Genomic DNA, 144,179 nt, shown 5'->3' with positions numbered 1-144,179 from the left:
TCAGGAAGAACAAATTCTGAAGACAAACACATCAGCTATTGTAAATTGTTCTTACTAAAGTTTTCTGCTGTTCACTGATTATAGAGAGGTAAGTGTCGTGTTATTTACTCAGTTAATAAACATTAAAGACCAAATTTTCTCTTCTGCTTGTAGTCTAACAGTAGGAAAGCTTTCTGTATTATTTTCTGTAGCATGTCCCTTCTGGACTTATTTTATTTCTATATTCCTGTCAAATAGCTTTGTTACTTTACACTCTTTAGAATGTATAACAACAATTTTGGATTAGAAAATTGATCTTGAAAAGCTGTCTGTGAATAAAAGTCACGTTTGAAAAACAAGAATAATGTTTTGACTTTAATCATATTGTGGAATTTGATTTAATCAATTTAATACTTAAATGCATTTAACGCTAGAGATGTAGAAAGCAGCTAACCATGTGTGGGCCATATAGTTAATCCCTTACGAAAAATAAGTTTCTCTTTTTCATTAGAAAGAAACACTGAAGGTAAATGTTTCAGTCGTATAGATCTATAGTAATACATTCCATCAGCTACAATCAGTATATTTGAAAATTATCTCCAAAGTAGCCCAAAAGAGGATGTAGTTGGTTGTTTGACAATGAGTTCTGTACATTAATGATTTGTTTTAATATATCGTGCTCCATAGATCTAGTGATATGTTTAATTCATTTTTTGAGACGACATAGACTGCCAAACAAGCTGAATACTGGCATGAAAATAAAGTCAGAAGCTAACTTCACCTCAAATGCTTTATACATTATTTTCTAAATTGTCCTGCATTCCTGTTCAGCAAAGTGCTAATATTTCCTTTTGTGACATCCAAAGAACAAGAGTTATTTATTGCAAGCATTTAATATGGATATATACAATTATTTTAAAGATTTGCCAATGTGCTAGGTTTTTTTAGCTGACTGAAGGATACATTTTTCATCTCACAAGTTTATAAATGCTTAATAACTCCATTATTTCAACTGGAATATTTCCAGATTTAAACCCCCTAATTAATTTCAATTGAATTTCCTTGAGTTACACATCTGAAAGCAGAATTTATCTCAGAGAGAGCTACTGTTAATTTAGCTAACAGCATTTTCTCCAGAATAAGTCAAGGCCTAATCACAGAAATTCTCTGTGTTATCAATTTGACCTAATTTTCTCTGTTTTGTAAGTGCCTCTGGTAACAATAATACTTCCAAAAATAAACTTTTGAATTAAGTAGGTTGTGTTAAAGGAGCAAAACTATTTTAAATGCTTCACAACAATGTAAACTCATGTATTATTTATTGTACTCTATTGCTCATTCATATGTTCACATAGCTATTGAAGGTTATGTGCCAGAAGGTAGGATGTATTCTGTTAGTGCCAATTAATGTTCATGATCTTCAGTGGAAAGTATTTAGTAATACATTAAAAGGAAAATCACAAATCAGTAAGAATTTTTTTCAGAATATTGTTGGCATGCACTTCTATTTTTCACCCACCAAGAGCCAGAGTCAGAAGAACAGTATTCTGAAGATTGCTAAGGACACTCGTCTTACTTAATTTCTCAGGGAAACAAGGCTTTAACAGCTCTTACAATCAATGTGGCTCTTCAAGAAGGCAAAAAAAAAAAAAAAAAAGAATTTCTTTTCTCCTGTATTCTTTGCAAAGTACTTTAATGGAGTAACACTTGTAAAATAATAAATGCCATTAAAGTTCCATCTGTAGGTATAATATTTTATACTTTTAACATAAATATTGAGTACTGAAAATTTTTTTCTAAAATATGTTTGGGTCCAGAATATAGTGCAATAGAAACAGATGAAACCGAAAACAATACAATACACCAGGCTTTTTCCAGTGTCATTGTGAATGGCATGGATCTGAATAAAACAAGTCAGATCTGTGCTTCATATATTAGATAAAATCTGAGTTCTTGTGTTAGCGTCATAAAATGATATGATATTCTGGATTTTATATAGTTTTCAAAAATACTTTTTACTCGATACTTAAGCAATTGAAAGATTGTTTGTGGCACATGTATGTATAAGTGTTTGTAGTGTCCTTCTACATGAATAGATTTAATCCAAATTAACTTGTATTTCCTTGATATTCAAAGTATCATCCATAATTTCCTGTGATTTAAAATGACAGAATGGTCTCTTAATTAAAACACAGAACTTGGAATCATAATGTGTCTTATTTTTCCCTTGGTTACTGATTTGCTAGTAAGAGATGTAAAGGTTTCTCTGCCTCAGTTTCACAATATACTCAGTTAGAATGGGAATATTTTTCTCTCTAGCCATATTCTAAGAGTTAACATCTGGAAAAAATTTGAGGTTTCTGTATTAATGGCAGCAGGGCAATGAGAAAGAAGAGCCAAGAGGGAATAAAATTCAGGAAGTTACCCTGAGAGCCTCTCTACGTGCATGTGTGCGTCTGCCTGTGAGCTTTCTCAGGGAACGTGTAGGAAGCACAAGCCTGAGATCTTCACTGACCCCGGAAAATCCATTTGTGATAGGGCAAGCTGTACTCAGGCCAGGGAGGGCCTAATTGGGGGAGAGCGGGGAGAAAAAGAGGGTTGATGTATTCCAGTGCTGCAACACAAAGTATTTAGGGTGCCTGAATTCTGTATACCTCGAATGGGCAAGGTTGAGCTTTTTGTCTGTCTGCCTGAGATGGGTGAAAGGAAATACCAATCCTGCCACCCTGTTGGGTTTTGGTGACAATATGTAGATACAGCTACCTTCGTCAGTGTCTGGATTGTAAGATCTGGAAGTGACTCCCAGATACCTAGCACCCAGGGCTGAGTATGTGACCTGTCCCGGCCCTAACTGCAAGTCAAAAATGAGAATTTCTCCATACCCTGAGAAGTACATTTGGATGTGAGGACCAGAAGGGAGCCACAGGATGCTTCAGCAGGTCCCTTGGGTCGTTCTTTGTGATCCTTGTCAGGAGCGATACACAAATGTCTAGAGCACTTTTTGGTTTCGGGAGCTCAGAGTTTGAGGCATAATCCTGCCTTATAAATTTGGCCTCTAAATTTGTTTGGCCAAGAGCCCAGGTGTTAACTTCACAGCCAAAGAAGAACTTCTGATGGCAAAAACTAATGGAATTAATGTAACTAGTTACAGACTGGATAAAGGGTTTAACAGGGATACCAGGAAACTAGGCAAAGCTGGCATTTCTGCCTGTTGTTAATCTAAGCTATTAATTCAAGCTTTTAAATACCACTGAAACCTCAGCTATTTCACACACCAAAAATTGTATCTGGAAAAGAAAAATTTTGAGTCTCTTGGTATTACTGAGTTTTTTTTTTTTCCTAGTACAGAAGTAGCTTAAGGAGTGATTTGCATTTCCATTAAACCAATCTTATGGCATTGGTTGAGGTGAAACACAATCACTGTTTTTCATGCTGAATAGCCCTTAGACTTGTTGATATGAATGCAATAACTTCGCACACTGGACAATGTGAATAAGGATGGCAGTCTGGTCTCTGAAGACTATCCTATAAAGAAGTTACATATAGACTAGGGATAGCCTAGGACACATGAAGTATTAAAATAGTTGTTTTTATAGAACAGAAGAATTACGGCTTCCATGGGAAGAACATCTTTTCAATACCATTTTTTAATCTTTTATTCCTATGCTTGCTTGAGGTCTTTTCTCTCAGTTTAAGGCATGACATCAGCTGCACATCACAAACAGTAAAACTAAACAGGAAATGCCTAGGCAGACCTTTGGCCTGAATATGACTTATTGTAAAACTGTGATGCATCCAAGAATGTCTTCTAGAGTTTTCTCTTTTGCAAAGCTTCTAGAGTTTTCAGTTTGCAAAAGGTCAGCAGTGATAACAGTGATCGTGTAGGTCTTACCCTTCATCTCTTCGCTCTTTGAATTTCTTTTCGCGTATTTTATACAAAAACATAAGGGATGCTACTCTGCACCTTGCAATTAGGCCTCTCTGTTCACCTGTTGAAAGTGAACTTTAATATGACTTGCAAAGGAAAAGGTTAATCACGTGTTCCTTTCATACTTCCGGTGATCTGTAAGCAAGATTGCAAATGTTTTAGTTATTTTTTTTTTCTGCTGTTCACTTCTTAACTTTTAATCTGGTCTGAGAAATAATTGTAGCTGGAGAATTAGGATGACATGAAGCAAGAGATAGCGGAAAAAGGGATGGTGGAGAGGAGCCAGTGAATACTTCATCTTTCTAAAATGTGATGATAATGAAAATTGAAGAGAAATGACACTTGAATAACGAAGTCAGTCTGTGTCTACCTTACCACTTTGTCTTATGCAAACAGGTTTTCAATAAAATGAAGAAAAGTAAGATACTGACAGTCTTGAAGCAGAAAAATAATAGCAGAGAGAGAAGATGGACGTATCTGACCTTTCCTTTGTGTCATGCATATTTCTCTATCTTCTTATACTTGCCTAGATATAGACATGATATCTGTTAAATGCATTTTGTAAAATTGTATGTTGTAGAGAATAATGTATTGATGCACAAGATTTTTTCAAGTAATTTACAAGCCACTTTCAAATGTGGTTCTATTGGGGAAAAATCTTTTTATATAAAATATGGTTGAAATATCCATATTTCTTAGCCACAATAATAATTGCTACCTTAAACATGGTTAGTCTAGGTGCAAAAAAGGACATTTTTTTTAGCTACCGGTTTTACCCATTCCTCAGTGGAATATAAACGGTCCACTTACATTCATTTCTTTAAATGCCATCATACTTTTTTCCTAAGCAAAATACTTCCTTCCAGATATGAGAAAACTTAGCCAAAATGGATGTGTGTCTATGATGAAAGCAAGTACAATTTTATACTTAGCAGTTGCTAGATAGAAGCCAATAGTGCATTTGGGAGGCTGAAAGTACCTTAGTGAAGTGTTGTAAATCTAGTTTAAGCCACACAGCACGACTCTTATGTGCTAAATAAGCTGGAAAACATCACCTATGATTTAACTGTACCTCTTTAGTATATAATAAAACACATTCTGCCTTTCCACCTCTAGATTTTAAATTATGATAGCCAGATATTGCTAATGGTGGAATCTGAAATGGCCATTATTGTAGGAACTTCAGATTCTTTCCTTTTTTTTTCCAAAATATGTTTCTCAATTCTGAAATAATTACGGGGGTCAATGAAAGATACACAACCTAACTCTCATACTTCATAGGTAAAACCACATATCTGTGAGTTTTTTCCTGCTGCACATTGTTGCATATATTTCAACTTAGCTTCAGGACTGTAGTTTCCCCTCTTCTATTAGAAGCAAGGGCATGAGATATGCTCAAGTCAGTCATATGTTACAGGCTTCTAAGTGTTACCATTGTTACATGATTTAGTTTTTAAAATCATTTTTACATACAATTAAAACGTCAACTACACCACCTTTAAAATCTAGCTGCAATTAGATCTAAAATGATATACTCTCTTGGCTTCAATGCAACTGCTGCTTAAAACCTACCTTTTACCTTATGGCATAGTTTGCCATTACAGTTTTAGAGAGATTGTATCTGTTCAGAATGAGTATGAAAATATCCTGTAAGTCTCTAGCATGACAGGTAAAGAATTTTAATGAAATAAAATCTCCAGAAAATACATCGTGAAAGATTATTAAATTTTACAAAATGCTCAGCTGATTGAAGAAAGGTTCTTATTTTTATTGTCCATTGACACAAAGCTCCGCCAGTCAAAACACTTAAAACACTCCACTTCTGTAAATGAAATCTGAATAGTGAATATATCTACATTAATGAATTCTTTATCTAGAAGAGAAAGAAAGCCTTAGCCTTCAAGGATAATTAAAATCAGCAGAAGATGAAAAAGCAGAATGGTACTATTGTTAAATGATTTTACTTTCTTGAAAAGTCAGTATACAAACAGAGGAATATAAAATGAGATATTGCATTTGCTATTATGAAAGTATTTTGGCTTGCCATTATATGATCAACATATGAACCATAGTCTAAAGTATCAGCTGTAACATAGTGTGCTGTACTGTAAAGAACCCTGGGATAATCAATAAAAATGGCAGAGAAGCATAATTGTCTGTCTGGAAAACACCATTGGACTATATTGGAATCCATGTTGTTCAACTTCAATGGTCATGGGATCAGGCTTTTAATTCTTTCCCTTATGAAGAATTCACTTTTGTTTTTAGAATATAGAGCAGAAACATTGAGAACAGATTCTGTTCTGAAAATACTTCCCTGCTTGAGAAAGATGTGGGCATCTTTGAGAAGTTAAATTAACCATGACAACATGTCATTGAATTAGAAGAGCGGGAGAACTTGAATTGAGGTTGATAATGAGCTTCAAGATGGAATCATTAATGCCTGTGCTCATTAGAAAATAGGGATTAAAGCAGCCCAATTAATGCTCTTGCATGAGATCAAAAACCCCATAGTCCAAACAAACAGCAGTGGAAATTGTAATAAAAGATGTTTTGTTCTTACTTAGAAGTTGTTTCATGTGAAACAACAGATAATTTATTCTCCACTCTTTTTTTCAATGTTAAAGGTAAGACCTACCCATTTCCCTGAAAACTTGTTTCACGTAGCCTCAGATGGTGTTCTGAAGCAAAATAAAACATCTATAGTAAAATTTGCATGTGCCAATAACATCAAAGCTCATCAGATTAACACATCTGGGTAGGACCTTGCCAACAGCACAAGGAATTTTTTGGGGAATTCTCTGCCCTTTAAGGAATTAGGCATATGGGGCGGTCTCTCTCTGTATGTTATGAAGCGCAGTGGAAAAGTGAGATGCTTGGTCCTTTTAGACATCTAAAAGGGAGGCATGTTGCCTTATTTAGGTGGTTATCACCTCTCTAGGCTAATGGAGAGAGCTGGGTGACTGCTTCCATATAGCTCTAAAATACGGAGCTTGTAATAACTTTGGGAGGTGTCCTTTTTTCACTGAAGGAGCCTGAATGACTGTCCTGTATGAGCTCCTCAACTTCTAAATATCTAGAACAGGGTTAGATGGATTCCATCCCCTTACAGTGGGATTCAGCTTGCAGAGGAAGACATCTGCATGTCTACGGTTCAGCAAGGCATCCAGGGTCCTGCGCATCTTTCATGAAGGGCCTAGAGAATTATTCAACATATCCTGATTATAAATATATTCGTTTTTTCAGCTGTGGTGTTATTTAAAGCCTTGTCAAGGACAGTGAAAGACATTGACCAAGAATTAAAAAAGTATCAATTAGAATTATTCTATTGTATATTTCCTGGCCTATTATTGTTAAGATTTATTATCTGCATTGTGGTAATGCCTGTGGGCCTCAGCTCTAGACAAGAACTGTACTGGATTAGTCATTAATATATGACAATGATCTGATTATATTTTCATAATAACACAAGGCTGAACAATATCAACATTTGGATTGTGATTTTAGACAGCTAGGATTTTTTTGATCTTTTCTTACATAGAAATTCACTAACACTTTCTTTCTCCCGTTTTGCTCCTCTTCTTTCATCTGAGCTATCACTGCTACAGAAAAGTTTTGTGTAATGGGCTTAATCTCATGTACTGCAAAGCAATCCAATCTCAATCGTGAAAAAGCTCTTATAAACGTACTGAATCTGATCACTGCATCAAGGAAGCAGTGAAAAGTACTGTGAGGTGTTCAGCGGTTTGTGTATAACAGGAAGCTAAAAGCGTGCTTTTTTTTTTTTTTTTAAAGTAATGTCATAGCTTAGGTGGTTATGCAAGACTGATTGAAAGATAACAGAGAAAAAGATTCCAGCGGCAAGCATGAGACTTCCTTCCAGCTCATAAGTGGAGTGAAAACAAGCTGGCTTCTTTTTCCAACAGGCATGCTCATAAGTGGTACCAGCTTGATGCCCTATAGCAACAGCCCATTTCATTTGTGGATGTTATTAATAGAATATAAAGGATTATGAGTAAAGTTTTCAAACTTGGGAGCTATATATATGTATGCATGCAAAATAAGTAACCAGAGGAGAGTGAGGAAACAACAGGAGCTTAAATCTGCAACTTGCTGATGAGAGCTCTCTCCTAGGTCCCACTGTCCTGGCCTTTCGCTGTTCTGCTCTTTATGTGCTCCATCTAATCATTGCTTAATGCAGCTTGCCCTCCTCCACCTCTTAGGAAGATGTCCTTTTACCAGACTGCTGCACAGGGGGACTCAATCCTTTTCTAGGACTGAGGATGAAATGGCATAGTACTTGGGGTAGAGAGGTAGATTGTCATATGGGAGATAAAAAGACAAAGGAAGGACTTAAGGGAGTGGCAGAAGATCAAGAGTAGTGATTGCTAGGAGCAGAAACATCAAACCCAGGGTTAGAAGAAAAAGACAAATGACAGGAGAATCCTGGATCATAGCACTTATGAGAGCCCACACCTTTTCAAAGAAAGGAACAGTTTCTCTTTTTCTTTAATAGGTCTGCTGAGGGGTTTTGGTAGGGGTACCTGCAGCCTTCCCGACATTCCGTTTAGATCTGACGTTCCATTACAGATAAAAAGGCAGTATCCAAGAAGTACTGCAGAATCTAGTATTTAGCATAGTGTGCTGGCTATAATGGTTTGGAAAGAAAGAAAACTACCTGTCTCAGCTGTGATCTAGTGGCTCTATAACAGATGGTTAGATGTGATGAGTTGTTATTCCTGTTATCTAGGAAAGAAGTGAAGTTATATATATGTTTAACAGGTTAAAATTTAGTGAGAGTATACTAGGGCCAATTGAAGCCAGTATAATTAAGCTAGCTATATTAGGGTAGGATAACTTGGGCCTAATTTTACAGTCATGAAAAGAAATCATTAAAAAAGATGTAAATATGGGGAAACATCAAGATCCAGGATATTTCAAATTCACATGGCTAGTGCATGAATTGAACATACAGCACAGACAGTGATTGCAGCTTGACAATCTTTAACACGTGAATTAAACTGAGAAAAATGTGATAGATGAATGACAGAAAGTAGCAACTGAGAGGATAAACCATGTCATATGGTAGATGCAATAATGTTTATAAAGGGAAGCCAATTTTGTGACCCCTAGGTTCAAGCTGGGTGCTGCTGTGTGGTTTGGTCATCAGTACCAGTAATATGAACTATACAACCCAGTGAAGAAACCTGAATAACAAATCTAGTGTAGAGCTGAACTGTGCTTCTCGGGCAAGAGACGTGAACAGGGAGAGATCCTGGAGCAGCTGACTGTGGGCAATGATGAGCAGCTGCACCACAGGGCACAAAGCACAGCTTTGGGCTCCCTAGGTGCCAGCAACCCGGGAGCACTGACAGCTCCCAGAATACTAGTAGTCCCTAAGCCAGTATGGCCAGTAGCCAGTGAAAATGGCAAACCTCAAAAGGAAAAAAGAATACTAATGAGCATCCACCTATATAGACTAACTCCCCTTTGCAAAGGTATAGGATGCTTTTCTGGCTAGTTCAAATATGTTTGATATAGTTTAAAATATTAAAGTAAATTATTTAAATATAATAATTAGCTTAGTAAGGCATTAGTAGCAGCACCCTTCTAGACTGCAGACTAATTATTGTTCCTCAATCTAAATACTTAGAAAGTAAGGAGTATGTTCAGTGGTAGATAAACAATGCACTTTTTTCAGATGTCCTAAAAATTGCAGCATTTCTGATTTCTCTTGGTTAATCTGAGTGAGGTTAACATTTCCATCATAGCTTCTGTTTAAATTACCTTTCCTATTGTGATCATAAGCATATACAGATGGTAAGGAAGACCTTAGCCTCACAGTCATGATATTCTAAGCAAGATAGACCATAGCAGAAATTGTCACATTGGAAGGTGACATTTGAAATAAATAGTATGCTCTTTTGTATACTGTTCTTTTAAGCTATTCTGTTATTCATTTCCTGTAGACGTCAGGGAGCAAATAAGTTTAAGGGAAAGGTCTGAAGCAAATGTGTGAGGTGTTTGAGAGAAATGAGAAGGGAAAAAAGTGAACATCAGAACATACTTCCAGACAGTGAAGTCTATCAAAAAGTCTTTGAAAGCATTTGAGATCATACTTAATTTTAACAAGGTCACAGTTTTGGACTTTTTTCCATTTGCACTGAGTATCATGTTCACGAAAGAAAATCAAGCTAGAAGACATCCCTTTGTCATCTTTTCTACCTTCAAGGTGGTTACTGTCCTTCTCAAATATCTTCTCTTGTTTTTATTTTCAAGGAAATATCGTTAACAATTTCCCAGAAAACACATACCATGAAGGTCTGGGTCAAATGGATGGCAATCTCAGTGCTGCTTACTATGGTCTGTGGCCAGTTACTGAAGCAGGCAAAGGCCCCTCTGCTTCTTCACAAGCCTTTCATTGTTGTCTGGAATGCGCCCACTGAACAGTGCAGGCTGCGGTATAAAGTGGACCTGGATCTCAGCGTTTTTGACATTGCATCAAACACCAATGAGACTTTGAGTGGATCGAATGTAACAATCTTTTATCACACTCATTTGGGATACTATCCCTATTACTCAGATAATGGAGATCCAGTGAACGGAGGTGTGCCACAAAATGAAAGTCTTATCAAACACCTTAATAAAGCGAAGTCCGACATTGACTATTCTATACCCATGAAGAAATTTCAAGGACTTGCAGTCATTGACTGGGAAAACTGGAGACCTCAGTGGGATAGGAACTGGGGCAATAAAACCATTTATAGAAATAAATCTCTTGAGATGGTTCGGAGACGGCACCCTCAGTGGTCAGAGGACAAAATTAGGAAAGTAGCTAAAGAGGAATTTGAAAACGCTGGCAAGAGCTTTATGAACAACACCATCCTTCTGGCTGAACATATGAGACCAAACGGTTTGTGGGGTTACTATCTTTACCCAGACTGCTACAATTATGATTACAAAGAACACCCAGAAACATATACAGGAAAATGCCCAGCTATTGAATCTTCCCGGAATGATCTTCTGCTTTGGCTGTGGAAGGAGAGTACTGCTCTCTACCCTTCTATATACCTGGATTATATGTTGAAGTCAAGTCCAAATGCACTAAAATTTGTTCATTATCGGGTTAAAGAGGCAATACGTATTGCCTCAATTGCTAGAAAAGACTATCTTTTGCCTGTTTTTGTTTACTCCAGACCATTTTATGCCTATACTTTCCATATTTTAACAGAGGTAAGCAGATAGACTTCTTTATAAACCTAGAGATTAGAGACGGCCTTTTAGAGAAAGTACTTTCTAAAAGTTTTCCTTGTGTAAAAGCATTTATGCGTTTGCATTTCATATGTAAGACTATCCCTCTAAAAGGAAGTACTGCAGTTACAGTACGAAACACTACCCCTTTCAATAGTTAATCCTACAGTGTCTCTTTCTGTAGAGTAACACTGTATATTTTTAATAAGAATAATTAAGGAAAAAATTTGTTCACACTTTCTAAGGTAATTCATTCCAATAGTTTAATCTTTAGGACAGCTTGTGGAAGGAAGCTGACAAATTTTTATGAAGTTTGAAACTGGTTAGTATAATGGAAAGATAAACTTTCATACAAAAAGATTATCCAGGCTTTTTGGGTTCCTTCTATATTGAATGAATTTCAAACTGGAGAAATAAACTAATCAAATAAACTAGTCTGGCCTGGAGTGACTAGCTCCTCCATGGTGAAGGTTGGCCACGTAGTTTTTCAGAGGTACAACATGTTCGAATATCTTCACAATCCAACATTTAGTGCTAATACCTTGGAATCTTTTTAATTAGGAAATCAAGTTTTTGAATGATGAAATGTTCCTTCAATCAGCAACAGAGTACAATATATATACAGCAGCCACAATATTGGTGGTCAAGCTATGTTTATACAAACCCCAAACTTTCTCGATATGTAATGATGATCATGGCTCTGACTTTGTTTATGCCCATGAGAGACAAAAACCTTGATCGATTTCTCCCAAGTGAAGAAAGTTTTGCTTTGATTCGTAGTATTTCTCTGAGAGCAGAGAGTGGAGGAAATTTGAGGCAGGGTCCTCATGGAAACAACCCTTTTTAAGGCTAGCAGCTGTCTGGAGGTGCTCCCTCTGTCAGCCTTATGGAGAGCTGCATGAAGGCTTTCTAATGCCTCTGCCAGAGAGAAATTCTTGACTCAAACTAGAACAGAAAATGGGAGAGAAGAGGTAAAGAAAGAACGTTCAGATTCAGCCCAGCAGGCTACAGGCTGCTTCAGCCTGGTGATGGGAGTAGGGGTGTTGTGGTGGATTTCTGCCAGCCTGTGAAGTGTTTCAAACTGCTCCCAGGAAGCAAATGGTACACAGAAGAAACCAAGGATTTGGTCTGCGTCATTTGTAGTGACTGGGGACTCTGCAGCCGTTTTCTGCGTGATATGGGAAGGTAAGGGAAACTGCAGGTCCCAGCTGTCTCAAACTATGTACGAGTAGGCAAAGCCAGATCGCATTGAAGGCAAGGGGAGCCGCTGGTGTCAGTGCAGGCAGAATTTCATCCACGGTGCCTTTGCTTAAGAACTCAAAACAGAAAGCCATGAAATAATCAGTATTCTGAAGATGTAGGCTAAAATAATATGTTCTTTATAATATAAGTTAGTCCTTGATTAGTATGAAGTTACTGTGAATGCTACTGAAAGTTATGAAAACTGTTACCAATTATGCAAAAGTTCAAAATCTGTAGTGATGTAATGTTACCGTTTTACTTTAAGTAGTTTTCTGAAACGTACAGTGGCAATTTGAAGTGGTATTCCTCATGAGTTTTTCAGTTGTAGATAGCCATTTACTTTTGGATGCCTTAAAGATCACTTTACAACTCACCAGCCAGGGCTGATTCACGCACAGCCAGAAAATCATCCTTGGGTTATACTCCACTATATATTTTCTAATAAGGCAGAGTACCCAGCTCTGCAGGCAGTCATGGAGGCAGAGCTTGCTGTATCTCCAGAAGATACATATAGTCTGTGAAAACAGCTTGGGGACAGCCAGAAACTTGTAGGGTTGTACTTGAGAATACTCTAAATAGCAATGATCAGGAAATTAATGTTCCTGTTTTCTTTCATGGCCATGAAGATATTTTAAGTATGCTTTTGTGCAGTTAGATTTGTAGACTAGACTGGAGTCTAGACTCATTTGACCCATGAGATGCCCCTAAGTGAAGCTCACAAATTTGCAAATGAGGTATGAAACCCCTGAGCTCTGGAAATAATTTGCATGAATGAGATATGAAAAGGTACCAGTAGAGTGCAATGGCATTCAAGCTAAATAATTATAGAAAAACTGGTATACTAGGTTAATAATCACCATGGGCTTGGACAGGAGAACTGCTCTCCTGCTTGCTTGAGCTGTACAAGAGTTACGTCATTCTAGTTTGATAAGAATAAATACTGACACATTCAGGCCTTGGATGAAGCTCTTATGTATACGACATAAAAGATGCAGCAAATATCGCAGTGGAAGAAAATAAATTGAAACAGTGGTCACGAGTCACAGTCATTGAGGGAGAGAGACAGGTGTAGCTAGCACACCTACAGAAACACAAAAGACATAGGCCCAAAACTGATGTGATGGCTGTATCTGTTCTACCTTTCACCCTGACTGCACCTGGAAATCAGGGTAGTTGTTCATAAAGTATCTGAAAAATTCATCCAAACCATTTATAAATAGTGAATTGGGATCCCAGTTGCTATGAAAAATTTTTGTATCTGTTAAAAATGCACGTAAGCAGTTTGCTGTCTGCAGAATATTTAGAAACTATCTTCCTTAACAATTCACTATTAACTGTGTGCGTGGGAGGGGTAAGTTACACAGTAGCATCTGTGCTTCCTGACTAGATGACTGAAGTCATTAATAAAGCAGGATGACAAGTAACAAATGATGCATAATAGATACCAACTTCTTTCTCTCACATACAGATAGTCTTCTCTGAAGCCAGGGTGTGTGTGTGTACAGAGGCCACCAAACTAGGCTTGCACTAGCATTCCTGTATACAGAAAAGCATATCTGAAACTAACGACTGTTCAAAATTTGAAGGAAAGATTACAGAAATATTTCTTTTTCTTTTCTGCAACATGTGATTTGGGCTGACTGTTCTGTTCCCTCTCAGGCCCATAAAGAGGAACAGCTTAACTCACCTCCTGTTTTTTTAGTACACAGTGCAGTTACTTGGCTGATCAAAATATGGAGAAGTATGGATGAGAAATTGAGTCTCCTTCTCTGTGTCAGGTCAGCTACCTGCTAGGATATAGCCCAGCATAATCTTGAGGATCTTTGATTGTTGCATACTGCCATGAAAAGCTGGAACAGGAATTAGCACAAGAAGGGAACAGGCTTGGTTGAATGTGTATCACTTGTACAAATACCAGACACCTGGGTGGCAGCTGACCCAGAACGTTGTCTCTTTGGCAGAGGCATGCAACATGCGTACCAAAGGATTTGATACAAGGAGTGAAACAGGATTTTCCACCCAGAAAAATGCCAATATGGCTATATTTAAAATGATGTCTACAGTTTTTATAAACTCATATTTCCTGCATATGACTCCACAGGGGTTAGAAGCAGATGCCAAGAATACCTGCTTAGCAGTCCGTCTGTTTGTCTACTTACATTTTTATGGAAGAGCCATGCTAGTGTCCTCCACCAGCTAATGCCAAACTGTAGTTCCTGAGGAAGACTCTAGGTTGAGCCCTGAAAGCTGATTTGTTGCAAAAGTGACTTACGTATCTGAGGTCTCTCTTAGACCTTACTTCGGGCTTTAGGGAGGTACCTCCTGTCTCTGCTTCCAAGCTGCTTCTCTCAGCAGTTATGAGAAGCACTTACATTTCTTTTTCTTTTTCTTTTTTTTTTTTTCCAAAAAATCCACATGCGGGATGAGACTTTTATTTTTTAACTGTGACCGTAGCAGAAAAGAGTGGTGGTGCTAACTCCCTTTTTATGCAAGGGCCTAGTGATCAGAGCATTGACCTCTAATGCAGGAGCTCTCAGTTCAGTTCTCCCTTCAGTTCATTGAGGCTGAAACCCAGGTCTGCTGTTTGCTTAAAAATGCCCTACTCACTAATGGTTATTCGGGTATATCGGTGTACAGGTGGGAGACAAGAGCCCGTGCTGGGCATCAGAAAAGGATTAGGGAATTCCTGGACCAAAAAGAATGAGAGCACAAGAGAGTAAGTGAATGAGATGATAAAATTTCATGGTCATAGGCTGCTCAGGGAAGAGCCCTTCCATGCTAGAGGTTTTTGAGATACTTAACATGAGTCAGTCATTCAGTAAAAGACATAACTATGCCTAGAAATGACAGTAAAAAATCTGATTTCCTTCTTTGCAGGCAAGTTCCCTAATTACTAAGCTGAATTAATCCTAAACTGCAGAGTTAGGTTCGCACTTGTTTCTCTTGCTCTCCTTTGAACCTTTCATTATATGGCGCAGAGTGAAATGGCTTCTGAAAGAAAAATGGCACTCCTTTAAGGGCTGCTTATAACCTCATGGTGAAGATAACCCCCACAGAGTGGGAGATGACATATATCTTAAGCATGGGCAAAGAGAGGAAAATTCAACCTGTGTCTTTCTAATTCTTCCTCTGGCTCAGGATTTTCACCACTACACCTTCATATTAATGAATAAGACAAGAGGAAATGTAAAGAGGATGGAGGGTGTTTAAATGAAGTTCCATACAATTTTTTGGAAGGGAGTTGCTGTTTTCTCCAGCATCCAATACCTGAACAGATATGATGGGTATCCTTTCAGCAACCCTGGGGAAATGCGCCTTCCAATCAAATGCTAAGTTTTGGATCCTGATGTCAGCGGGAGAAATATGCTGAGTTGCTCAGTATTGACAAGGTAATGATTCTAGGTGTGCCCAAAAATGGAAGTTTAGGTGGTTAGGGAACTTCAGTTGTGAAAACATCACTCCGCCTATAGAATTTACACACATGGAGGATTAGAGTAACTTTAAGGATATTCTCTTGACTTCAAGTACCTGAATTCCATATAAATCGTACACGAAGTGCCAAAATCCCATTATGGATCTGAACAATTTGAAGTTTTGGCACTTCAGTTGTTCCGCAGCTTCCTTTTGTTACCTGGATCTGAAGGTGAGGGTATAGAGCCTGGATTTCACAGGATAACAGAATCACAGAATAGTTGGGGTTGGGAGGGACCTCTGGAGACCATCTGGTCCAACCCCATGCTCAAGAAGGGTTAGCTAGAGCAGGTTGCCCAGAACCATGCCCAGTCAGGTTTTGGATATCTCCAGGGATGGAAACTCCACAGAATCTCTGGGCACCTGTTCCAATGTTCAGTCACCTTCATAGTGAAAAAGTGTTTTCTTGAGTTAGGTGGAATTTTCTGTGTTTCATTTTGTGCCCATTGTCTATCGTGGCCATTGCCTCTTGTACTGACTCCTAGTCAAACACTGTAACTGCCAAAGCACATCATTTACAAAATCTTTATTTTGTGTTTCCAAGGTCTTAGTTCAGTCAACAGTGCTAAATATCTATTGATTCTTCAGTTTTTCTGACTAAAAAGGTTTCATTATTTGTTAATGACATCTGAACTGTGGTAATGCTAAACCACTCAACCATCATGTGGCCAACACAGAATCACAGTCCAGTCTTGGTATGTGGGCAATCTTTACCAAGTGCTTTGCAGATGAAAAGGGTTTAGGATCGCTCTTTACCAAGAGGTCAGTTTGTTTCACTTTCTCTTAACACTTGCTATTTTGATCTTTAATTCATATACTTTTTTTCTTTTTCCTACCAAAGTAAAACCCAAGGGGAAAAAAAGATCACTATCTGCTGATCACTGCAGCAGACAGTACTGTGCTTTTATAAAGTCAGCACTGAACTGTATACTTTTAAGAGTAATGACATTCTCTGAAAGGCTGCTTGGATGATCACCGGCAACATGAACTTCAGGTGAAATCAATTATACCTTATAATGCTCTGAACCTTACACTAAGTAGACAAGCTCTACTCTGTACAGCCTCTGTAGGTCTTCCTACACTATTTTGTCTGGCCGTTAGTTAAGGGTCAAAATCACTGCTCACTGTGACTTCTCTGTAATTGTCTTCAAACCTTCAGCACCATCTCCTTTTCCTAGTGTATTTGTTTATGCCTTTTTATATCTCTTCAACTATAAATGTTTCAGGAATGGGAATTCTTACTGTGCATCGGTAAATCCACAGACACACTTACACACTGAAATAAATTATTTATTAATAATAAACAGTAATAACAAAATAGTCCTTCCACTCTATTAATCTGAATTTCTCTGACCACCATACTATGGTAATTTGGTTGGTCTTTTGGATTGTTTTCTCCTAAAAAGGGATGACAAGACTGGATTAAGCAGCATCACTAACTTTCCAAGGAAATTTGCTAGTCCTTATCCAATTAAGAAAAAATACAGAATCTATCATTACAAAAAATGACCAGGAGCTACTTGTTAATCAGTTATTGTAGGTAGGACTGATTTTAGATGTAACTGACCATGCCTTAAAATATGAGGATGTACTCAGAGATCCTTCCTCCACATTTTATAAGATTTATTTGCATTTCTCCTGACAGAGCATTCACAGTCTCACCATTCCATTCTTACTTCTCCAATTTGTCTGGAAAGAACCCTTGTGAGTAAACTATAACGTTTTTATTATAAATAGTCCTGCTCAGGAAACAAAGACCTATGCAAGCCCCCTGAGAGAAGAACTGTAATCTGAAGAGTGGTTTTATTGTGAAAACTACACTGCAGGGACCAGTGTCTTCTCTAGGAAAAGAAAAAAAATTAAAGCCTGGATGCCTGAATCCTAGTGCTTTTTTATTTTTATATCTATAGTTTTCTGATGTCTGTTTTTGGCCTTCTACCTTTTCAGACTGATCTGGTGAACACTATTGGTGAGAGTGCTGCCTTGGGAGCAGCCGGAGTTGTTCTTTGGGGGAGTATACAGTATGCCAGCTCAAAGGTAAAAGATGTTGGTTTATTATTCTTTAGGAATAACCTCAGTATTTCTTCTCTACTCCCACCCAGTTCTGTGCTTTAGTCAGGCCCAGAAGTCTCATTCTTGCACAGCAGAAAGAATGGAGCTCGGTGAGCTGGGAGGTGCTCTGCCTGGTCATTAGTGGAAATCATGTTGAAATGATAGGTGGAAAATAATGCCACTATAAGAAAAGGCCTACTTTCTCCTCCCAAGTTCTTCAGGTGTTTGTAAATAATCCACCTGTAAGTGACGTAGGGGGCAGGGTGTCCTGTTCCTACGGGAATTGCTCCAGACATTAAGCGTATTTTTAAAGCAGTTAGTTTGTGTTTTCGTAGGAGGCGTGGCAGGCTGGCTCCCGCTCCTCTCTTGTGGGAAGAGCATCCTTCCTGAACCCAGAAAGGGCTTTGGTGCCCCCTCTGCTTTTGATGTGATCTGTCGTCCTCCTCCTGAAGTTTGGCAAAGCATTACCTACTTCAGCACAAGAAGAGGAAAACCTTTTTGGCCACAGCTGCAGCAATTTCTATGCCAGTCTCTGAAGAAGATGCAGCTGCTAATGAATTGGAGGAGTTAGAGAGTTCAGGTTAAAAACTGTGAATCAATATGTGCTTTAAAGCCTATTCACGGAATACTGCTCCTTTTCAACAGCTACTGGAAATCTCTACTTAAGAAACTAGTTAGTGTTAGGTTAAGATATAAACTCTCTTTCTGTTTAGTAGGGCACATCACCTTCCCTCAAAAAAGTCTGAAACACTGCATATTGCTACTAAGCACACAAACAGAGGATATAATAAAAGTTAATATTTTGCTAATCTTACACATGGAAATAATCTCACTTAAGCCAATAGATTACTCCAGTATGTAAATCCAACAAGATTTATCTCGGTATCTTACCTTAGCTCAAAACAGTTTTGTACTAGCATTTTGCTAAACATATGGAATTTGGCCATAATGTTAGCTACTGAGTAGTTTGTCACAGTCTTTTATTTTCTACAGGAGAGCTGTTCAACTGTGAAACGATACATTGATGGCCCCTTAGGGCATTATGTCATTAATGTGACTTCTGCAGCCAAACTCTGTAGCAAAGTCTTGTGCAAGAAGAATGGAAGATGTATTCGCAAAAACAGTGACTCCGCTGCTTACCTCCACTTGTCACCCACTAATTTCAAGATTCAAGTCCGTCACTCTGCGATGGGCCCAAGATTCCAGGTGACTGGAAAGCTGAGCCTGAAAAATGTAGAAGCCATGAGGCAGAGATTCATGTGTCAGTGTTACCAAGGCTGGACCGGAATATTTTGTGAACTGCCTGACCAAAGGCTAATGGAGCACCGGGTTCACTTTGTGTTCGACAGATCAAGAAAACAGAAGCTTTATATCTTTCTCTTAGGAGCCGTGCAACTTATTCTGCTTTATACAGCACACTAAATTTTTCTGAAGTAGTACAAGGAAATAAGAGATGGTGCCACTAAGACTTACGTTCTTTAGATTTTTATATTACAAAGGGAGATAGAATAAAATTATTTAATTGGTAATACTGTTTTGTTCATGTTCCCAGTCCTTCTGGAATTGCTTCAAATATTAAGTGTATTTTTAACCCTCCCCAATCTATTTTTGGAACAGCTTCTTTACTGCCAGCTCAGTTTTTACTCATGCCTTAAACAAATAAAGCTTCTGCTGGTGCAGTGGAACTTTTACCTTAGTAATAGAGTTGAATAAAGCTGTATAACAATTCATCCATGTAGAAACTTAAAAAGGACCCAGAGCATCTTTGTTTCAGGGCAAGACGACTTAGCACATGGTGATGAAAAGATTTTTCATTTGGGACAGATATTGCAGTCTGTTCACTACAGCTCCTGCTGAAATCAAATGAGGCGTTTTGTGTGAGCAGCCACATAGTCTCCAGATCCACATCCACCACAAGTTCCTGATTTCACTGCTTTCCTAGAAACCTCTGCATAGAAAATGTGATGAGTGTAAGAATTATACAGTGGTGCACATATTTAAAAAATATATATATTTCAGTATGTCAAGTCCTGAAGCTGATTCATGTTACTTCTGGAGGTACCAGTACTTCCGGTAATATTTTTGTCCCATCAGTTTCAAAGGTACAGTTTGACTAAAGAGAGATTATCTCTGTAATTTCCAGTCATTTGGTCAAATGTTCAATTTCCCACAAGCTCAGGCAACCATCAGAACTTATGCGCAGCTTTATCCTGGCAGGTGGCACTTCAAAGAGTTGCTGCTGCCAGGGCAAAAGAAAGGACACATCTCCTTCTTTCTCTCCCCTCCTGCAAAGCAAGAAGCCTTGGACTTTCCCTCCTTTCCTGACTGGCGTCACTACTCCCTCTGTTATTGCCTCCAGAGAGGGAATTTTGTGTCATTCAGGGCCTCCAGGATCCTTTGCTTTCTGCTCTGCAAAATACACACATCTGGTAGCTCCGCTGTGATATGGCTCTTGCTCAGTCACCAAACCAAGGTGGTTGGCCAGTGAATGGGAAACAGGGAACAGGCTCACAAATCCCTCTGTCAGCATGTGTCTCCCTTCTGAATGAGAGAGGCAGAAGCTTAGGAAGTCTACTCAAGGGCAACTTTTTGTCTTGCAACCTTCAGTTTTAGATGGGGGCCCCTTTGGAGGTGGTATAGCTTAGGAACCACTGGTTATTTTAGCACCTGAAAGAACACCATCTTGCTGCAAACAGGCTGAGGAGCATTCTTTCTAGTTATTCATTGGCCCAGGTTCATCTATGAACAAAATATATTTTACCAAAAACATATCCATTTTCGATACAGCTTTTCAACATAGTAAACAATGCCTTAATTAATTTGATGATAAAAACAAGAATTCCCCCGTGTCTCACTCTGTCTTAGGTAAGATATTAAAGTAATTTTCATTTGAGGCTTTCAATTGAGGGGTTGAACTGAGTACTATTCCACATCATGTACTCTGAAATTAATTAGAAATCCATACTTGGGTCTGAGAGTCTTTTACTCCGACTAGGGTGAAAAGCCTGTACTGATCATCTGTGGCCAGATCTCATTGATTACATCATACAGTATGCTATTCCCATGGTATTTGACTAAAACCAGCAAGGCTATGTGGAGGGGATACATAATTGAGGAAGGAAGCCTGAATCTGCCCTTTAGCCGGGCCCCCTTTTTGATACTGGCCTAAATTACTTTAAACATTAGCATGTCTCTCTGCATTATAATTTGCCTGGGTGTTCTTTGTACTCCCCTGTTATTTTTCATTGTAACCCCACAAAAAAGCTTTCCTTCATTTTCTAGGGCCAGATTCACAGATGGTGTGAGCTGTAGTGCTCAGATTCACTCCAGCCGAGGACCCAGAGTATAACAGAACTGTAATAGATATTTTAAGGCTAGTGATCACTTTACACCTAGACACTGAAGAAGGAATGACTTCATTTAGATAGAGATTTATTGTTAGCCATAGTGTTTTGAGTCACTCTGTAATGACAAGTTGTGCTGAGAAACTGCAGAAGAGATTTGCCTCTGACCTTTTACTGTGTAGCATGTAACAGCAATGGATGACAGCAAAGTGAAGGTAAAAAACTTAATTTTTTGATGTGGGAGAGAAGGAATTAAAATGCAAGTTTAGGAAAACTGAAAAGCGTTAAGACAGAATTAAGCTAGAGTGTTTACCTTTTTTTTTCTTGATTATGTACATTCTGCTTTAGCTCTTTTTTTCAGATTAGTTCGCTGAAATGCAGGGGAAAGTTATTGATATTTTAATGTAGTGAGTGCATTGAAACCATTAGCTCATTTTTACTAAACACCTGTCATCAGCAATAGATCTGCATTTAGACTGGATGCTTCTGCTTTGTGCAACACTAACCTGCATTCTGAAACCATGGTGTGATGAGAAAATATGCCATATGTTATGTCACCGAAATGTGTTTTTAAAATGCTGTGTGTCACATTGTAAAGTGTTTCTATTATTTCTATAGGGATATGAGAATAAACTGTTTAATGACTTATATGCAACATTTATTTGGGTAACATAAATTCAGTCAAACCAATATAAGCTCTTAGTCAGCTAAAGTTCTGGTCCTTTGTGGGAAATTTATACAAACAATAGAAATGCTGAAGTGGTAATGTTCTTAATTCAATAACCTGTGATGTATATCCCCTGTTAGTGCACACTGACAGAACCTTACTGAAGTCCATAGTGCTTTGACAGTTTATCTCAGGTGTAAATTTGTGCAACAGATCTTCTTTAGTCTAAGTTACCATCTCACACACAGGAGTATAGACCTGGAGACAGAGGTCTTTGGATTTGGCTCAAATATTTCTGTGAAGAACTGCAAGGCCAGTTCTGCAACTTAATCACCAAATTGACTTCAGCAGATTTTCCTGGGTATAATTAAAACCAGAATTTGGTTTGAGCTCCTTAATCACTTTTAATGGAATCGAGCACCTAAGTGAATGTAATTTTACAGATTTTTTTTTTATATTTCAACTAGTCAGAGCACCTTCTTCTGTGAAGAAAATAAGATTTGCTGTTAGAAAGTAAGAGTCTTTGGAAGTTCTTCACAACTATAGCTGTTGCTAACAGGGTTGGAGGTAGCTGTGCTGCTGACTGAGGGCAGGCAGGGGTTGTTAAGCTGCATATAAGGGCTCCCACAACGGATAGATTTCCAGCTTTCTCAAATTTCCTGATTTAACATCCTGAAATTTTGCAGTCTGGGGAAATGCTTTGTTCATTTCTTCTTTCTCTCTCACCACTGCCTGTAAATGAACCAACACAGCAATGAAACATCTATTTTTAAAGCCATCTCATTAATGTCAGATGACTATTTATTCCAGGGATAAAAACACCTGATCTGTGCACCCAGAAGTCTGAGTGATCAGCAAAAACTTGAATGGGTGGATAAAAATTATACTTTCTAGAGGTTCATGTTCTTCTACACTCAATTCATCCCAAGAGTTCAAGTCTAATGAAGGCCATAGTGGATAAATTTGTTCCCTGGTGGGTTTTCTGTTTCTGTATATTATGTCTTTTGCATGTCTGGAAATATAACTAATACTAACCTTAAATTATCAATGGGGAAGCCATGTAGCAAGCAAGAAAAAAGCAGAGTTATTTCAGTGGAGCATTCTACCCAATATGTGGTTGCATGTATTGAACAAGTCAGAAATGTATGGAAAGGCTGGGGCTCATTTTGTTCCACTTCAGTGTCTAATAGGCAGATATGTGGAGCTCCAGACTTAATTTGACAGCAACACCAGCTTCAGGTGCCACTAGTGTCTCCTTCCCACTCTCAGTCTTTCTTCTGACTACCATCCCTGTACTGTGGTGCAATGTCCACTTGCTTGTGCTAGCGGGGCTGTTTGGGTGCCTTTGCTGGGAACTGCATTGAGGGCTCATCCAGCTCAAAAGTTCCTTGTTAAAAAAGTACCCTAAACAATGTATTTTTTTTAACTCAGGTTGATTCCTCAGTCTGACTCATATCATGACTGCTCAGGCAGCTGAGCCAAGGCTACAAGAGTGGGCAAAACTGTGGTGTAGTGGTAGCAGCACCGTAAGTTGAGTATTGCCCCTCAGGGCAACGTATCATGAATAAAAAGCCTTGGTATGAACTTGAGGACTCAGTGGGGAGGAACCGGCAGCGTCAGCGGGTGACTCACCCGACCCATTGCACAGCGTGGCTCTGCAGCGGTGGCAGCCGCTGTGAGGCTGAGCTGCGGCCAGCGTGGCTCCCTCCCTGCCCTCGGCTCCTCTTCTGCCACCTGGCATGGCCGCTGCAGCCTGGGCCAGGAGCTCAGGGTGCTGAGCTGCACACTCATCTGGGGGGCTGGTGGGAGGATGATTTCTCATGGATCAGCAACCTGAACTGGCTCCTTGTATAAATTCACAAGCTGTTGCCAGCAAGGGCAGGGGAGAGGCTGCTTGTTGCAGCTGCAGTGCCCAGAGCAGCTCACGCTGCTGGGGTATGGGGCGCTGCACATCTGGCTGAGGAGGAGGTGTGCAGGCACGTGAGGGCCCCTGTGTAGCTCCCCTAAATCTAGCTAGATAACTAGCTCAGACTTAGATGTCTAGTCAGAGGCCAAAGTCAGGGCAGGTAGGTCTCACCTTGGACAGTGCAGCTCAAAGAACATAAAAAGTCCTATGAAGTCCCCTGTTGCCCCCGAGTCTTTAGGACGAAAACAAAAGCTTTGCTGGCTGAACATGATCAGACCAGCTTTGTTGCGTTTGAACAGCTTTTCCCTAATTCAAGGTCTCTGCTAGGGTCAGTGGATTTTTAAAAACGGGAATTATTTTTTAGAGAAAAAAGAGCTAAAATCATTCACACACAAAGCACAAACAGAATGAAAGCTTGGATCCGTTAGTTACGACTTGTGACACGGTGCACAAACAGGCACGTGCACTTTTTTCTGTTAAAAATTCCTTGTCAAAATAAAAATTGTTGCTTAAATTAAAAATTGCCTTAGTTTTACATTGAAAGCAGATTGTGCAGGCAGTGAATTAAAGTTGCACACCCTGCAAAATAGTAAGATTTTCACCAACCAAACTTTGATACAGTTAAGGTGCTGTGGCAGCCACAACTTATTTTTTGTTTATGTTTCAGGAAAAGTAATTTCCTGTCGATCTGTGCCAGACTCAGAGAGTGGGAGTATTTGCAAACACAGGTTACTCTAAAAATAAGCTGGAAATGATAGTTTCATGCACTTCGAAGAACAATGCAGGCTAGGAAAAGTGCAACTTCTGAAAGACAAAAATCCAGTCCTTAAAAAAGAAAACAAAATAATGTCACATACTCTTTAATAAGATTAAAGCCACTAGAATGTTTTTACAGGAACTAAGCAATGGCACTGCTTATTTTCTACATACCATATCATACAGCAGTCAAGAGCATCTAGATATCAAGTTAGGGAAGAGGTGGGAACTTCTCTGGTAGCTTCATAAAATAAAAGTAAGAACGTATATTCTTTGCTTTGTGATTTTTAATAGTGTGATTTGACTTTGTGATTTTTAATAGTTACAATATACCAGGTTATCCCTTATTTAATGTCACCAAAGTAATTTCAAGGTTGTAATTTTAATTAATATTTAATTGGATATCTCATTTAATTTATAATAAGAAAATATGGCTATTTATATTATGGCTATTTAATGTGTATATTTAAATATATGCATTTATATATTTAATTTGCCCCAGAAAGAGCAGAAGAGTTAACACAGGCATGAGGCTTTGTTTTCTGGCATGTGGAAACAAACTTAGAGGCAGTTACATAACCTTATAGCTTGGCTCTTATGGTCTTTGCAGAGGTCCAGATTATGTGCATTACGTAACCTCGTTTACACAGGAAGCGAAAAGCGTCTAACAAGCTAAAAATAGACAGTCTTCTGTAATTTCAAATAACAACATTTCAAACTTCTTTAATATGACTGCTCTTATTTTTACAATAAAAGTGGTCTCTTTAGACAATGTATTTATTTTTTGTCTATGGCAATGTTTTACCACGCTGGCAGTCTGTTTTCTCAGAGAGATTCAAAGCTACTTTCTCATTTTTCCATTACAGCAAGACTGCTCTGGTTTTTATTTAAGGTGCTTTCCTTCTGTGTTTGTGAAAAGAAGCCCGGAATATCGTTTCTGCTTTTTCTCCTCAGACAGTCAAGTAGTTTGACATTTGTGAGCAGCTTTTGGAAGAATGATGTTTGTTTGTGTCCTAGCAATAACATTCTCAGTGATTGAGCAGGTTATTAAGCTTATTTGTTATGTTGCTCCTTCAGACACCGGATTTTCAGGGCAGAACACAAAGTATTTATTTTATGCTTTACTACAGCTGCTCCTCACCTTGGTTTTGTGGCCACTCACCTAATATTTCCCTCCAGTAGGTGGCAGGAAACCTTACGGGACTGGTAAGTCAGCCCCTGACTGCCGTAAGGGCAGTGGATCATGTTCGCACAGGGTGGCTGCCTTTTCTCAGGCTGACATTCGCTTTCACCTTGTGTCACTGTCCCTGTCCCCCGTGTATGGCCGCTCATGCTTCTCACTATAAGGAATGGTCTGGTGGAGGTGAGCTTCAGTATATGCATTTTAATGCTCAGGGAATTTGCCCTTCGTTTTTGCACAGGGTTCCCGACGGGCATGTTGAAACAGACCCGCTCCACATGTCTCCCTCCCCACTTTGGGCTACACCGGCCCAGCTGGCACAGGGAGCACATTTGCCCGCTCATGCAGTAGGAGAAGGCCCAAGGTGCTGGTGGTGGTTGTTTGCTCCGGACTTGTCTAAATGGCCCAGGTCCCTGCCACGCTTCTGACCTTCCTGCTCCTCATCACCCAGAGCAGGCTGCGGCAGGAGTCCTGGTGGGGACACTGCACCGAGGCAAGATAAAAGCTGGCCTGGCGGGGAGGACAGGGCAGAGGCAGGGCCACTCCCGAAGTCTATCAAAGGTGCTTTTTCAAGCTTCATGAAATTCAGCTGTGCACAAAGGTCTTGTCCAATTTTCAATATAGTGCTCAAGTCCTCCAGCCCTACGATGGTAAGTGATGCTGATTGCACGGGGTTAATTTGCACAAGTGTGAAATGAAGTCCTGTGGAGACTTCAGACTGCTCCATGGACAAGCGCTCTTTTCTTAAGTTTCAGCATCAAACTTTGTTTTGTGCACTTTGGACTAATCACAAGCGTTTTAAACTGAAGAGAAGGGAGACAAACTCTCCTTGGGCTTCTGTAAGAATTTAGGTATTGTTGCACCTTGATTGGGAAGGAATGGTAATGTGCAAGTGTTGAAATTGCATTCATTCCTCAGCAGCAATACTCCGAAGGGTCTCCTGGCTCTCACACCCAGATCTGAGCATACTTGGATCAGGACCTGATAATAAACTGACCTGATTTCAGTGAAGATGCTAATTTGAGTTGTAGAGTTCCCCACTCACTTCTGACAGAAAGCACTTGATTTTTCTGAATGCAACCTCTTATTTTATTTTTTTCTGTGATTCTTCCACTCGTAAAGGGGCACGACCTCATCTGATTTAAGATAATATATCATTTTTGATTTGCGCTAGCTGAAAACCAGACATGAAATATTCATATTTGCTTTATTCATCCTCTGATTTTTCCTGTTAGGCTGTCCTAGCACCCACCCACTGCTGCAAGGACAGTTAGCAGCAATTCCTTAAAATATCCTCTCTGTGCTCACAGGGAAGCAGCAGGTCATAAGACTTTTGATGAAAGCCGCATGGAGAGGCTGCCTGAGAGCATGGCTACTGAGTGAGGCTCACTACATTTGTTCAAAGCCCCCTGTTAAAATCCAATCCATACATGAGGCTTACAGAGGTTTATATGTCTCCTGGCTTAAAATAATTGCAATAATCCCTTAGACTAACAATGCTGAATTGTTGTGTTTCCTCCAACAATAACATTTAGTTCTAATGTAATAGTCAGCTGGTGGGGGGAAAATCAAATGCCTTTTTTTGTTGTTGTTGCATTACAGTTATTCTGTAGGAGGAGGAAGAAAGGAATGTCACCCGAATCTGCTGATGCTGGGTGCAAGCTGTAATCATTCCAGCCTGTGTGTGGGAGTTTGTTCTGCAGACGCTGGGGGGCTGATCTTATCCCAGTGCAAGTACAAAGTAACTCTGCTGGACTCACTGGAAAGTTAGTGGGAGGAGAGTCAACCCCTTCCTTTTGTGCAGGGGTAACCTTCTGTTTAATTTCTGTGAAAAGGATATGCCCACAACATCAACTATCCTTTGTTTGTTTTTCCAGTTAGGATTTACCATACAATTGGATAAGGAAAATGGACAGAGAGTAAGAGAATCATTTCAACAAAATTTAACATGCTATGAAGAACAGGAGTAAGTTAGAACTAATTTGTTGGTATTTGATCTTTTCTCTCAGCAGCTGCAGAAATGCAGGAAAAAGAGGATGGTAGTTACACTCCATGAAGCCCATTCCTGGTCCAAAAATGCCCTTAATCCACACTGTGTGGACACCCTAGATGCCCAGAAAAACTGTGAAGCCCTCTGGAGAGGGAGAGCCCAAGCAGTTTTCATGTCTTAAAATGGGCCCACACTTGTTTTTTCACACAGCCTAAGGTGGCTGGCTACGCTGTGCTGCGATCCTCTAAGCACATCTCTCAAACTTGGCTCTTTACAGCGTCGTTATTTTTAACTACTGATAAATAAGCAGCCAGCAGTGTCACAGGAAACCTGGACATCCTGGGACTCAGAGTTTAAGCCAACTCCTGAACACTAACTTCATGTCATGCTGCTGACGTAACCTTAGAGTGAATAGCCTTGCTTTGCACATGGTGTAATCCTTATAACTTTTTAATAGGCTCCCACACGAAGTCAACACAAACTACTTGTGCTATGGCAGTATGCTGATTCTCTAGTATAAAAGTCCTAAATAAAGCAAAGGCAACCCTCTCTGGAAAAGGGATGTACTGGAAAATCTTTAGGATTTAAAACAGGGGGAAAGTTGTGGTATGGAGCACCGGGAACTTTTCAAAGCTAGACATAGGCCAAAGAAACCCTATCATTATTTCAGTATATACCAGACATTAGTGCAGTCATTGGCATCAAGAGCATCATGGAAGTACAAAACTAAGCATAAAGACTGACTTTATGAATATTTCCATGAGACATTAAATGAATCCATTAAAAGAGCTTCCTTTTTGCTAGGGCTAAGTATGGATTTAATCCCCCTATCTGAATCCCTGTTAGATGTAGTTGTCTGCGAATGAGAGAGACTTACGTAACACGTAGTGGAGGGGGAGCTGGGTGTGCCATAAGGGCACTCGATCAATCTCTTTCACTTTTCATAACCAGGAGTCCAGCTATCCAACGGGTCACCGTAATACAAGTGCTCTCACATAGACACTGGGAAAATTCCACTATGGCAGCAGAAGGCGCTGACATTATAAAGACCAGATTATTACTGTCCTGAGGAAAGCTACACACACTTGTAAATCGTTTGCTAAAATCTGCTCACCTCTGTCTAGCAGCCTCAATCAATTTTACTGCAAAATTGCTATCCGTACCTGTCTCCCCACATGCCATAATGAGTTAAGATGTTGAATTATAGCTTTTGAATCTTTATTCAGCTTACAGGTCCAATGGGTAATAGTTGTGCTGCAACAGATTAATGCTTTAATTTGTAGCATTTTAAGGCTGCCCTGCACGAGATTTGAAATACTATCAAATGGTATAGGGCACCTCATGCTGCTCAGGGTTCCCAGCACCTTGACTGGGAACATTTTACTAAAAGGGTTTGAATCTCAGCTATAATCAGCTCTCACTGCCACTGAGTCATGGTCAGATAATGCTAGGTGAGGTCCTGCTCCATTTCTATTATTCATTATGCTGAATATTCAGTCCCTTACATTTAGTAACTTCACAGATATACTCCACAGCATTTCTTCCAGGCCACTAGCTAAAGGATGCATTGGATTAATGAGCCCCCCCTCCCTACAAAGGAAGGTAGAAGACGGCAGTGATGCGTCCTCCCTCACTGTCCTCCCTCAGAGAGGCAAATGGCTTTCAGTGTGGTCTTCTCTGTCTCTGGGCTCTGTGCATCTGCAAAGCCTCTGAGCATATTGCTTCCACATCCAGATTTGGCACTGAAAGCAAGAGTCGGTTCTGATGGCGTGACTTAAACCAGACAAAATTTGTTCCAGCGCATGAGACTTCTGAGTGTATCAGCTTTAGCTTTGCTGATAAGAAGTCAACAAAATGATAATTCTGTAAAAATGCAGGGATTTTATTGGATCTCTGTGAGTGTGAAAATTCACATTTTAAAAAACATGCACCTCTTTGAAAAGGGTAATTGGCTGGCCTATTGAGACAGCCTGTTTTAAGCCCATCAGCTTGTTGTGTTGAGTCAATGTCACATTGCTGTAACAATGTTAACTGGAAAGGAAAAAAAAAAACCTCACTGTCGTTATTCATCATTTCTAATTTTTCTAATCCTTTGAATGAGTAAAGTGACATCACTGGTACAGAATTAATTCTCTTACAAGATAAATGTCAACATTTTAAAGTACATTTCTCAGCTATAGATTAACTGGGGGAGAGAATACAGAGCTTATATAATTTGATCCTTAGCCTTTCCCTTATCATTTAGTTAGCTATTTTTTTTTTCAGCACGATCCTGTGAACCGGTACAAGTAAAGTCCTCTGTGTCTATCCAATTCTGAACTGTATGTTTTAAGCTGGTTTTGCTTAGGCCTGCCTAGAGCTGTTTGCTGTCTAATAAAGACATAAGGTCTCCATCTGCTTCTGTCTGTTGGGAATTGCTGCCACTGTGCATTTTGACTGTCAGCTGGACACGAAGGCGGGCTGCCTCTGTGCTGACTCGGTTCACAGAACAACCATAATTAGCAGAGAAGTCTAATTGGACACATTCATCCTGGCTTTTGGCAATTATAACAGACATAATTGAGAGAAATATCGAGCAGAAAGGGGCGGAGAAGTTCCTAGCGTGCACTATAATGCCGCACAACTAGAATCAGATTTAAAAAGCCTGGGTGAAGGGAACGACGCTGAGCAGAGCCTGGGCACAGGGCTTCCTCCCAGCTTGCTGCACACAAGTGCCTGCAGAGCTTGCTCCTGGCTCAAATATGTGTGAAGGCAAAGCATGCCAAAGGGAATAAAATCAGAAGCCGGTAAACCTCAGTGGTTTGCCCTCAGAGTGTAGTATAAAATGGTGACTGTTTCTTTCTTAACAGTAGAACACCTACAAGTACCTTTTGCCTGCAGGTCCCCGCATGGTAAGTTTTTCTCTGGGGTGCTTTCTGTACCAGATCAGCTCACACTGCTGCAAAAATAGAACTGCCACTTCCCTGGAGTGTTCAGTAACTTATTATTGACAGGGATATCAGCGGCCAGATGACAGGTGACTCAGGCTGGGGTGCATGCTGGGGTCACACAGCCTGGCGGGACAACCCTGGTCCTGGTGCTGCCGGCCCAGGGGCCGCTCTGCCCCGGGGGAGCCCTAGCCCCACGCAAGCCGGCCACCCGCATGCTCGTGCAAAGTGAGCGCGCGGTGAAAATCAATGCGTGCAGGCGCCACGTGGGAAGCCCTCCTTGGAACCTCAGACAGCTCCTTCAAGGGCTGCGCTCAGCACTGCTCGGGGACACTTTACCCACCCAGCCTGTGACAGGCCAGGGAGGACAGCTGTCTGGCAGCAGCACGGATCCCCCTAAGGGAACTGAAAAACAGATCGCATATAGCTGCTTTTAAAGAGTAATTGTAGGGATTTGCTGCCCTCTGGTAGGATTTTCTTGCAGCTTCGAGGCTCTGTGAACAAAATCATGCACAGCCAGATGTGCCAGTGTAGGGGGTACCTGCTGGCAGAGGGAGCGCGGTGGGTACCTGCCTGGGGATCTACTGGCCTGCCTGAATTTTGGAGCTTCTTGGAGGCAAACAGAGCATTTCTGTAGGCAGCAAATGGCTGGGCAGCCCAGCTATAGCCCCCCTGCTCCTTCCTGGAAAGCCAAAAGGCTTTTGCTGATCCGAGGGAGAGGCTGGAGTAGGAGGCACTGTGGCTGGTGCTGACACAAAGCCCCCTCCCTCCACTCCCTCCCTTCCAAGCCAACAGGGCAGCAAGCCTGACTCCCTAAAACTGGTTCTTGGGTGTTTGCTCCTTCACAAGAGCAAGCCCACCTTGGTCCAGCTCGGACGGTACAGCCTTGTAGTGACAAAATTTAGTTTGGCCTACAAAGCTGAGAAGCCCTGAGTGGCTCTGCTGAGTTTACTTTCTCGGCATGGAATGTCCTTTCTGAGAGATACTGAGAAAATTAAGCTAATTTTCATTAAAACCATTTCCCAAAAGGCATATTAATGCCAATTAGATATGTTCCTCCCTTTGCCTTTTCATATGGGTCAGCCGTCTAGTTTGCCGAAAGTGCTTTTGAAAATCTGGGACTACTCCTCACTAAATGCACAACATTGTGAGTCTCTGGGGTTGAGATTTCTCTGACGAAATTTTGAGTTCTGCATGTTGACACCGCACATGCATTGGTCCTGTGGCCTGCCTTTGTAGTCAGTAGAGGAAACTGGCATGTATAGGACACATCAAATCACTCTAATGTCACAAACCATCAGGTGACTTGTACCCTAAATGCACCTATGGCTTATTAAAAGTGCCTGGGTTCACTACCTTGTATGTTGTTGGTTTTGCTGCAGGTACCCAAAACTAGGTCCTAAAATAGTAAAGAAATTGAGGGGGTTTGTCATAAAAATGCCACAGGTGCATAGATATCACCTGATTTGTTTGGGGTTTTTTTTGGTATAAAGAGAGGCTATCCTAGATGCCCTGGAGAAATACGCTTGTTATTCCTATTCACCTATTTACCAGTCTGGCTGCTCAAATGACACAAATGATCCTTACCTCCAGCAGTTCACACTCCCAGGAGAGAGAAACAGCTAGGCAGGGACCGAGGAAGAAGAAAAAGAAGTAAGACTTGGAAAAGTACAAATCCACGACGCTGATGGTTGTACTGCTACTTGGGATTTCCCTAGGGCTGAATGTGGAGGGGAGCTCAGGGTTGGGTGAGGGTAAGGCTGAGTAAGCAAATTCCACACTAATGAGTGATCAAAGCACAGGAGGCTGAGGCCGTGCTACTTGGGTGGAGAGGGGCGTATCAGCATTGCGTAAAGGGCATATTTTTATGATAGAGATGATTGTGATATGTGGGCAAAGGATGGGCACAGACAATGACACTATAGCTGTTTAACAAATAAATATATGCATATATATAGTACAGATGTAGAAAACAATGCAGGCTTTTAGTGGCTTGATGCCTTACACTGGTGTTTGATACTCATGCTCACTAAATCAGCCAAGATAGAACATGCCACTGGTCAGATGCAGTCTTCTTCAGGAGAAGGGTGGGATCTCAGTGCTCATCTCTCTCTCTCCTTCTCTCCTGTCTCCCCTCCCCTCTTTGTTTTAGCAAAGATGTATATGGCCCAGGGCTCTTGCCATGCGTGACTAATGGCATGTTTTCTTCAACAGTTTTGGATGCTTCACTTTTATACGGTATCTGACAGTATTGGGCAATGTGGTGCCATGCCAGAATAGTGGTCTGAAACAATGGAAGCACCACCCTTCTCCTAAGCACTTCTACTACTGTCACAACCATATACATGTACACATGCACAAACATATTTATGTGAATATATATATATGCATTTTATATATTTATAAACACACACACACACACACACACACACACACACACACACATTATATGTTTTGCTTTTTGTCTGGTTTCTTTTCTGTGCAATACGTGCATAGCCGGCATGGGCCTTGTGACTAACAATTCTGCTTGTACCAGTGGCCACAGGCCTGGCATAAAACTCCACATTGCATAATGGATTGCTGTGCAAACCAATATGAGCTGGTATGTAAGGAGCTAGTTCAATTTGATAATGCAGTCAGACTAATAAGTAGTTCAGAACAGCCTTTCATGGGTCTGGTTTATTGCTGTTAGGGGGTCTGATCTTGTATCCCTTTATGGTACTGCATGATGACAGTGAAATATGTATGCTTGTTTAGAGCTATTTGAGCATCTCTAGCTGGCACAGTATTAGTCAGGTCAGGCAGGTTCACAAAGTTATAAAGATGATGATAAAAGCTAAGGTTTGATTTGATAGTTTATTTTTCTTATTATTGAGAGTTTTTGAGGAACGAGGTAACCATTTCTTCACCAACCTTTTCAGCTACAACAGCCATGGCCACTAAGACACCCTGGAGCCCACTGAAGTGATATCATCCTAAGTGACTTCAGAAGGACCTGGACTGGCAAAACCAGCAGCTGCTGCTAATTTCTGCAGTTGCACTCCACAGACATATACTGGTTTACTCCAGCAGAGAATCTGCCCCCTTTATTTGGATTAGGTTGTGACCACTTTGTTTCTTCAGTGCTACTGTAATTCAGTGATACCTTAGAAATGGCTGATACATATTCATATAGCTATACGTGGAATAAATAGTAATACTTCTTCTCTTATGCTTTACAGACAATCTGGGAGATCTGTCTGCTGTTGTCTCTTACGTCATGAGAATACTGCCTGAAAATGGGATACTATTGTGCATCTTTCACATGTTACAACTCACAGGGTGGCTGTGCGTAACATCCATCTGGACTTCTTCCCTCATTCTGAAACCAGCCCGACCACCAGTTTTCTATAGAAAGCCTTTTATAGCTGCCTGGAAAACACCGACAGATCTGTGTTCCCTGAGATGCAACATAATACTGAACTTGAAAACGTTCCATATAATTGGAAGCCCATTAGCTAAAGCAAGAGGGCAGAACATGACAATATTTTATTTTAATAGGCTTGGCTATTATCTTTAGTACACATCACAGGAAATTCCTGTTAATGGTGGCTTACCCTAGAACTTCAGTTTGCAAACTCACCTGGAAAAAGCTGGCCGTGACATTAACTATTACTTTCCAGCTAAGGATTTCAACGGATTAGCTGTCATAGACTAGGAGTACTGGAGGCTTCAGTGGGCTTGCAACTGGCAGACAACAGATATTTACAGAAGAAAGTCCAGGAAATTTATTTCTGAATTGCAAGGGAATATTTCAGCAAATGACGGTGAGCATTTAGCCAGACTTTCCTTCGAAGAAAGTGCAAAAGATTTTATGAAGGAAACAATTGCATTAGGAATGAAAAGCAGACCAAAGAGCCTGTGTGGATACTGTTTATACCCTGACTGTCACAATTACAATTTCCATGATCTGAACTACACTGATTTCCTGCCCAAAGAGTGAAGTTTTGAGGAACAATGAACTTTCCTGGCTCTGGAATAGCAGTGCCGCCCTGTATCCTTCCATTGGCATTAAGAAATCCCTTGGAAACAGTCAAAACATTTTGCACTTTTCTCAGTTTAGGGTGAATGAATCCATAAGGATTTCCTCCATGACATTCCAAGGTTATGCTTTGCCTGTATTTGCGTATACTCAATTAGGTTATAGAGATGCTATAGAGAGGTTATAGAGGTTATCTCTATAGAGATAGACCTTTATTATTTCTGTCTACAGTAGGCTATTACTGGAACAATGCGGGCCACATTAATGCTTTAATGATTCTTGCAGATGGTGACTTGGGATGGGAACACTCCTGATTGGGCCAGCTCTGCTGATTCATGTTAATTGTCCACATGCTTTAAAGAGCTCAATGTTCTGAAGGAAAATTTAGGTCTTAAATATCTAGATTTTTGCTTCAGTTCATCACTGTGCCATTCTCAAACAGGCATTTGAAGGGATTTAAAGGATTTCAGCAGTTTGATGTAGTACACGGGAGATGGTGAATACATTAATCCTCCCTGATGTGCTTTTCTCTTCTCAGGTATGCAACTACTAACTAATCTCAAGATAGCTTCCCCTTTTGTAGAAGGGAAACAGAGACAGAGATGTTAGCAACTTGTTCGATGTCACATCAGAATAGGAAATTTAAACCAGGAGTCTGTCTTTCAAAAAAAAAACAGCTTAATTTTTCTATCATAACCCTGGCTTAGTTCTCCTCTGCAGAGGGTGACTGCATTAGCAACAGGTCTCAATACACAGTGAGCTGTATTCACTTAATAAAGGCTCTGTTCAGTCTCTCAGCTGAGGTACATACTCCAAAGCTGGCCCCTTGTGTGGGAAGGAGTATTAGTTCCCTCTCCTATTAGAGCCTACTCCTCCCCCAGCATTGCCATCACTTACTACACTTCCCAGTAAGGGGCTGTGTTTCTCTCCAGCTTGAAGGTATGTGCCTGTCCTTGACTGAAGACCTAACTTTGGGCCCATTTGTACCTTTTGAACCAATGTGCATGTTGCAGGGGAAGAAGAAGTGGGAGAAGATCCCAGCACAAGGAAATCCTTCACTCGACCTGAGTGGGGCTGGGGGAGATGAATGTACCCAACCATTTATCTCCATTCTGTGGTCACCCACTGTCTGGATTATTAATTTTACATGTGTGATAGAGGACACACTCTGGGAACAATGCAGTTCACCTCCAGACAAAACACAGATAACAGAAAACAGTCATCCCAGATGCAATGGCCTCTTGGGAGTCCTTAGCACTTTTTTGCGCCTCTGGCTATCTACACCACCTTTTCTTTGGGCTTTGGGTCTGGGCCAGAGTTTCCTCTCCAAAACCTGATCGCTTTCTTGACCTAACTCTGAATGATGTGTGCCACTGAGAAAGAAGATAACTCTGAATCATTTAGAGAGGAGGATATGGCAAAGCTGATGACTAACTTGCAGTGGCCAGCTCCTGGTCAACATTGAAGGAAGTGTAGGCACCTGCTTTGGTGGTTTTATCTAGCTTGCCCTTTAGCTTTGCGAGAGGATAGGTAGAGGTTAAGGACTGCTGCAGGCTGCTGTGTACCTCTTTGTGGTTTTATGCCCAAGCAGTTTCCACCTCTTTCCCCTCTTAGACATCTAACTCCTGTGCAATTTTTCAATTTTGATAACTGATGTGATGTGGCCTGCAATCTCCCTTATATCTATGATGGTGACTATGGAGTCGCCCGCCTGCTAACGATCTTTCACCTTCAGTGTAAAATGTCGTGCTTGTGGCATAGTAATTCACTGTGCAAATCAGGGAAAAACATCCATGCTCCAAATACCCTCTCCTTAAATGTTGTGATATGAGGAAAAGGTACAATGAAAGATATCTCCAATGGCACAAACATAGAAATAGCATGAAAATTCAAACTGAAATTCTTAAGATTCCCAAACTATTGCATTTCTCTTTCATTAAAGGTTGCGCAATGCCAGCATTCTCCCTCCCATAATTTGTGCTTACTTACAATAACATTTTATAGAGTTTGTGTAAGAACTTAAGTGAGCTCCTACTGAAAGCAGCAAGAACAACGCACACTATTGGAATCACAGCTTTCAGATTTGAGTGGGACTGGAAAATAGTTGAATGACATTGGAAAGTAACTCTCTCCTTCCCCTTATCAGCAAGATATGAACTCGTGGAATGATCTGGGGAATTCTCACGTTAAAATCCCACTTTAATAAAAAGATTTGAGTTGCTCCCAATAAGTGATGAGATATCACATGATTGCAGTTAAATTTTGCATCAAAATGAATTGAAATGCATTCTTTTCCCAGTACTTGTAACTTGCTTATTACCAGCATCTCAGGCAGTACCTAAGTTTACAAGGATCAACCTATGTTTAATTATCTTTGTACCCCATAAAGCAAACCTTGAGTTAAAATAAAAAAGCTTATAGGGACAGGTAAGAAAAGAAAATGTACTCTGAAGGATTGCCACAACAAGTCACTGGCTTGCTTTGGAAATGCTGTGAAATACTGAAATATTCTGACAGTCATGTCAGAATTCTTTTCACTATAGCAAGATCTTATTAGCACTATTGGAGAAAGTGCTGCCTTGGGAGCTACAGGATTGTTATTTGGGGAGATACGAATTTAACTTCTTCAGAGGTAAGCCTGTGCCTGACATAAATGCAATGCGTAACATCATCATTTTATCCTATTATTAGACAGTGTCTAACCACACCAGTTCTTCTGAGTACTTGGTACCAGCAGAGCTAACTGCTTAGTCAGTTTCTGTTGTTCCTGGTCAGGATTACTATGGAACATGCAATTTCTCCTGGTTTAACAAGGTGTTGTGAGGCTTATAGGCCACCAGTGGTAGGAAATGAAACCAGTGGTGACCATTAGGCATTCTGGAAGACAGTTCCTCAATATTTATAATCCTGGACAGATTCCTTTCCAGCTGAGTAAAACACCAGGAAACCAGCTAAAGCCTGATTAGCAGATCAGTCAGGCAGGAGTAGGTATACCAGCACTGCCCTGCAATTTGTCTGGTCAGGGGAAATCCATTTGTGCTTGTGTATGGGCATGTAAAATGAAGCAGTCTGTTGAGATCATATGGAAGGACTTTGGATTACATGATATTGGACTTGGCCACATTAAACTCAAAGATTGACTTCTGAGGCTCCAAAATGTCCTGGAACTTTCAGGCGCCCATACATCAAACTTTGTCGTGAGAAAGGACTTTATTCTTAAAATCATGTGAAATAGATGTTCTGGGCCACTTCTCCCCTGGCAGATAGTACAGAAAACCTAGCTAGCATGTGAAGGAATGGCTGGAGATAATTGTGCGGTTGTCAGCAAACTCAACTGCTTCAGCCAATTTTTAGGAATACTCAGCTGTCGCATCTGTCAATGTGAAAAGGAGAGCTGAGCTACCTTCCAGCTGGGTCAAGCCCCTGCAGCACCTCTGTCAGGTCTTGACTTCCACACTCTTGCCACACTCTCATACTGTCCTGACCTGCATTTCTAGTATCCATCATGGCTTCTTTCTGGATCTCCAGGCTGTAGTGTTTTCTGGGGAGTGCAAGTTGCTAAACGCCTTTGCAAATATCTGCACTTTTATTAGGTTATATTTTCTGTATAAAAACCTCTAATAATCCTTTAAATTGGATTGGTCAAAGTTAAGTTATCCTGAATGAATCCAGTCAGCTTTAATGAGGGCTGCTTACATAGTGTACATTTTTCTGAGTGAAAAAGAGAAAAAATAGAGTAGTTAGTTTCACTTCAGCTAAATTCTCTTCTCTGCTATTTACAGAGAAACTGCACAAAAGTGCAGCAATTCCTTGATTCTGAATTAGGACCCTACATTATCAATATAACAACAGCAGCTGAAGTGTGCAGTAGGCACACTTTCTAAGGACAATGGACGATGTGTACGAAGAACCTGGAAAGCCCAGGCATATTTACATCTGAATCCTAAGAACTTCAGGATAGAAGCCTCAGAGGACCAAGGATTTATTGTGAGAGGAGAAGCATCAAATGAAGATCTGGAAATAATATGAAAGAAATTTGTCTGCCATTGCTATCAGAGTTATGAAGGGACTGACTGTAAAGAAATTAAAGTAGCTGATGAACATCCAGGGGATTCTGCAGATTCTGTCTTATGCAGAAGGTTTGCAGTGATCTGCTTGCTTTCTTTGTCCTTGATTAGTGTGTTCTAATGGCTGCTTAGTCAAAGGTCTGGCTAGTCAGTCCAGAGGGACAGTGGAGCGTATCGTCTTTCAAAAAGACTCACATGATCTCCAGCTGGGGGCTGAAGGTGTCTAACATGGCATGGCGTGGACTTCGGATTTTGTAATCCAAAATCTGCAGCTAATGCCCTGGTGCTCTTTAGATAATGAATGAGGAGAACGGGGCACCTTGAAGGCTGAGTTAAAGACCCACACTCTGAATAAGGACCTGCCTTATTCAGAGTGAGTCAACAGAAAACACAGGTCGTACGAACATGTCTGGTCCTCTATTCCATCTTCTGAAATTAGACTGCTTGGAAGTGCTGGAGGCCAGTTTTCTGTCCAACTGACAGTGACAAGTGCAATAGTGGGTGCCTTTAACTGTTAGAAAAAGAAATAGGGTGGAGTTCACTGTTTTCCTTTTAAAAAGAGAAAGATATGTATAGCTACCTCTTGTGGGATGGATAGAGCTTTCTCCCAGAAAATGGGGGTGGGATGAGTATCTAGTTTCCTTTCCATCTGGGTGGATTCAAGCTCATTTTTTCTCCTTTCATATCCATGATGCTGGAGGTGTTTACACTTTGAGACCCACATCAGGTAGAAAGGAGCATAAGAGTCAGGAGACAGGGAAGAGAAAGGACAAATAGAACTCTGGTGATTAGGATATTAACCAAGAAAGAGAAGACATATGTATTAATCCCATGACCAAGGGCCTTCCTGTTTTTTCTGTCCTATGACTATTTTGAATAAAATTAATAAATAGTGCTGGGAGCAGGAACTCCATCTCCCCCAGATCTACCTCTGTCCTGAATCTGTGACAATACTCCAATGTCTTTTAAATATAAAGCTAATGAAGGCACCCCTGGGCAATCAGAGAGGCAGTTAGTCAGGATCAGGCGGGTTTATCATCTTCAGCGAGAGACCTATATATCTCCCAAATGCCACTGTAAGGTCAGTCCTTGGGAGACGGTGGAAATACTGCCAAGGTTCTCCTTCCAGGCAACAGTGAGAAGAATGCTCTTCTAGAGGTGATTAAGAGCAGGAAGCTTACTTGGCCTGTCTCCAAGGCGCTCCATGAACTTTCAGCTTCCCGGTTTCCCAAGGGTTAAGTATTCTTGAAGTAGAATTTACTTGCATAAGACAATTACAAATTATTTGGTTAGTAATAATATTTGACCTGGGCAAACATTTGAAATATACTCTATAACTCCAACTGGCCTTCACTATTCCCTTTGGCCAAGAACCTTAACAATCTTATTGGGCTTACACCTTTGTGGTTTTGCACCTATTAGCAGCTTTTCATTCCTGAAACATGTGCTATTATCCTTATATTCAACCTCAATGAGTTATTGTCATAATAAATATGGTAAACAAATGATTGTAAGGTGAACAAGCACTATGTTGATAGAGCTCTTGAAGGCAAATGAGGAAAACTTTCATTATTTTTTTTGACAGAACTGCTTTGTAGATAGAGGTACTTTAAATTCCATTTAAGTTAAAGGAGACTGTGGCTACACTACATACAATCAATAAGAAATAAATTGAGTTTAGAATGATCCCTCTTTAAAAGAAAAAAGCCCAAATGAAATTCAGACTACTTATTTCAAAAAATAGATGCAGGAAAACCACTAAAGTTTTCTAAAGAGCCTTCTTGGTAGCTAGGAGAAGTAGAGATATTCCGTTTGAAAATTTTCTGATAGAACAACTTTCTGTCAGAAACATGCAATTTGTTAAAATCAGAGTGCTAACTGTGGTGGAATTTTTGAGGGAAAGGTGTCAAAATGATTCATTTTTATATTCTATTTGCTATGCTGTAGGACTGAAGTACATACTAATGGGATACAAAATGTCTCCTAATGTTTTCTGGGAAGAACTTGATTAGCTTTCAGTTTTGACTCTTCTTGTTCTCTTAGTTAAGACACTCTCACTACTTATAATAGCTAAAGAGTTTGCACTCACTGGTTTGTAAAACAAATTTCAAATTCTTCTATAAATATGTTAAAGTGTAGCAACTGCCTACGATAAGTTAATGAATCTTTATGAACATTGCAGTATTCCTTGGTATCCAAACATAGATCCAGGGATCCAGGCCTACATTTCTCCCATGCAATTTATCCATTGAATTGAGATGATTAAATTAAAGCTAACCTGTTTGGAGGAGGCAAGAGAGGGAGGACATCTCCTGAGGATGACTTTAGGTGTGGTAAGATTTAGCTGTTTCTGAGGTAACTAGCACTTGTGCATCAGTTGTTAAGATGGCAGTTTTGGTCAGAGGAACCTATACCCTACCACCTCTCCAAGGCAGGCATATAAGCCTTGGTTTGGATCCGGAATAGATTTCCGCTTCAGGCAAAAGTACAATACCTTTTAATCAAAGTACAAAATAGGCACGTTGCTTCCTTCCATTGAGAGATAGAGGGGTTTTTCCTCCAACAACTAAAAACAATTTTCAGGTGCATTCCTGCTAGTCTGCATCCAGAGGAAGACCTTCAAATCCAAGTTAAACTAAGAAGTATAATTCTACAGCCCAAGGGGGCATCAAACTAAGTACAGATCAGTACAACAAAGCTGTACTTTGAAATAATTCAGAAATATCTATCAAGTTTCAGTCTCTCTCTCTGAACAGGTCTGATGTTTTTGTGAGGACAAAGCAGCAGAGATCTGCAGTGTGCTGGTCGTCATCTGCACAATGGCACAGTTATGAGGTACTTGCTGAACCACAGTAGGAGGTTACCCTACACACATGCAGGCTCTTCTAGGAAAATTTGAACTAGGTGCTCTTTCCGACTCTTCTGCTAGCATCCGTCTCCTTTTGAGGCCAGAGAGGCAGGTTATGTGAGATCTGATATAAATTCGTATCGACTGCAGCTCTAAAATCAGACTACCTCTCTTCTGTTGTCCTGTAGGGAGATTCAGTCTTATACCTTTTCGGATTTCTATTTTTTTCTCTTTGTGTTTCATATCGGCTATGGTTCATGGTCCTCAGCTTATATGCTGGGATTTCTAAATCTCTGTCTTAGAGATCTAGCTCTCATAGAGCATTTTATAAAGGATCTAACTGCCTAGACTTCAGACTATGGGTTCTTTTCTGGTGTCAATTCTCTTAAGAGTTAGGCGTGCCAAAACTCAGTGTTATGATGACTAAATTATTTTATAGATTTCAGTAGAGATAGGCACCTGAAGAGACCTGAGAACCTGTGCCTTAGCTCTTAACAGCTGCATGGTTAAAACTATCTTATGCAGCATGTAGAACATAATGCAGCATGTCTTAATCAAGCTGATGGTGGAACAAATTATTCTACCTGTAGGCTTTTTCCCTGCACAGGATTCGAGCTCAATTTATGTTATTATACTCACTAAATGGTAATGCCAAAACTGACTAATCTCTGTACGTTCTTGAGAATGCAAGCCTCTAAGGATAATATATGTAAACATACTTTCTCTTATTACAGTATAAATTGTGATTTTTTTTATGTTTTATGAAGTTAAACATTCTTCTGTAATGTCACATGAAAAAAATCAAAACAAAGCAGATAAATATAGAAGCATTTTAGTTAATGTTTTGATGGGCTGACCCAAAGTCCTCTACAGCCAATGTGAAGCTTCCCTTGGTTTCAACAGGCGTTGCATCAAGCTGGGGAACTCCTGGGAAAGGACACCACAAGGCTTCTGGAGACTTTCTGGGGCATCTCTTCCATCCTACAACACTCCTAAAATAGCGCAGATGGAAGAAGCATGCATTACATATAAAAGCAAGCTGTGAAAAGGCTTGCGTAGGCATCCAAACACAAAAAAGATCTAAAAAGTATCTGAAAATATCTCTTTTCTTTGTTATCTGAGTTGCTAAAGGTTTTGATAAGCTGCTAAGCATTTAAATAACCAATACATTAAAATAAGCAATAAAATAAACAAAATGACCAATAAATGAACATGATGTGGTATTTAACAATATTTATTGGTACAGGGCATGAGAATAACCTTATATATTCTTTCGCATAGCCAAAAGACTAAGAACCATTTAACAGTCAGCTAAAAATATCCATGTATCTCACTAATTATTGAAACAGAATACTATTTTCTATACATTTAGTCTCTTGGCAGAGGCAAGCAATGTTATTTTAATAAGTTTGTAGTTTTAAATGAGAATAGGACATACAGAAAACTGCTCTGACGTTATCATCTGCTGATGACCCTCGTAGTCTCTTCTGTGAGGCACTTTGAAATGGGAAATCTGCTACTAATTATGAATTTCAGTTAATCTGGAACCTGCATTTGTAGTATTACATAGTGTTGACATGCGGTCCCAAATTCCTATAGGCTTTATGTTGGTAAAGATATCTTCTGTTAACTCTCATCCTGGCAAAGAGCAGGTGTTTGAAGCTGGCACGTGGCTACAGTCATACTGTGAAGTGGCTGTAAAAATCAAGGCCTTGTTCCTTCAGGGATCCAATCAAGCAAACTCCATCTGCATGTGTAGTCAGTTACAAGGAACAAATCCAAATAGCAGCAAGGTTAAGTGTTTCGAATTAAATCAGAAATTCTGATCTGGTGCAGGCAGTCCTTGTCTGAACCATCATAACTTATTCAGTAGTAAACTATTTTCTATACAAGCCTGGAGGCAGCTAAATGGTACTGCTACACCTTCTTGCCCATATTTACTGCTTCATTTTACAGATCAGGATTTTTCTTTATCATTCAGCCAGTCCCAGATGCTTGGATGTTGATGTTAATCCCAGGTAACTGTCTTTTGGCTGGGGCTTTGCTGCATATCAGTTTGACAGTCGAGCGTCAAACAAATTTGCCTTGCCCTAATTCAGGTGTATAATTCCCTGAAATGATAGTTAAACTCACAGCAATAACACTATTAAATAAAGCATTTTAAATGCTGTGCAGATTGTGTTACATATTCATTTTTAATTGTATTCTGCATTGAAATTGATGGGAGTAGGGCTCCTAAGTATCCTTAATGAGTTAGATATTTGTTTTTATTATTATTGTTTTCATGTAGGGGAGATTAAAGCATAACTATTTATGTAAGCCTTAGTACTCTCAATTATGACAGATTATTTTATGCTTACATTGAATAGTTTAATCACAACTATTATTGTAATGAGAATATTGGAGCAAATTATAGAGCTCTTGAATCTTTTTGCATATACTTCCACCTTGTGCTCCACTGGAGCACAAGTCTGAGGTAAGCCATTTTCAGTAAGTTATGGAAATACACTTAAATCTTAATTTGTCTAGAAACCTAAACTGCTGTTTTATTAGTAGCTGCATTTCTAGTGGGTTCCCCTTTTAATGCAGTATTTTCTGACAAGCAGGCCTAGCTAAAATCAGGGAAGAAAAAGATTCAAAGCTTTAGCAGATTTAGAGCTTTAACAGAGGAGAGGCGCTGTGGCTTTCCTCTACTACGTGAACTTAGTTAGTGCAGTTGCTTACAGTTTTCATAGCCTGGTACACCATACAGAATCCCCCAGAAAATGAAATCTCATCTAAGTATGTCGTCCTCAGTAGTTTAAGGTGAGATATTTACTGTTGTTATAGACTTCTGTTCTTCTGATTCTTTGATTTTTTTTGTTTTTTTTTTTTTTTTGCTTGAACTGTTGTGAAAGAGTGGTAAAGGAGAAACAAAATATGGATAGAACAGCTGATAATCAGCTAGTAACAAATATGACAGGAGATTCAGATTCAAGATCTTTCTTTGCATAGTGTTTGACAGAAGTGTTACACCACCATCCTGTTAAAATACCATCTTTTAGATCCTTATTCAATTAAGTTTTACGGTTCAGCCCATGTCTTTCCATGAAGTAAAGGTAAACTTTCTGAATAGATAGTCAAAGTTCTACCATTCCAAGGACAGTAAAGCTGTATGTCTTAATAATGACATTAAATCTATGTTCTGCTAACATTTCAGGTAAACAGCAGCTCTTGAAAGTAGGAAGTTATTAGCTCTCCCTGAAGTCTTTGCTTTTAAAAGTATTCTCTCTAAGCAAACAGGCAAGGCAACGTTTAAATCTACTGGGCCTGGGTGCAGTGACATCTTAGATGTGACTATGGAAAATGTGGTTGTCGCCGACTGTGACCTGTAAAGTCTTGAGCGTAGATTCTCTGAAGATTTGCTTAAGGCTATATTTAAGCTTATTTAAGCAGCTCTGAGTTTTTCAAGTGAAATTTTGGGTAAGTCTTACAGAGCTCTTACGCAAGTAAAACTCTAGCCTTTTTTCCCAATCTTCTGGCATATATCATTGAAATGATAACAGTACTGAAGGTGAAGACTTTCCTAGTCTAGGTGAAGGGGACACTGGCTTATTTCTCAGTGTGAGTGGGATGAGGAATGGCAGCCCATCATTTAGGGTAAAGTCCTTATTTTAAAAGACTGCATTTCTGAAATAAAGACTACAACACACCTCTACTGTGAAGAAAATCAACAGCAACTTAACTAGCATTCAGTTAAGGCAACATAAATACAAAAGATTTACTTGTAACTGCTGGGAGAGAAGAAGTGGGTGTTTCTATAGACAGTAAAATCCTTTTCTTCAACTTTCTGAGCATACTGCTTTTATATTAATAGTACACATTTTCTTATCCGTATTCTATTCTGCACTGTAATTTATTATATTTGAAAAGTAAAAAGGCTTGACTCCATTAAAATCAGAAAAGGCTTTGGTTATGTTTTAAATGAGTATGGAATAAAACAAAAAGGTATAATTTGTTCTTGCCTTTATCTAAATAATTATATGAGTTTCTGGCTAGTCAAATGAAATATCATTGTTCTGCATCAAATATATCATGTTCTTTTCTTGATGTAATATAAACTTCAGTAACAGTGACTTGCTTGCACAATACTGCTGAGCAGATAGAGAAAACTTAGTATGGCTGTATGTCAAGAAATGAGGTGTGTACATCCAAAGGTGTTCGTCCCCAAATCCCACACGGTTAAGCAACTGAAAGACGCATAGGAAAAACTGCAGTCAGAATGATCAGGCTTACAAAAATTTCCAAAAACACATAGATATTAGTGGCAAGCCTGACATCAGATTTCTCAGAAGTCTAGGCAGTATTTATCTCCCAGGATAATGTCTTCATCTGCTAGCAGAGAAAAAGCAGATTCTGAAGCGTCTCTTGCCTTCCTTTACCTCCCTAATTCTCATAAGGCCATTCAGCTACTGGGTCTTCAATTTTCATTAAAACGCTTGTTTGGTATGGCAAGATATATTTTGAAAAGCAAAATTGAAAAATGGAATGGAACAAAAATGTAATAACTGTTATGTAAGCTTCATATACGTGATATCCACACCTGCTGGGGAATTGGGTTTCACAAAGGATGCAGTCTACTCCCACTGAAAGTAGGCAAAATCTTTCCAGTAACTTTGACAGGATTGTCAAACTTGCATACAAGAAAAGTGCAGGACTCTTAAAACTGATTTTTGATTGGTTATAACAAATGACACGCATCTGTAAAGGATAATAATAGCTCAAAGTGTAAAATTTGCTTCCACATTTTGCCTGTTATGCCTAAAATTTGTGCTGATCAGGATTTTTTGTTGTTGAAAAAAACAGAATATCCTTTCTAGCATTTGTATTTATTATATCTAGGCCATAAGGAATACTTAATGTCAAATAGCATTATAGAAAATGTGCTATATTTCTGAGTTTTAGCCAGATGTTTGATATACAATATTGGCACTTTAAGGGTCGTGCTGAATTTTTAAACCATTTGGAAAATAAATCAGGGCCTTCAGTGATACTTCTCTGATTTACATCAGCTGGGAATTTGACCCCGAGTGTTTTAGAGCAGGCTAATTGCCAATCAATAGGAAAAACTTTAAGGTGGTGTTTGAAAAATAACATGCAACTGCCAGTTCAGTTGTTAGCTTTTCTACTGGAATTTTTGCAAAGAAAGTAGTAATGACAGTTTTAGTGACTGCTCAGGTAGAGGTTAACAGTTCTGCTTGAAGCACCTGCTACAGCCTCACATGCCTTTTGAGGTGACCGGGGGGGAAGGAATTAGGAAGCATATCAAATGGGGAGAAATAGGAATACAGCTGTATGGGACTTGTGTGCTGGCCTTGTTTTTCTCAATGGAGGCAGCTCTGGGAAAGAGGAGGAGTGCTCTCAGCACATGGGTAGGCTGACTATCAACACGGAGCTAAAGGAAGGAGTTTGGGTGGCTGTGTCGAATTGCTGTCTGTGTCATCGTGGGAGCTGCTACGAGTCAAGGTAGGATAACCTGAAAACCTTCTTTTGAACAGTAGCCTCATGGTTTGAATATTTACCCATGGGCTGGTGCCAGACCTTAGCAGGAAGCTGTAGAGTTTAGCTCTCTTCTTACTTGTGCCCCTTGTGGTCTCAAAGATTTATCTTGCCCACTTGATAGATGAGGCCTATGATTGCATGGTATTTTGGGTAAATCAGATCTTCAGGTTCAAACTGATGACCTAAAATAATCTTAGATCTGGTTTTCTACTTTTTTCCAGTGTTTGAACATATGAGGCTGCTGGTGAGTTGCTCTCATCAGATATTGCAAATCTGATACAATGACCCTGTAATACTGTTCTTACTAATAATTTTTTTTAAGTCATATGGAAGACGGATGGAGAAGACCATTACCAAACGTGCCACACTGGCACCCCCACATCTTGAATTCCTCGCTCTTGGTAGCTTGGCTTGTGCAACAGGTCTGCTGTTCTTGGCTGGGTCTATAGCGGCAGGCTCAGAGAGGGCACAGGTAGAATTATCTATTTTATATTTTAAGATGCTTTCTGCATCAGTAGAAACTGGAAACTGGTATATAACTTCAAAAGAACATCATATCTCTCATGCTCACCTCACCCAGAGCTCATATCCCTTTTCCTTGAAGTTAAAGGTCTATTCAAAGAAATCAGCTCCAGGTAGATGAATTTCCTAGAATGTGCATTCATTAGTTGCCACAGTCATAGTGCAGTGAAGGTGGAGAGGGTTGTACCAGCAAGTAATAATGCTACTAATATGTGCTAGTATTATGTCTATTAGAATTTTAATTGGCATTCCAGAAAATCTGGTGTCATTAAACATATATTAGGGCCTTATAACGAGCCATCAGCATGGCTGATTCTGCCAGATACAGGAGTTTTAGAAGAACATATTCACTTTGCAGCTTTGCAGTGCAGGGATTATTTTACCTAATGGGATCTGAAGCAGAGCAGTAAGGGCAGAAATGAGAGGTGCCACGGGGCCAGGCCTTAGCTGCAGTGCTGCGAGTGGGATGTGTTCCCTGGGCCTGCCTGTACCCTGGCCCACCTGCACCTGGGCCTGCTGTGCTGCCACCCTTCACACAGCTGGTGGCAGGGAAAGGGGTGGCTGTGACATGTACCCACATTGCATCTGGGGGAGTGTTTGAACAGTGGAAAGCTTCGGAGGAAAGGGAAAGCAATCTGCTGGGGACAGGGAGGGTGGGACGTGTCCATGAGCTCTGTTACCCTGTCTGCTCTCCAGGAGGGTGAAGCACTTAAGCGTGAGTTGCTGGGTGACTTGATGGTGGCTCTCAGACAATTCCCTGGCTGGTGTATTGGCAGCCAGCTTTGCTAATTCCTGCACATTTATCATTACTTCACTGTACCTGGGGGTTTTCCTCCAGTGCTAGCTGGCAGAATTAAGAGCATAGAAGACATAACAACTTTCATTTATGAAGGTGAACATACCTGCTAGAGCTAGCAGGTAGACAGGCTTCTCCAAGCATGCCTTTTCTGACTCAAAATTTTGCCTGTAATTGCTATTTATGTTTATGGCTACAGATCAGAGCAGAGGCATAGAAGCATTGAATCTGATTCTTCTAAGAAATGTTACACTGAATCTGCCATTCGCAAGACATAAATGTATCTCAAACACAGCATCTGTTCTCTGCAGATCAGCTATAAAACATATGCCCCAGAACATTCTCCAGAGGAGCTGGACCCACTGCTCAAGCCACACTAGGTCGAGCCTATGTGGTATGGAGAAATGACTGAAAATTGAAGCCTCATATAGCAAAATACCAGCAAGAGTACGCATATTGTTTGTAATATTCAGTGGCTTTTAAGCCAGTTGCATGATGATTCCAATAAATACCTTCTTTTTTATAGTATGTCCAGGCCGTGAATCTTGGAATGCTTTACAGAGTCCAACTGCACAGATGATCAAATTGTGGTCCAGAGAGACAAACTGTCTCAGCTGACCAACTGCTGAGCCAGGAATAGGACTGGAGCCCCAGATGACTGCGCTTCCCCTGAGGCCAAGGAGTGGAAAGGATCCTTCCTTACTACAAACTATTGCAATTGTATTTCCTGCAAGAGAAGACTTCACAGAGGGCAGCACAGGGAGGGTCCAATAGCCCTTTCTTTACTTCAGAAGTCTGAAATGATTCCTTTGGGGTTTTTCTCATATTTTTTTGACTGTTTGAGGTTAAAAACACTAGCATAGTTCTTGTCAAGCTAGCACTGTTATGACAGTTCACGTCTATTGAACCCCTGATCCTGTTTGTTTTCAGAAAAAGCAGCTAAACACAAGGAAAGGTTCCAGGAATGACCTATGGCATATCTGTACTGGGCACTTTCACTCAAAAAAGTCACATGCAGACCTCCATAAAAAGAGATAAAAACAGGCATGCAATTAGCTAGGGTTTTCAGTTTATGCACTGAAGCTCAGAATAGTTTACCTATCTTGACGGGTTTAGCTAAACTGCGTTATACTCTTTCTTGAGTGTTTTTTTACTGGTGAAAATAGCTTTAATTCAGTCTGTTTTCCTTTATTCCTAGAGTGACTTAAAGCAACTTGAGCAAAGGCCCTTTAGTTCTGAGTAAAGGTGTCACACAGGGGTTTTAATGCAGTCAGTCCCAAACTGACTGCAGTCCCAATCTTTAGTTAGCCTACAGTAGCATTCCCTGTTCTTCCCATTAGCTAACTCCCAGTTTCAGCTGCTGAATAGACAAATCCTAAACTACTCACTCTTGAGTCTGTGGAAGCAAGCTTTGAAACATGATCCTCAAGCTCAAGATCTAGAAAACAAGCAGGATCCCGCTTAAAAATATCTATAAACTTGTTGTAAAGTGACCCGCTTTGGTGACTAGAATCACTATCGCAATACATTCACCATTACTTGCACTGCTTCTCTGCGGCTTAGTCTGCAGCTGTGGGATCAAAGCTTTGTCTGCACACATGCTTTCATGTATATATCACCAGTGGAAGAGGAGCTATGAATCTCCTATGTGGTGTCTGCTTAATACTTATTTAGTACATGGCATTAAAATCCAAGCTACGGATAAGCACAGGGAGAACTGCATCTCATCTACTTACTGAAAACGTTACTGTGTATACAGACATCTACATAAAGGAACAATGGTCTGTGCAAACACTACCTTATTGCACCACTAAAACTACAGAATAGAAATCTACTTTATCTGTGGCAGAAAATTAGCTTTATTTACATGGTTTGTCTTCTTGAATATACTGCTGTAACTGAATTTTGCATTAAAATCTTTACATTTTAATGTTCTGTCCTGTTTCAGGATGGGTGAGTGAATAATTCCCAGAATTTGATCCTGTTTTCTGAGTTACTTGATCTCTGTGACCAAATCAATTACATTCTTAGAATCAAGCTCCAAGGCAAATGTTAATAGAAAAAAATATAAAACTCACTTCTTAGCAAATTTTATTTGAAATGGGAGAATATTTCTATTTCCTCAAGAGGTTCTTCAAAAAAATTTGTTTGTTAAAAGTTTAACTGGACACAGACAGAAAAGAATCATGAACAGAGCCACATATTTATTGAAACTTGCCTATAGGAATTCGATTATCTAGTTTCTCAAATAGACTTTGTAGTTCTGATAATTCACTATATTGAAAAATATGGCAAGATAACCTTTCCTTTACAATTTTTTCGTGGTATCTTCTGGGAAAGCACTACTTCTAAAGTAGGGTAAACCTTTTTGGTGACTGAAAATAGAAGCATCACATTACCTTTCCTTGTTTCAGATTTCAGAATTTAGTGAATTTTTGCACAGGGCCATATAAAACCTTTTTAGAGCGACGCAAGCAACACGAAACTTCCCCCTCCCAAACACACTTTATCTTCTTTAGTGACTCTGAGTCCCGTTGCTGGCTTCAAATAGACTTCTTTCTGAATGGCTCCAAATCCCTCCTTGCTGTGAGGAACTACAGCGAGGAGGCTGGAAAGCTGGTGGAGAGGTGTGCGGTACCTGCAGGGCTCTGTTAAAGTAAAGCAACAGGAGCAACAAACTCAGTTCTTCCGTGCAGCTAGCTTGCTATGCAGGGAGATGGAATCAGAAAGGCATTCTGTTTTACACTAGCAGAAGCAGGCAGTCATTTGCTTCCTACTTGACTGGGGAAGAGGAGTTCCTGCGGAGGAACAGCTCCTTAACAGCTTTACCCTGCTTCTGCTAAATGAGGTTTTGGAATAACAAGAGAAAGAGAAAATCCCAAGAACGTTTCAGGTTCTGCAACAGCATAGGCCAGGGAAGAGCTTTCACAGACTTGGTAGTGCTGTCCAAGAGTCCCCGTAGTCTTACATAGTACTGCTTTTCAATGAGTTACGCTTAGCTTGAGTATAGAGGCCTAGTACGCTAGTACAAAAAGAGTCCAGTAAAAAAGTACAAACACACTCACTTCATGTCTCTCTCTGTCCTTGAGACTTCTGATTCATGCTTACATTTTAGAAGCTTGTGAAGTTTTGCAATAGCCAGTCTTCTTTCTCTTTGTATCTCTGATAAGGGACATGACTTTTTACAAACCACTGAGTGCTTCTGCCTGCATACCAAGAGTTCTCACATCTTACTGACTTCAAACACTCAAAAAAGATTGGAATTGCTTTGTTTACTGTGTCAAAGAGTACATGCTGTAACAAGTGAATGTGGGCATAAGTGGTGTGCCACAGACTGCACTATTTGCCACCTACCAAGGGACTGGAAGAACTGGATTCTCGCCAGCCAGTGTAAAGGTAATGTACCTTTGAGAACAAGTAGTTCAGGTAGTTCTCTCCTACAGAACCTTGTAAGCAGCAGATCTCCTCAGAATCAGGTAAAAGTTCTGCATGGATTTGCTTATTTTTGTTTGAGCCCGCTACTGTTTGAGCTAGGTCTTTCATAAGCTAAGGGTGGGAGTCAGGTGTATCCCATCTGGCCTCCAGCCAGTTCCAGAGGTGTCCAGCCTGTGTCATACCTGGCAACTCCATGAAGGTACTGGCATAGAGCAGGGTGGTTACGATATTATTAGATGCCTGTATTTAGACGGCTGAATCATCATCACGTGTTTTCACAACTGCTTTCACTAATTTTATAGGGTTTTAATCTACATAAACTTGTGTTTAGGCCAGAAACAGCTGTATCCTAATGCATGAGGACACTGAGAAAGATAGTTTGCTTTGATCAGCTCATTAATAGAAGTGCACTGGTAGCAATCGTAATAAGCTAAGATTCTTAAGTCTACCATGCAGATGTTACCAAACTCCTAAAAACCTCTGCTCAGGTATTTTCTAGCACTCTAGACCCCAGCATTCCTTCCGCACATCAGGCTTTCCTAGTAATCTCGTCACCACCTGACTCCTTCGGCTACTTGGATGCTTGCAGACCTATTTCATGTCTCTGATTTGGCGGGATTTTCCAGGTGTCTCATCCATCTGACCTGCAGAGGGTGTTTTGGTAAGTGTCCTTAGAGCATATCTCCTGGAGATCTGCAGAACAGCTAGCTAATACTGATGAACTCCAACTGTATCTCATTTTATTCAATAGCCTAGTATGTTGGTAAATTCGTTCTATAGACCTGTTTTCTGATCTTATTTGGGAGCAGAGGCTTAGACACAAGGCTCCTGTAATTCTACCTATATGGTGTTTGGTCATCGAGGTAAATTTTTCATACTTTCTGTCAATGCAGTTCTATTTTGGGTGAATCATTAGATGCTACTAAGCAAGAGAACGGCTGGAAATAAAAGATTGGGTCAACAGCCCAGAGGTTAGGATGTTCCTACATGATAGAGTCACAGCCTCAGGGCTGTCTACTAATGGTAATTAGTATTTAACCAAAATATCCCCACTTCGGAATGATAGAGAGTGTGACCCTTGCCCAAGAATATACAGATGGGAAATAAGAGCGCTCTCCTAGGACACAGAAGGCCTGGATTTCAGTTCCTGCTCCAAGTCAGGAAGAGTACAGAGCTGAAAACATCTTTGCCAGCTTCTAGTGCTAACAGAAGCACAGGTCAGAAGTTCTTGGTTCTTCTCTCCTCCAGCCTCAGCATCTGCCCTAGAAGAGCAGAGCCAGACCCTGCATCTTGCGATTGAAGGTTCCACTATGTAGCAAGTCCCCTAAAAGCTGTAGACTGGGTGTTACACTGTGCAACTCACTGCCCAAGACTGATCCCACTATCTACTATTGCCTAGGCCAAAGTCTTGGTTCAAAAGTTCATTGATTCAAATGTTCTTCTACTACAAGTCATAACTGAATTTTACACTAGCTGCATGATAAAGTGTAGTGAGTCAAAAAAAAAATTCGTGCTGAAACATTACAACGTTAGGAAAATTAGACAGATTTTTTTTCTTTGTACCTATAATATGATAAGGGCTTTAGCTGCTTAGAATTTAGTTGCTTAGAAAGCCAAAGATGAGCGCATCAGGGAGCAGCAAGGGTAGGCTGCTCCGCAAGGGATGGGGAGCCAGGAACCAAGGGTGACCCCAGTGCAGGCCATGCCCTCACTAATGGGGGCAGTCCCATGGGGTCTGGACACAGTGTGCAGAGCTGGGGGCTGGTAACAGGATCCACCAACAGCCTCAGATGAGATGAGCAACAAACCAGGTCTGGAGCCATCCAGGAAGTGCAATCAGGAGCAGCAGGAGATGGGACTGGAGACAGGCCTGGAAGCAAGGCTACGACATATGTCCAATGACATGGTCAGAGACGGGGCTGGAGACTGATTCACCTACAGCATAGCTCAAGAGGGACTGATGGCCCTGGTTTGAGATAAGATGGGGTTCTGGGCCACGGGAAGTGGGGGTGGCCCCAGGGAGGGCAGTCAGGGCTCTGCGGCCTATTGGTGTCCTCAGGACCCGGAGAGAGAAGTGTTTGAACCTCTTTTGTCAAACAACTACCAAGACATGAGAGTACAGTTATGAGATCAACATTATCCGTGAGAAGTTTTGGAAGTGGGGATACAAGCAGCTCTCCTAAAATCTTGGTGAAGTAGGAAGAAGGTTCAAGTTCTCTAAAGGCCCAGTAATGTGCCCTAGCTGGGTGTTTATTTTGAGAAAGGAAAGACAAGAGAGTTTTGTAACCTACAGATAACACATTTTTAAAAAGACTCCCTCCCTTTAAACAAGGGCTACAGAGCTTTCACCTTAAAGTGCTGGATTAAGATTTATTGGAACTGTTCTTGCTTCTATTTCTAACATGTTCTGTGGCCATAGGAAAGTCTGTGATTGTTTTTACCTTCAAAGAGTTGCTTTCTTTATTAAGCTTTTGATCTGTTGTGGAAATACAAGCACCATTTACTCCTAATATAATTTATTTGTTTCACTGGAATTTACATATTTATTACAGCACTGGCTGCCTCATTTAATCTTAGAGGAGAATATAAAAGAGTCAGAAATGTAGAGACATAGAAATACAAGGAAAATTAAAACAGATTTGAGGTAACCTCTTTTAGTAACAAGGTAAATTAAGTAAAAGAGTAGTTCTACTACAAAGATCCTCTACGGACAAACTTAGAAAACCCTTCAAGTCAGTTAGCCCCATAAAGCCATAAAATTTTGTTTGCATATGCACAGCGCCTTCATTTTAGCACATTTTAGCACAAAGCCTCAGATATGCTAATCAGATATAAAAAGATCAAGAGCTTCATGTGTAGAAATAGCAAGTAACTTAAAATATATATTGCTCCTTTGGGAAAAAATATCTAAACTTTGTGAGGAGTACCTACTAAATGCTATTCTAGAGGATACTGAGCATCATTTCACAAGTATATTGTCGTGTTTGTTAGATTTATTTACATTTATATGGACTGGCTACTATAAACATTACAGCATTGGTTACTGCTCTTAATACTGTTAGTGCTGATAACAAGACTGTGTGTTTGGGTTTTATTGTGTTCATTAATTCCCACCGGTCTGGCACTGTATGTGGTAAAATACTGACTTAATAGACATAATCAGGGGATGCAATATTAAAAATAGTTATGAGCATTGACACATACTCAAGACGTTGTCTTCCTACTAAATTAATGGCAATAACAAGATTTCAAAAAAATCATGTTCTTAGAGAGACAAAGTTAGGGAAAGAATATGATGCTATTAAGTAAGTGAACTCAATCTGTACGGCAGAGCCTGGAAATCTTTGCCTGGTCTTCGTATTTGCACATGCTGTTGGCAATAAAGAAAGTGTTGTCACTTGAATGTATTTATATGAAGGTACTACAGTCATCTTTTGTGCAGCTGAGCAATATGTGAAACAGAATATCTTTTCTGCTGTTATTACAACACCTATTTGTTACATAAGGCCTTACCTTGTCAGAGCAAGGCTATCTGTAACCCTCTTTAACTGTACATTTGGGGTGCTATAGGTTGAGGTAAGTCTGTTTTTATCGTTAGTTCAACTTGTATGTAGAATAAAACAACCCATAAAATAAACCAACAAAGCAAGATTTTATAAGTAAGAATGCAACTTTTTTTTGATTAAATCGTAAATAAAATCTCAGCTGTCAAAAGCTCCTCCTTTTCTTTTTCCCAACAAGATGAGTTGCTACTTCTCTTTAGAAAAGTGTGACAGTTAAGGTTGAAAAACAGACAATCAGCTAGGAATTCAGTTGCTTTCCCTCCTAGATTAAGACCCTGAGGGGAAAGGCTCCAGCAAATGAGTGTCCCTGATTCACAACACTCACCACCTGGCTGAGTAGCAATGAAGAGAGCAGGATCTAATTCAACGTCACGCTAAAAGTGAGGAGTCAACACCATGAGCGCTGGTTTGACTTCCAGAGCCAAGGCAACGCAAGCGCTGCTGAAGGTAACCCTCGGATCAGGGGCAACGTCCGAAAAAAACCCCCATTTGGAACGACAGTGATAGATCTTCATTTTCAACTGCATTTTCAGGCAGTTAGGTCCTTTTATTTCCAAGGGACTCAGATAATGTAACCCAGATGCTTTTCTGGCCATCACTTTACAGACTCCAAAGGTTTTTCAGGCAGGAAATGAAAAAATCCTTTCAGAGCTGTTTCATTTCGACAGATGATTTTGCCTTCAGCTTTTTAACTTCTAACTAAATACAAAATTGAATAAAAAGTCATTTCGAATGACAGACTTAAAGTTTTTTCCAGAATATTTTGATACTGCTGGAACTTTCTCCCCTCCTGCCCCCCTTTTTACTGAAATTTCATTTTGGAGAAAAATTGAACAATTTAATAGAGCTTAAAAATATATTTGATTAAAAGTAATGCACTTTTTAATGGAAAACGTTTTTCTAGCAGCTCTAATTCCTGCACTGGAAATAACACGTTAAGCTCAAACTATTCTTTACAAGATTTGCTACATATCATTTATTCATTTCCACACAGGCAGAAGGCGTTTAACATCTCAAAGCCAGACATATGTAGCATTTGAATAAACATAGAGAGAATTTTGCTAGTCTTTACACTGCAGATTCTATGATCCACGTTTAAGAAGGTGTTTCACCATCCAACTCCCACCTATTTAAATTGAATTCAGGCTTTGAAATGCTTTTTAGCCTAAATGCTTAGGTGGTTCTGTGGACCTAAATCCCTACGGGCTCGTTTATATTGACAGTGGTAACTCAGGGATTATAGCACCTCAGTTATAGTGAGAACTAGGGCTGGAGAAATGGGTTCAGGAGCTGGACCCTTCACTGATCCTTGCCTGAAGCCTAAAGAACAGCAAATTTGAACTCTTAGGAAACAAGGAAGGAGCTTTCTTTCAGCCTACCATAGTGAATGCACCTTGCAATATATATTTTTTTAAATTGGAAGTAGAAGTAAAAAAATATCACAAGCTATCCTACTGTGATGATCCTACCAAACTCAAAAACAGAGAAATTGCTGGAAATGGCATTAAAAAACCCATCCGAGGAAAGTTTCCTGGTTCAAGAAACTTAGATGAGTTTCAGATTGTTGGATAACTTTTTGCAAGCTGTACACTTCTGGATATTTAGGTCTCTGGATCTCCTCTTACTTATGAAAATATGGTTTTATATATATTGATATCTGTAAACCTCAGGTTTTATACTTTAACCAACATTTTAGACAACATAGAAGTTTATCATGTAAAAAGGTCACAAAACCACATACCGGTTTTACTGGCTTTGGGCAAAATTTAAAGTTCTTCCCTTTGGGGCTTAAGTGCCTTTACTTTTTCACACTGCAAAAAATAAACTACCTCAAAGAACTTCTCCTCTAAGGACCACAAGCCAGCTGTTCCTTCCTTTCACATATAAGCTGTAAAACTCAACAAAGCCTTGCCATCCCCTACTGCTCCAGCAAAACTCTTTTTCCCCTCAATTTTCTGCTTTACTTCTGCAAGAATTCTCTATATCCCCTATCACGAGATTATATCCAGCTGAGTTCAATGATAGACATTCACCCATCGGCAAACACAGCTGCTTCTTAAATGCTGCTTGGCAGAAATGAAGCCCTGTGAGGTGAGCAGGCTAATAAGATTTTTTTTTTTTTTTTGTGAAAACTTTACATAAGTCTGTTCCATGTTGTCCTGAAGGACTAAGCTAGTTAAGAATAGCAACAACAATAGCAATAGCTGATGGATTTGTAAGCTGATTTGCATAATGAAAAAATCTATATTAATGTTAGCTAATTAACTCAGGAAAATTATGTTTGAAATAAAGTATCTTCATCCCTTTGGAAAATTATAAAATATGTGAAAAGTTCATATGATTGCCAAAATACTAAGTACAGGGCTAAGGGAAAAGTTTGTACTGTGAAATACGGTGATGCAAAAGAAAAATGTATATCAAACATGAGGAAACTTTTACAACTGATCCAGTAATATTAGAAATTCTTTTCTGCAAAAATCTTGCAAATGATCATTTCCCTGCACGCTTGTCAGAGACATGGTTATCAAGTGTGCAGAGAATTCAGTTCACGCAAGACCGCTGGCTGGAGTGGCCTGATTTCTAACACTTGAGAAAGCACAGAGTGAGCACTGCTGATTGGCAGTACAGGCCAATGAACGTGATCCCTTGCAACAGGATACATGCCAGCTGCTCAGTACCTTTGTGTGAAAGATTTTACACACTAATGCCCCACTGCTTCTCTGCATTAATGTCAGTTACACACTGTTCGTCAGTGGAGTAATAGTTCCTATAATTCTTGCAATTGTCCAAAAGGACAAAGATGAGATAACGGCAAAATTAGAGGAGGAGGAGAACTGGAAAGAAGGAGTTCAGGCAGGTTTGCTAGTGGTTCCCTTCAAAATATCTTACACTTTGGAGGAGGTTCCTGAAAGGACAGGTCTGCGGGCAGGAAAGAGTAGGAATTTTTGTCTGCAGCCCTTCTCTATAGGAAGATGTGGAGAGGTGGGTATTTACAACCCGCTGCCTGCCCTGTTCCTCTGAAGGAGCACATTGGAAGGCAATTATGGGCTTGGGTTATACTGCATACATTAGGTGCATTATCTGAAGATCTGGGCTGCTAAAAAAAGGCAGCCGAAAATGAGATTAAGAAGCTCTTTGTTTAGAGCCTGCATTAGCTATTTCTGAAGTTGGTACAGTTGGATTCTGGGTAGCCTTGTGGCGTTGTGGCAAAGAAGCTTCAAAGAAGAGCATCCTGCCTTCTTGGAGCGGCAGCTGGTGAAGGTGGACTGTGAAAAAGGTTTGCATATTTGTGGCCTTAGGCATTTTGCTTCCTGACACGTCTCATGTTTTGCTGACCTCAATTCAAGCTGCTACAGTCGCTTCAGGGTATTCACAGAAGCCTCACTCCACTTTGAAGATGGCAATACTGTAAATGTCAAACACCTCTGTGGTTATTTACATGCAAATTTACATTGTATCAGTCATTTACAGTAATTAAAATGATAGGGTCAGAATTCAGAGAAAGGTCAAAAGTCAGCATTTTATACCTGAAAATAGTGTGCCACTGAATACCGTTTGATCAGCTCTAGTTAAAAGTTGAGCTCAGGTAGAACAGTGGATAAAAACCACATGTCCTTTCCTTAGATACCGGACATTAAGCTCCCGAAACTACAATGAACTTGTTACACACTGCCTTCATGTGGTTCCTGAAAATATTTTCACTCCTACTTTCACTACAGAAATGCTTCACTGTAGAGCAGTTGTTCCTGTGAGCAATTTATGAAGCAATTTTCTACCTCAGCCCATGGCAATTTGGATAATCTTGCTCCACTAAATTCTTTAGATTCCAAATCTTTATGTAGATCTAGAGCCTAGTCATATTCGCATTGAAGTCAATTTAAAAAAGTACATTTATTTGGCATAGGATCAGACCCTTAGGCAAGGCATTTTACCAGCCTTTTTTAGAACTGGTAATAAATGAACTAAATAGCTGTATTTACTTGAGCACCTTAGTGAATATAAATTTATTCTCTTTTTTACTTTCCATCAGCAATCTGAAATTTTTACCATCTGGTTATCTTTTTTACCCTCACACTCTATTTCTGAATTGCTTCTTGACTTCTCCCATGTAAGGCCAAGTTCTCTTCCTTTCTTCCCCTTATTAAGAAAATTTGTGGTATAGTACAGTGCTGATTTTTTTCTACCTATACATCTTCTGTTCTGCAGTGTTTTCGCTTTCTATCGCACGAACCACCTCAGAGCTACTCACAAATAAAAGCAAGAAAAGATATTTCTCTCTTTGATTTTCCCTCAGAGACAAGAAGAGCTATTGAGTAAGTAAATTGTATTGGTTGGGCACTAGAGCTAGCAGTGGTTCTCAGGGGATTAATTGCAGTGAATTGCTCAAGTTTTGTAGGCCAATGGGCACAGGGTAAACTTAGTAGCAACAAAGAAGGAAAAATTCTTTTCCTTCAAGGAAAGAGAGACAGTTGGAGAAAAATAATCTAAAGCATTTACTCAGTCGAAGAGAAGTATCTAGGGAAAGAAATGCTAGAAGACATTAACAAATATCAATGGCTAGCAAAACAGTGGCTTCCTATATGATCGAAGTGCAAAAATATACCAGTGAAATTTTGTGTGGCAGTGTGATATCATGGAGCAGTACCCTTGCATTTGTAATATTGCATACACGTCTCACCACGACCTTATGTTGAAAATATTTTAAGCATTATAGGCAATTTGGGGGAAAAGAATAAACCTGAACAGGAATTGAAGAGACAACCGTATATTTAAAAAAAATGATAAAAATGGCTGATTACGTAATGATTCATGGTAAAAGAGGACAAAATCATAGACTATAAAAAATCAATCACTGTAAATACCAGGAAAGGGAGGATCTATCTTGTGTGGTGTCAAAAGCTGTAAACAGAAACAATAGATTAAACCTGGGAAAGAAAGGAAAGTCTGGTGAACATTGCTGCAAAATGAAAGTCGTAAGCTGTATTTTGTTCTGTGGGCAGTATTTGAAGAGAACGTATAAAGTAGGGGATATACACATATGGCCAGAGGACAGACCAAGTGATCTATTAAAATACCTTGCTTGTAAGATTCTGATAGCTGCACACTGAGAACAAAATTCCACTATCCTCAATATTGCTCACGCTCTCAATAAAAGAAGTTAAACCAGCACCCTGTTTCTATGTGATAAAAATAACAATTATTTTACTTAATATGCAAATTATCTTTGCCTGAATTGGTGAGGACTATAAGAACTGATTCATTTAGGCCTTCACAACTTCATCCTGCAATTTGCTAATCTCTGCAATGTGATGCAGAGACGTGCACTTGCAACTGTAGTGCTCTTATTTGCAAAAGTGTGCCGGGTTATTTCATTTCATCTGTCTTCCCTTTACAGAAATGATGGGGAGAACGAAGCACCTTGTCAGTCACACTTCCCTGTGCTGGGCCAACGTTAATTACACAGGATTTACACTGGCTTACACCTGCTTAGGATCTGGCATGTGACAATGTTCACTATGTTGGGAAATGAATGACAAACGCTATCCTACTAATGCGTGATGTAACCATTAACTCAAGGGCAGTCACAAAGAAAGCTATAAAGGAGGTAAATCAGTAGAGCATAGACATTATTTGCAAAGTGCCAGCTGCTGATCCAGGGTGATGAGTTAATTTTTAAAGGAACACTTTGCCGTAAGAGCTGTTTCAGAGTCATGTATGTACCTACACTTCACAGATGGACTGTACCTTGCTGGAATACAGATCCCAGTTTGGGAGGAACTGCGAGGATGGTACAATCGATTTTTCTTCCTGAGCTTGTCTGTTGTCATTACCTATTTTGCTACATTTTATGATTCCTGCTTCCAGATGGCAATTTATAGCTTAGCTGAATAAAAAAGGGTAATTTTTCTCCTTATTTTGAGAATATAATCTTTTATTGTGAGAAAGCAGCAGATCTATATTATGTTTCCAAATGCTGCTGAAAAAGGCAGAGGCAGTACACTAGGGTAATTTTTCCTAGGCACACTGTTACCTAAGGCAATGCAAAGAAAGGATTGAAGAAATGCTCTCACCTTTCTTCCTCCTCTTCTGTTACGACTGTCTGATATGACATGAATTCACATGCCACAACTATGATCCAGTGGAAGGGCAGCCACATCATACAGATTAGGACAATATCTGCTACTGGGTTTCTGTTGGGCAGTTCCTTTGCTTTAGCATCTGTTTTTGAAATTAAGTTAATTTAAGAGGGCAGTTCCTTTGCTTGCAAAGTAATTGTAGGCCTCTCTGGGCAATCAATCTGGAATGCAACCTAATTTTGAGCTGTTTCTTTTAGTCTGTGTCATGGCAAGACGAACAAATGCGTGGCAAGACGAACAAATGCGTGGCAAGACGAACAAATGCGTGGCAAGTGTACTTGTGAGTGCTTAGGATCTGTTGGCATTCCTGATTTTCTGCAACTGGGTCTCTAGCCCTATAACTGTAAATAATAAAATGGAGGGGGTTCTGTGTGTGTGTGTATGACTTAACGCTAGTGCTGTCCGCGTTCATTTATCTTTGAGCCACTTGTTAATGATTTTACTCTCAGGACTGCTAAACCCTATTGATGGCCATGATAATGCCCTCTATTTGTTCTTTACAAATGTAATTTGTACAGTGCATTACTGCAGCAACTTGCTAATAACTGCTTATGTAGCAGGCTCTTTTAGAAACAAGTTGGTACTGATTGTGTTTTGATCAAACTCTCTAATGCTGTTTGCTCTTTGGGTCACTGACATCCATATAATCGCTTTATTTTTTGTAGTTTTTTACCTTTTAAGTAGCTAATTACTAGAATTTATTTATCTTTATATAATTTCATTGAAATTTAGGCTAAATATCAAGTATTAAGTTATGTAGTATCTTGGAGAAAATGTACTTGAACCTCTAAAATACACAATTCCTGCCCTGTGGGGTCTCTAGCAGATCTTCAGACTGTGCACCGATCCTCAGTTGAGTAATTTTTGATTATCATATTCACATCGTCCTTTATCACATCCTGAGTAGTGCTGTACAGTACAGAAAATGCTTGAATCGCCTATGAAGAGAAATTATTTTTGATTTTATGTGTGAATAACTGACTATTTAGGGTTACACGCCTTAACTTTCATGCACTATTTAGAGGATTACTATCTTTAGGTACCATCTGCAGTTAATGGAGAGAGACTCTGAGGGTGATTCCTCCCCCTTCACCATTTAAAATGAACTCCAGAGGTTCCTGCACAGGCAGTCTAGGCCACCCCTGAAGCAGGCATCTCAGCTAGATGCCTAACGTCAACCGGGTGAACTGCATTGTAGCGTTCAACTCTTAGCATTTTAACTACCTACATTAGGCTTCTGGACCGAGCTATTTACTCAGTCATTACAAGGACCGCTTGGCAAGGACAAAAGTGGATATCTTCTAGATAGATACCTTACCTAGATGGGAAGAATCATGCTCTAGAGGTTTCTGTCTCTTTCTGTTGATGGCAAAGAGTGTCTGGGGTAACTACCTTGGAGTAAGCAACTACCTATTACGTGGCAGAGAAAAGTCCCATCCTAAGCGATAAAGAAAAGTATCAATTTGTCAGCTCAATCTTTTAGCTCATCCAGTGGAATATAAATTACCCTCTAACAGTCTATTAATATGATTCAAAATTATTAAGTTGTGACCTGCCTGAAGGGTTGGAAAATAACTCAGTCTTCATTCCCGTTAATCCATTACTTTCAGCTGAACAGTCACTATACTAATTTCAAGTAATGCAGCAGGTAGCTACAGTATTAGCTGGATGCTTAGAGTGTGACTAATTGTGATGCAAAAATAAAGGAAAAAATGCATTTCACTGTAGATACTTGAATCCATAAAGGGAAGGGATGGACAAAGGACCCATATTGTTTAAGTATGGGATAAAGGCTATAGGTTTCAGGAAGATTCTAATGTTCTCAAGTCTTGATATTTACCTTTAGTAACAATGCCTGCAATGAATTTTAATTTTCTTTTTTAAATATATATCGCGTTTGCAGTGTTTGAAGTCCTCTAAAAATCCTCCTAATAATTCTGTAACCATATTGCATGCAAGTGTGAAAAATTGGCTGCTACACTGAAAAATTTCTCACAAGATTATACAAGTTGGCCTTGGACAAATAGCTTAGTATTGGCTTGCACAGCCTTGGATGAGTTCTGCAGTGCAGAATCAAGATAAAGCGTGAGTTTAAAGTTTAGCTTATTCCAGTACTACTTGCTGCAGTGTGCACAAATTATTGTTTTGTTTTGCTCAAGGAGGAAATGAATGACCTGAAAATTGATGTTTTCTTTTGGGCAATTAGAAAAAACTATGGGTCTATATTTTTAAAAATAGTCATTAATTCAAGGTGGTGCATTGTCTAAGTATACCCATCTTGAGATTCTCCCATTTAAAATTTCTGAATGGCTAAGGCAATGTAAAGAACATTTAATGCTTCGGGAAAAAAATACATGGCACCAGAAACTAATGGGCAGCCTTGGGAAATTCGATGTATTTGTACTTTGATTTTCAATGGAAATGTGCTCAGCCTTTAAAGGCTTTTATCTAGTAGACAATCCCACAATGAGTCTCATCTCTTGCATTATTATGTTATCTGACATATGTGTAGCCAAAAGGAATTGTGTGTCAGCCAATCTAAAGAAAAAAGTTTAACTCAAAGTGACATTAAAACACTGTGGAATTCAAAGAATACAGTCCTGAAAGGGTCCTCAGGAGACCATCCGATCCATTCCTTGCTTCCCAAAGTTAGGATTAATCATACCTATTACTTTCTTGAAAGATTTCACAGCTGTTCTAGATACAATACGTTAGTGTTTATCTCCCCTTAGTGCTATAATGTTTTCTAATATTTAATGTAAGTCTTCATTAATATGATTTAAATTCATTAGTTGTTTTCTACCTGTTAGTGGACATGGAGAACATGAACATTTGTTCATCCCTTTTTAATCGTTTCACGGTTTTATGTATGTTAAGACTACTAACATGTCTTCCTAATATTCTCTTCTAAAGAGTAAAAAATATCCTTCATTTCTTCAGTCTTAAATTGCTATATTTTCTAGACTGCTGTGTTCTAATGCATTTCCCATACTGTTCAGTATTCTATTCAGCTAATTTCTTCCATCTAAGTACAAATTTTTGCATATATCTTTACTGACTTGCATCAAACTTTATACTGACCACTCCTTCAACTTGAGATATTTGTTTTGCATTCGAAGCCGTACGTCTGTCAGACCTGTAGGCTGTCTCTGTTGTGGGCCACGCTAAACAAAAGGTACATACTTGTCCAAGGATACAGGTAGGCTTCCAGTAGGGTTTTCAAAAAGTTGTGCGGGCTGAGCTGGCCAGTAATTTTAGTGTCCACACTCACACACATATACATCTGAATGCAATTGCTTTCTGCATTTTTTACCTATGATATATATGCATACTTATTATGCTAAGAGCCCTATAGCTATAGGTACCTGACAAATAGCAGCTATCAACTGCGCAATGGGATGTTCCAATATGTTTTTTGTTACATCTTTCTGATAGCAGTGTATTTTTCTGATCATTTTTCAGTATTTTTTCCCTACGAATTACTTAGGCATAACTGTCTGCTAGTATCTAATTGATATAGAAACATTTACAATCAAGAAGAAGCTGTTTTAGGTTAAAGGCAAACTGTCAGTTAATAGTCTTATCCTCCGAATGAGTGATGTGTTTTGGATTCACTGCATTTATTCCAGTCCAGAGAAATCAACATAGACTCGGTCTACAGAAGATGAATCAATAGAACTGGACAAGTTCTTATAAAACATCCATGAGGCAAGACTCAGCTTCCTCTGCTAACCGTTGCTATGGATAGAGTGCTGTATGCTTTACCATTAATTGTGTAAACACTTCCTCCTGTGAGAAACTGCAGCACATAATTAAGGGAAAGAAGGAGGGACAGCAAAAGATGTGCATTAATTGACTTGAAATCTCCTCCTGAGAAATCCAACATGAAATCATAAAAAATTATGAGTTGTAAAACTGTTTGGAGCAGTGAATAAAAGGTGAGCATAAAGGTGGTCTGCTAAATACTGTAGTAAAATGGTTGTATATCCTACGGAAGCTGGAAGTGATTGACTTTGTGATCCTTCTGGCTGAGAGTATAGTGCAACTATACAGATCAGGGAGGAAAGCAGTCCATTTATGCAAAAGTCATATTACAGCAAACTTTGTTACATTGGGTTCAGATGTCTTTGTGACGTATCTTGAAAATGAATGATTAATTCTATAAAACGTCCTTGAGAAACTAGTATGGTAAAATCACACAGTAAAAGTTTAAGGAATAGGAGCCTGTGATGATTTTTTAATCTGTTATTAAGTTTCTCTTTTATCTGTGAGCAAGTGAATGCAACGTTAATACGACAGGAGAGAAAGAGACGTTGCTGAACATTTTTACACTGCTGATATAATAGTAGCAGTGGAATGCCTACATTTGTAGCATATCCCTAGTTTGCAAGATCTTTCCCCTTTTTCAGCAAACTAATCATTTCCTTTGTTATGTTCAAAGAAATGTCTGTCATAAATGATTTACTCTTAGTTTCCTCAACATATAAGCAAGAAAATAGCAAAAATCCGCTATCCAAAACAATCCTACGTTATGCTTATGGACTTTTTATCTCTTTATCTTACTTTCATGTTTTGTTGGTTTCGTCATGATCTAGTTACAGGCTGTTTCGTTAGCAAGTTCAAATCTCTTGTTCTCTGAAAGATAGAACTGAAAATAAACGATTCACTTTGTTTTATATAAGTGTTCCAGAAATTCATATATCATCTTTATATAGACAATTTTAGAGTAAAGTCAAGCATAGAAGAAACTGTAATAGTTCTCAAATGACTAGTTGAGGAGTATCAAAAATACCCTCCAGAAATTCTATTTCTATGTTGCAGAGAATTAAACTATCAGAAATCAAATGTAGTTTAGATACGAAATTTTTATGGAAATTGCTGTTTCCCAAAGCTATTCCTTCAGGGCCTAAAACTATTGGGCAATAGCATGTTGAAATGTAGTGTAATTTTTATAATGTATAACCATTTTTTAGGAATATGTATGATAAATAACCCATGAACACTGACGTTGCTGCCTAGAATTGCCATGTTACTTGCTAAGGGTCTTCCTGAATTTGTTTTGGCACTAGTCTTTATGACTCCATGTAGTTCTTTTTATGTCTTTAATATGTAGATGGATAGCCTGGGAAGACACTTACCATTTCAATACTGCTTTGCAATCCAAATGAACTGCTACCTTTGAGGCTTTCAGAAGTCATTTAAATATGTTTCACGGGCAGGTGAAATAGTTCAGAGGCAGTTTATAATGCAGATTTTCTTTAAGGCCACATTCCAGCTGTGTCAGAGGGTGCAGAAACACATTGGTATTAGAACTAGCTGATAAGCAATCTTCCACCCCAACCCCCATGAAAGCTTTGTGTTTGTTTTGCATTTTTTTTTCAAATGTAGGTAGTCATCCTGACATAGATCAACACTTATGACCTGATTTAATTAGCATTTTTATCTGTAAACTTAGTAAATTGGGCTTTTTTGAGTGTAACAGATGTAGCTGGATCTGTTTCTTCAAGCGTTCTGGTAAGCTGTGGTTCCTATTTATTTAACTAATACTACTTTTTTTTTTCCCAAAAGTTGTTTTACAAGGGGAAAAAGACTTTGTGAGACATCCTAGGTTTATAACTACTCATGTTGTCTTTCATATGAGAATTACAGTGAAAAGTCCCTGCATCTGATTCTATTCTCTCTAATAAAGTTTGTGCAAAAGAGAAAGATAGAGTTCTTCTAGACAGATGTAAATAGAAATGGATACTAATCTATTTCAGATTTCTGTAATAGTAATATGCAAGCAAGTAAATAATGCAAAGAATTAAGAGAATTAACCCTCTAGAACCTTGAACTTCTTGTAAAACAAGATAAAGATTTTCATAACCCTGATCTTTTACTACCTAAATCTCAAAACAGGCATTCAGTGCATGAATAGTTATGGACATGTTTTACTGAGTTTTTGCTTTCCTTGACTTCACAAATAGGATGAGGAAAAAGCAGACCCATCAGGAAAGTTCTGAATGCCCACGAAAAAGAGCTAATTTAACTGCAAGAAGGTCTCAAGAAAATCCTTGAGATCAAACTCCAAATCAAGTTCAATAAATGCAAAGGTGAACAGAACAAAAACCCATCAGTTAAGTGCACTATAAAGCACTATGGTATGGAAATTTTTTAATGATTTTTTTCCCCCTCCCCTTGGACAGCCATTCCGTGTGTGTGTGTGTGTGTTTTTTTTTTTTAATGGACCAAGCTGAAGCTAGTAGGGAGTATAGGCTTTCTAAGCAAACTTACGTGCTTACATGCTGATGGGTCAAATACTCTTTCTTACTGTTGAAAATGCGTAGTTGCAGTAGAAGAGGCACTGTAGTTCTTGCTTCTAGCTACTGCAATCCATAACCCTCTATGTTAAGGTAAGGTACAGCTGAAGTTGATTTTTGGCTAGGGAAAGCCGCCGGCACCTGCGCTACATCTCTGCTACACATGTGGAGAACTTCCAGCTGAGAGATAGGATAGCAGCAGTGGACTGTAATATGTTGAGTCACCCCAGCTTGAGTTGTGAGAGCTTATTTCCAGGTATTCTCATTCTTCACACAGAAAATGAGGATGTTCTGTGCTCTCCTCTGCTTCTCTTTACATATGTACACACCATGAAGCAAAACAACGGCCAGAAAACAAAGCCTCCTTCCTCGTGTGTTTTGTATATACTTTTGCTTTGGGCAGTGACATGTCTGTGAGTTTGGAGTGGAGGTCAATATTATTCAGTAAAGATAATTGATTATTCCTGATCAGTCTTGTAAGTGATGTGCTCTACCCATACATTTCTCAGTGACTATAGTATGATTAATACATATATTAGTATTTTAGAAAAATGTAGATGGAGAATATTAATATGCATTTTATATGTCTTCCACACTAGTGATTTCCAGGTGGATTACTTTTGTGTAACAGAGGAAGGGGTCTGGCCTGTAAGACACGCTTTCTGATGCAAGAATAAACTGGCAGCAGAGAGTAAGAAGTAGTATTTTCTGGTATCCAGTAGTCCAAGTATCCTAGCTGGAAAGAAACTAGGAATATATGAAAGACTAGAGTCTTTACCATGGAATGGATGCAGAGCAGTTTAGCTCATCTATACAACTCTGCATAGAGGATATCTGCTTCTCCCAACCCCTCCCTCTCCCCCCCACCCCGCATACCCTTTGAACCATGTGGAAAGAATCACATTGTCACATTCTAGACGTCCACATCAGCGTGCATGAATAGGCCAGTGGGCTTATTCTGGTTAAAGAAGCAATCCTAACAGTGCATTATATTAATGTGGGACAACTGTGGCATAAAATTCACCTAGATTTATCAGTTACCTGCACTGTTTTGATTTTTATCAGTGAGAATTTGAGATGAGATAGGTTTCAGAAGGATCTTGTTCTATTGTCGTTCATTTAAGCTGGAGTTGCTTTCCAAATGCTTTTGGACTTGGGCTGGGTGAGGGAACGGTGTCTCTTCTTCTCCTCTTATTCTTTAATAAAGCTGCTACTTTCAATATGTGCACATGATATGCAGGAATATATCTTACTTGACATAGAACTGTTTCACTCAGCTTGCTTTTAGCTTTCATATCTGAAGATATAACCTGAAAGTGCTTCGGCACGGATTGATATAAAAGACAATGAGACATGAAAGGCAATCAGGTAAATAAGAATTTTCTTATTTACTAATTTTTATAGTGCCTATTGTTATGGCGGCTTGGGAAGGAAAAGGAAAGATTAAAACATAAATTAGATAAGCCATTTCCAGAGGAAAATCAGTTAGATATTCAAAACCGGAAAAAAAAAGTAAAACAAAACAAAAAAAAGCTTATGTCATCCTTAAAAGCTTAGATCTGAGCCTTGGAAGGCACTGAGTGCAAATAGCATCATAGGAGGCCTCCTTGGAGAGCTGCGCTGCCTGTTAAAGGACTTTTCTAGCCCGCACAGTGGAGCACAGGTCAGAGGTACCCTCATATATGCAAATATGCCAGCACCAGAATAGGAAAAATCATAGCTGCAGAAGTGCAGTGCTGTGCCTGAAACTAAGAGCTCTCCAAAGACAGCTACAGCATATCTGCCCTGCAGAATTGTGCGGGATAGAAACCTTCCCAGTCTGATCCATACGGATCAAACTTTTTGGCTTTTAGGCCTAGAAGGCACAGTGTAGTACTACCATTAGGAGAGATCTGCTCAGGTCCTGTAGTCCAGTAAAATTAAAAATGAGCTATGTCAGACTAATAAGCCTCCTTGTTTCAGGCTCAGCATTGTTCCACTTTCAGGGCCCAAGCTGGTGTCTCTACATTGCACTGCCTTGCATTGTACCATGTAGATAAACTACCTTGTTTGGAAATAACAGAGGAAATTCTTTTTTGAGCTCCACCACATGATGCACACATACCCTCAGAGTAATCACATGTGACAGTGGACAAGGGACAGTGGGAGTTTTCAGAATAGCTTTAACTGCTGTAATACAGCAGAAGACTCTGGTTTTTAGAGCCTGTATCTTGCCAGCATTTTGGAGATGTTTCCACCTAGAAAGGAAGGAAAATATTCTCTCAGGCTAAGCATGCTTCCAAGCTCTCTCATCTGGTTGTATGCTTCGCCTACATCTTGGGGCAAGATACGGACGTGCATTGATTTCCATGCCTCTTCCTCAGTGCTCTGGTTTCTATGTTGAGGAAACCTGGTGATAAAGGCCAGAAGTCATGTGAACTCAAGTCAGCTCCCTGACCTGGATGACCAGTGAGCAAGCTGTGAGGATGTCCGTACTACACACTCCCTGGCCAGTCTTATGCAGCCTCAGCTCACTAGGTCCTAGACAACATAGGACTTTGGAGAGCTTCACTAGCGCCTGAAGTGGCTCATTTATGCAAAAGAAAAAAAGAACCGATGTTCACTTATGATGGCCTGTCTCTGTGGGTAGCTAAACACTGTACCTGCTAGATGTCCTCCATGGAATTAACTCATAATTCTTAGAAAATTCAGTCAGTGGGCAGTCTAAATTCTCTAGCCTGGAGATGAGGAAAATATCTACACAATGTGGGCTAAATGAAAATAAATGATGTGTTTTGTCAACTGCATGGGGCGACAAGCACTACAGGGCTCTGCTGTTGTCCAAGGTGCAGTGAAATCCACTGGTTGTCAGACAAGCAAGCAAAGAAGGCTGTGAAGCCAGGTGTTTTCCTAGTTGTTGTTCTTCCTCCTTACAGCCTGTTTCCTAAATTATCAAGGATGTGGCCGCCACAAAGAACCCAAATAGCTGTTTAGTAGTTAAAGTAAGAGTGGAAATGCATTAGCATGCTTGGGGACAGATTCCTGAAAATGGGCTAGGTTATTCTTGGGAGGATATTAGAGGAAAAAAATGGTAGAGCAGAGCTGCTCTACTTTAATCTGATGTATATTGTTCTGAGTTTATAGGCTACTGAGGTGCTCCAACAGTAAGATGCTTCTGCGCTGCCAAGAAGCCTAGAGATACCCTGGAGAGTTTTTTTGTGCTTCTTAAGGGTTTTCTCTCCAACTGCTTATGTCCTGGTGGTGCCACACACTTGGAAGTTACCACAGCACACCTCTCCAAAGAGAAGCATGTAGGCCTGCTATTGTCGTGTTTTAACAGCTCTTTAAGATTTGTTTTCTGGCTCTTGACAAAGTCATACCTACTATAAGGAAAGTAAAACTCATGTGCGCACAGGGCATGCCAAACATAGATGCTCCTAAGCAAAACTACAAGTAAGACTTGAACTCCCGTGGTTTATCTCAAGGCACCTACACCACCCAGGTTTTGCTGTGGATATGGGCAAAGTACGAGAATGCCAGTAGTGGCTGAAAACACGAAGCAGTGATGGCCCCACTGCCAGTAAGTGGGCCCTACTTTGCTTGCCATGCACTCTACCTCCTGCCTGTGCTGTGACCCATGGGGGGAAAAAGAGGGAAATGAGATCGCACTCTGTTTGCAGCCCTTTCCCTTTCTGTAGGGAAACAGGCTGCAGCGTGTTGAGATTTGGACACTGCTCCTCACAAAGAGGGTGAGTTAGGGAATTCAGCCCCTTAAATGTGAAGAGTTGAAGGAGAATAGGGTCCTAAGGGACTCAGATTGGAGGATAGGCTCTGTGCTACAGAGATGGTAGGTGAGCAAATTACAGAATAGGCCCTTCTAACCTGGGGGATGTGGAGGTTAAGAGGGGCACTTGGGAGAATTGAAAACTGGAGGTGTGGGTCCCTAACTGCACTGGAATAAGAAAAGAGAAAAGGACCTCAGTGAAGGGTGAGCTTGGGAAGGGGATATGGTGGGGTGGATAGGACCTGACATGTTGTGAGTGAGGGTCAGAAACAGGTTACGTGTGTCCTAATGCTCTGACCCAACAATGCCTTGCTTCACTGAGATGTGAAGATGCCCCAGAGAGGTATGTTTCATCTTTACAGTGGGGTCAAAATAGCTGGAAAGCAGGAATGTGTGAACAGAAGAGAGAAAGGAAGAGAGACACCACATCCTCAGTGCACCCCTTTGCCCCCTTTGAGTTGACCTTTATCTTGCAATCCACTCTGCCAAAGTCACAATACTGGGTTTTGCTATTGATTAATAGTGGGAGAAAAATAAATTGTTCTGTCTTTCATTCTTGAGACAGCAGAACTCAATTTTGCCTATGCTGCTCAGGAGTTTTGAGCCATCTTTGCTCTTGCATGCTACATACTCCATATTTTTATTTGTAACATTGAATGATATAAACTGTATTGTATTTGCATATCTTTACCATCTTCTCTTCCCTTCTGGCTTCAGGCATCTCCTCTCTTATTAGCTGCCAGATGTGGCAGCTTTTTTTTTTTTTTTTTTAAATCTTCGCCTGCTGCCCCACAACCAACAGGAATGCCTTCCAATTTGTGTGAAAAAAGTGAAAATCAGGAGCCACCTGACAGTCATACTGCTGTGATTTGGAGGAGAACCAAAACATTTAGCATCAGGTTATTGTTGAATCCAGCTCATTCAATAGTAACTGGAAATTGTTAGTATCTGCCTTGCAGTCTGGCAGCTGTGGGGCATGACACTGGTGGCTCTTCTCCAGTTGCTGATGGACAGATGTCCACATCATAAAAAGACAAACAAAATTAACATTTTTTTCTAGCAGTCTCAGCAGGGGGAGTGATAGGTTCAGTGAGCCGGTGAGGCTGTTATTAATACTGGGCTGTGCCCACAGAAAAGCTTGGAGAGTACTGGAGCGCTAATTTGCAGACCCCTGTTGGACTTGTTCTAGGGAGTGGAACCTTGTGTACCAAGGACAGCAAGTCTTGTTTTGAAAGAAATAGTTTGATGATAGAAGCCACAGGGATGTTACTGAACGTCTGAGACAAACTAGCAGTTTAATGAGGTGTGAAGAATGGTTTGGTCATAGTTCTCTGCACCTACTCTTTTTCTTTTGTTTCCCACGCCTCTAGGGAACCATTTTCATATCTCCTCAGGCTCCTTGATTTTGTTCTATTCCACGCAATCACTTCCACCAGGCATGGTGAATCTTCCTTCCCTTTTTAAGAATTATTTCATTTATTTATTTAACACTGCTAGCAAGAGTCTTACGCTGGGAGGAAATTCCTATTTGACTAGGGAAGTGGATGTTAGACCACAATAATGGGTGGTAAAGATGGTGGGTGCTATTCTGGCCACAGGACTCCTATGAAGTGGATCCTGTACCACATAGATCCAGTGTTATAGGGGAGAAAAACAATTAATACAGGTGAAGTGCAAGATCCTTGCAGTCTGCAGCTTGGGCTAAAACAGCAATGGCCTTCAGTTAGCTGGCTCCTGTTGTTAACTATCATGAATCTCTCGGGAGTAATTTGACCTACATAGTCTCATGACTTATTTGTGTTGTTCTTCTGACACATAAAGCTGGCTGAATATTTTTCATAAAGAAGGAAAGTACTTTCTTTGAAAAAAATACTCGGTGAAAGAATTCAACCCAGGCAAAGAACAAGTCCAGAATGAATATTTAAAATTCTAAAGCTTTACTTTGAGTTTCATTCTACATTTTTACCAATGAAAATTGTTTTAAAATATTTATGTAAAATGCAGAGTAGCAATACTAGAGAATGATGATAACAATATAAATATTGACAAATTCTATTCCATCTTCTTCCTTCCTCTTAGGAATGTTCTTTGCTTTAGAACATTTTTCTTAAAATTTTAGAATAATTTTATGAACAACTATTGTCTAGTCCATTACTTACAAATTGTTATTCTAAATAATTATTCAGAATAATTGTCAAATATTAGGTCTAAATAGTAGCTGGCCTTAATGACTGTTTAAAAAAAATACTTTGACTATTTTGTCATTTTAGGATTTGTCCATTTGGATCTATTACGTACAGCTATGAGGACATGCCATGGAATATTGAAAACTGAGCAAAAATAATACATAAAGAAAATACAATATATGACACCTGAAATGATAAAAATGTTTCAACACTGAAACAAAATCTTCTTGAGACCAAAAGCAATTTCAAAGGTAAAAACACTTTCGTTCTGAAGCAGAGAATAAACAAATTTTAAATTATCATATTTCTAGCATGATGGAAAGTCTGCAGCTCAGAACAGCTGTAATCTATGGTACTGCCTCCCAGCTGGTGGCTGTGGGAAGACTTGAACCCAGAGAACTGTGTGAGCGTAATCAGAACTGAGGGTTGAATGACAGATAGAGAAGGTTGTTCCATTGCCTTTATGTGGGTATGTGTTAACATACCCTACATCAGCGTCCACAAGCGAACCTCTAGTGGTGCTGCCCGCATCTCTGTGAGAACGGTCAGGTGGTGCCCAGTTCAGCGATCTCTAGGCTTAGCAACCTTGGTGTCCACTGGTCAGTTGAGGACTTCCTCATGCAGCCCTCCTTCCCGCACAGTGTGTACCGCGGTACCTGCCGGATGCACTAGGCGCTTTGGCCAGGGCCCTCGGGAATGTCGTTTTGCTTCCCTCCACCCCAGTTCTCCATAGTGACACCATGAAAAAAATCTTTTAGTTTCACTAGTCAAACCACTGGGGCACTAAAAAGTAAAATGAAGTCAAAATGTAAAATAGGTCCACTTTAGAGAAGGAAAAAAGATCTCTTTTAAAGTATTTGCTTGGTGTTTGTGAGGTAGGCTACAGAACATAGTGTAGGACCTGTGAGAGGTAATGTTTGGTCATACTACTTACTTACTGTGAATAGCTATGACAGCAAGCAGACACGTTTAATCGACTACCCTATAATTATGTTAAGGTTTTCACTAAATAACAAATCCCAATTGGCTGGGCCAGAGCCCTCCCTTTCCAGACAAAGCTAATTACTTTGCTCACTCACCCATTCGTTCATTCCAGCAAGTTCTGACCCGTGGTATCATGTAGGTGAGTATTTATTATAGATACTTTTCGCTTAAATTTTTACCATTTCAAAATCTAAATTTTGAGCTTCTGAGCTCCAAAAAGGGAAGGTACATTTCAGTAGGACTTGCTAGAAAGATTTTCGAGAATCCTGTGAAACAACCTAAATGAACCACATATTTACCTTCTTCTCAATGTGATACTATTGTTTTTTTTCCTTAGCCTGTTTTGAATTTTTTTTAATCCAAAGTGATTCACTGAACTATTGCATATGCAAAAGACTACCTTTAAACAGTAAATATATAGCTGTCATAGTTATTGAGTGAAATATATGTCTACATATCAAATTTATAAAACAATCCTACCTTAAATAATATATACATTTCATACTTTCTATATTAAGCTGTAAGTCTAGATAATTATTTCTGGGGCCAGGGAATAGGCTTTGTTTACAGACAACAATACGCTAATATGGATTCTTGTTTCCTTATGAGTCTACTGGTATAAACTTATGTTTGGGGGAGTTTAAGTTATTTGTCCCTAGTAACTGTTTCTAGCAGAAGAGTGAAAGAAAAGATACCTTAGTGTTTTCAGCCTTTCAACTCAGGTAAATGATATGTTACAGCGTAATAATTATTTTTTATACAGAGCCACAGATGGGCAAAGCAATCCACAAAAAATCAAAGGCAAGAGGTTTGTGTCAGTTATTTATAAACGACAGGGGCAATTCTGGGCAGTTCCTGCATAGCTATGGGTTGGCGTGGGTGTCTGCTGATGCCTCCAAAGTGGAGAGCATGAGGACGTGGGCAATGTCCTGCCTCTTGCAGGAGCCTGGAGCAGGTGGTTGGAGAGCAAGGCCTGTATGGCGCATGGTCCATGTCATGCAGGTCGTCCAAATTCGTGCTCTCAGCATACGAGACATCAAGGCCCTTTTTCATTAAAAATAGAAAACTTCATTATGCCTCTTGCTTTCACTGGTTAGCCAAAATTTGTGAGGGCTTGCAAGAATTTCAGTTAGAAGCAGGAAAGACGGTGAGGTAGGTATCCTTGCTGGTTCTTTATAAGAACTGCATGAGATTTTGCTTCCCTGAACAGCGGCTCATCCAAACAGAAACTGTTATTTGCCCAGAGCTGCCAGCCTCCCTTTTCTAACTCCCTTCCTCTAAATCCTTTTCTGAAGCTTTCCTTAGGCTTTCTCTAAGGGTTATGATAATGTGCTTGCTCAGGTAGGTTTAGATCCCAACTGTGCTCCTTTTTTCTTTTCAGCTGAAGCTGTCAATTCTGTGCATAACCATTTCCCAAAACAATGCTCGATAAGGCCTCCTTTATAAATCACCAGCACTCTGCATAGCTTTGTACTCACCTTTGTTTTGAGACTTTGACATCTGCTTACCCATCACTCTCCCCTCTCTCCAGGGATGGGTGGCAATTAGGCTGGCTCCTCGGTATTAGTAGGTTTATCAGAATAACAAAAGACTATGAGGATTGTGAAGAAAGAGAGGATGAAAAAGGGCACAGAAGGAAACAGCAGGAAAGAGAAACTATTCTTGAGGGAAGGTTAATTTCTTTACTGCAATTTCATATTTTCCTCGGATTCTATTTATTTATATACAATCATATAGGAGAAAGGAATACAGAATGAATTACAGTCCCAGGAGAGCAAGTTTAAAAAGAGAAAGCATTCAGGTATAGCAAAAGAGAACTGAAAACGCATACTGTCAAGGAGAGGTTAATATAGAAACTACCTTAGGTTAATAAGAAATATTTATTTTCAAGGATAATTCACTTCTGAAGACTTCCCTACCTCCCACTCCTGTTGCTCTAGCTATGAAGGATTGTTATTGAAAATCTCGGAACAATTTTATCTGTGGAGGTTGGGTTTACTCCAGGGATACATCTGCTCCCCTACTTTTCAAAGGGAACGTCATGAGGCAAGTGATGCCTTAACAACAGAGCTTACCATCTTTCCTGAAAGATCCTCATTTTTCCCAATAGAGGACATAATTCTGTGACCAAAACCATTTCACATTCTGAACTGTGTTAATTTTAATGCTGCCTTACTTAAAAGGACTGGGCGAAAGCCTATTTACCTCTCCCATAGACACTTTCTAGAACAGTCTCACGTCTTTCAAAGATGCAGCTATTTTTGTAGTGTGTACATCACTTTTCATATTAATCACTAGAACAGGGCAATGATTTGCTGAGGGGAAACATATTTTTAACATAGATGTGAAATGCCATCTGCCTTGACCAAAAATGTACTTTAGTTATATTTCTGTGCTGTCAAGGCTGAGAAGGAAAGAAAATTACGTTTCACTCTGCTCAGTTTAGAATTCAGAATTTCAAAATAATGGTTCAGTGGGAGAGGGAGAACAAGCATGTTTATTAATGGAGTATTGTAATTCTCCATATTCTTGGCTCCCTGTGATATTGTCCACATGCTTGGAAGCATGATGTCTTATTTGGAAAAGCTCACTTACAAGATCTAGTGAATTGTTTGGGAAGCTTGTTTTTGTACTGTAACTCAAAGTACCCTGTGATCTGCACTACAGCTGTCTTGTAAAAATTGTTGTCCCGAAGAGTTTAAAATGATACTGGAGTGTAGCATAGTTTCTGCAAAGAAAAACACATTGAGAATCTTAGGTGGAAGCAGTATTTTGATGAAAATGATCAAAGATTATTTCATTTACTCATTTGATACCCCCATGGGATAGGATAATGAATGAAAATTGTGCCTACAACCCTGTTAGGTAATCAGGGAGAAGAACAGGTTGAATATACAGCCTGAAACAGAGAAAATAAGGGTTGTCCTTTTTTTCTGAAGGCTGCTAATTAGAATTATTCAAGAGGTCTCAGTGTGATATAGTGAAAGATACTTGACTGAAAACAAATCAAAGGAAATCTTTAAGTTGCTTTTGAAAATGTGGCTGCAATTTGCCCAAAGTCCCACATTTGTGTAGTACAGAAGTGCAATCCAAACAGACTCCCAGATTTATCTGTGCTTCACTTAGCTGTACACTTCAGCAGATATATGTTTATATTTTTTTATCTGATATTGACTAGTAATAAACATCTTTAATGATTTTTTGAATCTTCGCTACAGAGAATAAATTTGGACACATTTTGCCATAAAGCACTAGAGAGTCAGCAGACAGTAAACTTTTTGCAGAATAACCTTACTGAGTTGGAGTTCTCTGCAGTGGCAAGCAGTGGATTCACGTCCTTGATTCCTCTTAGAAATCTGCAACGGAAACTGTCATTACAGAATCTGAGTTCTGCCAAGCCTAATTATACACAATGCAGCAGAGGAATTTTTCCAAATAATCTTAGAAATGTGTTCAGACAGTTTATTTGGCTAACTTGCTCAAAAACAAATTAGCACATCAACTAACAGGCTGCTAGGGTATTAGGAATTTTTACAGAATTGAGAATTAGAATTTGCAGGAGGAAAAACATAGAGAATGAGTAGGAAGAGAGCGTTTTTGTAACATTTTAAATTAGTCACGGAACATTGGAACAGTCATGATTAGAATATAAAAATTAACTGAAAATATTAGCAAAAATATATAGTAGCATCACATTTAAATAATCAAACAGTAACCTGACCAAATCTTTTGTATGCACATTTTTACCGGGAGGCTCTCTACAACCTGGAGGCTCAGCTACTGACCTTTAAAATACTGGCCTATTTTGATTTCTCCCATAGGCAACCTAAAATTCTCTTAAGCAATTCAGTCAGGAATGTCAGCACAAAAATTCATGTCTGCATTTTTTCTTAGGCTTCAAGTCCTCATGCAACCATTGTCCTATATTCAAAATAAGCACTCAGGAATGGGATTAAACAATCACGAAAGGGCTAGTTTGGCAGTTCTTAGCGCTAAGGACAGCTACAACACTGGGATGTAATTTCACAATCGTTTCTTGAATCAGCAGTGCTGGCTAACCTAGCCAGTTTTGCTGGTTTATGTACCTATGCCGTGAACTTATTCAGAAAGGAAAAAAACAAAAAAACCAAAAACAAACAAACAAACCTTAATCTCGTCTCTTTTGGCTGAGGTACTTTTAACTTGGACCAGATCTGGAAACTGATTCACTGTGTGACCCCCACAGACAGATGTATTAGCCCAACTGAGAAGATTATATTATGGTGAGGGCGGAGTTTTAGAAGTTGGTGTCAGAAGAAATGCTTATCAAGTTCTTCCTTTACAGATAAGAAAGCAACTTATTTAACACATTCATAACTAGGCTAAATCCTTCTATGCAAAGATCATCCTTCAGGTTTAATGTTTGACCAGGTTAAACTTGCTATCAGCTGTGCAACACGGATGGTTCAAACTTCCAGAGTTGCATCTCTTTTCTCAGGAGCTTCCTATTCCTCACAAGCGTTAATACTAGCCTCGCAACACCTGTGTATGTGTTTGTATTAATTCAGCATCATTGCTGTCCATTTTAGAAATGCCAAAATGAAGACCCACTTGGGGAACAGAGGGAATGCAATGTAAATGAAAGGTTATCCTTCTCTTTCTTCTGTGGCTGTTTTATGACTCTAACATCAGTTTGTAATGAGCAGCCTCTGGCCGAGGACACGCACCCCTAAAAAGAGCGTGAGGGTTAAAATCTTTTACAGAGAGCAATGAGAGGGGCATGAACTCAAGTGCTTCACTTAGGATGAGAGCTCTGATGAATGAGCAAAGCTATGAAAGCCATGCAGTGCCTTAGTGCTTTAAAGGATGGCAGTGATACTGGTCTCTTCTTTCGGAAGAAGGACTCCTCCAGAGTGGACTGTAAGAGAATCGGGTCATTTCTTCCAACACCACTTGAGGAACCCAAGGCCAGGGCAATAGGGATGTCAAAGACATTAAGTATTTTCCATTGGTCCCTGAATAATACAAATGTTGATATTAGACAGCTCTTTGCTAACCATGTGGGCTGCTTTGATCCTATTTAGAGGAATGTAAGTCTATGGGCTGCATCAGTACTCCAGGCTCCTTTTTTTTAAAAGCTTTTGGATTCTGCTTTAGGTTTCAGGTTTAAATGCCTTAACCCTTAACTAAACATATTGTTAGAGCAATAGACATCCCTCTGCTCTCCAGGACTCATAGCTGGTACTTTCTCCTTAGGACATACTCAGTGGTGATCCCTTCACAGAAGGCGGAGCTGAGTCTTTAGACACCTTTCCTGTTTTTATATTTTATTTAATAATATTTTCATAAAATAAGTAGGATATAAACCAATTTGTCCCAAGCACTTAGTTACAATATCAAGTACTTTTTTGTGTCTACAATGTTGGGAGTTATTTTCACATCAACAGACTCCCATTTTATATGGAAAAAAAAAGGAATAGGGACAAAACTCTCAATTCTGGTCCCATCTGCATATTTGACCGCATTTCACTACACTTTTAAAGTGATTTAAAGACGAGCATTCATCTATCCCATTAATAAAAACTGTTCCACATGTAAACTTCTACGTCCTTACTTTCCTTAGCAGAGAGAAAAGAATGATTTCATATCAGTATTTTCCTCTGTTATTTTGTCATTAATTAATACACAATTAATTAATGTTAATACACACACTCAGTTTGCAATGCAAGAAATAGCTAATAAACAGTTGAAAACTGTCTATAATCAAAAATTACAAAAACTTATATTGATGATCTCAATATTAGAACTGTTTCTATTCACCACAAATCAGCCAGCCTACCATAGCTAAGAAATACCCATTTCCTTCCTTGTTATTCATGAACAGCACCTCTGGTTTGTCAGTACTCTATCCAAAAAAGGGAATGTGTGAGAGCTTACGGATTTCTGATTGAAATTTGGGAAATGTGGTTAACAGTATTAGCATAAGGATGTCAGATACTGGTGGTGCTTATTGGCTCAAGTTTATTTCTGTAGCTGTTAGTGGTGCCCAGTGAAAGGACGAGGGGCAATAGGCACAAATCGAAACAGGAAATTCTGTTTCGGAAACAGAATTTTTAACAGAGAGGAAAACTGTTTTTCACTTTGAGAGCGGCTGAGCACTGGAACAGATTTCCCAGAGAGAGGTCATGGAGTCTCCTTCCTTGTAGATATTTAAAACCCGACTGGACATGGTCCTGGGCAACCTGCTTTAGCTGAGCCTGCTTGAGCAGGGGGGGTTAAATCAGATGATCTCCATAGGTCCCTTCCAAACCCAACTACTCTGTCATTCTGTATCTCCCACAATACAGATATAACATTGCACACTTGCATTTTCAATCATATGTGTTTTTGCGTTCCAGTTTATGCTGTGAAAAATGATGAAATAATTAAACCAAGACAATTCATAACGATTTTCTCTCGTATGTAACCTTTACAAATGCCAAATTCAGGAAAATCTGAAGCAGTAGCTATTTCCCTAGACTAAGGGCATTTAGATCCAGCAGTATGTACTTCTAGTCAGACAGCCCTAGAGCAATTAGTGTTAATATATTGTAAAGATATTGACTTTTTGACAAAGACAAGGGCAACTTTATTACTCACTTAGCTCACTTAGGCTGACACTCAAGGAGACTGAAAAGAACAATATTTATTAGAGCTGTCGTTGTTAAGCTGGCCCAAAGGCAATCCTTTCAACTGGAAGCTATCACGTAAAATAACCTATTAACTTAGACCCAGCAGAGTACGTTACAGCAAAATTTGGATGAGAAAAACTTCCCAACAATCAGTTAAGCAAAGCTTTGCAAGGTTAGTCAATAATAAATAACCAAGTTCTAGCTAAACTGGTAAATACACTGTTCAAAACAATGCTTTCCTCTTTTCCTGCACGTCAATTGCCTATTACTGAAATTCACTTACAAAAGAGCTTACACTAGCAAAGAGCAAAATTTGTGTCCTGCAGTTTTCTAACTTCAATGAGGGCAAAAAATCCTTTATAACCAGAGCTAGAGGCACAGTAAAAGCTGGACTACTTTTCCTAAAACTCTTTTTTTGAGGTGATTGTTATTCCACTATATTATAGCTTGACAAAACCTATTAGATAAAGGATGACAGTCTTGGCCAGTGTATCTCAGATCTTCAAATGTGATTATTTTATTTTGTTTTATTAAGTTGTATTTGCCTGCAGTTGACTATGCAGAGGGATGTGAAGGGCAAGAAGAAGGGCTTATACAGGTGCCTCAGCAGCAAAAGTAAGATCGGGGAAAATGTGGGTCTGTGGCTGAGCAGAGAAGGCAGTCTGGTATAAAGGACACAGAAAAGGCAGGGGTATTCAATGCTGCCTTTGCCTCTGTTGTTAATAGTAAGACCAGCCTTCAGGAATCCCAGGCCCCTGAGACCAGTGGGAAAAAAAAATCTTCCTCGAGCAAGGAAGGTTTACCTTTGGTGAGGAGGACTAGGTTAGAGAATGTTTAAACAAATTGGACAGATACAAGTCCATGGGACCTGATGAGATGCAACCACAAGCACTGAGGGAGCTGGCTAATGTCATTGCGATGATATCAATTATCTTTGAAAGGTCATGCCAATTGAGGGAGATTCCTGATCACTGGAGGAAAGAAAATGTCACTGCTATCTTCAAGAAGGGCAAGAAGGAGGTTCCAGGGAAATACAGGCTGGTCACATCACCTCAGTCACTGGGAGGCTGATGGTGCAAATCCCCCTGGAAACTGTTACTAAACAGTTTAAGGATGAGAAGTGATTTAGAGTTGTCAGCATGGATTTACAAAGAGAAAATCAGGCCTGACCAACCTGACAGCCTTCCACAATGAGATGACTGGCTTGGTGGACAAGGTGAGGGCAGTGGACGCTGTTAATCTTGACTTCAGCAAGGCTTTTGACACTGTCTCCTATACCACCCTCACAAACTGATGAAGTGCAGGCGAGATAAAGGGACAGCGAGGTGGACTGAAAGATAGCTGAACTGCCAGGATTGAAGGGTTATGATCAGTGGTACAAACTCCAGCTGGAGGCCTGTAACTAGTGTTATCCTCCAGAGACACGTAACGCTGCTTAACATCTTCATTAACGACTTGGACAATGGGACAGAGTGCACCCTCCACAAGTTTGCAGACAGTGCAAACTTGGGAGAAGTGATTGATAGACCAGATGGTTGTGCTGCCATTCAGAAAGACATTGTCAGTCTGGAGAAAGGAGCCAACAGGAACCTCATGAAGTTTGGTAAAGGGAAATGCAAAGTCCTGCACCTGGGGAGGAACCACTTAGGGGCTGACTGGCTGGAAAGCAGCTTTGCAGAAAAGGAAACAGGGGGTCTTGGTGGACATGAAGTTGACCATGAACAAGCAATATGCCCTTGTAGCAAAGGAGTCCAGCAGCCTCCTAGGCTGCATTAGAAGAGCTGATCAACCAGCAGACTGAGGGAAGTTATTATTCCCCTCTGTATAGCATTGGTAAGACCACGCTTGGAATACTGTGCCCATTTCTGGGCTCCCCAGTACAAGAAGGACATAGACATCCTGGAGCAAAATTGCTGCGAAGATTAAAGGATTGGAGGATCTGCCATATAAGAAGAGGCTGAGAGAACTGGGATTGTTTAGCCTGCAGAAGAGAAGGCTTTTTCTTGCTGCAGTCTCTAGGTAGTTGTGGAAGTGCATGAGGCATGTTTTTCTACCAGTGTCACCACACAGGTACCATGCAAATGGGGTAGTAATCTCTTGGATCAGTTAAAATGAACAAAATCATCCCTTCTTTTTTGGTGATCTAAGTCTATGCTATGACCTAAGTCTAGCTTATGAAACTGCTTCTTTGGAGGATCTCTTCAGTTATCAGCTCAGCAGCTGTGGAATGCTGGTGAAATGTGTGTGTGCATGTTTAGAAGTGACGTAAGTCCAGCCACTGCTTCTAAACTAGACCTTGTTTCCCTCCCGAGTTATGTGGATTTTGAAACACAAAGGGGAATGTACAATTGAAGCTAGATGAGGGAATTCAAAATACAACTGTTAACTACTGCTGCTTGTTCATCATCCTAAGAGAACCAAAGAGCTTAATCATGAAAGAGGACCTAAGTTTGTTTGTTTTTTTTTAATTCTATACCTATTTTTTTGAAAGTAATATGCAGTTATCATATGCACCTCTTGATCTGGGGGTATCAGGACACAGAAGTTTCATTTTTCCTTTGCAGCAATGGTCTTTCTGGCTGGCAGCTTAGCTTTCAAACCAGTTTTCCATCTCTTCCAAAATGTTGTTGAAAACCATCCCCTGAGAAAAGAATGTAAAGCTTTATTGTAAAGATAGAAAAAAAGGGAGAACCTAAACCTAATAAAACAGTGCAGAACTACATTTAAGCAGAGCTCAGCTGTTCATGAAAGACCACGGAGAACTCTTTGTAGACATGTACACAGCACTACAGACACTCCAGGTGGCACAAAAGCAATTTCGGCTACTACGTTGAGGAAATGAGGACTACAAGGCCAAAACCCTACTTGAAAGCTTGTGCCGGTCTGTGAAATAAAGGTGCTGATGGCATTCCTAGTAGAGCATGTAGAATCTTTTTTAAGTTATTTTACCTATACTCAGAAATTCAGCTCTAGCAACAGTGAAACTGAGGAGGTAGAGGTACTCTCAGGGCTGGTGGGAGGAAGGTGTTGCTGTTCTAGCTCTGTCGTAGGTTGCATCTCACCACCTATACTACATTCTGCTTTCCTCTCTCTCTCTCTCTCTCTCTCTCTCTTTTTTTTTTTTTTGGTATAAATACCTGCAGAGAGTTCTAATGAGATTTCTGATAATGCCTGTATGTACTTTGTGCTCTTTCTGCTTACACTTCCCTACTCCAGGACTATAAACTTCCAGTTTGAAAAGCTTTTCCTCTCTGCTAATAGGCCCTCTTCCAAGAATTGCTGCTATTGGTGCTTGTTTGCCGGTCTTTCAGCTGGAGTGTGTTGCGTCCTTGTGGTTGTGTCCTTGAGCATGTTGTTTCATCCACATGTGCTGGCATCTCTAAGGCAAGAAAATTGAATAGGCTATTGTTCTCTCCTCAGCTACATAGGCAAGGTAACTGCTTTTAAAGGGTCAGCAGCACCAGCTTGTCCGAGTCAGTGGCGAGGGAAGGTTATTGACTCAGTCTTTCTGTAAGGGGAAGGATACAGTGAGGAAGATTATAAAGGCTATAAACTGCTCTATGTCTAGGCTGACAATCAGCAGGCAATTTTCGCTCTGGATTTACAGTTTCTACAGCTTTGCAAAAATTGAGTTGACGGTCCTGGTAGAAATAGTGTGCCCTGATGGAGAAGAAGGCCAGACACATGCTGGGCTGTAGCCAGCAGGGATGTGATTCTTCCCCTCTGTTTGGCACTTTGGCAGTGCATTTGGAGTACGGTTTCCAGTTTTGGGTGTGCTCCAGGAAAGACATTGACATAATGGAGGAAGTCCAGCAAAGGGCCACAGTGATAGTCAGGGAGTTGGAGCACAGGACATACAGGGAGAGGTTGAGACAACCGGGTTTGTCCAGCCTTAAGAAGGCTAAGGGAATATCTGACTGGTGTCTTTAACTGCCTAATGGTACGGCATAGGGAAGACGGAGCCACACTCCTCTCAGAGGTGCAGTGATGGGATGCGAGACAACATACAAGAATTGCACCATGAGAAATTCCAATTAGATGCAGGGAAAAATGTTTTCACCATAAGGGTAGTCAAAAACTGGAACAGGTTGTCCACACAAATTGTGATATCTCAGTTCTCAGAGATACTTAAACCATGACTGGGCAGGTCCTGAAGTGAATCAATCTAATTTAACATGCTTTGAGTGAAAAGTTGGACTAGGTGACCTCCAGCGGTCCCTTCCAACCTAAATTATTCAATAATTCTATTATTCTATGATTTGTATCTACTTCATTCCACTCCTCCAGGTCTGCAAACCTTCTCTATACAAGCCAAAGGAAACCCAGCTGCACGTGATCTGATATGGTTACTCCCTGTGGTCATGCCTAGCTTCTGGACAGCAGTAAACTGTACTGGATAAGCAGGGCAGCTTGCTATGCTTGGAAATCATACAGAGATAGCTGAACTGATTCTACCTATGTAGAATTAAAATTAATTTGACAATTTATCATCAGCAATCATTGATTCAGTTACAGATGGTCTTTTGGGAGAGTAAAGCTAGAAGGTAGAGGTAATAAAACATAACATTATGTAGAAAATTAGAGCTTTTGATTTTAATAAGAAAATATTTGATTTAATGTGTATGCCATTATTTTCTTTCTCTAAATTGTCTCCATACGGTTCAGCTACATAAAGACAGCAGAAATGTACAGAGGGGTCTGTCTGGAGCACAGCATGGCATGGAGCCAGGCTGACATTGGCTCATGGCAGAACTGCACTGGAAAGTGCAGTCTTATGCACTGTAGTAGGTTGGGGACATGGCACAAGCATGGCTAGCACGACTGTGTTTCCCTACTGGCAAGACGCCCAAAAGCTGGCAGCATGCCCAAGAAGAAAAAGGATGAAAATGGTTCAAAGGGGAAATATACCTACAGCCTGTTAGCATCAGAAATGATGGATGAGGAGAAAGCAAAATGGGCCTGCAAAATAGACTTGCTAACCTAGGAAGCTCACAAGTGTCTGGGTAGTGCAAAACCCCCTCCCCTGGCAAACTCTTTCTACTCCTAGATATCTGTTCCTTCAGTACAACTTTTCCATTTTTTCTGGTTTTCCCCTTAGTCCTCAGATTTAGCCTTGAATGAAGAAGAATCCCAGAATCACCTTTAGAGAGCGTGATGCCTGTGGCCAGGGGAAGGATCTAGGTCATTTGTTGACAAAGGTTCTTCCATTTTATCAGTCCCCAAAAGCTCTATAGACTTCACCATTTTTACAGAAATATCAGCCACATTGCTCTGCCTTTTTTTGAATGATAGTTCCCTGCATGCATGCTTTTTTCCAACAGTCTAAGCAAATCTGGAGTTTTCAGTAGAACCAGATATGACAAAACTCAGTGAACACACAGGGAACCTCCCTGTATCTGGTGGGAGGGAGAGAGATAATATAGGGTGCAGGGACCAGAAATCTGTGGTTTCCGCTCCTAGCTGAGTTCAGGGACTGCAAAGCAAAATCTTCTTTGCTTTTTTTTCCCCTCTCTTTCCTCAGAGATTTTAAGACTCCCAGACATACTGTGGCCCACTTTACAGTGCCTCCTATATTTTCCTCCACATCTACTCTCTCTCTAATACTCCTTAGATGTTCTATAGCCTGACCATAAGGACTCTGTGGGAGATAACATATTCAGGATTAAACAGTCAGGGGTTTGATCAGGAGGAAAGTGGATTCAGGTGTGCTACTGCATAGAGGAATGGCTACTATGTAAAAGTTGATGACTGCACCACAGCCACCACCACTACCGTTATATTATTGATTAAAAGTGACTGCGACTGCTCACCGTGTGTGCACAGATCACCTAAGCTTGTGATCACCTAAGCTACTGATCTGCAATCCTCAGCTGACTTGGACTTTAGGTCACTCAATCTGTAACTCTCAAATGGCCTTCAGCAACATGTAGATGTCCATCTAAGAAGATATACAACATTTGACTTTGTTTAAAAAACCGTGGTCAGAAGACAGAATACTTAGAATATTTCAGATACCTCACAGAGTTAAATGAGTTTATATGGATTGTTTTCTTGAATGCGTGCCCACAATTTGAGTTTCGCTTTTATGTTATCATGGATCTTACCTTAAGCGCTCTGTAATATTAACAAATTGAGACCTAAAATTTTTTTTTGAGATAGATGAGAAATATTATATATAGATTACTGTTGACTAAGGGAAGATATTGTGTAACATCTGTCATTGGCACAATCAACAATAACATTGAGCATACTGATTCTGATCCATGGATCACTGGACCCCACTGCACTGACAGCTTTGTATCTATTACATAGTTTATTTCTTCTATGATTGTCTATTGTGCTTTTCCTTTAAAAGAGAATTTTACTCAAAGATGGCAATGTTTTCAAAACCACAAATGCTGTTTGTTTCATGGTTACAAAAGAACGATTAATCACCTCTTTACCTACATTTATCTGTTTTTTCTGCATTAGGTCTTAAAAGCTGTTGAAAAGTTACCTGCAGTCTGAAATGGTAGAGAGCCTGGCATAAAGGACACACCTATTTTACGCTTAAGGGATACTGCTTAATTCATTTGAAGAATTAAAGCTTTGGACAGATTGCTATCTTTCTGAGCATCTCAACAGCATTTAGTTTCTGTCTGATTAGAAGCACTTAATGCCACTACACGTGCTACAATGAAAACTCTAAGACAAATTCAATGTTTTGGTATCTGTGTTGCCTGTACATCTGCTACAGCATCCTGTATGCTGTTCAGTCTGCTAGTTTCTTGCTGCTCATCTCTGAACGTACGAGCTCGTCCACTTATTTCTAATTCACCTTTCCTTTCTATCTGGAATGCTCCTACAGAACTTTGTACTGAAAGGGCTGGTGTGCAGCTAGATATGAATTTTTTTTCTCTCATTGGAAGCACATTGAAGACATCCATCGGACAAAACATCACTCTATTCTATCCAGACAGGCTTGGTTACTATCCTTACAAAAATGAAGTCACAGGAGAGGCAGTCAATGGAGGACTTCCCCAACTCTCTCTGCTGGAGAATCATTTAAAAAAAGCCAAAGAGGACATTCAGTTTTACATTCCTTCAGATGAACAGTTTGGACTGGCTGTCATTGACTGGGAAAACTGGAGACCTGTGTGGATAAGGAACTGGGGATCAAAAGACATCTACAGACAGGAATCCATTGAACTGATTCAGCAGACAGACCTGACTCTATCAGAAGCCGAAGCCAGGACTATAGCTAAAATGGAATTTGAAGCTGCAGCAAAATCAATTATGTTAGAATCTTTAAAGTTGGGCATAACAATGAGGCCAAATCGTCTGTGGGGGTATTACCTTTATCCAGACTGTTATAACTATGATTACAAACAAAATCCACATAATTATACTGGAGCTTGTTTAGATATTGAAATAGCAAGAAATAATGAGCTTAACTGGTTGTGGGAGAAAAGCACTGCACTTTATCCATCTGTCTATCTAGAGACAGCCTTAAGATCTTCCAGAAATGCCCAAGTCTTTGTTCGCAACAGAGTTCAGGAAGCCATTAGACTTTCGTATGTCTCTAACTCTACTCACCCCCTTCCAGTTTTTGTATATACACGTCCAGTATTCACAGATGTCTATGAGGAATATCTCTCTCAGGTGAGTGGATCTAGACTTTAAATATTTCAAATGTAGGTGATGTTTATTTAGCAAGTACGCTAACTTGTATCAGAAAGAAAGTATATAGATTTTGAACAAAAAGTTTCAATTAATCTATCAACTAAATTTAGTCAAACCTAGCACTGAGGGGTCTATTTTCAAACCTTTCTCATAGTATTTACTAAATAATGTTTTACTCTGTGAGTAGTCCCTACATGTTGCAAAATATTAAAAGGCTAGAAAGCATGTTTTAGTACATTAACTCAGAGAAAAGAAACATGAATAATCTCTTCCAAAGAGAATTAGTGAAACTGGGCTGGCCTAACGTCTGCTCTTTTATGTTATAAGAAAAATAAATGAGTCTTTTCTTTTTTCTTAAATAAGTTTTTTTTCCCCCTGTTTTTTACTTTGAGATGTAAGAGATGTTTCTCTTCTGGCTTTGTTAGAGAACTCTTTAGGGACCGTACAGATGATTATTTTAAGACCCGGTTCCCCAGCTGAAGTGGGAGAGGACATTACAATATTCACTTGTTTGTTCCAAAAAATCAATATTTTTTTCTGTTGAACTTACAATGTGTAAGTTAAAACAAAGAGTTTCCATTGCAGAGATTCTTAAACAGTAAACTACCCTTCTTCCACTCCTAATTCTTCTGATTATTTTGATGACATAATTAATTTAGTTCTCCAGAAATGAAAGAACTTCCCTGCCTACCTAAGACTTGAAGTACTGGTGCAAAAGTTAATCAATTTTTTAAAATTAGAACATAAAAATGTCACATAGACATAAAGACAAAGCAGGTCACAAGTCTTCTGGTAAGTTAGATAAATTTTAAAGCTGGTGAGGAAATTCTGTCCTTAGATGCACTGGAGTAACTAAGCGGTACTTGAATATCTCATGGGTTATTCACGGTTAGGTCTAATCATCTTATTGTGGTTCTGGCTACACTTTTTCCCTCACACTTGTATATAAATGTGCCCTATAAAGAGATATCACCAAGTTGCATGACCTCCTCCTTGCCCTGGCCACACCAGTCAACCAGACCACGAGGAAGGGGAAGTTTGAGGGTGTGACACTGGTCACTGCATGGACAATCTTGTGTCTGGTGTCCTCTCACACGCCCAGGTATAGCATCACTGGCCTGTATGCCCAGCTCCCTGGATACCTTCAAGGAGCATGGGGTGCTGTTTAGGGTCTGTGATGGTTTTTCTAGTTACTAACTTTAAATCCTGCAACCCTCACACTCTTCCTTTTCATTTGTTGCCTCCCATGGTTAGTTGGTTTCTCCTGGTTTCTCACTTCTCAGACAGGCTTTAAGGTTCTATAGGGCAGGGGTAATATCTGACCTTAAAAGGAGAACTGAACAGAAAAAACAATTCTAAATCAGTCTTTGTGAAAGGCCTATGGCATCCTCTTGAGAAAAGAGACTGCTATTTTTTTGCTCTAGCACCTTCTGGTAACTGAAATTAAGTGAAGGAAGCTGTGCTTTCCAGCCTCTGCCTCGGGCAGCATTACTGAAGCGGGTTACTACCAACCCTGAGTAGCCAGGAGGCAATGAACCAAAATAAAATAAGTGGCTTGAAATGGTTGGATGGGTGTACGCCATATGCCTAACAACTGGCTCAGTTTTACAGCCTTGTTTTTCTAACCAGAAGACATATTTAAACTGGAAATAGTTGGCAACATTTTCTGGCCTCATCTGCTCAACTCCATCCCAGAATAAAATAATGTAATTGAGAGCAAAGTGTTTACATCATATGTAATTACTTGCTGTTTCAAAGTGGTTATTTTGGCTATATAATTTACTCTATGCATTATACCTTTTGTCCTTATGTTATAGCTTACTTACGTTAGTGTGGTTCTTTGCACATTTATTCTCAGGATGACCTGGTAAATACCATTGGAGAATCTGCTGCTCTGGGTGCTTCTGGAATTGTGATCTGGGGTGATATGAAATTAACACAAAATAAGGTATGCCAGATTAATTATATGAGATTCTTAAAGAGCAATAACATGAAAAGGACATAAAGCATTACGATAATTTACATCATATATTTTACTTTAAAAATGATGACTCCATACAGTTAGCAGACCTGATGTCTTCTCTAGACTAAAAATACATTTAAGGCTTATACAAATTGCCCGTGACTACACAGGCTAAGAGCTTAACCTTTGAATGTACCAGTGTTAGCTGTGAGTAACTGAACAAGCTACTGTGATAACTGGAAGCAAGTTAGCACTTGTTCAGTTAATTTAAAGAAAGAGTTCTCATATTTTCATATCATTCCAGTCATGAGGTACAGAAAAAGTCCTTGGGCTTGCTCAGAACAATTACTCCAAGGTCCTTCCTCTTTTTTTATTTTTAATGCGGCGCAATAGCAATAGCATTTAAAACATTAGGAGGAGTCAGAATGGGAGGATTTCAGCTCTAGCCTGTTCTGTGTTTCATAAGTAGTAGTCTAACTAACTCCAGTGATCTGAGTCAGAAGAGGAATAAAAAAATAACTTGTTTTAGAAAGGTCAAATACACAGTTTGAGAAACACTGTTATAAGGATGTTCAAATAAATCTTTTGAACTAGCTCATTCATACCCCGGCAAGCTTGGTCTAATAAACCTGGTACGTGAAATACTTTCACCCTCTTTTGAAGTCTTTTAAGAGCAAGAACTGAAACTCTTCAGCACTGTTGGGCTTCCTGTAACAGAATGCATGGCCAAATAAAACTCCTGCAGGTCTTTAAGGGCCAAATTGTCAAAGGCATCCCACTTTCACTCTTGCTGTACATGCCTAGCTGTGAGTATGCACATCAGTTGCACCTGAAGCTTTTTTGCATGCTGCCCCAGTAATAGGACATAGATGAGCAACAACTTTTATTGTTCGAATTTTGACATTTGTATGAGCAAACAGAATTTTCCATATCACAGTCAGACCAAGTATCTACACAGCTGTGCAAGGGAGTGAACGTTGCGCACTTACAGAGTTACAGAGTCTTTTCTTAAGGGTATCATTATCACTGGCCTCTCAGCAATGAAACATTCTTACGAGCCTTGCTTGTAAGAGAAATACACCAACCAAAATTTTCTAGCCAGGAATTTTATATATCTAAAAGAGAAATAAACAAACAAACAACTACATACCAGATTTTTAATTGGATGGAATGACTTAATATAATAATTACTTGGCTTTCAGCTGTGTACGTGTTTTTTTTTTTTAAATTCTGACGCTCATCACAGCAAACACTGCAGAACAACAAAAACACCCAAACACTCCTTAGATATTCCAGATTCTAACTCCAGTTGATTTTAGTGAGGTGAGTCTTCTAACACCTTTTGTAAGGGCATAAAGGGCATTGGAAAATATTTCACTATGCTAAAGATGGGTGAAAAGCCACACTTCACCTGTGAAGAGCTCAAGCAAGATATACAGGCCAAGGATATGTCACCAGCATCAGGGCCTTGTGGGCGCAGGAGGTACTCTGTAATCTCTCAAGTTGGCTTCAGGAGGAAAGGAGACACCGAGGCCCATAAGGCTGGATTGTTTTAAGCCCTAGCTGCAGACCTAGACCAGCTCTGGCTTATTTTGCAAGGCAGTGGTAGACCCTTGGGGAATCACTGTTATTTCCTATCAGTGAAGCACAATCAAACTTTGCCCTTCCTTCAGCTCATATCATGAGATAGAGGATGAATATCTTATGACTCTGAGGCATTAGAAGATCTTATTATGTGGTCTGTGTGGTTAGGAAGGCCCTATATACTATGTGATATGACTGAATAACCAAAAGATTTAGCAATAACAGAACAAAATTCCTCTTGAGAGTAAGGTGAAGTGTATTATGCAAAAGCCTGTCTTCCAAGTTGCTCAGTTCAGGTGTTTACACGAATACTTGTTTGCACAAGCTATTGTAAGCTGGAGACAAAAACCCTGACGCATGCCAGAAAGTATATCAGTTCTGAAAAAAGGATGCTTAAGGCTTTTGGTAAACTTGGGACACAGAAGTAAATACTGAATATTAGGAGGATATTTTAAAATGGGAATGAGACAATAGTCTTCTAACTGGTTAACATTCATGAGATGAGTTCTTCTTACAGCCCCACTTTTGGGACACTGCTAGTCACTAAATGGGGGAGGGATGTGCAGGGATAAGGAAAAGGCAAGCTTTATCAATGAAGCTGAGGAAGGTAACAAAATGCTATTTCCATAGGCTTCTTTTTTTGAACGCCTGGCATATAAGCCCTGTTCCTGTTATTCTTCCCCCACTTCCTCTCCATATGCCTGCTCCTATCTGACCTTACTTCCTCTCTTCCTTACACCATTCCTTTGATCTTTTCTTGCATGTTGAAATCAATCCAACTGAGTTGACTAAGCCTGCTCTGTCCTTGCATCGCTGCTGTGAAATCATGGGCAGACAGAAAGGAAAAAGCAAGATCTTAAACAGTCACGTTTGATTCTAGGTTGTTAGGTTTGCAAAACAGTTAGCAAAGTCATTGTGTGATAAACCTGTGTGTCTTAATCGGAAGTCTGAAAATAAAAGTCAGCAGAGAGATAACTTCTGCTATTCTTCCTTCGCTCAATTCTCTTTTCTTTTATCTTACCAAAAGAGGCCCATGTTTCAATGTCAGTGGTTCCACACTATCAAACTATTAAAAGACAGTTAGTGGTATTTTTAATGCCATACAGAAAACTATTAAGTAGGTATATTCTGCATAAAAAAGTCCCACAAAACTAATAGAACAAGGAATAAAAATTATTACTTAAACAACAGCTTTATTAGATATTTTGACTTTTGAAATTATTTCATGTATTTTTAATGTGAGTTAAAAAGTTTTTGATGTTTTTAAAAATAGGGATCAACAAACAAGCAATTTTCATGAAATGCTAAACTACACTCAACTCTACCTACAAATATACTTACAAATCAGACTCCTTAAAAAGTAATCGTTTTTTTGATCTTCTGTTGAATATATAAGCAAGGGAAGGAGAAAAACAGTGAGTGGGGCTTCTGTACATTGAATTCTTTATCCTGTCACTGAAAGACTAGCCAGAAATTAAATCTCTAATACAGAGACCATAAAAAAGTCACATAATGCACCTACTGAGATCATTTCCATGGGTAGAAATAACAGCTTTATCTACCTGTTGATGTCTGTTATTTGGCAAATATCCTAAGAAGACACAGCTTCTGAAAAAAACCAACAAATAAGAATTCCCAAAGCCTTTGGTTATTAAGCTATGCAAGCATACTCAGAATAAATGCCAATTGCACAATCGATTAGATGTTCTCTTAACATATTTTCAGTTTGATCATCCTCCCAAAATGCTTTGCATTCAAAAAATGCTCCGAAAGCTACTCCTGCTGCTTCTGGTTATTCAGGTCAGGGGAAAATTGAAGTCTCAGAGAGATGATTTGATATAAAAATTATTCGTTCAGGCTGGCAATTTTTCTTTTCAGGATCCCTTCAAAATGTTCAAGTCATGTGAAAAGGAACTTTGATCCATCATGTAACTTCTTTAAATGCATCTGATTCCAAATGCTGCAAGCAAACTCATACAGATAGAGTGAAAGTTTTAACTCATCTGATTTCTGACATGAGTGCTTTTAATAATGGCTCCAACAAGCACCCAGCATAAATTTGCTGTGATCCTTGAACTATATAGCAACTTTTCAGATAAGCTTGCTTCCGATAACCAGTTAAAACCATTATCAGAACCTCGAGAGAAACTTTTATAGATATCCGCTACAGCACTGTTATTAGAATGACAGCATTTTTATAGTTTATTTACTAAACTTTTCAGCCATGATGTTCTTTTTACAGAACACCTGTAGGACTCTGGACAACTACCTGAGGAGGACATTGACTCCTTACCTCATCAATGTAACAATGGCAGCCAGAATCTGCAGCCACGTATTATGCCAAGACTCTGGTGCTTGTGCACGAAAAAAATGGAATTCCAGTGACTACCTTCATTTGAACCCAGAGAATGTTGTCATTCGAATGACAAAAGATGGAAAATACACTCTACTGGGGCAACCAGCATTTCAGGATCTGCAAACGTTTATAGAAAAATTTGATTGCCGCTGTTATGCAGGGTACAGTTGTGAACCTAGAGTTGATATTAATGCCATCCATTACCTCCATGCTTGCATTTCGGAAGATATTTGCATTCACATGTCCTCAAATTCACTTTCTAATATAGAAGCCTCTGGAGCAAAGATTCCACCTAACAGAACTCTTTTTTCATTTACCTCTCCGAGTAAGGTGACATTATCTACACAACATGAAATAAAAGATTTCCAATCTACTATTGGAAATAATATATCTAACAGAACAACTACAGAATATAACAATTACAATGTCACAGCCACCACTAGCTATGATTTTGAAGCAAATGGTACTCATACTTGCAGTGGTTCTTCATCAGGTAAGATACGGATGTTTAATCTGTTTTGTTTAATTCTAATTTTGAGCACCTTAATATAAATGACCTATGAAAGTGAGAATGAAATTCTTTTTCTCTGGCTTTATTTGAAATTCTAGAGGTTTTAATAGCAGAGAAAAATCATTCCTGAAACATGCAAAACAGCTGCAACTCTGTGGTCTTAATCTGTATCAGGTCACTTTTTCTATTCCATAGGTGACACGTCAGCTTGAATGCATTTTTCCCGTTTAATTCTAAACTTCTATTTGGGGCCAAAGACATGGCAGTCTGTATATACCGATTATACTGTATGACAGGATAATCTAGAATAATGAATAATTTGTAACAGTTCTATTTGAAAAACACATTTGTTCATAATGTAATTTTGTATACTTCAAGTTAGGCCAGTTAAATCTATCTCAGCTTGGATTTAATTGAGTCTCAGTAGTCAACTGGTTTGGTGCTCTATGTAGGAATGAATTTCATCCCACGTGAATTTTACCTCCTAAAAACACCTAGCTTAACTTTGGACATGTGGGAATTTTCAGCATAAAATTAAATTGATAAAGTAAATTTTACTCTTAAAACTTACTTAAACTTATTTTAAAAACTTGCTCTTTTTCTATTTTTCACAATATCTGCCAGTATACTGTGTTTTCTCCTTTAACTGAATATATTCCTAACTTTTTAAAAAGTTTCTAACTTTAATGTTAAATGTTTACTTCAAATACTAGAACTTCATTACTTAAAATTTGAGCTGTATCAGTTACTCCTTCATTCTTTCTTCCCTTCTCCTAAACCTTCCCACTTATTTCAGGTGTCCCCCTCCTTGGCTTTCAATTGTTTTATCTGGCCAATATTCACAACTCCTCATGCGATCTACCTCTTCAACCCCTACCAGCATTGGCCACCAATCCTAGTTTCTCTGTTCACCCAGCTCTACCAATTGGATATAAATGATTGTCTCAGCACCATTTGGATAAAGAGTTAGCGGGGTTTAAGAAGGTTGTGGGTGTGGGAAGGTCTCTATGCTTGCCTGCCTATTTCCTGACCAATCTGTTCGGTGGAAGCCAGTTTGTTCCTTAGGAAAACTCAGTGAATTGACTTCTGATGGGTAAAGAGTGGCTGCTGGCATGGATGGATTAAAAATATCTTCCTAGAACTAGCTATGATCTGCATAAATAAATCACCCTCTCCCACCGATACAACTTACCTCACTAATGGAACTTTCTGGGATTTTCATACAGTAGACCTTTATTAAAAAAAAAAAAAGAAGACGTTAATGCCTAAACTTAGCTTAAAACACATATCATAATTCCTGCAATCCATTGCCTTTGAATTTTCGGGCTGTCAATCCTAACAGATGTGCAGAAAAATAAATGAAGACTTTAGATTTAATATGGAGAAATAACATTTTTATGGCTTTTGGATAGCAAGCTATCAAGAGGAAGTGACAACTTTCCCATTGCAGTGATGGTGTTGAATTCACAAGTCAGAGGTATTTCTGCTCAGTGTTCCAAGTAGAACCATGAATAAAAGGATATATATGTAGTGGACTGTCTGGCAGAAAAGAGGTCAGCTCTATAACCTCTGTAAGAAAAGTTTCTTCATCGCAGCTTTGATAAAGGTTATTCGACCTTGGCTAAACACCAGCCGTCGTATGTCTTCTGCGTGATTCCTGCATCTCAGGTTTTTCCCTTTCATGCTGGACATGCGATAGCTATAAAAAGATTTCTAAAAACTAGAAATGTCATTGATAATGTTTTAGCATACTTATCTTAACATTCAGACATACATGAAATTTTGTATTTTCAGCAGAATTTTTTTTACCATAGCTAAAATTGTATGTTGGCATATAGAGTTTAAGTTCAATGGATGTCTTGCTTTGTTAAATTACATATTGGCAAAATTCATTGAGATTAGGTTTGTTGGTATATAGCTCTTTGAAAGACACTGATTTTGCAGTACCTTGTGATAAGGGAACTTGCAAGATCACAAAGCCTGCAGGTCTTGCCATGTGTTTTTTTTTAACTATTATTCAAGTAACGGCAAGCAGAGCATTTCTGATGGCGGTGGGGGGAAGTCACAAGGCAAGGAGGAAAGGGAAGTTAAAATAACAGAAGCGTTAAGATAGAGCATCTAAGACCTTGTAGTGGACGCAGAGGTAGTGAATTGCAGAAATAAGAGAGTGAAGCAGTAGGGAATGGAGACAGATCGGTCTCTTCCTCTTCCACACGTTTTATCTACCTGGTATTTAATACAGACAACCTTTCCCCAAAGCCCACTATCAAGATGAAGGAACACAGTAACTGTGTTAGATGAGACCCATCCATTTTATCCCATCTCTTTTCCTTGAGAGCAGCCAGGACCAGAAAAAAACAAGCAGAGTGAAAGGACAGCAGGCAACTGCAATAACCGGTCCATAGAATTGTATCTTCCTAATCTCCATCCATAAATAGGTATCTCGTGCCCTAATGCAGAACAATTTCTACACACTCACGCACAATGCTTTACCAACCACTCTTTGAATTTTCATTTTTGATATTTACATTATCCACATGTATCAGCAATTCCTGTTTTAAATCCTACTGACTTTGTGTCATAGCGAGCTTCAGGCTAGCTCTGTGCTGTGTAAAATAGTATTATCCAAATATTTTATTTTGCTCTGTATTGTATGTGTCCTGCCTATATTCTATGTCAAAGAGTCACCCTGGAATCAGCAAGTCTCCATGGAGTAAGGAAGGAGGAAAGAAGGAAAGCAGGGCTACATCTTCCATTGCTGGTAACTACGTTATGTTCAAAGCCAAACTTGTTTTCTCCTAAAGCAGGCAAAAACAAACCAACCAACCAACAATATCCTTACTTTCCCTGTATTTCCTGTAATAATTATTTGTCTCTGTAGCTTTATAGTTTGAGTTTCTTACGTTCTGTTTTCAAAAGATGAAATACTAGAGGAACATTGATGAACGTTCATAATATCCCTTTCATTATGATTCATTATTTTGTACTTCTCCCTTCCAGGGAGAATTCAAGCTGGCAATACCCAGGGACAGGGGAATGCTAAAATGGGTTTAATGAAGTGACAGAGTCTAAAAAGGGAGGTTCAGCTACCTTCAATGCTCTCCTTCAGTGTGTACAAATTTTAGTTAAAATTTTTATTAAAATTCTGCATCTCTATCTGAAGAATCTGGATCTGGTTTACTATGCTGCTTATTATGGGACATCTAAAAACACTGGCACTTTTAAGAGCCACTAAGTGGCTGTTGGCACTTAGAGAACCTGAAGAGAAGTGAAATCATGGTCTAGTGCCTGCCTTACAGATTCTTGCCTCTCTGGATGAAAAATAAAAACGTAGGGAGAGGTTTTGGAGAGACAGGCCAATAAGACCACTTTGCAGATTGCCTAGGATGTGACTAGCATCCCAAGAAGCCCAGGAAAATTTCCTTTAATCTCTGCATCACACTGACTACTCCATTTTATACACATCAGCAAAGAACTGTGTGAAAGATTCCAGACCTGTATGACATGCACTTGACAACTCCCAGACACCGATTAGATCCGTACGTGCACTTATCCATCATATTTCAACATAAACAAGACAGCAAAGACAGTTACATAATTTTAAAATGTATTCAATTATAGAGCAGTGATGACATTTTTAAGACAATCAAATTCCCTCCCTCAAACATAAACAATTAAATGTTATTTGAAAGTTATTTCACAGCCTGTTTGTGCAAGCCCCTTCATGCTGGCAGCATCCATTCTGCCAAAGCAAAACACACTGCAAGATGAGGATCTGAGATTTCAGAAAGGAGTTATGAGTTTCTTTCCAAGGAATAACAGCTACACAAAATCATTTTTATTATATGATTTCAAACAATTTGCTGCTTTACTAAACAAAGACTCCATTTTTCTTAGAGAAATTTCTTTTTTGCTGTGTTCTTTTTTTGCAGTTTTTTTCCTGTCCTGCTGAAAAACAGTTTATAGGTTGCTGGAAACAGAATCAAAAAGCTTCTTCCCTTAGAACTGACTTCATCCCTTAGAACTTTTGAGCGTTTCTTAACAAGTGGTTAGCCTGAACCCTTTTGTCTACTTTTCTTGAAAGACTCCGCTGAAACTTAACCCAGCGTCATGGTATTTTTGTTGAGGATGACAGTCATGTAAACATTCAAAAGTATTCATAAAGTATTCCACACCAGTCCTAAATTTTTGTTTGTACCAGTCAAGGATCTGGATCATTAGAAAACAGTTCTTTAGTGTAGGTGTTCTGAACCTTCAGCAGCTACTTTTCTTTTCACTGTCAAATAGTGTGTCCTCAGGACTGCAAAATCTTGTCACCTCATTACATATCAGACAGTAAAAGGCAAGGATGTAAAGGGTGCATCTATCAATCAATAGCATTCTTAGGGGAATCACTTTGTATTTAATTACATCCACTAATATGTTATCACCATCACTGTATACTGATTGTAGTTTTCCTTGGCCAGTAGCGATTAGAGGACGTTTTTCAATGCATGAGTACATACGCCTTAGCTTAGCACTGACAGTGTGTTTATTGATCAGTAAACAGACACAAGCTGCACATGAAAATTAACATGAATCACTATTTCATATATTCAGCAAATATTTTGCTCCCGTGTTTATATTTATGTGCAATTCTGGATGTGGTGTTCAGCTGCATATATGTAGACAGCAGACAATATGCAGTTACCTTTCTTTGCCTTAGTTTTCATCTTACAAAATATTGTTCAGCACAACTTCAAGGTCCTGCATAAGAAATAAACCACATGTTGGCAATCACCTCCTGGAGCAATACTGTTCCCTCAAGCCACTAACAGGTAGAGACAAGAAGATAGCTTGCCAGCGTCAAGTGATGGTTTCCTGAGGCAGGGGATAACAATCACCCATTGTAAAGGGAGGCTAAGGGCACCCTGCAGTCCCATAATGATAACATTGTTAATGTCACAACAAAGGATCAAGTATCATGCTGCTGGGCCCAGCCAGTCATTAGGGGCATTGGACGAGTAATATACAGACTTTCAAATCCTATGCCTAGTTTTCTGAAAAACTGAAAAGTTTTCATGCTGCATATACCAAACTTCAGGATCCAAAACACAGACTTCTTGACACAGAATTCAATCTGTCCTACTCTGTCACGGTAACAGCCTTTACATAAATCCTTTTCCATCACTGGAGAAGACAAATGCTAGAGTCTCTGACGTTCCACCAGCAGAGGGCATGGATGATGCACGTAAACACTAATGGGTACATTACAATGCTTTCACTGATAAGCTCAATAAAGCCTTTCTCTTCTCTTTAGCAAAGCAGCTGTTTGACTCCGGCCAACAAAAGAGAAAAGATGACTAGTCTCTTGCTATTGCAATGTCTCATTAGTAGAAAACATGTATGGCTTAGTCTACAGGGTTTTCTCCAAACAACTAGTATATCAGCACAAACTGGAAAATATCAGTTAGATATCATCTCTTCTCATGGTGTCCTCCTTGGAGAATTCATCCAGCTGAAGGCTTATCATTAAGACCTACAGCTGTCACTAGAAACCAAGCTTAAGCTACAGATAATCTGGTCTGATGTCTTTCACAGTACCCAGAACTAGAGGTATGGGACCCAAACACATTGCTCCTGCACAGACGTGGAAATGTCTGGATAAACAATGTCGGTTCAGGACAAATTTTGCTGAACATATATTTACAGCATCACCGTCAACATTATCAGAAATTTAAGATCTTTGTTATAAATTTTTGTAACACAAGTAAGTCTCTGCAATGGAATAAGCTGCTTTACTATTGCTTCAGTGACAGAGCCCTTTTGAAGACTCAGTATGCTACGTGCTACACGTCCCCACAGCACAACTAAACTGGTGCTGAAGGGTGTGAACCTCAAAATATTTCATTCTTCTGTCTGTCCATTATCAGCAGCTGAACGTTTCCCAGAAAGATTAAGTGGCTTCCCTGCAATCACACAGGATAATAAATTGTGGCCTCTTGCGCTCCAGCTGAGGCTTTTAACTACCAGAAGAAATGTCCTCTAAGTTGCCTACTGTAGAAAGGTAGCAATATTTTTACATGCAATTATTATCAGTCAGTCTGTAAAACAGAGAATTGCCTTTCACAGTTAGAAAGTTTGTCACAAAAATTAGGACTTTATAACAGATTTTAGAAAATATAACAGATCTTAGAACTTGGACAAACCATTCAGGAAATTTTCATATATTTTATTTTGATCCCCTAGGCACTGTAACAGGCATCAATCAGTGTAGAACTGAACTGACGTCTTAAAATTTACCTGACTCTCTTCTGCTGGCCTCATATGAGGATATGAAAGAAATATATTTATTTTCTAGAATTTGTTACTATATTTTTATAATATTTAAGTTGCTTTAAACTTCCATTACTACAAGCTTTAAGCACTACTGGAAAATGTAAAAATCCTTGCAAAAACAGAGACAGCTCTATTTTATGAGCGTTTGCCTCACCAATCCCAACCCTCTGCAGTAATCAGGACCTCCCTCATTCACAGAAACCACTCTTAAAAGTGGACTTGCCTCCATTACACACATCCTCAGCTGGGTGATATGCAGGCGTGGGGGAAACTTTATTTCAGTTTTAAGGCAGCCAGAAACTTCTCATAAAGTTCAATCAAAATTCATGACTTGTTATTTTTAAAAATTTGTTTCAGCCTAAACAAGATACATAGGAGCAAAAAAAAAAAAAAAACTAGTGCTTTGCCTATGGATTATTTCCAAGGCCCTTTTACCTATTTAACCAGACTAACCTATTTCCTACCCCATCTTTTCCAGCCACACCTCCAGTGCACCTCCCCCCCCCCCCATTTATTTGTAAATGGTATTTGTAAATTTATTTTGAATGGCCATAATGGCCACCTGGCCAAGCAATAAGTAAAACAGCCGATTTCTGTTTCCCTCTCCCTAAATGCAGGAACTGATTCATGTTCATCCCTCTTACCGTGGCACCAATTTTCAAGAAACTTTGAGAACTGTACCGTGCTTTGAAATGGCTGAAGCTGACACAATCAATGCCTCAGGTTTAAGAACAGCATCCAAAATCCTGACTCCAACCCAAAATGCTAAAGCATTCCAGCTTGTACGTTTTAAAATTAACTACTTCAACACTTTCTGACTTAATTCTTTACCTAAGGAAAAGAGGCTTATGGAATAGCTTTGTCTCTGGGTTCACCAGTTGTCTGACCATCCACCTTCTCAGTATTTTTTACACCTGCAGGGGAATTTCAATCAACAGGGGCGGTAGTTTTAATCTGTCAAGTTTCTACACATTTCAGAAGAGGTGGCAACTCGATAAGGGAGAGGAACACAAATTAGTTTCTCCACTGAGGAAACTACAAGGAGAACTTGTCCGTTATATATTCTATTTGCTGAAGGTAGTTGGTCATTGGCATATGTAACGGTCTGGATCAGGAGGACAGCACAGGAGACACAAAGAAAGAGGAAAATAAGGGTTATTGCAGAACCAAAGAAGGGTGGTTTATGGCTCTTCGCTCCTTAAGAAACTAAGTTAATTAGTTCTGCTGTTCAGGATACCACTTTTTCTTTATTTAAGAAAAGCCATTACAATCACATATTTGTTACATTACAATTTAATTTTGCTTTTATTCTGGAAGCTCCTCCCTTTGCATCTGTGTTGTTCATTTAGATTTGGGAATCACAAAGGCTAAAGCTCTACCACTCTAACTTCACCTAGCACAAAGGATTGAGCCCAATGAACTACCATAATAAGAATAAATAAAAATAACTAGGGCAACTGCAATCTCTCCAGTAAAAACTCTGAAGTTCAAGAAAATACTAAAATTATACATCAAATCTTAACAAGAATTAGTTTTAGGTATGAACAAACAATTGTCTGAGTTGCTGAGTCACAGGGCCTCCAGTTTGATAAGCTGTATCTATAGAGCTGTGAAAAATAAGAATAATGGAAAACAGTAATTCTCAATGACACAAGAATGGCCATATCAGACCAAACTATCACTCCTTCTAGCTCAGTAACTTGCCTCCAGCAATGGACAATTAAGAATATTTAGGGAAGAGTATCAGAACAAAGCAAATATCTGTATCTAACGTAGCACCTTAGTGCTTAATAGCTGTCAACGGATTTTTTCTTCCATAAATTGTTCCATCATTCTTGAGCCCATGTAAAATGTTGACATTTAAATCATCCAGAGGCAATGACTTCCACAGTCTGACTATACACAATTGGAAAAAGCCTCCTTTTGTTTGTTTGGGACTCACTGCTTAATAACTCTATCTGCTGTCCTCCAGACTTTATATTAAGAGAAGAAATGAAAAATAACTCCCTCATATTACCATCAGGTGGCAGGGCCCTGTTCCAGTGTTCAATTTTCTTTTGGAAATGTTCATTTAAATTTAAAAGGGTAAATAACTGAATAACTATAAAAAAAACCTTAGAATTACTTTGAGGGTCATTTTGACTGTATCTACGACCAAGTCAGGAAAAAACATAAATTTTTCACCTTTACAGCTAGCCCAGAACCAACTGTTCTTGACAGCAATGTCACAAGAGCTTCCAGTTTTTATGGTCTGACTGACCTAACCAGTGAGATTTGTCTCCAACTGCATTCTCTAAAATTCTGTCTCTAAAAGGAGCATCAAAAATAAATTTCTAAATGGTCTGATGAATTTGCTATGTTTCAATAGCAAAAGCATCCACACTAAATTTTTGAAGTTTCTTTATATCTGTGTGAAAGTTCTTCATCAAGCAATATAGTGGATTAGGAAACTTACCCACTTATATGTATTACTCTTATACTGTAATCTAGAGCATCATGCATAATTTAAATGATAACTTTAGAGGCTGGCAGATATATCCAGGTTAAGTGTTAGCTTTGTATTTATCAAGAAAACAAGCCTTTCTTTAATGCTATGTGTCAAGACAGTACGCTAGATGTCACTTATCTGGTATAGGCTAAAGATGATTCCTTGTGACGCTACATATCCAGTCACTGCCAACCATACAAAACAACTATAATAAGCATTAGTGATGCTTAAGCAAGGAAGCAAGTTAAAGGAGAATATCCAAAAACTGACTGTCAGGGAAGAACACAAATGAAAGCAAGAAAAGCCTTGGAACTGAAAGTCTGTCCTTATACACTGGACAATTTAATAAGATTTTCATAGGAAGAGTGGAAGTACTAGGACTGCCATCCCTGGAGGTGGAAGACCTATAAAATTGATCCCACAGAGAAGATCCAGTCCACCAACTCTCATGCACTGGTGCTGCAAATCCAGCTCTCGGACGTAACTGGTTCTGTGGCAGGTCCTGGGCAGACAATCCACAGTGTCATACCCACCTCGGACAGCCCCGTGAGGGCCCAGCCTGCCCCCATCGCAGCACGGTCCCGCATGGGAGCACCCGTTTCACCTTGCATTGTTCTCATGGTGCCCAATCCACCTGTCAACTGCCAAACGCTGCCTCGGCTCGCAGCCGCCCTGCTGCTTCCTGAGGCACATGGGCCGCCACATGCAGACACAGCCTGTTGCTCCTCACAGGATGCCCCTACATCCAACCATTGAGAGGTCCATTGTGGCCCCAGTGTAGACCACTGCCTGTCATCCCACTCAAGCTCCTTTGAAACCAAATGATGGCTCCTGGGCAGCCCCAGCTGCCTCCTCACACCCTGCACCCATGCACAGAAACACCTCCGAGTTTCCAGCAGACAGCCTGCTCCCCTCACACAAAACCTGCACCTTGCTCCCCAGGAACATCTCCGGCATGGACACAGGCTGTCCCCTCCCAGGCAGTGGTCCTGCACCCACGGTCTTGCTCGGAGACTCCCCCCGCACCAAAACCTCGGTTCCTCACCAAGCAATGCTGCATTTAGCCCCAGCAAGGCTGCCACCTCCTTGGCCGCCATCCACGCCCAGGGCCTCTTTCACCCCTTGTGGCCATGTCCAGCCCAGCCCCCATCCCCACCCGGGGTCTCCTTCGCCCCTTGTGGCCATGTCCATCCCAGCCCCCATCCCCACCCGGGGTCTCCTTCGCCCCTCGGGGCCCACCACACCACTACCAACACCACTACCACCACCACCACCATCACCACCACCGGCGGCGGCGGCCATCTCGTGCCGGAGCCCCCCCGCGGCCCGGCCGCGCCGCTGCCCCGCCCGCCCCCAGCCCGGACACGCTCCGTCACCTCACGCGAGTGGCACCTCCCCCTCCCGCCCCCGCCTGCCGCACCGCCGCCGCCGCCGCCTCGGCCCCCGCCGGCCGCCCGCGCCCCCCGCAGACCGCCCCTGCCCGGCCAAACCCCTCCCTTGTCTGCAGCAAGTGGCAGCGGCAGAAGGGCGGCGGCGCCATCACGTGAGCCGCCCAGCCGAGCGGCGCGGCGCGGCGCAGCCCCGGCAGCGAGACAGCCAGTGCCTGGCCCGGCCCGGCGCGTCCCCCCGCCGCCCGGCCGCCTCGCCCGCGCTCCCATGCCCAGCAGCGAGGCGGTGCCGCTGGGGCTGAGCGCCTGCCGCAGGTCGGGGGCGCTGGCCGGGATGCTGGCGCTGGTGGCCCGGCTGCTGGAGTGGCTCCGCTCGCTGTTCTGGAAGGAGGAGATGGAGCTCACCCTGGTGGGGCTGCAGTACTCGGGCAAGACCACGCTGCTCACCGTGCTGGCGGTACGGTAGCGCGGCCCGGCCCGCCCCACCGCCGGGCAGCGGGCGGCGAGGGCGGGAGGCGGCGGGGCGGGTGGGCGCCGGCGGGCCCGGCCCGGCCCGGCCCGGCCCGGCCCAGCCTGCGGGGATCGGCGGCCGGGCGGGGCCGTGGGGCGGGGGACGCCGGGGCGAGGGCCCGTCGTGGGCGTCCCGGGGGGGCCGGGCCCCACGACAGCCCTTCCCTGCTTCCCCCCCCCAAGCAACAAGTGAGGGTTGCGGTGCCCGGCCTGCGGCGAAGCTGTCATCCGCCGTGAGATCCCGGCGGGGAGGGGGAGAAGGGAGCTCGCTCTTCTCTTGCAACCTCGTGCTTCTCGCACCAGGCTCAGATGCGCCTGGAAAATTTTAAGGGAGAGGGAGAAAATGTCTGCTGTGACTTGACTGCCGAGTGGGTCCGTCTCGAGGCAGATTCCAAGACAGAGGCTCTTGCCCGTTATGCAGAGTAGACTTTACGTGGTCAGCGTGTCTGAAAATAACTGTTAATAACAATGGCACGCTTCCTCCAAGGCTGACTTTCCCTTCACTGAATTCTTCCCTTCCATCAGTTGCATCAATATTAATGTCTCCCACCATTTCTTGACATTTTGCCTTTCCTGTCCTGCTGTGATGGTGGCCTTGGGGCCTTGTTCATCTCTAATGTTGACAGTGACTGTGGACCGTGGCATTGTCTGTTTTGCTGCCATGCTGAAACACCTTCCTCATCTTTGTTTGCTGTGCTGCCTGCCTTTCCACATTTAGCCCTATCCTGAGTATTTACTTTCCTACTCTTAGAAGATGCAAACAAGTATAGTTACTGCTAGTCATGAAGCTTCTCAATGCATACCTTTTTCTCCGAGGTGTTCGCTGCTGTTAGCTTTATTGCAGCTTTGCCTGCCATGAGATAGGTGCTTTCAGATGTTCTTGAAGAGTTACCAGATCAGGAAATCAAACACAGACAGGGCGGAGTACAGCCTACTGCCAAAGAGGTTGAGCCAATGGTGGGCACAGATGGATGGTGCCCATTTGCTTTGGCAGGTAACACACAATTAAGGGATTAAGGGAAAGAACAGGAGATTATGAGTTAGTGCGGGAGGAGGGAAAGACAGAAGGAGAAAAAGGGATGGCGTAGGGAAAGTGCAGCCACCAATGGAAGTATGTTTTGGGAGGCATCAGCAATCAATAAACAGAAAATAATTGTAACTCAGGCTTTAGTTTGTTAGCCATGCAGGTGTTCTTGGTCACATAGGCCTCAGCACTCCTAATGTGGAAGTGTTAATCTCTCAAGGGTATGCTTTGCTGAGGAAGGACAAAAAAAGCGTAATAAATTATTTTACTTCTTACATTGATTTCATAAATGGAGCAAATAAGGACACAGCAGTTCAGAGACCTCAGTGCTCTAATAGTGCTCTAATAATGTGGCATTAGACTTCAAGCAGGTAAATGTTTGTCCTCTTATTTATACACTGCCACCTGTGGGATGGCATCATGTGTTTGTTTCTCCCATGCTAAGATCGTGGATGAAACAGTGCTGCTATTACTAGTAGCAGGTTTGATTTTGTCAGTACACGTATAACTTAAAAATATTCTAAAAGGCATCCATTTTTTCTGACTTAAGGATTGTCACAAAAGGTAATTTTTGTAGCTGCAAAAACTTGTATCTTTCAGTCTGCAGATTGCTTGCTGTGATAGTTGCCCAAGAAAGGTGGTAAAAGTTTGGGAGCAAGCAGTTTAGGATAAGGCAATGAATAAAAGCTTATTCTTGAATACAGTTTATATGAGGATGGTGAATAGATTGGGAACTGTGTGTATTTTTGTATATGTGGTTAGAGTATGAGGAGGTGGAAATAATCATCACAAAACAATGGGCATTTAAAACTCCAATGGCTCATAAAAACAAATGATAAGAAATTCTTATTTGTTCAAGTTGCAGTAGTATTCAGAGGTTCTATTGTGCTAACGCTGCGTAAACATACTTTGAGACAGTTTCCTCCATGAAGAGTTTGAGGCATGTTTAGTCCTCTGTTACTAGTGGAAACCTTGGATAAATTCACTGCTTTTTACCTCGGATGTGCACTGATGAAACGAACTAGAATCTGCCCCACTGATTTTGATATAGTAATGGGTAGTAACAGTACTCGTTGTGACTGCAATATTCATCAACATTTAAAAATGACATTACAAACTTCTTAGCATAAGTTATTTTCATCTATATGAGGATGTAGTCTCTTTGTTCTTTACTGAGATATGGTAATCAAATTGTTTGACTGCACTTGAATAGTCACAATCTTTTTTTTTTTTTTTTTTTTTTTTTTTTTAAGAACACTTGAAACAATTACATTAATCAGAGGTTTGGAGTAATATGGTCAAAAGATTCAACGCATTACCTTCTTTTCTTCACTATGTAGGAAGATAAAGAACCGTAAACGTAGTAGTTTGTAGCTGCTACTGTTCAACCACAATTTAATTTTTTTAGAAGAGACAAAGGACCAATAAAGGAAATGTTAATTCTTTGCAATCTATCCCAAATACAAGAGCAGTTATGACTGTTGTTTTGATGCATGTCTTCCAATTTAACATATTGCACATAGCTTATAATTTGCCAACAAAAATGGACTCCTTAATTTCTGGGTATTTACTTAAAGAATAACTTCCTGGGTTAGCTCTCTAGTTTTCCAAGCATTCCTGTTCTTGCGTAATGATATTACCTTGTCAGGGTTTCTCTGTGTGAATATCTATCCTCTGTAAATATATGTACTACATATTTTAGCAAATTAGGCCAGTACTTGCTGTAGCAGATTGTTACTGATTGGCTTTGTCTTACTCTATCCAATTAAAAACTTCTGTCACTGCTGGGTACATGTATCTGTATGAGACTACAAGTACATTTATCTTCACTGTTTTTCCCCTGCTGCTGTTGACAAGTCACTGAAGCAAGGAAAGAGAAAAAAGAGGCTTTCAGAAACGAAAGATGGGGAAGATGTATAGTACAGAATTTAGCAATAAGATTCCCATAGGTAGATCGAACAAGTAATGGATGGAAGTTGTTTCTTGCCTGAAGGATCTAGTTCCAAAACCTAAAGTTATGTGAGAGGAGCAAATCATCATCAACAGTTAGCTTTTTAAGTCCTAGATTAAAAATAGTCAGTCTTAGTCGGCAAAGGCAAACTAGAGGTGTAAAGTGTTCTCATTCAGCTACAAACAATGAAGAGGAGATTTGCAGCAAGTATACTGTGACCTGCAAGAGCAGTAGGGATAGCTGATGGCTGTCTGCAGCGTGAGGCGCACAGCTGCTGTGGTAGACCTTGAAGCTCCCACTTGGCAGGTGGGAGGGTCCTCTGGGAGTGTGCTTGCTTTCCTCCTAGACCACATAACCAGGTTTTATTCCAGAAAACCCTGGGACACATTGGGGTTGATAGTAAGGGTGAGTGAAGAGAATGTAGGCAGATAGGTATGGTAGGGCAAAGGCGTGTCCAGAAAGTCCTGCTCTCCTCCTTTCTGGATGACGGGAAAACCAGGACTACTGTGTACCTTGCAGAGAGTTCCTGGCCCTCAGTGTAGACCTAGCTGCTAAGTGACTTTCTACATATCTTGATGTGCTGCTCCACACACACTGGTAGTGAGACACAATACCTTACTAGTGACGTTTTGAAAAGGAAGAAGGAAAGAATGAGTAACGAGTAATGTATTTAGTGCTGCGCTTCATCTTTTTCCTTAAAGGCTGTCTTTTGTAGTGGGTAGTTTTTTGTAAGGTTCCCGTTTCTTTTAGCAGTGGGGGGACATCTGGCGCTTCCTTTGCGTTTAGGGTGTGTTGAGTTCCTTATATTTTTCCATCTTACTGGAGAAATGCTTTCCAGTATTTACCTACTATCCATCTTACTTTCCATCCAGTGCTTGCATCTTATTACACTGTCTATCTTACTCTTACCTTTAGCAATGGAAGTTTTCTGCTCATCTACTCAGAAAGAAAGGGACTGCACGCAGTGCTTCATAGACTGAGTATTCTTTCACCATTAGTTACATTTGCAGTTACCACTGGTAACAGTGATGAGAAACTATAGGGAAAAGCCTTGGTATTGTCTGTCAGTTTTATTGTATTTTGACAAAGCTGCTTTCTGGTTAGCTCAAGCATCGGATGAAAAATTATCCAAAGTCTTGTGATATCTCGGGTGATCTTTGTCACTGAGGAGAATAAAAGATCACTTAAAGGAACTGAAATGAACTGTCTTCCTTGGTATGACAATACATTAATTGAAGTTCTGGCCAATGCTCTTGTAGAAAATTAATGTGATTTTTTTTTTTTTTTTTTTACTATGTCGTAAAATAAAATATTTAGATTGCAAATGAGAAGCTTGTCCAGTCTCTATCAATTATTTTATAATACTTTTTTGTTTTTATTCTAGTCAGGGCAATTCACTGAAGATATGATTCCTACAGTAGGCTTCAATATGAGAAAAATAACAAAGGGAAACGTTACCATAAAGGTAAGTGTGCATGTTTGAATTAATACATAGTGAATAACTATATAAAAGAAGTTGTTATTTCAACTGGAAATGTGAAAACGTAGAATTCGGTAGGTTCAGCGAAAATTATTTCACTCAGTAGCTGATGATTCTTCCTTCTTGTATTTCTAAAAATAACAGGGAGTATTCTTTTTAATAATCTTTATTCAGAGATCCATTTTGTATGTGAATTCTAGTCAATAAGATCAAGGAATCCATAGTATATTTGCTTTAACTGGAAGACATTAACCTAATAATTTCCATTATTAAAGAAGAACACCCAAATTAATAATTTGCAATATTTTGTGTACTTGCGCTTGTTTTGTCTTCTCATGTATGTTTTCAGTCACATCTTTGTGTATGTTCAGCAATTTATATTGTATCCTCTTGCTGTATGAAAGGTGGGAGACATTGATTTGACAGGAAAAGAGGAAGTTATGCTGAGTGTACACAGTACTGACAAATGCACAAATTATACTGGAAAGTGACCGTCTCCATCATAGTTTATTAAAACAATGGGGAGGGGGAAGCAGACAAGTTTCTTTTAAGATGATCGATTATCATTTTTTTTAGTTCTGAAACTGTAACTTTTTAAAAAGTATGTAGACTTCTATTTCTGTGTTATATTAATCTATTTGTTCTAATGATATCCATGCCATGCAGCTTAGTAGTAGTTTTATTCAATATGGAGGGTGTATGTTTAAACGTATGGATCATATGTTTAAAAAAACAAAACAAAACAGACAGTCGTATGCTGATCACTGCAAAAGTCAATACAAACTAACCAAATTCTTTTTTTTGAAATAAAAGCGTCCTCATAGGATGCAAAAAGTTTCAATAAGGAATACTTTTTTCTAGCCAAAACAAGCACCTTTTGTTTGTTAGCAGTTTAATGTTTTAAAATAAATATAAATAATTATACCTCTATTATACGTCTATTAAAATATATAGTAGCAAGAAAAGTACATTCTGTGAGAGTTACAGGAGAGAAACTTATGAAAGTTTGAGAGGACACCACCATTCTGTACAGACAATGGAAACAGAAGGAATTTTTGTCTTTTTTTTTTTTTATCCTTTGTAAATTGTTCAGGGATGGATTAGGAACTGCTTGAACAGTTAACGCCTACAAATGTGAGTGTGCAGTGGCTCTCTGTTGTACGGTTTATTCCCAAAGATCAACTTTTTCAGCACCTTTTTTCATGAAATTCACTATTGGTAGTGTGTCTAGCAAACCCTTATTATATCCACGCGCTGCTGCCAAGTATGAGGAGGCAAATATGTAGGAACTAATGGCACCATGCATGGAAGGTAGTGAAATCTATTTAATCTTTGGAGTATATCTCCTGGAATAGCTAGTCAAGACTAGCGTTACTTTACACAACGGGTAGCTCTCGGGAAACTTTGCTGTCAGCATGAGTAGACCTGCATCTGTCACACTTTATCTGGAAAAACATAAGCTGACTGGAATTAAAAGCCTCTCAAAACTGATTTTTGCAGCCAGTCCCATATGCTGTTGGATAGCACAAAGATTCCTCTTAGGGCAGTGGAAAAGGTCAAAAAGAATCATAAAGTGTATACCATTTTAGGCTTAAAGACACCCAGTGGAAGATAAACCAAATCACTGCTCAATTTCTTGGAGGGACCCAGGAATCGGAAGAGTAAATGGTAACTGAACTGGTCTTTGAGAAGAGAGAAGAAATATTGCACAAGGTCACATTCTGCTGAGTAACAGTTATACAGCTTTTTACTGTAAATGGAGGCTGTTATTTCATGATGCTTTCTATCCTGATTCTGGTGAATGCTGTGTTTAAAACTGGTGAAAATCCACATACAGTTTCATCAGCGATAAAGTTTAACTTCCCGTCACTATCTTGCTCCTTCTTCACCTATATTTACAGTGCTTGCAACATCATCCTAGCTCTCCCTCGTTTCTGTTGGTTCATTTCTCAGTGGCCAGCTTTCTTGTGGTAGTGCTTACACTATGTGTAAGATGAGGTTGGTAAGGGGAAATTTCAATATACAGGAACATCTCTGTTCAATAGGCAGTATTTATGCTGCATGCTACTAAGATATGCTGAGTTGCAAACAGCTGTTTCTTGTCTTTCTATCTTGTGTATTAGTTTCCGTCTTCATCAGCCTCTCCTCAGCAAACGTGTTCCCCACTGCCTCTCCCCATTTTCTTTGTACCCTATCCCTTTGAATATAGACACAAAGGCCAAACCCTAAACACTGCATTCCTCAAAGTACCTGTTCCTACCTCTTCAAGAGAAGCAACAAATGTCCTCACTTAGTCCAGAGACGAGTTTGTCAGTGAATGGGGGGGGGGGGGGGGGGGAAGAAATTCTACCCTTGTGTTTCTCTTCTGTAAAACGTGTCTCAGCCATCCATGTGTTGCTGAGCAAAGAGTTGAACTCCATTGCAGAAAGAACATACTTTGGCAGAAAAGCAGCTTTTTACATTCCTGTTTATCTTTCTCCCAAAATAATGCCTTTTTAACCAAAATCAAAACTTCTGAATATTTTTCCTTTGGGGGTCCAAATTCTGCTTTCTAAGACATTTTCTATTTCTTACGAAGGAAAAAGCAGTCAGCCCCACTTTTCAAAAAGTCACAAAATAACCTTTTCCACACCTGCTTTTCTGCCCGTGCTAGCACTTCTGAACCCCAGAATGACCTTCTTGACACCGAGGACAAACCAAGCGCTTTCTAGGGAACATAAGAGGGAATTAGGGCGGCCTAGTGACGGTGGTGGAGGCTAAAGGTGAGATGTCAGTCAGCTTAAGTAGGAGACTGGGTGAGATTGCGCATTCCGTCTCAGCCCTGGCCATGCACCCCTATTGCCCTTTTTCCATCAGTACTGGTGATCACATGGCTAAGTAGTAATCAGATCAGCCAGGTGATCTAGCAGAAAACGATCTCTTAAAAAAAATTCCTGGATGGATTACTTAGCTAGGGTGCTTCCCAAACAGCTGCATGATTCCAGGTTGCACCACCATGTGGGAAAGCAGAGCATGGCACAGGCAAAACTACCTATTTCAGGGCATCCTGGATAGACTTAAATAGCTGCAAAACTACATTTTATTTCCTTAGCACATGGAGTCTGGACAGCAAGAAAGCAGCTTATCCATTTAGTGAGAAAAATTAAGCTTTCCTTCATCTTTCCACACTGGTACCTACAAACTTTCAAGGACAGCTAATGCAGCCTGTTGCTAGGGGGTTACCAAAGTTATGTATTCACTATGCGTACACGGACTGATGGTGGATTCAGTTGAATCAGTGACAGTGTTTTTTTAGAAATAAATATTTAATGCTGTATGGTTAGGATTTATGAACTTTGAATGTTTTTAAGCTTTTCTAATTCTTATGCTTAATTCATGATTCCTATTAGTTATGAAAGAGAATTTATGGAGAATTCAATGGACGTTATTGATATCAGAAGAACACTCTAGTTGATATATTAATTATATAGATTTTTCTCCCAAAGATGCTATTTACTATACACAAATGAACAGGTATGCTAGCTATGAGAGCAAATCAAGAAAGCGTATTTACAAGAGGAACATCAGAGATACTGCCTTACAAGTTCGAATGAATCCCACGGCCATCCTATACTTTCTTGGCTTCTCTACATTCATGTCAGACATTTAAGCGTGCTGGAGCAGTGGCAAAATTGTGTTCAGCGTTATGGTACGAAGGAGCTAATGCAGACGCACAAGCAGAAGCTATTTCAGTTTAAGTAGTCAAACTATCTTAAGTGTTTGTTTACTCCAGAGAAGTAATTTCTTCTTATCGTTCTTTCAGGTATGCAGAAGTTTTATCCTATTGCCAGAGCATACCCTAGTCTTTCAAAAGCATATTTGTACTGAACCAATGCCTTCTGCCTGAGCTCTAGCAATGCTTCCTAATTTATCCAGGAGTGGAGTCTTCCCCATTATTAATTATTCTTAAATATAAGTTTCATAGACTTCTCGTTTCATCTGCCTTGCCTGCCTGATCGAAAAAGTCCACAGATAGCATAGTCAATACAATAGATGACCCTATTCAGCCACAGTTCATAAATAATCCATAGGAGTAAGAATTTCCGTTAGGCTGCCTTGCTGTCTGTCTTTGGACTAGATACAATAAGGCCATCATTTAGAGTTTGGGTAAAGGAAACATAAGAGCAGTTGAGGTGCTATATAGGTGCTGCTATAGAATTGCTAGATGGGGAGGAAAATGAGAACGCTGTTGATGGTTCGTTCAGCTAGATGATCTAAGGTCATTTACAAGTAAACATTTTTCAAAATAAAGCAGCTTTTTTGAGATGGGATAGCTCAAGGAGGTGAGGAAAATGACTAGTAAGTTTGTACTGGTGGTGTTTACGCAGATGATGCTGCAAGGAGAGGACTTGCTGTGGGGAGGAGATGTGTAAGTTTCTGTGGGCATGTATGGAACTCTGCCTTGTTTTACCCTTTGATCTCAAAAGTCATATTATATATGAAAAGTTTTAAAATACAGTTAGAATAAAAGGACAATACTAAGACACATTAATATGTTAATTAGATTCTAAAAGATACTAGAATTGGAAACTAAACTGCGTAGGAAAATAATTTATCCCAACTAGTTCTCATGGTATCTCTGCTAGAACAGCGTACAGTTCTGGTAGGTTTAGGAGAATACAGTTCTTATATGTAGATGCATGCTTTTTACCTTAAAAGCTTTTCAAGATGCAACCCTTGTAAGTCACTGTTCCTGTATCTTGATAAACTATTAAAATCTTAACAGCCTAACTGCTAAACAGAGATTCCTTAATTATTTCACTGTGAGAAGAATGGCATCCTTTGTTGATAAGGTGCAGACTGGAGAATGCTGGGGGAGATGGCTCTTGCTGGAAAGCTTCAATAAGCTGTTTGCAGTCTAGTCAGCTAGGATTTAAAGTGAAATTTTCTGGAACCTTTTTATCCCAACAAAGCAGGTTACCTTTCTCCAGCATGCAAATCCTGTGATACCCAAGTATCAGCTATTATTAAAATGCTGTCTAAAACATTATTTTACTAAACCTATGAAGTCCTTCAAATGTATCAGGAATAATCTTCATGGTAAGCAGATAGGCCTTATATCTGACCTTTTTCAAAGGTCTCAGGGGACCCTGCAAAACAGAACCAATTAAACTTGCTGTAAGAGCAAGGCTGAGAAACCATCTGGGTCAAAAAGCCACCGAGGGAAAAAATGACGTTCCTGGAGACCAAGATTGATCACCGTAGGGAGACAAAGTAGCAACACCAACAAATAGGTGATGATAATATTTTATCTCTTTTGCCATGAGAAAAAAGAAAAAAGGCCACTAAGAAAAGGGTACTATGCTAGGGCAGCATCCACCATCTGCTTTCTTGACTACAATTTTATAGCTAGATTCCATTAAAATTCCAGAAGAATACAAAAACTAAGGAGCTCTTAATCTTTACTTTCTCCCTATTTTTGACGTTTTTTTGATAAGCTAGCACATTTATTGTCATATTCAGTCTCTAATCTTAAGAGTAGAATAGTATGGTCACTGGCCTGCCTATGCATATCAGTATTTACATGAATTGCACTGAGAGAAAAACACTAATGTAAGCAGGCCTATACAATTTTTAACATGATGCTTATTTCATGTGCTCTTTAATCAAAGGTGAGCATGATCAGAAAAGTAAGCCTGTCTGCTTTAACCATGAATTGTCAGACTTTGCCTTGTCAATATATTTTATGAAGCCTGTCACCTAATGTTTCCAAAGAAAGAGGAAGCAAAGAGGAGAGACCTTACCATACGCCATTTGAAGTTTAAGCAGAAAACTTTATAGATTTTGAGGCTGTAGTTGAGGTATTAAATAATAAGATGGTTTCCCGCCAGATTAAAATATCTAACATACTCCAGTACTGTTTTGAGGGAGTTCATAACCAAACTGACAGCTATCACTTTTCTTCTCACAAATAATTTGTTGTTTTATTCTATGACTGAATTGATTTGCAGTTTTCATTCCAGTACAGTTTTGTTCTTCGCCTGATAATTTGATTTTGATTGGATCGCTCTATTTTTGGATTAGCTCCGTATTAATTATAGTTTTTCTTTGATGAGGTTCCCTAGCTTTAATTTCTGTTCAATAAGCTAGAAAATTGTTCCTGAAACATATTTTCTTTAACATATACAATTTCTAGAGCTTTAGAAGACACGCATAGGTACTTTATTTTGAATGACTGTGAAGCTCCAACTAATCAACCTTTGATTCTCAGAATGATGGTCTTGGAATAGTTTTAGATATAAAAAAGAAATAGAGCAACATAGAGCATTAATACACACAGGCAATGGATCAACTTCTTTTTCCTTGTTCTTACACTTTGTTTTAAGGTTACTCTCTTGAAATAGCACCACCAGCCAGTTTCCACACACCCTCTGGATATGGCACCCTGGAGGGACCACTGTTTCAGGTGTGTGTGTGTGTGGGGGGGGTGCTCAAACTGCAGAGGTTGAACTGTGGATGCAGGTGTCACCACTAGAGGCTAGTGTCCTTCCACTGGTTCTGCAGCCTGGGCCAGTTCAGGCTGGGCTAAGCACAGGCTAAGCAGGTGAGAGCTGGAGACCAAGCCTAGCAGCCCTTCTCGTTACTTAGTATTTGCTCTGCTATGACAGAAAGGGAGGAGGAGGATCCCAGCCCTACGTGTTGTTCTCCAGCTGCCTCCATTGCTGCACTCCTCCCTCCTCAGGTGTCAGTCTCAAACATCCTGACAGAGTCAGAACTGTCCTGCTTTTTAATGCTTAGTCCTGCTGCTCAGCAACCGTTTTAAAAATCTCACCTGTCCTGTCAAGTCTTGCATGTCATGCAGTAATTTCAGCCCCTGTACGTGCTGCCTGTGGGAGCTCCAGCAGTGTTTCAGCAGGTGCTGGCTATTCCAGGTGGTTTGCATCTCTAAAGAGGCCATGCTGTACCTGGGGTGATGTCAAGTCAAAACATGGTAATTTCTATAAAGAATTTTGGTGGAAAATCACAGTGGTTTATAAATTGAGGGTGACGAAGGGTTGATCTGCTGGGCTCAAGGGATTGTGATCAGCAGCATGAAGTCCAGCCGGAGGTCAGTCAGTAGTGAGGTATGCCAAGGATTGATACTGGATAAAGGGTTAACCTCTTCATTAATGGCCTAGTTGATGAGACAGAGTGCACCCTCCACAAGTTTGCAGACAGTGCAAACTTGGGAGAAGTTGCAGACCAGATGGTTGTGCTGCCATTCAGAAAGACATTGTCAGTCTGGAGAAAGGAGCCAACAGGAACCTCATGAGGTTTGGTAAAGGGAAATGCAAAGTCCTGCACCTGGGGAGGAACCACTTAGGGGCTGACTGGCTGGAAAGCAGCTTTGCAGCAAAGGAAACAGGGGGTCTTGGTGGACATGAAGTTGACCACGAACAAGCAATATGCCTTTGTAGCAAAGGAGTCCAGTAGCCTCTTGGGCAGCGTTAGAAGAGCATCGTTAGCAGTTCGAGGGAGGTGATCCCTTCTCCATACCATTTCTGGAGTACTGTGTCCAGTCTTGGGCTCCCCAGTAAAAGAAAGATGTGGACTTACTGGAGCAAGTCTGACGAAGGGCCGCAAAGATAATGAAGGGACTGGAAAATTTTTCATACAAGGAGAGGCTGAGGGAACAGGGATTGTTTAGCCTGCAGAAGAGAAGGCTCGGGGAGATATTATCCATGTATTTAAACACCTGGTGGGGGAGTACAGAAGACAAAGCTAGACTCTTCTTAGTGGTATGCAATGAAAGGACAAGAGGCAATGGGCACAAACTGAAATACAGGAAATTCCATGTAAACATAAGAAAAAGCTTTTTTACTTTGAAGGTGATCAAGCATTGGAACAGGCTGCCCAGGTAGGTTGCGGAGTCTCCATCCCTGGAGTTATTAAAAAACGAACCGCACAAGGTCCTGAGCAACCTGCTGTAGTTGACCCTGCTTTGGACTAGATGATGTCCAGATATCTCTTCCGATCTCAGCAGTTCTGTGATTCTGTGAAAGGGTGTTGAAGGAGGATTAAAAAAGTGGCTGAGGTAGAAGAAATAGTCGGTATGCTGTTGAATCAAAGAAGCAGAAGGAAAGGTATTAAAGCACCCTTCCATCCGATGATTAGGCAAGAGCAGCTTTGGAGACTGTGTCTATGCTGAAAATTGTTCTTGGAAGATAATGTGAGACAGGATAACGCATTAGATGGAAATAATGGAAAAGTGGGAATGATGGAAAAGTGGGCATGCTTCTGAGTGGCAGAGGGTGTGGAGAACACATGAGCAGAGTCTGAGGGAGCTGCTCTGTGGATTTAAATCAGCATGGCAGAATATTCGTTCCTTTCTAACCTACCAACATGACCGTACCTTTTCCCAGCATACACGTTGTTGTGCATCCCACAGGCTTTTCTCTGCTCTTGAGTGAAGATTCATTTTTGCTTTCATGGGTGTATGTTCTTCAAGGACAAGCAAAATTAATAATCAGTACAGCGGTTATTGACTGGTTGTTTTGAGCTAGCAGTGTCCTTGCCTTTGGTCTCCTTGCTGTCAGTCTATCAAATACAAGTTTTACCTGTGTCTTATACCTCCTATATGCCTAGCTTCACCAGAATCTCTTGGAACTTGATGTTTGGAGAGTGGTTCGTGATCATGTGAGAAGAAGATACAAAGGATTACATGCAATCACCCAGAATCAGGGCTTTCTACTTGGGGGAAGACACAATACTGAGGCTGGGATGGATTGGCTCCATGTGTTGAGAGATGTGTTGCATCTTGATTGAGGGGGGGTTACAGTTTTATCTTAAAACCTGGGCTCTTTTGTGCTTTCCTGCTCTTTGTTAGAATGCAGTCTGAGTGTAAACAGCACTAGATTCAGAAATGATCACTGAGAACAGAGTTAGCTTTTGTGTCCTATTTAAAATCCAGCTGTTGACCTGTCTGACACTGTACCCTGTGTTTCTGATAAAATGTTAAAGGTAGCCAGGTAAGTGAGAAATAACCTCTTCCATTGAAATGTTTCTGAGGTTGTTTTCAGGAGTTGAAAGTATTCAACCATTTTGTGTCACAAGTTTAAGTCTTATTTTGAGTTCTTCAGTGAAAGTATTATAATTAAATTAAATAATTATAAACTACATGAAGTATGCATTTTTTCTGTTTGTTTCTTTCAGCCTAAAGTGACTAAAATAAAATACCTAATTGCCAAAATGTTTAAAAATTGGGCTTTAGGAATGCCAACAGGGTTCTTTAAAGGGACAGAACTGTTTTCAAAGAACATAGTGTTCTGGGAAGTATTGCCTGCAGAAAATGTGGCCACACAAATGATTTTTTTCAGCTCTGAGAGCAACTATAAAGTTATTTGACAAATATGGGTTGATAGATAAATAAGTAGTGCAATTAACGGATCTAGGATATTGTAACTTCCTTAATAGGTTGTATGACTAGTTCTACAAGTACTCTAGTTTTGTATCCATAGGATAATTTATGAAAATTTATAAGGTTATTTATTTACCTCTTTTTATTCTTCCCATTTATTAGACAAGGAAGCTAAACATTACTCAGTGAAGATCCCATTCTATAGTAAGTGACTATTTAGCTCAGGTAGGAATGCGGAAGCTAGCCTGAGCTCGTGGTCTAAGCTACATTCACTGAAGCACAGTGGCTGCTTCACAAGAATGATTCACCTGATATGCAAGGTGGGTAAAACAGATGCAATCATTTCCTGCTGTAGGTGCCCACAGAACTCTTAAGTAACCAAGAGAGATCTTAGTCACTAGGATTAGATGCCTACATTTTAGGTGGCTGAGGCTGAGAGAGATGAATCCCATACTTTAAAGTCACTGCCTGACTTCATCGACTTGATTTGGCTTTGAACGCTATGAGCGTTTTTGTTGTCTGTGTATTAGCTCTTTAGTCGTGAGCCAGTACTCATGCTTGTCTGCGTACAACGTGATCAGGCATTGCTGTTCTAACACTTTTAAGTATTAGCACAAATAACTGTTCAAGACGGAATGTTTCTTTGTGATTAGGATTTCCTCACCTGTTTATTCAGGATTTAAGGTTTTGTGGCTGCTATTTTCTTTTATACTTCCAATCAGAAAGATCCATTCCTGAGTTCAACTATATGTACTGTCAGATTCAGCTTGCAGATTAAGGTGCCTGAATATAAATAGCGCTATGCCTCTGTGAGGGTTAAGCTCCCTTAACAGTGGGGATCTAGTCAGTACTGTCAACAGAGCCTAGAGCATAATTCTGTCATCCTAAAGAAGACATCTCCATCTGGCCAGCTGAATAGCTGTCTAGACGTCACTGACTACAGTGGAATCTTAGATACTGAACCCATACATTGATGTCTAGATACAAATGCCTCGTCGTAGACCTCCCAGTCTCCAAGATAAATCTTACCCAGCCTGTCTGGAAGAAAGAAAAAGAAAAACTAACATCTAGAAAATACTGCTTATCCATTCCTGCAACTTTCTCTTTAACTGTCAAGCCCTCGTACAATATATACTAACTAAAAGAAACACAACTAGAGTGTTAATAAGGCCTCTTGTAACAGAAAGCTTTCAAAAACTTTTGAAGTTATCCCCCCCCCAGTTGCACTTTTGCTCAGTTGTCATGATAGACCTCAGTGCAAAAGAAAGATTTCCTTCTTAAATGAAGCTGATAGCTGCAGTCTTAGGAAGGAGCCTTGGAGCCACATGAAGTATGGAAATTGACCAAGAGGCATATTCAGAGATTCTGGCCTTAGAAGAATTTGATTTAACAGATAAGTGCTGCGTTAAATGGTTATTCCAAACTATAGTGATTAATCTAGTTTACACATTAAAACATGGCGTTACTTTATGAGAATGTAGACTTGCAAGCATGGTAAGAATTACTACTCTACAGAAATAGACAGGAATTAATAAATCAGTGATTTATAAAACGCAGTAGGAATAAGATGTGTACCGTTGAGATTTAGCCTAAAAACTAACTCCTTGAGTTTTTAATCTCCTCTGAGATAGTGCCACTGCGTAGCAAAGAAACCAAAACGTTCTTCCCTGTATAATTTGATCGTTCTGTGGGCATTTTCTGGTTCTTAGGATCAGCTAGTCAGCTAGGGGTAAAATTACCTATAAAGTATTGTGAAAATGTTGTTCCTGAGAGACCAACAAAAGCCGTGGGAGCAATTTGAAATCCAGTGCATTTTTAAAACTGTCCAGACAGAATGAACTTTTCCTTTTAGAGCTAGTTGTGTACTGTGCTGTTAAGTTCTAGCCCCTCTTCCAGTTCACACCCAGAATACACTTTTTACCTGTGTATTAAATACCGGGATACAAAAATAAGTGAGGTACAAAGCATGCAAGTCCCATGCAGGAAAAGATCTGCAACGCTAAGGCCGTTCCTTCTTGGGTGCATCTTATATTCTCACAGTTCTGTCTGTTCAGTCATTTAGGTTGACAATTTTGAGGGGCAGAGATTTATGTTTTGAATAAAGTAGCTAACTATTGTAGGCTTTTCAATATGATAAAAAGTGTAAGAAAGTTAGTCCGAGAATCAATTTGATGGGCAGGGAGGTGAGGAAATGTTTTTTATGTCAGCGATTTATTTTCCTTCCCTACTGCAGATAATTATAGCTGAAAATATTGAGGTTAACTGGGTTCCAAGCACTATTAAGGACACCTAGTCTATTTTGTGGGTTTCATGCCGTACTTTAATGAATAACTGTAAGCATTATTAGGGAAACTGACTGGATATGACTTATCTTCGTATTGTTTCAAGGTGACTCTTTCTCCTAATGAGATTAATACTTATTCTGCAGTGCACTCTAATATAGTATAGATACAGTATATCATCAAACAAGCACAAAACCAATAATTCTTTATCTCATACGTTCTGCGGTTAGTCCAAGCCACATCATCATGTAGATTTCTCTGGCTACCAGGAATAATCACTATCAGTCTCTGAAAATCTAATCTTAATACTGTGTGTCCCTGCCCTCTTTCCCCTTCTTTCTTCTTCTTCTGATCTACCAAGAAAATAACTTGATTTCTTTTTCCAGATGCACAGATGTGCACCAGATGGTTACTGATAATTTCAAGGTCCTGATGAGTTATTGGAATAATTAGTGTTGGCGTGAGGTTTGTCATCCAGCTATATTATTGAACTGCGTACTCATTTCTTTCAAGCTTTACAAATAAATAGTTTATTTTATTAAGATTTTGAAACAGCCGCTCAGATGTCAGTGCAGATAATAATTGATATGCAGTTCATGTTCAGAAGTTCACTCTGCTCTCTTCAATGTGTAAAACTCTTAATCTTAAATCCTTAAAGAGGATCAAAGGCAACCTACATTTTTGTGTTATATTAATTTTATACCAGAATGAGCAGTAAGATATCAATCAATGAATGATTTTAATGGTCAGTTGGGAAATATTTCATTCTAACATATGAACCTAAAGTGTTGAAAATGGTAGAGAAATTGATACATAAATATGATTTATGGACTGTGGAGTAAAAAAAAGAGTCCACAGTAGTTGAAAAAGACCGAATCCCAAGGGTCTGTTAAGTCTTAACTCTTTTGTATGAGTCTTTACTGCCACAGCAGCTTTAATATGTTTGACTTTAGAAAGTATAAATATGAAAACAACTTTTAAGGAAATTTGGAAAGCATAAACTTTTGCTCCTGTATATGTTACTTCCAAATCCAATTTGTGCTATAATGGATATGTCTCCTAATTTTGATATATAGAACATATTGCTTTGATAGCAAAATCTGCTTGAAATAAGAAATAATTATTTCTCTTTGTCCTTGACATGAGAACAGATACATTCCTTTTGTTTTATTTTTGAGTATTCATCACTATTTTAATAGGTGTGTAACTTGTAACGCAATAGTTCTTTGGATGTAGCTTCAGGAGCTCTACCCTTGCCTGCAAGGTTTAGGTCCTTACTTTGGTATTTTGATCTTGGAGACAGTTTTGGTTCGCGCTGACTTCATAAACTATCAAGTTTATTCTCATCTACCCAAAATGCTGATTTTTTTTCTGGCAAAAGAAGAATAAGTAAGCCCTGTAGAGAAAAATAATCCAGAGCAGAATTTCAGCTCCCTTTCTGTAAGATTCACTGATTAATCACTTCAGGCCTACCCTATGCTACTGTTTCCTTTCTAGTTCTGATCAGCTAATTCGTGTGTCTTTTAAAGCATATTTGACAAACAAATGGGAGAGCTGTGGAGGTGCTGGCGTCATTAGGCTATAGCATCTTTTGCTCAGACTCACTCTGCTCTCTAACCAACTCTTGATTTACTTAATGTCCATCTTTATCCCACTGAAGGCCTGATGCATTTCTTATCTCAGGTCTCCCTAGTCCCATTAAAAATGCAACTTAGTAGCTATTTTCATACAGTGATGCTGTTTGTGGGTATTAGACTGCATATTCATAGACTTCACTTTGGTGTCTCAGTTAGTCTCATCTCCCTAGTCTTTTCTTGCAGTCAGTGGGAAAAGGTAGACCTCTCCAAATAGACATTTGGAACTGTTAAGGTCGCAGGGCTGGCTTGCCTGGTGAATGAGCCTGTCTCATTCCATTGACTGGAAGGAGCTAAGGAGAGCAATCTCCAAAGACAGTCACTTTATAAACTTCCTACATTTAGGCAGTGTAAATACACCCGACATGTTGCATGTAAGACTTCTGTTGTAATGTAGGTATCTCTGTCAGTTCCGCATAGTTCAAAATAACAGATTTTGGGGACAGTGATTGTTTTTGTTTTTATCTCTTCCAGGTATGGGATATTGGAGGGCAGCCAAGGTTTCGGAGCATGTGGGAACGTTATTGCAGAGGAGTCAATGCAGTTGTGTAAGTTCTGTTGTGTATATACATACAAAATGCATTTTAAAAAATACATTACTAGTACAGATACGCTTTTATCCCTGGCCACCTTCATCACTTGCCCTTTTCTTAGTCATGCTTCTTTTCTCTTACGGTAAGATGTTTAGCTTAAGTTGGTGACAACATAAAAACAAAGGGGAAACGTAAAACATGTAGCAGCATTCTTTCCAGAAGCTGATGAGTCTGTCGAAGCAGAAGGCAGAATTCAAGAAAAAAAATGCTTGAATGGTAGCAGTGGGATAACCAGTGACTTAACCAGGTAGTCATTCAGTTGTAAAGACATTTATCACTAGGTTTAGGAGGTGAGGAGAATGTTTTTGAACACTTTATTGAGTGTGAGATTGACACATTAGAATAACTTGTTTTGACTCCTTTGGAGTCTGGATGAAGAGCAAAGGCGACCTGTTGTATTATCCAGTTGACAGAAAATTATTTCCTGCACTTGAAATATTCATGTTAATTCCCATCACCAGATATAGATACAGATACAAGTATATTTAATAGTGTCCAAGCTTCCATCCATTTGCTGTTAGCCTTGATACTGTTAGATTGTAGTACTGAAAATATCCTGACAATAGAGAAGGTTGTTCCTAGAAAAGTCTTTTAATAACATGCTTAGATTTGACAAATTATTCAATAGAAAGACCCAACGCAATACAAATAGAACATTTGACACATCCAGCAAACCCAGGTATGTAAGCGACTGCATGTTCCAGGCCATTTTTTCCCACTACCCGTATTTAATTGTGCGTTCTCCTGTATTAATAAATGCATGGCTTACAGAACTTAGGAGTATTTTAATGCTGTTGTCGATGAGAACACATTTGCCACATTTCAGATATTATAATGCAGCTTTCTGTAAGTAATAGACAAAACCATAAGTAACTGTTTTCTCATTGTAGCTACATGGTAGATGCAGCAGACTTAGAAAAAGTAGAAGCTTCAAAGAATGAACTACACAATTTGATAGACAAGCCACAGTTGCATGGGATTCCAGTAAGTATTTTGATTTTTTTTTTTATTATTCTTACATGAATATAGATTCTGTAGCCTAAATTCTGATGAATTCGTTCTCCTATACTCTTTTGAAAATCTTAGGGAAGATGTGATGCGGCCCTGATGTACTGAGCTCTGTTATTACAAAAATTGTTGTGATATTTTTTGCAATACTCAGCATCTTATCAGTGCTGTAATGTGTTTGTACATTTCCCAGTGTAAAGGTCAGAGTAGATTTGGAACAAATTCATTTTCACATGTGGCATTATCAGAGAGTAATTACCTCCGGTCAGTCCCCTGGTTGGCTGAGTTTGAACCAGTGACCCAGATATGTTTGTGGCAGTATTTTAAAGCATATGAGATTTATCTTTCTGAAGGCTGGCAGACGCTAACATCAGATAGTCTCCTCTGCTTCCAGAGAACATGAAGGAACTTGACTTTTTCTGTCTCTTGACTTTTTCTTATGTTTTAAGTTTTGCAAACTAAGAATATGTAGGAAAAAAGGCAAAAATATGTCTGTTCTCAAGTAGGATCTTCATTTTGTCAAAGAATAGTATGTCCTACTGAAATTCTAGTGAGGAATTAGAGAAGTGGAAATCGGATATTGTTTGATTAATTATAATCTGCTGTCTTAGACTTAGTATGAATCAACCTAGTTAGCATCATTGAGCTTTGATGCTGATATCACTAAACAAGGGTTCATACCTTTGATCCTAAGATAGAAAAATACGGTACATGGACAATCAGAAAAGATGCTCAAAATTTATGGCTCCTGCTTGACCCTTATTTTTGTAAGCCAATATTTGGAACTTTAGCCAATGCAAATGCGTGAAGTCCACTGAGGAAGAGTAGACAGATGGCTAACATCGAGTCATTATGTGAATAAAGTTAAGCAAATGCACCCTTTCTTGAAGGAGAATTTTTCAAGGGATTCCCCATCATTTTTGTAAAGTTTGCTGTTGTTGTTGTATTTTTATGTATTAAGTATATGTTATTGAACAAATCCTGCAGGAGCCTACATGCAGGCCATTGATACATTGTCTTTCTGTAGTTCGAATTTCACATCCTGTTTTACTGCTCTCTGTCCCTTCCTGGCACAATAGGTCTCTACTATCTTCAGAAGTACTTAATTAGGCTCCTTTCCATTTATACATTATAATATCACATTCCAATTGCACAGCTTGGCAGGCATGGTCATTTCCAAGGTGCAGTAGTGTATTTTTTTGCTTATTTTTATTTCATAGGTAGTAACTAATATTGAACTTCCTTTAATTTATTGTACTTAGACTTTGGCATAATAGATTTTAAGGTACCTTTATTAACCTGAAAGGGTAAGCAATGAGTTTTAATGTGTTCCAAATCTATGGGAAACACGGAACAATCTTGACTTTGACTCAGAGTTGTAACAGATGTGGAAATCAATAACGCGATCCTAATTAGAAAAACCTTCCATTACTTAGAATATATTCAACACATTCATCTAACCTTTACTTACACTTGAGGCCTTGTGTATCATTTAGGAACTTTTAGTCCCAGCTTCTGTTCAGTAAACTTTTCTTATTTCTCAGACTTAATTCCTTCTGGCAGCCCTTCTGATTTCTGCCATGGGTTCTGTAAGGGGAAGTAGAGGAATCAGTCAGTGGCTGGTATTTGGGTGATTTATGGTTTGGATGCCTGCCTGTGGACTATGTCTACATTAAGAAATGGGTGGGCAAAATAGGAATGGGACTGTAGAGAGAATCAAGTGGTCTTGAGGACCCAGCCTCTACTCTGTATATTTCTGAGGTGCTTCCTTCGGATGAGCTTTAAGTTGGTCATGCAGATTGAATGTTTGCTGGTGATTTGAATGCACTGGTGCATGCTCTCCTTCAGGTTTAGTGTCATGCAAAAGGAATCCAGTTTATGCAATCTGACATCATCCTGCAATGTGATCTAAAACAGAGTAAGTGGGGACGGTTGGGAGATTCACTTCCGAAGAGCCCTTTTGATCCAAGCTGAAATACTAATGCACCCTTAGTTGATTGGATGGATCCAGTTTTCAGCAGGTGGATACTCAGCATCTGACCTGGACCGGGTGAGAGGATTTCTAGTCCATTCCCACAATCACTGGTCATTTTGAAAACGTCGTCTGTTGTGTTTTAAATATTTGGCTGCAAGATCCAAAAGAATGCCAACAAATGGTTAAAGACAAAAATAAATTTTTATTGCTCCTGGATTTTCAGTGAATATGAATTATTTCTTTTAGGTGTTAGTCCTTGGAAATAAAAGAGACCTCCCAGGTGCGCTGGATGAAAAGCAGCTAATTGAGAAATTGTAAGTAGCTGGCTAGTGTAAAAAGCTGAGGCACTCTGAAATTCAATACATAACAGAAAATCATTGGTAGTCTATGGCAATAGTCAGAGATAACAGATTCCATTTTACATTCTCAGATATTCCTCTTGGAGCTCTGCTGGCAGTTGAAATAGCACCCTAGGCTGATAACTGACTGCAGTAAAATTGAACCTCTCTTGATTATTGTTTCAGTTGTATAAAGTTATTTCAGATATCCTGTTTTCCCATCACTGAAGATGCAACTGCTATTGAGAGTAATAGGCTCACTTAAACTTCTCAGAGAGCGTTGTAGTGGCAGTTTAATGCTTGAATGGCATTAGAACAGAATCATTTGAAGCTACCGTCAAATCATGGTGAGCTATCCCACCACGTCTCTGTAACTGCAGCGAGATCATAGCCTTGCAACTGCACACAGATCTCTAATTCTTGCTGCTTATTCCCCATGCTGCGTGCATTGGTGTAGAGGCATTTCAGAGAGCCAATGGAGCATGCAGGCTTCCCAGGAGAGGTGCAAGAGGATCCTCCATAGGATGGCATGTCCCAGGCCGTCTCCCCTGGCTGCATGCACCCGCTGGAGGTATCCTGACTTGAGCAGTGTTTTACCGACTACCCTGTCTCTATAACACTCCCCTTCCCCCATCTTGCCTAGTTTAAAGCCCTCCTTACCAGGCTGGCCAACCTGTTGGCAAAGCACATACCCTGCCTGGTGAGGTGGATCCCGTCTCTCTCCAGCAGCTGTTGATCTTCAAACAGGGTCCCATGGTCATAGAAACTAAAACCCTGTTGCCAACACCAGCGGCGCAGCCAGTTGTTAACTTGGAAAACTCGTCTACTCCTGCTCCCGTCCTTCCCCCTCACAGGCAAGATTGAGGAGAAAACGACCTGGGCTCCCAGACCCTTGGCCACCGTCCCCAGAGCTCTGAAATCCTATTTAATGGTATCCAATTTGCCCTTGATGTCATTAGTGCCCACATGGAAGAGCAGCAGAGAGTAATAGTCCGATGCATGGACAAGCCTTGGCAGTCTTTCCATGACATCTCTTATTTGAGCCCCTGGCAGGCAGCAAGCCTCTCTGGACAAGAGGTCAGGTCGGCAGACAGGTGCCTCTGTCCCCTGCAGCAGGGAGACACCCACAACAATCACTCACCGCTTCTTCTGGGTGTTCCTGCAGAACAGAATTTTGTGGAGTAAGTGTCTGCGCCTTAAATCACATAATTTTAATCAGTAGGAAGTGAAGTGAAATGAAGCAAAGAAAATTCAGTAGGAAAGGATAGTTTGATGGCTGAGGAACTAAACTGGGACTTAAGAGGCCATTTTGTTCAATTTTTTATGAAAGTGTCTCCTATGTGATCTTAAGACATCTTTAGTGGGAATAAAATCTGCTTCCTGCATGTTTACATGAGTGGTAGGAGGATAAATAAATGAAAAAAAAATAAAGACATGTTCAGAAACTTTGAGGGGGTGGGGGAATTCACAAAGATAAACAAAAGTTAATTAAGATGTAGTTTCTTCCAATAGGTAGAAGTATCCTTTCAGGAGTAATCTGATCTGATACCTTTAAGTTGTGTACAGTATAATAAACTTCCTGAAGGTTAATGCTGTGGTCCTCTGAATATTGTTGTTTGAGTGTAAGAGTTAGTACATGTAAAAACCTTGAATTCCAGTGCAAAAGGATAAATGGAATATGCTAAGACAAGGCACCGTTACTCAGTTGCCACGAGAAAATATTATTTTCAACTCATGGATTCCTGTTTTTTTCTGTCTTTCTGTATTACACTGTCTTAATGAGAGATTCAATTTTTTTTTGAAATGACCTATAGGCTTTAAATCTTTATAATTTAAAAATGTTTTTGTTATATGCAATGATGTATTATTTTTAAATTGAATATCAGAGAATAGAACTGAACCCACTGAATAAAAAATGGAAAAGACGTAATTTAATGGAAATTTCTGTGGTCAGCTTTTGTGGGGTTGTAACATTACTTAATGAAATTTTCTTTCCATAGAAACCTTTCAGCTATTCAAGACAGAGAAATCTGTTGCTATTCTATTTCCTGTAAGGAGAAGGATAACATAGGTAAGCTGCTGCTTCTTTTCACAGCATCATTAGCGTATACGTCACACTACTGATCAGATTAAAAAAAAAAAAAAAAAGAATTGGATATCTATCTCTTGTATATAAGAGAAAATCTCATGTGAAAGATTTTGTTGCAAGTATTACATTCAGTCATTTGTTTTTATATAGAATTATATGTAATTTAAAAGGACTAGAAGGCATGCAGACAAGTCATTCACAGGGTGATTTAGTTCTGCAAAAAGTTACGAAATTACTTTGACAGATGCTTTTGGAAAAGCCTTGTTTGAAAAACAAGTAATTGAATCCATCACAAAAACTATTTCTTTCCAAGAACTGGTAACTAGATATGAAGGCCTTCCAATTTTAGGTGATATTTAATACATCTCCATACATGGTTTTACTTATAAGCGAGCCTTACATTCATGTGACTGTATGGTGGTGTTTTTCAAACTGAGGGACTAGTGCTTCTGCGGTACCAGAGAGGTGCAGAATTTACCCTGAAGTCAGAAAGGACATATAAAAGCCCCATGAAGTTGTCTCCTGCCATCTATCCCTCGCCCTCCCTCGCCCTCCCTCGCCCTCCCTCGCCCTCCCTCGCCCTCCCTCGCCCTCCCTCGCCCTCCCTCGCCCTCCCTCTCATCTTTTCTTTGCTTTTCTGTCCCTTTCCTCTTTCACATTTTCCCCCTCCCTTTTCTGGCTACCAAGTTAAGAATGCAGTGCTGGCTTTGAGCTGCTCAGGACATAGGGACGGAGGGCCGTCATGGCCGGGGCTCCTGAGTCAGCCTGAGGCCCAGCCTGCACCAGCAGTAGGCTGGGGGCATGCTGCCTCTCTCCCACCCTTTTTCCCATACACTGCTGAGCCACGTGGTGCTAGATGGGAAGATTACAGCCTGATGATACTTGTTTTTAGCCTCTTCCTGAAGAAACCAGACTCACTGTAAGAGCTAGTCAGCTGTGTAGAACTCAGCTGAATGGGAGACAGTGAGAAGGGAAGTGGGAGGGAAGCCAGTCCTAGTTGATAATGTCAGGTTTCTTCCAGTGCAACACTTATACCTAAAAGGGCTAACCTGGTTCCTGAATTTCCTTGCACAAGGAAACGGCAAATGGGTGCAAACTGCTTATGTCTCAAGTTATTTGGTGCTGTCTTGAGCGTTACTGGAGTACTGTGTTCATTCCTGGTGCCGTATTTCAAGGAAGACCTTGAAAAAATAGAGCTCAGGCAAGAATCTAGGAAGATCAAAGGACTGGAAAATATATTTTCTAATGAAAAACTAAACGTATTCAGCTTATTAAAGTGAGGAAATTCCTAGACTTTTAAGGAGAAGGGTGGGAGCTTTTCCTCTGAATTTTTGATTGATGTCAATGCAATAATATGAGATAGTCGTTCTTTAGTGCAAACTGCAAGCTAATTGGACTCATCAGGAGATGAAGGTGTAAGGCTGCCAGGTTTGTGTGTCTGGAGAGACTGTCTGAGAAAGATTAGTTTATGGTTATTAGCTCTGCTTTAGGTGGCATGAGATGCTTTTATCTGAAATCTCAGTGCCTAAGCTGATCTGGTAGTAAATTCCTAGAGAACTGCCTTGAACTTGGGACAGACGTGTGGCAGCAAATTTAGATTTGAAGGCTAAAGTTGTTGCTGCCTCCTGACATCTTTCCTACATCCCTGAAGATGTTAGTGCCCTGAGGCAAAAACATCTTATCTGCTCATGAATCAGGCTAAACTGCTGCTGTTTTTAGCCCAACACATCAGGTTGTATCAGGAGAGGTAATGAGTTCAGCTGTTAAATTTTAGTTTAGTGTTGCATATCTTTTAGAGATCTTGGGCTCCTACATTCTACCTAAATGACTTCTTAATGCTTCGTCAGATGCTTGTCCTTCTCTTCACTTCTGATTGTGTATTCTCACCTTTGTTTTCACACTTAATTTCATTCTAGTTTGAATTTTAAAGTTCTTTTTTTACGGTCATCTTAAATCTTTCCTTCTTCAGCTCTCTGTGGTTTAGAGAACGTCAGTCATCATATTTCAGGAATACAAAATGCACATAATTTAAAACCAAACAAAACCAAAAACAACAAAAAATGATATCTTAAACAATGAATTTTTAATAAGTGTGAATGAAAAACTGTGGTTTCTGGTTTTGCTTTTTTTTTTTTTTTTCTTTTCAATTGTGTTGACCTGCTGGTGTTCTGTTGTCCCTTTACACTCTGCAAATAAGCTGATCAGCTTTTCATTTTGTTGTATCTATCTTGGCAGACATAACATTACAATGGCTTATTCAGCACTCCAAATCAAGACAGTGTTGAAGAAAACTTTTGCTGAAGATAACTTTTCTTTCCCAATCACTTTGACTCCTATCAGCCATACACTACTGAAAAGATAAAGAATGCAACTACACACTACCAGGACTCACTTTGATCATATTTGTTAACAGAAATAAAACTTAAGTGAATTATGGTCTGTCTATTTTGCTTCTTTTTTTAAAATCTAGATAGTTGTTTGCCTAGGTGAAATTCCTGAAAGCCTTAATACAAGACTGAGAAGAAATCAATACTTTTTGGGCTGAAGTGTTTGAGTTCATGCATGTGAATTGTGAAATACTTAGTAACTTTTTTCTAATGTGAATAAACTGCACAATGGAAACAGATATGGCTGTTTTTTGACGGTATCATATAATTATTAATACAGAACATTTTTCCTATGATCATCTGTATTTAAGCATCAATAATTAATTAAGCCTTAATTAAAAACTTATTTGACAGAATATTGTTAATCAGAACACTTTTGAATGCCCATATTGAGAAGTTATTTCAGAAGTCACGTACTGTAGTTATGTAGTTGCTCAGTCACAAATATAAATGATTCGTATGCATATTCTTTGGGAGTGGAGAAATATAACAATTTCTGGACAGTCTTCTGCTGGGAGAAAAAAGAATGTGGGACTGCAGTGGAAGTTTTTCTCTCTTTAACAGAGATGGAGAAGGGAGGAGAGTAGATGATGTGCATCTTGTCTATATGGACCAACTGACATGGTTATTCTAAAAGCTCATGAATTTCCCAAGCGTTTTTTTTGTACTTGAATTTTCACAGTTCTTCTGGAGTACTCCTTTCATTCCTAAATTTTACAGAATTGGTATGCAGCCTCATATAGCTGGGCCCTGAAGTAGAATTAGCTTTTGAAAGAGGTTAAAGGTGCAATTCACTTAAACTTTTATGCACTGATAACTTCTTAGAGATCATCTGCTCATGAATGCTTCACTTAGAAGCATTCTGATGAGATCTCTTGGAATTCTGAAAATTCTATGAAAAATTGAAAGGCAATGTCAACGTGAGTTGACAGACTTGAGCAGAATGGCCGAGTCTTAAGTCTTAAGCTCAATGGCCAAGTCTTTCAAAGAGACTTTTTATATAGATATAGCAGGGAGAAGTTCTTGGATTCTGATCTGAAGATATGGTAGATGAACTGATGGTTATTATAAAAAGTTATAAGTAGTTTATGCAATTCTTATAATTAAATAAACAAAAATAGTAATACTTTTTGATAAATCTTCCACTTGAGGATGCTTTTAGGCTGATGGCTTTAATAAGCTGCCTAAAACATAAATCTGTCTATCTCAAGTGTAAACAAGAATGCTACTACAAACATGATAAGGTATAGCACTTATTTATACATGTTTGCAATACTTCATACAGAAGCCTGGCCAGAGGGGCTTGTTTTTTCTAGCAGTTAATTGAGTGATTTGACCATATGTTACATGCTGAGTGCTCAATAAATAAGTGAATAATGGATATCTGCTGATCAGGGATATTGGAAGTGATCCTCCAAAATCTGACACACAATCTATCTAGTGGCATTTCGTATGCTGAAAACCAACATTAGATGGCTAAAATGATAAATATGAATCACTTCATTGTTATTGTTCGTGGTCTTTTGAAGTTGTTGAGCCACTGCAAAAAACACTGGAGCTGGAACTGTAGTCATTCTGTGTAAAACACAAGAGAAGAGCTATGTTGATACCCCTGTTCTTGACATCCTTCCTGTAGCTATGCTTTTTGACAGTAATGCCTCATCCTTCCCACCTACTAACATGGCGTACAAGCTCATGTCTCTGGCATAGGAGCTCCATATCAAATCTTACTGTATCATTCCTTAGTTTGAACCACTCCTGCCCCTTTTCTGTGGGAAGTTTGTGGGGTTTGGAGTAAGCTCGCTCTTTGCTGACTGGTTGGAACCAGACACTGTTTTGCAAGATAGCGCTGGGGGGAGAAGTGATGCTGGCTTCTATCTTCCCCTTGCTTTTGCTTAATATGGTATTTCCTTAAGAGAGGACCAAAAAAGTTAACTTCCTATATGTAGCACACATCACGTTGTCCGGAGGGAAAAGGTTAGGTTCTGGGTTGGCTGAATCTCTATGAATAAGAGATGGGAATAAGGGATTTTGTTATTAAAATTGTCCCATTATAAAGCATATACTGAATTGTTTTCATTTGTCCTACTGTGTGACCTTGTATCCGAACCGTGGGCAACTCAGCACAGGCACTCGCCTCACTGCTGCTATTTGAAACAGCCTGTCTGTATTTCAACAGCTTGCCTTCGAGTAATTTTTCAAAATAGGCTTAGCTGAAGATGGGTGTTTGCTGTCACACTCAATAGCGTTGCTGGAAAGATGAATTGTAGCTGGCAACTCTGACACCCTTTCTTTGAAACTGCATATGGGCTTATGAGTGTTACAGAGGTTTAGACCGCTGGAGACAGAACTGTGGCAAAGTTGCTTGGTCACAGACTTTCTCCCGCAAGGATCATCTGTGCAGGCAGCATCCACTTGCTGAGTCAGCAGTATGTGATGTGCCATGTACAGGACCCATGTTAGGTGTGTTTCAGAGGAAGGGGAGGCGTGGAGGTGTGCGGAGTGACCAGCTTGGTCATTTCTCAGGCACTCCTGAGAAGCTGACTGCAAGACAGACCAGCATGAGATGCTGTCACACCTCATGTGTGGAACAGTGCAATGAAGAACAGTGGAACAAATGCAAAAATTGTCTATAGTAACCAAAAAAGTAAATAAATAAATTAAAAGCTTGTAAAACAGAACAGCCCGTACCCTTGGCTGGCATCTTCAGCAAGGCTCTTCTACCATTGCTGTCCCCGAGACTGGTCTGTACCGCATGCACCCAGTGATCCTGCAAGACCCTACATAATAAATGCTGCCTACCTCAGGCCGTAACCTTGTAGCTTAAAAGGGCAAGTGGGAAGTGGGATATAGGCCAAGGGCTGGCTTCCGGGGTATTAGTTATCTGCATTATGCTTTCAAGGCCAGTCCATGCCTTGTAGTCTATACAGGGCAGTCTATATAGCCTTTCTATACAGCACTTTTTCCCGTGGATATGTCCTACTTAAATGCCTTCAAAGAGTGGGACACACTTATATTTTTCCCTTCAAAGATTCTAGGGTATATTGACAGGACGCATGGTATCTCTCCATCATCTTTTTGGGTCTGGGACCTAGGGCACTGATACCATCTTCAATGGGAAGTGTCTGCAAACATGGTCCAGAGTCAGAAGAGTTTAACAGCACCAAGTGACAGCAGAGGCTATTGAAAGCTAAGGAATGTGAGAAGAGAGTTCCTTACATCCTCCTTACTTATGGGAAATGATGGTTTCATGTGTCATCTAATGTGATATGATCAAATGATGCATTTTATCCCTGGCAAGAGACTAAACGGTCCAAATGAACGTTTGGACCATTTGGACATTATGGTCCAAATCAAACTATCCTTGCCATCGTTCAGTTAGGCTTGAGGCATAGATAGACCTTCACAGGTAACCGACAAGAAACAATATTCCAGGTCCTCAGAATGTTGTGATCATCTAAAAGCCACCCAAGGCATGGGACAGGGCAGAACAGTGCTCTTCCCCCACTGCAGAACAACTAAATGGGACATGTGTGAAAAGTCACACTCAGCTCCCTCAGTGCATGACCATACAAAGACTCCATGAAAGATAGATGACTAAAATAGATGCTCTTCTGTTTGAAGCTCTCAACAGAAGACTTCCCAAATCACTCATGGCCTACTGGCCATTGAGCATTGCCCCTCACTAGTACTAAGCTCTATGGAAGGAGGACATTCCTGCCTTTCTAGGGGGAGGAGGAGCAGGGTGAGGAAGGGTCTGGTCCTGTCTCATAGTCCTTCCCTGGGGTGAGCTGCATGCGCAGCTCTTTGTGGCACAGTACAGCATTTCTCCTGACAGGCTCCTGCTGCTGGAATGGGAGTGTGGTCAGGCTGGTAAAGGAGGGGCCTGGGATCACCATCTCTGGCAGCGAGATTTGCAGCAGCAGACTTTTTAAGAGGGTGGGCAGGCAGTGTTTTGGCATTAAGTGGTACAAGCTCTGCCTTGGAGACTCAGACCTCTAACTTGGCCCCTCTGGAGGAGGATGTTTCAAATTATATTTTAGTATTTGCATTGAAAGACCATTCAGAAGGGTTAGCCACCTCCTCAAAGGTTGTTATTAGGATTTTTGCAGTGGCTCTCCAAGGCCACAATAGCGTGGACAAGGTATGAGGCCTAACAGCCTTCAAAGATTTCTTTGGGTACCTAAGGCCTGGATGCTCTGGATGATTCTGCTTTTCATGTGTTGTTGCTGTGCTGCCTAGCACATGGTGCACTGGAGTTGGAGCCCCACACTCAGGAGCAGGAGAAAGAAGGAGGTGATTTCTCTGTCATATCTGAACACTTAATCCTTGCTGCCAGAGACGACTCATCCCTAGGGCTCACAGATATACCTTTAGAAATGCTTTTATTTTTTGACAGTGAATGGACCAAATTGTAGCTAGTGCACATAATTTTACAAAATGGTCCCCAAGGAAGGTAGCTCATCTGCCTTACAGTTTCAAAAATTGAAGCATTATGATATATCTATGTAAGCAATATACTCTTTCAGGAACAAGGTATTTGCAGTGAAGTGCACTTAAAAGTAAGTGGGTTTGTTAAGCAGCATTGCCTGACTCTGCTCACTGTTATCTACAGATTGCATGGAAAGTGTTTTCACTGAACTGGAAAACAAGTCAATACATTCCCCCAATCCATCCTTCAATGTTAAAGCAGGCACATGCACCGCTGTTTTTTAAAGTTTATCAGTTAAAGGACAAGAAGTGCAAGTTTGCAGCATGTCCCTTGTTTTGGAGATACTGCACAGTACAGCCACATAGGAGCAAGGATTTTGTTATAGAGGTTGTAATATATAAAAGAGCTTCCACCTTTTATGTCAAATTACCCATTGCAATGCTAATAACCAGGTGAAGACCTTCTGAGAGAGGAAGGGATCTCTAAGTAAGGTTTTCCACCCTTGCTAGCTATGGAGATTTATCTTCCAATCTGAAAAAGAGGCTGGAGTAGATCCCAACACAGTTAGGACTGTTTGCACGGCATCTTATACCTTCCTTCAGCTGTTTTCTCCTTCCCCAGTCTTATGGCAGTAGCACTCCAATTTTTAAAAGATTCCCACAAAAGCTTTTGGGCTGTATTTCGTTCTTGACGTGGGTGATGAAGTGTATTGGAAAAATGTTGTATGTTTGCTCTTTTTCTTCTTCCTGCTCACATACGAATCCATAAAGTGGAGATGAATAGTTTTTACACAGGGTAAAGTGCTTCTTCTGTATGCAGAAAAACATCCCTCTGGCTAAAGAAGAGGTGATCTGATGCCTCTTCAGTTCAGAAGCTACCATAGAAAGCTATATATCAATGCATGATATGGCAAAATGTGTATCAATTATAGACACAAAAAATTTCTCAACATCTCTTGATCAATATTTAAATCTATTCTTCAAGCTATAGATAAAATGAGGCATTTAGAAAAACAAACATCCACTATCAGTTTCCAGAGAGGAGTAAACTGAGTTTTGAGGATGTATCCTTGCCTTAATTTTTAATCCCTTAAATCCAATCCGCACATCAGGTCTTTATCCACACACACCCACAAGTGCACATGCTACTACTACTTTGACAGGATATACAAATGTGCATCCATGTGCATTACATATAGCTGTACCTGCAAATGACTGGTTGGCTGCCTACCTATTTCAATAAGGTCAAAATTAGATAGCTTTTTAGAAGGATAGATCCTTGACCTCATGGGCAAAAGAGCCCAACATGTCTTCTTTTTTGCAGAGAATAACGCGGCTTAACTTTCAGTATTTGTGCTGTGCTCACGTTGTATGCAGTTCTCTAACTGCTTCATAAAGAACTTATCAAGGTGGTCTAAATACATTTTCAATAATTATTATACAGCACGCCACAAAATTCAGCTTCCATATCAGATTACTTAAGTGCCTGGATATCACTTCACATCTGCCTGCATTCAGTATGTTCCCTCCTGACACAAAGTCCCCTTCCCAGGCACTCAAAGGTCAGCTCCAAAACCATCACACCCATTTCTTAAGTGCTTGTTATGCAGCACATGGAAGATGCCTTATTCATCCTGGGGCTGGACGTTAATCTGAAGAATGTCATATGAAAAGAGCCATCACACTTATACAACTTCAGTTTCAGAACTGAGGGAAGGGAAATGCAACAATATCATGCACCTGTTCATTAGCCAGTTTATTCTTCTGTGCTATATGGAAAACTCTGCTGGAGGACCTTCTGGGAAGTGGGAAATGGCTTGGTCAAAAAAGAAATTTTCTTCTACATAGGAAGGTGCTTCATTTCTGTGAAAGCTGGATTACTGGCACTGTAAAGCAAGTCTGCCTTGGAATGAAGTGGAAGAAAATATGGTTTTATTGCTTAGCTGAGAACTACTCAGGAGGCCTGCTGTCTATCCCCAGGACCCGAGAGTCCAATTTTGTTAGTTTTGCTTGTGAGGAAGTCAGATATTAGAAACATTATACAAGCAGTGGACCTTTTAACCTTTTTATTACCTCAGGTCTTACCTCTTTGGATGTATATAGTCTTCCCTGCACTCTGAGATTTTCTCAGTGTTTATGCCCCACCCTATACTGAATTTCTGAGATCTTACTAATTGTGAGTTTCAGCCGTGGGGCTTAGCAGTGGTTTGTCTCTGAGCTGCCACTTTTGTAGATGCACTAAATGAATATATTTATATACATATATATGTCTGTATTTGGGAATGCTTTTCAGTTAATATGGTGATGATTCAAATATATGGCTACCACCCAGAAGGGCTTGGTGTTTTGCCCACAATCATCAGCAAATGCGCATGGCATGTAGGTATCATCCGTGTAGCTTCTAATATATCAGGTCTATTTACTGTGTAATCTAGGAAGCAAAATTGCCTTACTGCAAAAAGTTAAGGTAAGCATACATATTCCGGCTTGGAGGTAGACAAGGCATAAGCATTTTTGTGCATTGGAAGAATGAAATATGTAACATATTTTTAGCCTCTTCTTTACTTTCTCGAATTCTCTTCATTCTCATCTCTCCTATACCTAGAAAGTCCTAAAGCCATTTTTCACGCGTTTAATAAAGCATTATTACATACTTCATTTTGCATCAATTACACAGCAGATCAGAGCTGAATTGCTTATAAATGATAGAATTGTATCCTTAACGCTTCAAGAAAGCAATATTCAGCAAAGACTACCTAGAACCGTGTGCCAGACCCAACCGTTCTTTCGGAGAACATTTTGGCTTATAGGAATGGAGGAAGAGCATGCAATACATTATGATTTATATTTTAAAGATACTGGCAAAGAAATATAGCTATTAATCCTATATATATTTGCAAATCTTTTGCTTTAAAACTGGCCCTTGAATATTTGTTTGAAGACAAATTATAGTAAGGTCATTAACTCCCTTTCTGCCTTTTTGTTTATATGACCATCATGAAATATTTTACAAATAGGTTTATATGTGTCTATGAAAAGGGAAAACTAAAGAATCAACGGAACCAGGAAGACTGTTATGGAGGAGAGGGATTATCCTTCAAAAGGGCTTTGTTTTTGCAAGGATTTTCTTACTAATGTGTGTTAATTGGTTTTCCTTGATAATAAAGTCAAAGCTGTCACATTGCCTTACTTGTATCAACACAGGGTTCAAAGCTGTAGTTCAGTCTATGTCGAACTTACTGTAAAAGAGGGAAACACTAACGAAATAATACTGCAGTATTTGAACTTTTGGAAAACTGCTTTCTAATTAAATCTAGCATAACTATCAAAACAGCCATGCAGTACTTTTGAGAAACCAGATGCAGAAGTCAGATGTAGGAAGTATAAGCACCAGGCCTTCTGAATTTGCTGAAGCTGTAAACTGACAAATCAATGTCTTTAAAACAAGAGATGAAAGATTAGGGCTCAGCAAGAGGTATTTTCACATCAGTACAACAAAAGGTATTGATACTTATGTTGGATAGTTTTAATTACATTTAATTGTTGTACTTGGTGTCCTTAACAGAAGAATTTTAATGGGGACAGTAAAATTTATGCTGTTAGTTTTAATGCAATAAAATTCAATGCTTCAGGCTGACCATTGATCAGTGAACCTCCGCTGAAGGCAGTGGAGTCGGATCTACCCTATTTGAGGCTCAAGTCCTTTACTTTGTGTCAAGTGCAGCCAATCTGGTCTGTTAGGTAATGTACACAGAGAAATATGCTGTGCAAAGCCATGAGGTGAAGGAGTGGCACCTTTGGAGGAGAGGAATTAGAGGTCATCTGTGCTAGCTGAGATTTGCCTGTCCAGGGTCTAATGAAAACTGACAGATTACTCATTGGGGAAAAATATTTCCTCACAAAAATAACAACCATGCAAATTAATATGATACACAAAGGGGGAGAAGACTTAAGTGACTGTTTCCCTTCTCTCTTTCATCTGGCTTCCTTTTTGCATGCTGTTCCCTAATGATTCTCATTTGTCTGCTTCACTTACTGTTGCCTGCCCTTCCGCTGATGCTACTTGTGTATGTAAAGCGCTCCACTAATGCTAGGGCAGATGGAGCTGCACCTTTCTGGCCTCTAATTCACGATCCCCACTGAGTTTTTCTGATTGCTGTTGTACTGTTGCTGTTGAGTAAGTCCTTTCTCCCAGCTCTTCCTTCACTTCTCTGCCAGAGTTTGTATCCTCACAGCAGAGGTGGTAGAATGGGCAGCAGCTCTGTGTCTCCGCCGCTGCAGGTCATACCCTCTATATTAGATTCAACAGAAATGTATGGCAATTTAAGTTAATATGCCAGGCTGTGAAGTGACTGAGCCATGGGTGTGCTATTTGTACTCCTGCTTTCTCTGCTAACCTCTGGCTGCCAGAGTTAAATCCAACAGAAACTGTGAGTCACAGCAAGTCTGTTAAGGCTTCAGCCCAAGTCCATGGAGATCAGTGAAAAATTCCTCCTGTTTTTAATGAAAATAGGATACTGGCTTTAGATCCACTATAAGGCTCAATCCCACTGTGACATTCACAAAAAATAAAGACATCTGTTTGAGCAAAACATAAATCAAACCTGTCATTTCTGTTCCACTGTGTTGCACACAAAGCTCTGCTGAGAAATTACGTGATTACCTTTCTCTACTTCCATCTCCCCTCTTAACAGTCCTTCCCTATCATCTTCATTCCACTGCACCTGAAAAAAGATCCAAGCTCTTTGGCTTTTTGTTTAGAGTGCAAGATATTAGCCTTTTTGAATGTTGAGAGGTGATAAATATGTCACAGCAGGTGATAAATATGTCACACAGTGTTTTCTGCTCTTAACTAGAGTAATTAATCCTATACCTTTTTTCTTCCTTCCTTCCTTCTTTCTGAGAATGGAACTAGCAGCTATTTCCCAAGGATGCTAGGCAGTTGGCAACAGGCACCCTACTTGAGAAAGGGAGATGAATGGTGGCACTCTCTGAAGACAACGATTTTGAGCAAGGTCTGTCTGGGAAAACTAACAGAAGGGAGAAAAAGGGACAACTGAGCAAAATCAGGCCATTGACCCCCAGTCTCTCCAAGAAAGGGTTCAGGGACAGCTCACCCCAAATACATTATTGTTCTGAAGTGATTAGTTACTGTGCTGTCTGTTCCCAGTCTAAAGCTGTGGACTCACAATCTATATATAAGTACATAAAAAATACATGTGCATAAACAAATATAGATATAATACTATAGTTGATGCAGTTTTTATTTGAATATAAGATATAATGCATTACTGAGTTTCAGCTTGAAGTCTGAGCATTTCATGGCTGAATGTGAAGGGTTTTTATGGTGAAAAACATTGGAATTAGTTAATTTGCTAAGTGCTTATGGAAATGTAGGACAGTTATTACAAATACAGGCTTATTTCTTTTCATTTCTGAACATGTGTGGTTTCATATTTTGTAAATGTTGTTGTTTATTTTGTATTTAGCAAATAACACTTTTGTTTGCTTTCACCTTAGCCTGCCACGAAATAAAGCTGTTTTTAAAGTCACTTTCAAATGCCAAGACATTCCTTCCCTGCACATGTTACAACATTTTGAAGTAGGAGGCTGGGAAACTTAGCAAGTGCCTGACTCCCCAGTACACTGCTCCAGGGGGTTGAGAGTGATGGACATATTTTAGTATTAGCTGCACCGGCTGGTTTGAAAATTGCTGATGTGAGAGTCCAAGAGGCAGCTGTGTCTTCCTCTGACCGACAGTGTGCAGGCAAGCTCTGTGACCTATAGCAGGGTGTGAGGAATGCACATTAGCTGCAAGAGTTTTCAAGGAGCTCTTGGTAATCACACCACTGGATGTTCAAGAAGGCTTGTGAAATCCACTAGTGCATAAACTTCTATTAGTTTGTCCATATTCACAAAAGATCTGGGAATTTGAAAACTAGTTTAAGCAGATGTTGCCACTGTCTACAATAAAGACCTCCAGACCTTTTCATGCGCTAGCATACTCTTTCCATGCAAAGACCTCTGTTAAAAACTGGGTGGATGAGAAAAAGACTACCGATCCACAGACAGATAGGTTTTATCCATGAATTCCCCAAACCCACATGGTTTTGATCTTAAAAATGGAAACCTTCACAAGCTATATGTGTGGAATAACATTTACCAGGGTCCCTGGCAGGCTTATTTCAAGGGAAAAAGGTTCCAGAATCTGGCTGCAGAATATGAAACCAAAATATGCACACGTGTACATTGCATGTGCTTTTTATACTCACGCAATTCTCTGCTTTTGAAGGTTTCGGCAACACAGCATAAGCTACTTTTTATACCTTTTGGATTGTTATCTGACAGTCCCGTTGATACTGTACACTTGATTCCATCTTTTTCAACGTATGATGGTCCTTTAATGTGCAGATAGCAGGCAGTTGATGTAGCCAGGGAGAACTCTTTTTTGTCTGTTAGAGAAACTTATTTTCACTGGCAATTAGAGAGGTTTGTGTCCTGCTGTGTTTATTAAACTGCAGGTCTAGATATTGCTGGAAGAGATAGCTTTGGGGTAACGAGGGGATATGTACCAAAGATGTCTTTTACAATTGATTTACTCTAGCTGGGGTTACACTTACAGACAGAGGATCACAGAAATTCAATAGATACTATTTTGCAGTCACAATGAAATGAAATTTGCTTTGTAAGTCAATGGACTGCTAGCTTCTTGCTTGTTAAAATTCTTTTCTTTTCAACTCTCTATCAGAAGCTGAATATTTCAGAAAAAGTAGAGCAAAACTTCATCTGAAGGAACTATCCTGAAAAATGCACTCTGCCAAAATCAGTAAGTGATGTGATATATGCCCTGGGCTCCTTTCAACAGGAGAAAAATAGAGTAAGATATTTAGATATACACTTAGGTGCCAAGAATGAGTAGTTATGTAAAGCAGACTTCATCCTGCTCTTGATGGTGCAATCAGCATTTAGGATAAATACTATAGCTATAAATTTGCAAGCTAGGAGGGTTGAATGGCAGAAAGACAAATAGGTTATACAGAATCATTCACTTGTTCTTTTTTCACCAGCTGATGTACCTTCATCATTCTCCCCTGAGATTAATAGTGAGATCTGCCATTGCCATTGTGCTAATGAAATACCCTGAGTTAAATTTCAGATACTGCAACAAGATAAATCTATTTAAAACAACATAAATCTCTGATAAGGCTTGAGGCTACTTACTTCCATAGATTTTACTGGACTCTGGTTGACAATTTATTAGAATGTATGCTTTGTCCATTATCACTTAGTGGTTATCGGATAGACCAGCAGGTTTGCTGGAACTCT

General features: G+C 39.8%; 3 protein-coding genes, 1 long non-coding RNA gene and 1 pseudogene across 9 annotated transcripts; 4 read left to right on the top strand and 1 right to left on the bottom strand.

Moving 5' to 3' along the window:
* Positions 1-10,222: 10,222 nt before the first annotated feature.
* On the top strand, positions 10,223-19,345 carry LOC104152155 (hyaluronidase 4). Its single transcript, XM_009687368.2, has 3 exons — positions 10,223-11,140; positions 17,819-17,908; positions 18,917-19,345. The coding sequence occupies exons 1-3, from the start codon at positions 10,223-10,225 to the stop codon at positions 19,343-19,345; spliced, it is 1,437 nt and encodes a 478-aa protein (XP_009685663.1).
* A 2,058-nt stretch (positions 19,346-21,403) lies between these two features.
* Positions 21,404-38,902, top strand: LOC104152156 (hyaluronidase-4-like; annotated as a pseudogene).
* Positions 38,903-61,174: 22,272 nt separating this feature from the next.
* LOC104152146 (hyaluronidase PH-20) lies at positions 61,175-98,751 on the top strand. The gene is made up of 5 exons (XM_009687361.2): positions 61,175-61,275; positions 61,821-61,903; positions 87,977-89,146; positions 91,026-91,115; positions 94,957-98,751. The coding sequence occupies exons 3-5, from the start codon at positions 88,181-88,183 to the stop codon at positions 95,620-95,622; spliced, it is 1,722 nt and encodes a 573-aa protein (XP_009685656.2). The 5' UTR covers positions 61,175-61,275; positions 61,821-61,903; positions 87,977-88,180; the 3' UTR covers positions 95,623-98,751.
* LOC104152149 (uncharacterized) lies at positions 73,840-101,091 on the bottom strand. Of its 6 annotated transcripts, none has more exons than XR_695908.2 (6): positions 100,272-101,091; positions 96,774-96,812; positions 92,120-92,245; positions 90,994-91,084; positions 84,020-84,146; positions 73,840-79,849 (listed from the first exon to the last, which is right to left on the bottom strand). It is a non-coding gene; the product is annotated as an uncharacterized lncRNA (long non-coding RNA). The 6 variants fall into 6 exon arrangements; XR_011139076.1 differs by adding an exon at positions 94,277-94,322 and having other exon boundaries at positions 73,844-84,146; XR_011139083.1 differs by having other exon boundaries at positions 73,845-77,583; positions 78,151-84,146.
* A 4,805-nt stretch (positions 101,092-105,896) lies between these two features.
* LOC104152148 (ADP-ribosylation factor-like protein 8B) lies at positions 105,897-132,471 on the top strand. Its single transcript, XM_068931864.1, has 7 exons — positions 105,897-106,232; positions 110,645-110,725; positions 124,507-124,580; positions 125,516-125,609; positions 127,855-127,922; positions 129,947-130,017; positions 132,271-132,471. The coding sequence occupies exons 1-7, from the start codon at positions 106,044-106,046 to the stop codon at positions 132,318-132,320; spliced, it is 627 nt and encodes a 208-aa protein (XP_068787965.1). The 5' UTR covers positions 105,897-106,043; the 3' UTR covers positions 132,321-132,471.
* Positions 132,472-144,179: the final 11,708 nt, after the last annotated feature.

The sequence above is a fragment of the Struthio camelus genome, chromosome 1 (genome assembly GCF_040807025.1).
Source record: "Struthio camelus isolate bStrCam1 chromosome 1, bStrCam1.hap1, whole genome shotgun sequence".
Taxonomy (NCBI): domain Eukaryota; kingdom Metazoa; phylum Chordata; class Aves; order Struthioniformes; family Struthionidae; genus Struthio; species Struthio camelus.
This window is presented reverse-complemented; position numbering and strand designations above follow the sequence as displayed.

What these genes read in the sequence shown, in the direction of transcription:
- LOC104152155 (XM_009687368.2), top strand. Translation starts at nt 10,223, where the DNA reads ATGAAGGTCTGGGTCAAATGGATGGCAATCTCAGTGCTGCTTACTATG. An exon ending in CTTTCCATATTTTAACAGAG is followed by an intron (nt 11,141 to 17,818) that starts GTAAGCAGATAG and finishes CTACCTTTTCAG; the next exon opens with ACTGATCTGGTGAACACTAT. An exon ending in TACAGTATGCCAGCTCAAAG is followed by an intron (nt 17,909 to 18,916) that starts GTAAAAGATGTT and finishes TATTTTCTACAG; the next exon opens with GAGAGCTGTTCAACTGTGAA.
- LOC104152146 (XM_009687361.2), top strand. Translation starts at nt 88,181, where the DNA reads ATGAAAACTCTAAGACAAATTCAATGTTTTGGTATCTGTGTTGCCTGT. An exon ending in ATGAGGAATATCTCTCTCAG is followed by an intron (nt 89,147 to 91,025) that starts GTGAGTGGATCT and finishes ATTTATTCTCAG; the next exon opens with GATGACCTGGTAAATACCAT. An exon ending in TGAAATTAACACAAAATAAG is followed by an intron (nt 91,116 to 94,956) that starts GTATGCCAGATT and finishes TTCTTTTTACAG; the next exon opens with AACACCTGTAGGACTCTGGA.
- LOC104152148 (XM_068931864.1), top strand. Translation starts at nt 106,044, where the DNA reads ATGCCCAGCAGCGAGGCGGTGCCGCTGGGGCTGAGCGCCTGCCGCAGG. An exon ending in CACAGTTGCATGGGATTCCA is followed by an intron (nt 125,610 to 127,854) that starts GTAAGTATTTTG and finishes TATTTCTTTTAG; the next exon opens with GTGTTAGTCCTTGGAAATAA. An exon ending in AAGCAGCTAATTGAGAAATT is followed by an intron (nt 127,923 to 129,946) that starts GTAAGTAGCTGG and finishes TTCTTTCCATAG; the next exon opens with AAACCTTTCAGCTATTCAAG.